General features: G+C 41.1%; 9 protein-coding genes, 9 long non-coding RNA genes and 1 other non-coding gene across 27 annotated transcripts; 13 read left to right on the forward strand and 6 right to left on the reverse strand.

The window, feature by feature from the left end:
• Positions 1-1,603: 1,603 nt before the first annotated feature.
• Positions 1,604-6,293, forward strand: LOC4328700 (probable LRR receptor-like serine/threonine-protein kinase At3g47570). The gene is made up of 2 exons (XM_015771956.3): positions 1,604-5,513; positions 5,651-6,293. Exons 1-2 carry the CDS (start codon positions 2,438-2,440, stop codon positions 6,007-6,009), a joined length of 3,435 nt encoding a protein of 1,144 aa, XP_015627442.1. The 5' UTR covers positions 1,604-2,437; the 3' UTR covers positions 6,010-6,293.
• LOC112937944 (uncharacterized) lies at positions 4,462-7,068 on the reverse strand. Its single transcript, XR_003240816.2, has 3 exons — positions 6,945-7,068; positions 5,894-5,962; positions 4,462-4,754 (listed from the first exon to the last, which is right to left on the reverse strand). It is a non-coding gene; the product is annotated as an uncharacterized lncRNA (long non-coding RNA).
• A 121-nt stretch (positions 7,069-7,189) lies between these two features.
• Positions 7,190-12,116, forward strand: LOC9272150 (sterol 3-beta-glucosyltransferase UGT80B1). 6 transcript variants are annotated; one of them, XR_010739557.1, is made up of 15 exons: positions 7,190-7,326; positions 7,522-7,593; positions 7,688-7,781; positions 7,866-8,026; positions 8,439-8,509; positions 8,617-8,698; positions 9,134-9,235; positions 9,358-9,413; positions 9,664-9,698; positions 10,147-10,357; positions 10,744-10,965; positions 11,044-11,103; positions 11,174-11,244; positions 11,484-11,705; positions 11,801-12,116. XR_010739557.1 is itself a non-coding variant. In XM_015771957.3 (15 exons), exons 1-15 carry the CDS (start codon positions 7,246-7,248, stop codon positions 11,852-11,854), a joined length of 1,563 nt encoding a protein of 520 aa, XP_015627443.1. In that variant the 5' UTR covers positions 7,190-7,245; the 3' UTR covers positions 11,855-12,116. The 6 variants fall into 6 exon arrangements, 4 of the variants coding, with proteins under 4 accessions (XP_015627443.1, XP_015627444.1, XP_015627445.1 ...); XR_010739558.1 differs by having other exon boundaries at positions 11,484-11,672; XM_015771957.3 differs by having other exon boundaries at positions 11,205-11,244.
• Positions 12,117-13,400: 1,284 nt separating this feature from the next.
• Positions 13,401-14,081, forward strand: LOC112937981 (uncharacterized). The gene has a single exon (XM_026023492.2). The coding sequence runs from the start codon at positions 13,496-13,498 to the stop codon at positions 13,925-13,927; it is 432 nt and encodes a 143-aa protein (XP_025879277.1). The 5' UTR covers positions 13,401-13,495; the 3' UTR covers positions 13,928-14,081.
• A 1,665-nt stretch (positions 14,082-15,746) lies between these two features.
• On the forward strand, positions 15,747-23,170 carry LOC4328702 (ABC transporter A family member 8). Its single transcript, XM_015767944.3, has 18 exons — positions 15,747-15,898; positions 16,322-16,706; positions 17,229-17,311; positions 17,446-17,569; positions 17,790-17,909; positions 17,981-18,141; positions 18,385-18,543; positions 18,658-18,820; positions 18,990-19,115; positions 19,203-19,286; positions 19,786-20,150; positions 20,590-20,790; positions 21,071-21,180; positions 21,305-21,389; positions 21,939-22,067; positions 22,149-22,254; positions 22,370-22,458; positions 22,558-23,170. The coding sequence occupies exons 1-18, from the start codon at positions 15,839-15,841 to the stop codon at positions 22,858-22,860; spliced, it is 2,853 nt and encodes a 950-aa protein (XP_015623430.1). The 5' UTR covers positions 15,747-15,838; the 3' UTR covers positions 22,861-23,170.
• Positions 23,171-23,858: 688 nt separating this feature from the next.
• LOC136355161 (uncharacterized) lies at positions 23,859-25,846 on the forward strand. The gene is made up of 2 exons (XR_010739322.1): positions 23,859-24,120; positions 25,356-25,846. It is a non-coding gene; the product is annotated as an uncharacterized lncRNA (long non-coding RNA).
• A 353-nt stretch (positions 25,847-26,199) lies between these two features.
• Positions 26,200-32,170, forward strand: LOC4328703 (uncharacterized). Of its 2 annotated transcripts, XR_010739321.1 has the most exons (4): positions 26,200-26,344; positions 31,578-31,646; positions 31,778-31,928; positions 31,997-32,170. It is a non-coding gene; the product is annotated as an uncharacterized lncRNA (long non-coding RNA). The 2 variants fall into 2 exon arrangements; XR_001543909.3 differs by lacking the exon at positions 31,997-32,170 and having other exon boundaries at positions 31,778-31,967.
• On the reverse strand, positions 26,832-31,370 carry LOC4328704 (probable LRR receptor-like serine/threonine-protein kinase At3g47570). The gene is made up of 2 exons (XM_066307424.1): positions 27,672-31,370; positions 26,832-27,540 (listed from the first exon to the last, which is right to left on the reverse strand). Exons 1-2 carry the CDS (start codon positions 30,694-30,696, stop codon positions 27,170-27,172), a joined length of 3,396 nt encoding a protein of 1,131 aa, XP_066163521.1. The 5' UTR covers positions 30,697-31,370; the 3' UTR covers positions 26,832-27,169.
• Positions 32,171-38,026: 5,856 nt separating the features above from the next.
• LOC107280050 (uncharacterized) lies at positions 38,027-38,879 on the reverse strand. The gene is made up of 2 exons (XR_001543087.3): positions 38,615-38,879; positions 38,027-38,307 (listed from the first exon to the last, which is right to left on the reverse strand). It is a non-coding gene; the product is annotated as an uncharacterized lncRNA (long non-coding RNA).
• Positions 38,880-41,161: 2,282 nt separating this feature from the next.
• Positions 41,162-42,855, forward strand: LOC9267742 (uncharacterized). 2 transcript variants are annotated; one of them, XR_010739324.1, is made up of 4 exons: positions 41,162-41,669; positions 41,757-42,130; positions 42,240-42,311; positions 42,633-42,855. It is a non-coding gene; the product is annotated as an uncharacterized lncRNA (long non-coding RNA). The 2 variants fall into 2 exon arrangements; XR_010739323.1 differs by lacking the exon at positions 42,633-42,855 and having other exon boundaries at positions 42,240-42,485.
• Positions 42,856-46,273: 3,418 nt separating this feature from the next.
• LOC136355162 (uncharacterized) lies at positions 46,274-50,838 on the forward strand. Its single transcript, XR_010739325.1, has 4 exons — positions 46,274-46,439; positions 48,743-48,856; positions 48,942-49,194; positions 49,287-50,838. It is a non-coding gene; the product is annotated as an uncharacterized lncRNA (long non-coding RNA).
• Positions 46,757-50,477, reverse strand: LOC107276008 (probable LRR receptor-like serine/threonine-protein kinase At3g47570). The gene is made up of 2 exons (XM_015770772.2): positions 47,450-50,477; positions 46,757-47,318 (listed from the first exon to the last, which is right to left on the reverse strand). Exons 1-2 carry the CDS (start codon positions 50,475-50,477, stop codon positions 46,948-46,950), a joined length of 3,399 nt encoding a protein of 1,132 aa, XP_015626258.1. The 3' UTR covers positions 46,757-46,947.
• A 3,955-nt stretch (positions 50,839-54,793) lies between the features above and the next one.
• Positions 54,794-55,749, reverse strand: LOC107280077 (uncharacterized). The gene is made up of 2 exons (XR_001543129.3): positions 55,451-55,749; positions 54,794-55,075 (listed from the first exon to the last, which is right to left on the reverse strand). It is a non-coding gene; the product is annotated as an uncharacterized lncRNA (long non-coding RNA).
• A 9,659-nt stretch (positions 55,750-65,408) lies between these two features.
• On the reverse strand, positions 65,409-74,865 carry LOC107275524 (probable LRR receptor-like serine/threonine-protein kinase At3g47570). Its single transcript, XM_015768868.3, has 3 exons — positions 74,448-74,865; positions 66,064-68,457; positions 65,409-65,945 (listed from the first exon to the last, which is right to left on the reverse strand). Exons 1-3 carry the CDS (start codon positions 74,863-74,865, stop codon positions 65,575-65,577), a joined length of 3,183 nt encoding a protein of 1,060 aa, XP_015624354.2. The 3' UTR covers positions 65,409-65,574.
• A 2,554-nt stretch (positions 74,866-77,419) lies between these two features.
• LOC107276843 (uncharacterized) lies at positions 77,420-78,984 on the forward strand. Its single transcript, XR_001543136.3, has 3 exons — positions 77,420-77,606; positions 78,391-78,510; positions 78,770-78,984. It is a non-coding gene; the product is annotated as an uncharacterized lncRNA (long non-coding RNA).
• A 5,468-nt stretch (positions 78,985-84,452) lies between these two features.
• Positions 84,453-85,645, forward strand: LOC4328706 (uncharacterized). Its single transcript, XR_001542971.3, has 2 exons — positions 84,453-84,764; positions 85,244-85,645. It is a non-coding gene; the product is annotated as an uncharacterized protein (transcript).
• Positions 85,646-86,737: 1,092 nt separating this feature from the next.
• Positions 86,738-87,436, forward strand: LOC136355051 (uncharacterized). Its single transcript, XR_010739099.1, has 2 exons — positions 86,738-87,116; positions 87,258-87,436. It is a non-coding gene; the product is annotated as an uncharacterized lncRNA (long non-coding RNA).
• Positions 87,437-94,640: 7,204 nt separating this feature from the next.
• On the forward strand, positions 94,641-99,842 carry LOC4328709 (uncharacterized). Of its 2 annotated transcripts, XM_026023306.2 has the most exons (10): positions 94,709-94,856; positions 95,708-95,795; positions 96,079-96,221; positions 96,319-96,428; positions 96,505-96,604; positions 96,690-96,776; positions 97,163-97,452; positions 98,802-98,963; positions 99,481-99,561; positions 99,686-99,842. In XM_026023306.2, the coding sequence occupies exons 5-8, from the start codon at positions 96,508-96,510 to the stop codon at positions 98,889-98,891; spliced, it is 564 nt and encodes a 187-aa protein (XP_025879091.2). In that variant the 5' UTR covers positions 94,709-94,856; positions 95,708-95,795; positions 96,079-96,221; positions 96,319-96,428; positions 96,505-96,507; the 3' UTR covers positions 98,892-98,963; positions 99,481-99,561; positions 99,686-99,842. The 2 variants fall into 2 exon arrangements, with proteins under 2 accessions (XP_025879090.2, XP_025879091.2); XM_026023305.2 differs by lacking the exon at positions 95,708-95,795 and having other exon boundaries at positions 94,641-94,856.
• Positions 99,843-121,880: 22,038 nt separating this feature from the next.
• LOC136355081 (uncharacterized) lies at positions 121,881-122,303 on the forward strand. Its single transcript, XM_066307218.1, has one exon. It carries the CDS (start codon positions 121,881-121,883, stop codon positions 122,301-122,303), a length of 423 nt encoding a protein of 140 aa, XP_066163315.1.
• Positions 122,304-141,320: the final 19,017 nt, after the last annotated feature.

Genomic DNA, 141,320 nt, shown 5'->3' on the forward strand with positions numbered 1-141,320 from the left:
AGAGCGCGCCGCCATGCCATGTCGGAGCCGGAGAAGAGCACGCCGCCGCTGTGCCGTTCCGCTCGGGAGACGCGGCCGGGAGCCGCCGGTGGCGAGGGTGGAGACAGAGGAGTTGAGCAAGTCCGCCTCCACCTGGGTGAGGATCCTCTAATATAATGTCACTACCATTACAATCACTATAATGTGGTCCCACCCTCCTATTACCCCACACGTCAATGCCTGTAATGATAGTGCCATTAAGGTAGAGGATGTGAACCCCCTCCACCTCCACGGCACTATCTTCCTCCTCCCTGTGCACTAGTCTCCCTCAATACCTCCTCTTCCCTGAACTGAGTTCACTAGGCTCAAGCCTGGCACAAAGTATTAAAACCCGGTCCAAACTGTAAAACAAGGTAATCGTTCTTGGTGTTAAGTGAAAAGGTAGAGTTAGACCTCGTTCATTGAGAAACTTTGGCCAATAAATTAGGCCCTAGGTGAAATTTACTCTTTGTTTTATTTAAATATTTTGTATAAACATAAAATAAATTTAAGTCATGCTTAATGAACATTCGATGATAAATTAAATCACGATAAAATATAATAATTACGTAATCGTTTTAATAAGACAAATGATCAAACATATATTAAAAAGTTAACAGCGTCGTACCGCATAGATCGATGTGGGCGTACGGCTAAAGTAGTACAATTAATTGAAACCTGTGGACTCGGACGGGAGATGTTCAGCTCCGTCCGGTGAGTTCCAGCCGTCGGTATACACATCGTCGGCCGGCGGGCGCCACGAATAATCCCAAACAAGTCACGTGCATGGTTCTTTAATGATCTGCGGATCATCCTAAATCCTATACTACCACTTATATATCGTCGATGCGACCTATCGCATTGGAAATTGAGGCAGTATAGAAACGGAAGTTTTATTAATAGCCAAATAGCCAATACATTTTCATAACATGCCAATTTTTATGAATTTTATTTTGAAAATGAAAACATGACATCAAGTTTGAAGATAAATAGTTATGAACTTAATAAGTCATGTTTGGATTGTTACCCTATCAAATATTGATGAAAATAGCTATACATACGACACAACTCACGTACTACTGAATTTGATCAACGGTTGTAAACGACTATAGTGCATAAGAACATGTTCTCTTTTGATTGATATATGGTTACATATCTCTAGTTGTACATGAGTTGTACAACTGAATCGTACGTATAGCAGTACTCAATATGAGTTATACAACTGCATCGTACGTATAGCAGTACTAAATACTGATAGTGTCAAAGCTTGGGTAAGTTTTGGCTCTATCAAAATTACGGTAGGACAAGGGTTCCTAGCTTATATTGGTTTAATTAGCACATATTGGCTTCAACCAAAACACACAAAAGATACTACTGAAGTTGCCCGTGTTTTGCTAGGGCAAGTTTTGGAACCAAACCAAACAAGCTCTTAATTATTTGAAGACAAAGAAGGTGTCAAACATGAATTGCGCGGTATGTTCGACGGCCTGAAGATAGGAGTGGTAATGGTCCAACCTAACTCAGCGCACATATATATATTTTTTACTCTCTTTAGTCACAAATATTTAACACGGTTGACTTTGGAAACATTTGACCATTCATCTATTCAAAATTTATTATGAATATGTAAAAATATAAGCCATGTTCAAAGTAACTATAGGTATCACACGGATATGTGGATCCCCAATACCCTCACAACCAGATTGGGAGGCAGAGCATCGGTCCATTTCTATGAAGTTATAGAATTTACAAATTATAATATGCACCAGCTTCTCATAATCTCTAGCTCTCCTAGCGGGCCTTAATTTCGACTGTAACTGCTCTAAATTTTCATACATACAGTTACCTTCAGTAAACATAGCGTGTTAACTTAACTTTGTTCTTTTTTCTCTACCGGGAAGGTAGCAGAGAAACTTCCAATCCTCTAAATTTTCTGTCTCTTTCTTCCCTAGGTTCTTATCGTCTCGATGTCAGTGGCGCTGGGACGCGGCGAATACAAACTTTCCTCTCTCCCCCATGCTCCCTGGCCTCCTTCCTACTGACACCGGTCAATACAAGCGGCTTATCAACGGCGTCGGCCGCTCGATCGGAAGCAGCGTCATTGAGCAAACAGCAGTTTCGGCCGCACAGCAAATGTACTCCCCTTGATGTCTTGATAGCCCATTGGTATCCATTCTTCTGTCGAGTAGTACTAATCTTTGAGCTGCCCAAGTGCCCAGCCTGCCATCCGAGACTGAAGAGCGTAATTTATTCGGAAAACATTTGTAGGGAAGATGGGGTACGTACCTAACTTTGATCGAAACATTCAAAACCAATCCACAATGCTGGTTTCTGAATCCCAGCAGATGATACCGTTGATCTGAACAAGTTGCCAGCCAGTCAAGTGAGCAAGGTGCTTAGCCATATAAAAGAAGCACGCATGCTTCCTGAAGCTTACATCACAAGCACAAGTAGCTGCAGCCACACCAGTAGTATGATCAGCCCAACTAGTCCTGCACTGTTTCTAGTCCTCCTTGCCTTGACATGTTCATGGCCATCGTCATCATCAGCAGGTCATGGCGACGGCAATGACATTGATCGGCAGGCTCTCCTTTCCTTCAGGTCTCTGGTCTCTGATCCAGCCAGAGCCCTAGAGTCATGGAGGATCACCTCTCTCGACTTCTGCCACTGGCATGGCGTGACCTGCAGTACGACGATGCCAGGCCGCGTGACCGTGCTAGACCTCAGCTCCTGTCAGCTCGATGGCCTTATACCTCCGTGCATAGCCAACTTGAGCTCCATTGAGAGGCTTGATCTGTCGAACAATAGCTTTCACGGGCGTATACCAGCTGAGCTTAGCCGCCTGGAACAACTACGACACCTCAACCTGAGTGTCAATTCGCTCGATGGCCGCATCCCAGCCGAGTTATCTTCCTGTAGCCGTCTCGAAGTCCTGAGCTTGTGGAACAACTCCCTCCAAGGTGAGATCCCTGCAAGCCTAGCCCAACTCGTTCATATCCAGCTCATAGACCTGTCAAACAACAAGCTGCAAGGAAGCATTCCTAGTGGGTTTGGCACACTTCGTGAGCTGAAAATTCTGAACCTTGCCACCAATACTTTGGTGGGTAACATACCGTGGTTGTTGGGCAGTGGCTCATCTCTCACGTATGTTGATCTGGGAGGAAATGGCCTCTCTGAAGGAATCCCCGAGTTCTTGGCGAATAGCTCATCTCTCCAATTTCTTAGCCTGACACAAAATAAACTTACAGGAGCGCTGCCACGAGCTCTCTTCAACACGTCCTCTCTGACAGCCATTTACCTCGACAGGAACAAATTAATTGGTTCCATACCACCTGTTACAGCAGTTGCTGCACCTATTCAATACCTCAGTCTAGCAGAGAATAACCTCACTAGTGAGATACCTGCCTCAATAGGGAACCTTTCCTCTCTTGTTGGTGTTTCCCTTGCAGCAAATAACCTTGTGGGAAGCATCCCTGAGAGCCTAAGTAGAATCCCAACTCTCGAGATGCTAATACTCTCAATCAACAACTTGTCGGGTCAGGTACCCCAGTCTATTTTCAATATATCATCTCTGAAATATCTAGAATTGGCCAACAACTCACTCATAGGACGACTGCCACCAGATATTGGCTACAAGCTTCCAAACCTTCAGAGATTGATCCTATCAAAAACACGTTTGAGTGGACCAATCCCAGCTTCTCTTGTTAATGCTTCTAAGCTAGAAATAATTCATCTTGTTGATATTGGGCTCACTGGAATACTGCCATCCTTTGGTTCCTTGTCACACTTGCAACAACTTGATCTCGCATATAACCAGCTTGAGGCGGGTGACTGGAGCTTCCTCTCATCCCTTGCAAACTGCACTCAGCTGCAAAGACTCTGCTTGGATGGGAATGGACTGCAAGGACACTTGCCAAGCTCAGTTGGTAATCTTCCCTCGGAGCTCAAGTGGCTCTGGCTCAAGCAAAACAAACTTTCTGGGACAATTCCCTTGGAGATTGGAAACCTTAGGAGCCTCGAAGTGCTGTATATGGATCAAAATTTGTTCACTGGTACAATCCCTCCTTCCGTAGGAAATCTAAGCAACTTACTGGTTCTAAGCTTTGCACAAAATAATCTCTCTGGCCATGTTCCTGATTCCATTGGCAACCTTGTAAAACTAACCGAGTTATATTTGGATGGAAACAACTTCAGTGGGACTATACCAGCAAGTTTAGGGCAATGGAGACATTTAGAGAAGTTGAATCTTTCTCACAATTCATTTGGTGGAAGCATACCAAGCGAGGTATTTAATATTTCTTCACTGTCACAAAGCTTGGACTTGTCGCATAATTCCTTTGCTGGGCCTATACCACTGGAGATTGGAGGTCTCATAAATCTTGGCAGCCTTAGCATTTCCAACAACCGCCTCACTAGCAACATTCCATCCACTCTCGGAAAGTGTGTGCTTCTAGAGTCCCTTCACATGGAAGAAAATCTCCTTGTAGGAAGCATTCCACATTTTCTCATGAATTTAAGAAGCATCAAGGAGTTGGATCTCTCTTCAAACAACTTATCAGGGAGCATTCCAGATTTTTTTGCATCCATGAATTATTTGAAGGATCTTAATCTATCTTTTAATGATTTTGATGGACCTGTTCCATCAACCGGCATTTTCAGAAATGCTAGCAGGGTGTCCCTTCAAGGAAATGACGGTTTATGTGCCAACACCCCAGAGTTAGGGCTGCCTCATTGTCCTGCATTAGACAGAAGAACAAAGCATAAGTCCATTATTTTAATGATAGTGGTTCCAATTGCTGCCATTGTTCTTGTAATTTCACTGATCTGTTTACTCACTGTCTGCTTGAAAAGAAGAGAAGAAAAGCCAATATTGACAGACATTAGCATGGATACGAAGATAATTTCATATAAAGACATTGTCCAAGCAACGAAAGGGTTCTCTACTGAAAACTTGGTTGGTTCAGGATCCTTTGGAGATGTTTACAAGGGCACCTTGGAGCTTGAGGTTGATCTAGTAGCTATTAAAGTTTTCAATCTCAATAGGCATGGAGGACCTTCAAGCTTTATTGCAGAGTGTGAAGCCTTGAAAAACATCCGACATCGCAATCTTGTCAAAGTCATCACCTTATGTTCAACCTTGGATCCCAAAGGAGAAGAATTCAAAGCAATCATCTTTCAATATATGCCTAATGGAAGCCTAGAAACATGGCTGCATCAGAAAGTCTATGATCATAATCAGAAACAAGTCTTAACTTTGGGTGATCGGATTAGCATAGCTCTGGATATAGCATATGCTTTAGATTATCTTCACAACCAGTCTGCATCTCCACTAATACATTGTGACCTTAAGCCAAGCAATGTGCTGTTAGATCTACAGATGACGGCATATGTCAGTGATTTTGGATTGGCAAGATTCATGTGCACTACAACTGCAGCATGCGCCAATTCAACTAGTTTGGCTGATTTGAAAGGATCCATCGGATATATTGCACCAGGTGAGACGAACCATTCACTATCTATTTTTCTTCTAATTTATATAAGGTTTTCCCACTTGATTTACTTATCCAATACTATATTCAAGTGATTTTCCTTATTATTAAATGAATACTTCTGTTTTTAAATACATATGTAGAGTACGGAATGGGTGGACCTATCTCAACCAAGGGCGATGCCTACAGCTATGGAGTGCTCTTATTAGAGATATTAACTGGGAAGCGTCCAAGTGATGACAAATTGAAGGATGGCTTAAGCCTTCATGAACTCGTGGAGTCAGCATTTCCACACAAACTAGATGAGATTTTGGATCCCATTATGCTGCAGAGTGACCTAAATGGAGGAAAATATCATACTGAAATAATGCAGAGTTGCATCATACCAATGGTTAAGCTGGGTCTGTTGTGTTCGTCCATATCACCAAAAGACCGATTAGGAATGTCACAGGTTTCTGCCGAAATGGGCACAATAAGACAGTCATTTCTTGAGTTACAATGAGAACAAGGAGCTAGCTGCGATGGTAAATAGTACTGACAATTGCAGAAATCTTTTTGTTGAAATGATCATAATGGGACGTGCAATCTTGTTCTTTATGAGGAAGAAATAAAAACAAAAACAGATAGAGGTGAATGCATGAAAAATTCTAGCTCCAACTTTTGTTCCCCACCTAATAGTACCAATAGTTTCAGCTGTAATTTGGATGTTTGTACAACTACTTTTAATACACTTTGAGAGTTGTAACGAATTCCATTTGGTATTAAAAAAATAATATTGGTCCACCAAGCCAATTATTCTGTTTTTTTCCATAACCTGCAATTAAGATTCCTATCTGAGCTTGTATGCTGCTGTTTTTAACTATCGTTCTTAATTAGATTGAGATTCCATAAAATGGTATGGTGTAATGGCATTCTTGTTCCTGGGATAAACTTTATTAGTCTGTACGATATTATTCATATTGTATAGCCTATGTTGTTTAACCAGATCCTGAAAACATGACAAAAAGAGAAGATATAAGAACCTGTTGAGTTGTTGAGCCTATGGTTTTCCAAAATTGCCAACTAATCCAACCCCCTGTGCAATTGACCATACAGATGCAATGCGAAACAGCAATATAATCCCCAGTTCCCCACCCCTGTTTGCCCCCAAAGTTCAGGTCCCCCGTAATCCACAAAGGTACGGCAATCCAGCGACGCGTTTCTGCAGTTCTGCTAATTGCATCATTATCGTTTTCCTAGTTAAATCCTAGAAACTAACATGGTGATTTGCCGCTGGAATGTCCAAGTGCAGCCGTGCAGGCGCGTGACACCCTCATGGGCATTTCCACGAACACACCACGCGCACGCGTGGCGAACACCAACCTCCACCGCCACACCCCCGCCGCCGCCGCCGCCATTGCAAACATGCGTACAGAGAAACAGCGCCACGGAACAAACCTGGTAGGAGGCCATCGGACGTAGATGCGGCGCGGGGCCTTCTCCGGCGCGCGGGGCACCGTCGCCGTCGCCGTCGCCGCCGCACCAGCGGAGAAGTGGAGCCGCCTGTGACGAGCACTCGAACGAGAGTCGAGGAGACGACGCGAAAGCTTATTAGGACGCGCACGTACTGGGCCGAAAGTATCTGGGCCCAAACGGAAAGTGGTTAGAGCCCATATTTTCACCTGGAAAGGCCCACAGGCCACAGCCGCCGCCGCCGCCGCAGAGACCCCGACCTTCGGTGCGGCGGCTCAACGAGGCGATGGACGGCGGCGGCGGAGGCCGGCGGCCTCGTGCCGTGTTCATGGCCTTCGGCACCCGCGGCGACGTCTTCCCCATAGCTGTACGCGCTCTTCCCTCTCTTCGTATTTTTTTTCGTCTCTTTGTCCGTGGGGATTCGAGCGCAAGATGCAATCCCACTTGATTTTCTTGCGGATGGGGATGTCACCGAACAGACAGCGAACAGTTTACAGCTCGGGATGAACCCATTTAGAGTCTATACGCCTAATTTTGGATATATTTTTTCCCTTTTTCTTAGGCACTTGCTGCAGCTTTTGCGCAGGACCAACGACAGTATGGTGTAGTGTTCATCACACATTCAGCACATCAGGTTTGATTCTTGTAGAAACTAAAACTCAATATAAACTTGCCTAGCTGGCTTAGCTTTACTGGGATCACAGTTTCACATAGTGAATTTGATGCAGAGCTTGTCGACACATCTAGCAGACTGTAATGTTAGATATATGCCTGTGTCAAGCCCACCTGTCCTTGCTGCCGAACAGCTCGAGAGCATCTCATGTAAGTGCCGTGAAGTCTGTCCAATTTCATGTTCGTGATTTCTCTTTTTGCAAATATGGTTTATCATGTAAGCATTTTTGATAGGTGATTCTGTTCAATCAAATGTTGAGCATGACTCCTTTTCGCAGAGGAAAAAGACCATTCAAGTGGAGCACAGGAGAGAGTGCTTGTCTGCCGTCGAAAATGTTTTTGGAAATGACATGAGCACTCATGGTGATTTCATTGTGATCAACTTCTTTGCGTTGGTGAGGATCCCATTAACAAAGCTTGCTATAAGTTGAGTTGTGGAGCTCCTGGTTCAACTTTCAGTTAGTCCTTATGTAGCTTAATTCATTCTTCAAAATATTGGAGGTAATAATACAGTCCTGCCACACCAATTCATGTTGAAAATATGGAATTTCATTGTTTGAGGATGCACCCGAACATTTCCAGTACAATCTCAGTCAGTCAGTCAGTCTTATCTAGGAATAATCTATGGTGTATCTATTAAATGCCTTCTATGGTCATAATACTCCATTAAGTTGCAAGAATCGGAGATAATTCTAGAACCTTGCTCTGCACTATCCATATTTGGCACTAGAACAGCTCCAGGACTATACCTGTTAGTCTGTCCTATATGTGGTTATATACGTAATTTGGATCTTTCTCACAATTCAGGAAGGTTGGCATCTTGCAGAATTGTTCCAAGTTAAGTGCATCATTGCTGCTCCCTATTTTGTTCCATACAGGTAACTTGGGGCTTTACTGATTTCAACTCCAGTTTTTATTTATTTTATGAGGATTTTCCCCATATTTTCAATTGTCTTCGTTATGACTTTAATTCATTTACTTGTAGTGCACCTGCATCATTTGAACGCCAATTTAAACAAAGTCTTCCTCTTCTATACAAGTACTTTCAAGAAGCTCCCCTGAACATGGTACAAAATTTGCTCTTCTAGTAGCAATGTAATGCTAGTGTATTTTACCTCCTTGAATTCTTTTTTTTTTCACTTTTGGTTGGTTCGTTTTCCTATGTTCTAGCATTACACCTTCAACTTGCTGCTAAGGCTTATATAATGATAATATTTTACAATTCTAGCATTTACCAAAAGTTCACATTGTGTGTGTGATATCTAGTAACCGTTGTTATGGAATACTAAACAATAGAGCAGTATCCTGCCTATTGCAATTCCTAAAGTTTAATCAGGATCTTCATTTGATCCTTTGAAGCCGCAATCATCAGGTTTCCTGTCCTTAGCATCACATTATCAAATGTATTGCTTTGATATATGTGGACAATATGCCGCCTTATGTTGCCTTCTAATGCATCTTCTGCATTGCACCGGGAAAACTGATGCTGGGAAACATGTCAGGTTTGCTGGACAGACATTACCCACTGGATGTGGGCATTGTTCATGGAAAGTTGGGGATCATGGAGAAATGATAGTCTAAATCTTAGCCCAATTCCTTTTACAGTGAGTGAAAGCATTTACAGTATATAATTTTTGTTTTTATCTATGCAATCCATTCTCCATTCTATTTATGTGCAATTCCCATAGGGTCTGTACTGAGGTCAGATTTTTTTTAATAACTGCAGGATCCAGTAACAAATCTTCCTCTGTGGTATATGCGAGAAGAATCCCCATTGTTGCTGTAAGACTCATTTACTCTATCGATATTAAGCCTGTATCTTGATATTAACATATATGAAATTGTCACCCTCATATGTCATAGTTTTGAAGAATTTAAATTGCTAAATTAAGCCAACTAGGACTTGTGATAGTAGTTATGAGTTGGGCATGGATAAAGCAGTTGTCTGAAAATGAAATGTTATAGCTGCTTTTGAATTTTTGATTACTTGATTATACTGAATAAATGAGCTCCTTGTTCATCATTTGAGCAGGTATGGTTTCAGCAAGGAAATTGTTGAGTGCCCAGGTAAGCAATGCTGAGGTCTTTGTATCTACCTTAAATCCTTACAGATGTTTATACTTAACTAGATGAATACCCCGCCGTATTTGCTGCAGGAAAATATATACAAATAAGCTGTAATATATTTTCTAAGCCAAAACAAAATGACTTCCTATGTTCTATATAATTTACACATGGTTGCAAATATAATGCAAGGTGAACATATTTTATGTAATTGATACTTATGAATTTTGAGCCTAAAAATAATTGAGATTGTATGGTTTTATGAGAGAAGAAAGAAGTGTTTGTACCATAGATCTATCATCCAAAGAGTAGAAATAATTGGGATGATGTAGCTTCATGAGATAAGAGAGAAATAGCATTAACTATACTTAGTGGGAATGAACTATATAATAATATAGGATTCATTCACATGAAACCAAAGTTTGATATTTATTGTGTAACATCATGACAGGATATTGGCCATTCAGCGCTCATGTTTGTGGTTTTTGGTTTCTTCCTATGGCTTGGCAATTTTCTTGTAATAAATGCAAGGAGTTACTGTGTGGAAATGCCAGTAATTCTGGTGGTGCTCTCTGTGTAAATCATGCTGGCCTAGAACACTTTACCATGGGAAATTCTTATTCGTCCTTACCTATATTTATAGGATTAAGTTCCATTGGTAGGTGAGTTTCTTATTCTAACGAATTTATGTCTGTTTTTCTATTTCACAACGACATTTCTCTTAGCCAGTGCAGTGTCCTTGATATGTTTATATATTTTACATTTTGTTTGTTAGACTTTAGAGCTGTATGATTTCTCCATAAGTGTTATCTGATTTGTAACTTACTAAGATACGAGAATCAACCTTGATGAAGTTGACATCTCGCTCATGCCCTTAGAAGTATCGACCGCTCACAAATGCGCATTTTGAATCTGCTGTTGACAAGCTCACTGTTCTTATTTTGTGCTTATTTTCATAACTTTAGGAGTCAAATTTCTTCTATTTCATTAGCAAAAATTTGAATTAGGCCTTTCTTGGTATACTTATCATGACATCAACCTCCTGCAGCATGGGTTTTCTTAGAAATCCAAAAGCATTTCTGATGGTGCTTAAAGCTGTCATAGAGAAAACAGATTACAGATTTATCCTTTTCTCATCTGGATACCAGCCATTAGATTCTGCAATACAATATTTTGCTCCTTCAGTAGCAGAATCAAGTGAGTATCAGGCATCTGCTCTTCATTGTGACAGCAATCTCCTTTTTAATGGTCGACTCTTTTGCTTTTCTGGGTGAGTAATATCACAAATCTCTTTATTCTTGCTGGAAACCTGTACATGCACTGGCCAATGACATGACTACCTTTTCAGATCAATACCATACAGTTGGCTGTTTCCTAAATGTGCAGTTGCTATTCACCATGCTGGCAGGTAAAATAAATTTACATTTTCTCACTGTGGCCCAGCATATGATTGAAAATTTTTTCCCATTACTCTACAGAATTTCTAATTATCCAATACTTCCATAACAGTGGATCTACAGCTGCAGCACTTTTTGCCGGCATCCCTCAGGTGATAAATACAGCAGCTTTGCACCGATATATTTTGTATTGTTTGATCACTCGGGTGGTTCAATGTTGTTCTTTCTACTCTTGTTTTTGACATCACTTAGAAACAACCTATGGAGTGGTCCAGGGTGACAGGCAAATATTCAAATAATGTTCTATATTCTATACTCAACATATTACATGGCTGTTATAAAATTATGTTATTAGATGGTTTCAGATTGCTCACACAATCCTGTCATGCAGATTTCATGTCCTTTCCTGCTGGATCAGTTTTACTGGGCAGAAAGGCTACACTGGCTAGGAGTGGCACCTGAGCCCCTAGGAAGACAACATCTAATTCCGGATACTGACAATGCCTCAAGCATCAACAGTGCTGCAGATATGCTGATTGGAGCTATCAAATCGGCATTATCACCTGAAATTAAAGCTCAGGCAACCAGAATCGCTAACAAACTTTCTTCTGAGGCGTGTTCTTCACTAACAGATTACGAATGCTAACCATGCTTATTTTTCTTTGAAGGAACTCTGTAGCTAACTTTTTTTCATGTTGCTTTTCGCAGGACGGGATTGGAGAAGCCCTCAGGATCTTGAAAGAGAGTTTTGCCCCAAATTGAAAGTTAAGTGATAAGAAGCAGGGGATACGACGAACCAATTGCACGTAAAATAGTTATGTGCTTTGAAGTTTGAATTAGCATTTGTCACTCCAATTGATTTATTATGCGCCGTATGAACTGGAAAACAGCCTTGGTCACTAGTATTTTTCTTGTTTGGAATGGAATGGAATGGCAAAACGGCAATATGATGAACTTATGCAGAGACTTGTGTTGTAGATAGAGTAATCATGAATAAAGAAAACCAAAACCATGATATATGATATATCTAGATCCTCACACTCATGGAAATGAAAAATGCATGTCAAACATCACAATTCTTCTTGTCGAACAAGAACTAGGATTGGATTGCTTGAGAGATAACAGCAAAAATGGCAACACCTTGAGGTATTTTCTATTTGTTCACTATTGGGCAATAATCACGAAGCAGTCCGAGTGTTGCTTCGGTGTGGTATGAGGATGAAAATCGCTTGTGGTTGTAGGCTTGTAGCTCGATATTCGTTATCATGTCGTTCTTTTTTCATTCTTAATTTTTCAATAAATATAGGTTAAGTGCATCCTAGGTAGAGAGGCTAGAGGTAGTCTTGGAGTATTTATATCATCTTCTTTAAGATCAATAAGGTTTCCTTTTATCTCATCACAAGCAGTGCTGTATTTACCAAGCAGTGAGCTCTTGTTATTTCAACTTTTATGATGTGTAAACTTTAATATGGGACCCACCAGCATATGATGGGAACTTAGAAGAGAATATTATTACTTTTTTATTCTTATGGTCTGCTCATATACATATGAACTGCTATATGTGGCTCACTTCCACAGTACTTGAGCAAGACCATATAGAGATATGGATCACTTTTTCCTCCTATATGGAGTATTGATGATGTGAAAACAACAAAACAGTTAACGCTCACTCCCAGTGAAGCAAAACAATAGCCATCCTGCACCCTTAACTTACATCTGCCACAAAAAAGCTACAGTACTAAGGGTGTGTTTAAAGTTTTTGAAGGATCCGGACACACATTAAAAATATTAATCGTAGACTAATAACAAAATAAATTACAAATTTCGTCTGTAAACTACGAGACAAATTTATTAAGTCTAATTAATCCGTCATTAACAAATGTTTAATGTAGCATCATATTTTTAAATCATGGCGTAATTAGGCTCAAAAGATTCGTCTCGCAATTTACATGCAAACTGTGCAATTAGTTTTTTTCCCCATATTTAATGCCCTATACATGTGTCCAAACATTTGATGTTATATTTTTTTGCCAAAAATTTTTGAATCTAAACAAGACCTACATCAATTTCTAGTAGGAGCAGGCTTGCAGCTTACAGATATGTACAGTGTCACCTCACCTTGGCAATCCACAAGACTTGAAAAGTGAAATGGTTCAGGTTGAGTTAGGCAAGTTTGAGCTAGCAAACTACCCTTACCAACTCCATGCACTGCTGCTCCTTGCAAGCAAGTAAAACAACTCCACAAAAAGCGCGGGAACATTTTTTTTTAAAAAAAAAAACTCTAGCTAGTCCTCACCTAGTATAAAAATCTAGCGAGCTCCAAATCACAGGAAGACACACCACCAACGACGCGAGCCTGAACGATCTCTCGCACACGAGAAAATTGCAATTAGCTAGCTAGCAATGGCGCGCCACCACCTCGTCCTGCACGCTGCGACGCCGGCGGTGGCCGCGGCGGCGGCGTGCGGGAAGCTCGGCGCGGCGGCGGCGGCGTTCCTGGCCGTGTGCGCGCTGGCGCTGGCGCTGTGCGCGTCGCACGCGGCGCCGGAGCGGCTGCGGCGCGCGCTGGCGAGCGTGAGCCGGCGGAGGACGGAGCCGGTGATCGTCAGCATCCACCAGGTGCAGCCCGGCGTCGTCGGCGTCGGCGCCGGCGGCGAGCTGGCGGACGACGGGCTGGGCGGGCCGCCGTCGTGCGTCTGGCAGAAGAACATCCTCATGGGCGGCAAGTGCCAGCTCCCCGAGTTCTCCGGCGTCATCAACTACGACGCCGCCGGCAACATCGTCGCGCCGTCCGGCCGCCCCCGCGCCGCCGTGCCGGCGGCGCTAGGCTGGTGAAGAGATGGATACAGGCAGTACGACATGCCCGTGGCGACATGAAGATAATTTGCAGAGAGTGACACGCGTGCGTCGTGTAGATTTTTATTTCTTCCATCCTATTTTGTGAAGATATTTTGATGAATGAAATGAAATAAGCAATTCGGATGCTAAATTTGCAACCTGGAATTTATGCTCTTGATTCATATGGGATCAACGTGCCAATGTGAAAAGTACGCCTGGAAGACAAATGAGGTTGTGTTTGTTTGTTTCCTTTTCCAACTCATGCATGCTTTTCAAACGGCTAAATAAATTTTTTTATTAAAGTTGTTTTAAAAAATTATATTAATCTATTTTTCGAAAAAAGCTAATTCTTAATCACTACTACGAGACCGGCTTTCCCGTGTGGGTGGGCGGCCCGCACGAATCCAACGGTCTGCGAAAATCGCGATTTTTGCGTGCAGGTGCTTATGTTGCCCGCACGGAAAAACAAAAATCCGGAAATTTTTTTTTCAAAAAAACGAATCCGGTGGCGGCGCCATCGCCTCTTCCTCCTCCTCGTCATCGTCGTCCTCCTCATTGTCTTCCTCATTGTCAGCGGCGGCTGAGGACGCCGCTCCCGCTCTCATCATCGGCGGCGGCGGCCTCTGCGCCGCCGGCCGACGGATTCGCCCTCCCGCCGACCTCCGCGCTCCCTTCCTGCCGCACCGCCGCCAACGCCCTCCCCTCTGCTGGATCTGGGGAGGGAAGGAAGGGGAGGGGAGGGGAGCGGGATCCCGCGGGGGAGGGCAGCTGGCCGCTGGATCCTTGTGGGGCTTGGCCACCACCCGCCAGATCCCGCGTGCCGTCGCCACGCCGCCGCCACTACCGTCGTCGGGGAGGGAAGGAAGGGGAGGGGAGGAGAGCAGAGGGCAGGAGCGAAAGTGGAGACAGTAATAGAGGAGATGAGAAAAAGAGGAGAGGAGAGAAAGTGGGTAGGAGGGAAAGAGAGGGTGGGTATTTTTCCGAGTAGTTCTCTTAATAGGTCGGTACGTGAAAATATGCTGTCCAAAGACCACACGGAAAAATCGATTTTTCCATGTGGTCCTCTTAAATGGACCGCACGTAAAAATAGGTCATATTTTCCTAAACGCGACCAGTTCTGCAATGAAAAATCTTTTGTATAGTAGTGAATTAATCATGTGCTAATGAGTTTCTCCGTTTTGTGTACACGGGAGATTAGTTCCCAACTGCAGCAAACGAACTCAGCCACAAATTATTTGATCGAACATTGAAAAAAATAATTTTGGCAAAACTTTTATACCAGTATTCTTCATTGTTTAAATGTGTGAGGTTAAAAACATAAAATTAAAAACAATAAATTAATTTTGAAATTTAAAATCAATAATGGTTTACAAATCACATCTCACACAGGCCTAGCCAATAATGTCTTTCAAATCACATTCTCAAGTCCTCACACATTCAATGCTGTAGATAGATAGCTATGCCAAAACCATCTTTATTCCCCCAAATAAAAAAAGCAAATACCCACCCAACAATGAGACCGCGTATTAATTCAGGTCACCCAAATTTGCAACACATTTCCTCTTTCTTTTCATACCAAGAAAAAAAAAACTCGTGATCGTCATTTCCCCTTTGACTCGCGACGACTGATGACGAGTTGACGACGACCCACTTGCGGCCACTTTCCTTCACTCCCAAGGGCAAAACCGTCATTACGGTGAGGCAAAGCTTGCCCCCGTATTAACGTTGCCGCCTCTCTCCGAGGGCAAAACCGTCATTTCGCTGAGGCAAAGCTTTTCCCCCGTATTAACGTTGCCGCCTCGCTCCACTCACACTCAGGCCGGTTTGAGAGTGTAGCGTCTGCGTCTCTTCTCTTGTTGCTTCGGCTTCTCCGAGGTTGGAGGAGGCGAGCTGCGAGCTGCGAGCGCCATGGCAGCCAGCTGCCTCGCGCAGACCAATGCCCTCTTCAGGAAAAGCCTCGTCATCCAGGTGATGGCCTGATGGCCTCTCGATCGATCTTGCTCTTCGTTTTTCGGGCTCGATTTCGTCGAGCCGTAGAGTTTTTATCAGCAGAATTATGCCTTTCTTTGAAAGAACATTTTTGTGGCTTCTTCGTTATCTTGCTTGGATGATTCAGTAGTCAGAAACTTAGAATCAGTGAAGAAATGCTTCTTGTTTAGTGGTGGTTTTTTTTCTGCTCGCGGATTTGGGTGAAAAGAAGTCGCATGTTCAGGGGATTAGTTCTCGTTATGTTCAATGCGGTGATTCCGATGCTGCACGATTTTTTGTTTTTTTTTCTGATTCCAAGATTCGATTTCCCACCCATTTTGCTATGTTTGTTCATACCAAGATTGTTTTTCTTCGTCAAGATTAGTCACCCATGGAGCTCGATTTTGCTGTTCTTGTGTGCAGAGGCGGGCGGGGAAGACGAACTGCTGCATCGTCCTCTTCCCGCTGCTCCTCTTCTCGGCCATCGGGGGCCTCCAGATCGCCATCAACGTCGAGATGCTGCGGGAGTTCGCCGCCGCCGCCTCCATCGACTGCGGCGGGTGCGGCGGCGGCGTTGCCGTGGCGGCGAACGCCACGGGGGGGTTGGACTGCCCGACGCGGTGCGCGCTGCCGCGTGCCCCCAAGTGGCCGCCCCTTCTGCAGATCCCGCCGCCGGAGCGCCGCGCCGTCGGGGACGGGGACCTCCTCTCGTCCGCCGGCGATCTCCCCGACGCCGCCTCGTGCAGAGCCGCCGGGTCCTGCGCCGCCGCCTTCCTTGTCACCGGCGGCAACCGATCGTTTGTAGCAAGTATGCTCCTTTTTCTTTTCTTTTGGTGCAGTTACAAGGTTGTGCTCTTGTCCCGTTGTTTTATTTTTTTTAAAAAAAAATTTACCATCCTTAAAAATGTATCGGGAAGTACTATCTTCGTCCTAAAATATTGCTACCTAGTATAAAATTACCGGGTCGGCCGAAGGATTGGCCGACCAAATTTTATTAAGAAGAAAATGAGGGTTACAAGTGTTTACAAGATCGTCCTAAAGGAGTGTTTACCTAGTATAAAATAGGATACTAACGAGTAGCATTATGAGTCTGGATATAAACATATTTTCAAATGTAAAACTTGATATCTCTAAGTAGTAGGTATCTCGAGGTACTAAAATGTAAAATCTAGGTACATCCGGATACTTTTTAAGGACTATAAAATTTCTCCTTTTTTAAGACTGAAAATGGTTTACATCTCCGATCTCTATTGACATGCATATGTTGACTTGTAGTTTTACTCTGACGGTGAACAGTCTTTCAGTCTTTGATAGCTTGATCTGCATGCAGGGGTGATGGACAATATGTTCCCTGCTCATAATTCTTCGGCGAAACTACCGTCTGACATTTCCGCTTTGTCTGATTATGTTCTGGTTAGTGTCCTTGATTTCAGTGTGACCTTTGTTCTGGTTGATCTTTTTTTTTAAAGAATAGTATGTATTAGTGCTGCGTATGTTTAGAAGATGGAAAAGTGTTGAGGCATTTTGTGATGTATCTATAATTGCAGGCAGAGGCAGATGATGAGTTGGATTTCAATTCCTTTGAAGTCAGCTCCTTTCTTCAGAAGACATGCACCCCAAACCAGACACTTTCTTTTACATATCAAAGTGGCAATACAACCGAGACTAAACGTAAGTTTTTCTACATGTAAGATACAAAAGTTGGGTTGCACATTGTTTAGTAGAAAAATGTGCCGTACCAATGGTGTCAACTATTCTCAATACTGGTCTATTAAGGTTCTAATGAACATGGAAAAGTGAATAAATTCATTTACAGACATTTTCTCTGTTTTCAAAACTAGCAATGTTATTACAACTTAGTTATTCTAATGTTTACTTGGACATGGAATAGATGTGCAATGTACCCAAGGATTAATGCTCTGGCGTGACAGTTTGTGGCTCATCAACGATGAACTCTATAGAGGTTACTACCAAGGAAATAATAAGAAGAAGACCAATGAAATCGCTGCAGGTAATCTCCAATGTGCCCTCAATCAGTTCTTCAAATCTGCCACTCATTAACATTGAATTCATTGTTTGCAGCTTATGACTTCTTAAGTTCTGATCAAGGCAACTTTAACGTGTTCATCTCGTATAACTCAACAAAAAAGTTTGATGCTTATGAACAAGACATCTCACTCACTTTTAATCAAGGAGCATGGCAAGCACCTAGATTGGTTCAAGTTTCACGACTAATCAATATGGTATCCTTTTTTCCAAGTTGAAAAGTTGGACATGTCGATAATTTACATTCATTATATCCTCCCTAATTGTTCATGAATATTTGTCCATATATCATCGCATATATAACCTTATCAGTGTTGCACGCATACCATTCTCAAATCTGTATTTTACCACTCATTTGTGTACTATTCTGTTTACTAGCTATTTGATGATTTCTTATGCTTCATCACTGCTCTGCATTTCATATAGTTTAAACATTGCAGGCTTCAAATGCATACCTTCACCTAAGGGCCAGTGGCCTCAAGATCTCATTTGATTTTGTCAAAGACATGCCCAGAGCAGCTCGACCAATGAGGCCAATTGATATATCCTCATTAATAGGGCAACTTCCTTATGTATGGACTATGGAACTTCTTTTCCCGGTATGAATATTGCACCAGTTTATTTGAATCATGTGTGACTTTTTGTGACACTTTTACAAGCAAATAACTGAGCTGCAAGCTTAATTTGTAATGTTTAATGAATTAATACTCTAGGTAATTTTGACCAACATTGTATACGAGAAGCAAAAGAAGCTAAGGATTATGATGAAGATGCATGGTCTTGGTGATTTTTCATATTGGACTATCTCGTACTGCTATTTTTTTCTTCTTTCGCTGCTCTATGTGATGTCCTTCACATTATTTGGTTCTGTTCTTGGTAAGACAATCTTTTTTATCTAGGATGTATTCAGTGATTTTGGTCTCAGAATTCTGATATTTCACCTATTTTTCTTAGTTCCTGGTTTGATACAAGAAAAAAGAAACCTCATGGAAAAATTATAAATTGGAGGCAAGTTGCTTATGCTTGTACCTTTATCTGTTTTCAGGTTTAAGATTCTTTCGACTGAACGACTACAGTGTGCAGTTTGTGTATTACTTCGCCTATATGAATTTACAAATTTCGTTCGCATTTCTTACTGCGTCATGCTTTTCTAGTGTGAGGACAGCTACTGGTATGCTTTGATATATAAGTAATCTCAGTATATCCATTTTGTCAGATTATGAAATTTACTTTGATTATTTGGCATATTGTGCCTCAGTGACAGGATACTTCTACATAATTGGTTCTGGCCTTTTAGGAGAATTCTTATTCAGGTCCTATGTTGAAGATGTTTTCCTCTCAAGTATGTACAAGTTTATCTTTTACAATGATACCGTAATTCTTTGTTCGCTGTATCCATTTTGTCCCTTCCATTATTACAATTGTGCTTATGTTTTTCTCTTGCTAGTCTTGCTATAGTGGCCATAGGATCTTTCTTTTTATTTGGCTGTGTATGAGGCTATGAGCTGTCGTCATGGTAACTTTCTTAGTTTTCCTTTAATAGAAATCATTTTTTTTCAGTTGAATCTACTTAATAATCAATAAAAACATACTGTCTTTTTGAATCAAAGCTGTATTTTGTTTCATTATCTAAAAAAAATGCATGTTTTCCTTTGCATATAACAGATGGTTCTTTATACCCGATGAATGTAGGATTAAAATGGTGGTGTCTAATTAGTAAAGATAAATATGTGGGATATTTTTATGCAGCCAATATCTATGATTTTAGTGTTTTTCTCATGTCAGTGTCTATCACTATTTTCCAATAATTTTGTGGAAATTTTGTATTTGTTCGTCTCAAGGAAGCTGGATTACACTTTTGGAGCTTTTCCCTGCATTTTCATTGTATCGCATTATCTATGAGTTTGCACAATCTGCATTGCTCGGGAATTATATGAACTCTTCCGGGATGAAGTGGGTTGACTTGAATGATCCCAAAAATGGAATGAGAAGTGTTTTGACCATAATGGTACTAGAATGGTTTCTGTTCCTTTTATTGGCATTCTATTTGGATCACTTCGGTTCCTTCCAAAAGGGAATAAGAAAAGCAGCAGTACTATTTCACTCGCACATTGATAAGAATCGTTTTCAAGCTACTCAGCAGACCATCCAGCTTCAAGAGTTCAAAGCTTCTGCTGACAATGAGAAGACAGATGTTATCAAAGAGGTATGCTCTTTTGTTCTGTATATTCCTGTAATTTCTAAAGAAAATGATGGATATGAAAGGAAGGATATTCATATTGATGGTATTAAGCAGGGGTAAGTCTCGAACCCAGACCGGCTAGCCCACCAACTTGTGGTGCTAGCTGGTAAGACTCCTGGTCTTTCTGACCATTTATGTTAAGCTTTCTAATCATAGGCTAGAAGCAGCTTATATGTCAGTTTATCCTTTATAGTATGGCACGTCAAAAGTTAGCTTGGATACTTGGAGTCTCACTTTATCTTATTTTTACCTTCCTTTTTTCTTTTTACCAAACTTCAATGCTGTATGGAATACAAATACATAAGATAGTTTAAACAAGCATAATATGTTGAAATTAGTCCTGCATGTATGTATTTGCACAGAGCATCATGAGTATTAATTTTGTTCTATCATGATTTCTCAGAGAGAAACGGTTGAACAGATCTTACAAGAATCAAAGAATAGCTACTCGATCATCTGTGACAACCTTAAGAAAGTGTACCATGGAAAAGATGGGAATGCAAAAAAAATTGCTGTCAGAGGGCTATCTCTTTCTATGCCACGTGGGCAATGTTTTGGTGTTCTTGGACCAAATGGCGCTGGAAAAACCACTCTTATTAACATGGTAAGTATGATTTAATTTTAGATCTTAATAATAAAAGAAATAAATAATATATTTAGATAGCCATAAATCTCTAGTATGTAAAGTACAGGCCACTTTCAAGGCCAGGAACAGGCATATACATTTCTAAAAATCTGAAAACATGTCTAGGTAGTAAGAAATGATCCAGATTTTCTGTTTGTCACAAATGATCCCTATATAGATTACTTACAAATATAACTGATGTTTCATTTGGTCACATGACATTATTGGTTAAGGGGGTTAATTCTTATCCTGACAACAGTTGACTGGATTTACTAAACCTACGTCTGGCACGGCGTACATTGAAGGAATGGACATACAATTCGAGATGAACAAGATTTATGCAGGAATCGGTGTTTGTCCACAGCATGAGTAATCTAATCTCACTCTGATGTTTCTGAATTACAGTTTTGTTTAGTTTAGGACAGCCTTTAAGGCAATTTAGTATTGGTGAACTTAAATTAAATTTCCCCCTTCTTTTATTTTCTTGTTGCAGCTTGCTATGGGAAACACTGACTGGTCGCGAGCATCTGTTGTTCTATGGTAGACTTAAGAATTTGCGGGGTGCACCATTATCTCAGGTAATATGTGACCATTTGGTAAATAACGTACTACCTCTGTATTTAAATATATAATTTTGTTGATTTTATCCAGTCTTAGTGCACAACTTTAGCTACTATTTTTATTTTGGAATATAGCGATAATATCTAACGAAACTATAATATTGTAAAAGCAATTATAATTTATAAGTAAAATTCTACCCATATGATTTTTATGTTTTCAAACTAAATATCTTGAGAGCTATTGATAGTCAAAGTTTTAAAAGTTTGACCCAATAAAGTCAATAATGTCGGAAGAAGTAATATATGGTGATTTTTTTCCATGGATGAACATGATGGATTCGACTTCAAACACTATTTACAAGTGAAAGATGAGCTTATCATCTGCACATAAGATCCAAGACACATTATCGTCCAAGGCGCTTTAGCACAGATTATTATAAATACTGGTTCAACAAACATTTTCCCAGTAGTTATTCTGTTCTTATGTGGTTATGATTTCACGAGAAATTATTATAAAATACAAGTTCTGAAGCAATCATCTAAGATCTCATATTTCTTATTTTATAGGCCATTGAGAAATCTTTGAAAAGTGTGCGCCTGTTTGCTGGTGGCATTGCCGATAAGCTTGTAAGCAAATACAGTGGTGGCATGAAACGTCGTCTCAGTGTTGCAATCTCTCTAATTGGTGACCCTAAGGTACAATTCATATATGTCAAATTCAGGGAAATTTTGAACATTCTTGCATGTATAAATCATGCATTTTTTAACATTCTGCAGGTAGTTTATATGGATGAACCAAGCTCAGGGTTGGACCCAGCATCAAGGAAAGACTTGTGGAATGCTGTCAAGTCTGCCAAGCAGGACAGGGCCATAATTCTCACAAGTACTGCACTTTGCTTTCAACTCTGATACAACAGTATAACCTTAGTCCAGTTAATCACCATGGAAATCTTTTGCACCACATCATATTATCACATCATACTTTCACCTATTTCCAGCGCATTCGATGGAAGAAGCTGAATTTCTATGCGATCGGATAGGAATTATCGCAAACGGCAGCTTGCAATGCATCGGGAACTCTAAAGAGGTACATCTACACATGTAAACTGATCACATATTTCATATATGGCCATTGATCCCAAATGCTAACTTAGTAACTTGAACCCCCAAAATCTCGCCTTTCCAGCTGAAAGCAAAATATGGAGGCTCATATGTCCTCACAGTAACAACCGCGACAGGCGAGGCGGAGGAGATGAGGAGACTGGTCCAGTCCATCTCCCCTACCATGAACATTGTGTACCACATCTCCGGGACGCAGAAGTTCGAGATGGCGAAGCAGGAGGTGAGGATCTCTCAAGTTTTCCGGGCCATGGAGCATGCGAAGCTCAGGATGAACGTTCTTGCCTGGGGCTTGGCTGACACAACGCTGGAGGATGTCTTCATCAGAGTTGCCAGGGAGAGTGACAGTGCATCATCCTCCGTGGCCTGATCAGTAACCATGAAGAATTGTTCATCTCATGGTTGGAGTAGCCTAAGATGTTGGGGAACTTCTTGTTTTTTTAACGAACCAGTACTAGATGTCCTAATTTCATTGAATAAAGTAGGAGTAAAAATTTTGTATAAGTAAAAAGGAGAACCGCACAAAAAGTAAAACCAAGGATGAGCTATGAGCAGGGGTGGCAAAATGCAAGGGCTGAGTTCAAAAAGAGTTGTACTAAAAATTAATACATTTTTTAGCTAAAAATATTTAAAGGCTGAAGTGGGTTGTGAAAGCGCCCACGGGCCCTAATTCACTACTACCCCTAGCTTCGAGAGACGTTTCGCTCTGGCTAAGAGCAAGTTTAGGAGTATAGCCAACTACTGGCTACAATTCATCTATAGCCAATCTAATAGCTCATTTATACAATAGTTACACACTACACTATTAATACCTGATCCCACCTATCGTACACACTGTGTCTTGGAGTTCGTGTTACAGCTGGCTACAAATATGTAGTCCGCTGCTCTTCTCTTTTCTCATTTATCTCCTTAAAATATGTTTGCAGCTGACTTATAGCCTGCTATTGTACCTGAAGCTCAGGTCTTGACTTCCTCCTTGATTTTTGTCACCGTCGTTATTGTGGAGAGCTTTTTATGTTGGAACTTGGAAGGCTCTTTGGCTCATTTTCTTTTACAAATCCCAAGCAGATTCTGTTTGGTATACCTTAGGGAAACTTCAGGCCTAATCTTTCAGTGGTCAGACGCAGAATCAATCCACTTGTTCGTCCTCTCAAAACAAGCATAATATTAGTATACATTATAATCAGAACCTGTGGCTGATTGAGCAGGATTTGACACTACAGTTCGAACTGTATACTACTCTATTGACTGATGGACTGCCCACTCCTAGCTGGCTAGCAAGTAGCAAGTAGAGAAGCTGCATTGTCATAGCAAAACCGCGTCGTTGCGTTTATCTTGTATATATATGGGGGGCAAAGCCTTGGACGTGAGAACTACAGCCGAGTGATCTACCAGCTTCAGATTTCAGAGAGCGATTGATCAAGTGTAGTAGAGCGAGCTCCATCTGCGGCCATGGGAGCAGCTCGTCGGCTTCGCTTCGGGCTACGAGCGCCAGCGGCGTCGGCCATGTCGGTCCTACTACTGCTGCTGCCGTCGTCGCTTTCGCTCGCGCTCTCGCCGCCGCCGCCGCCGCCCTTCTTCCCTCCGCAGTGGGCGCCGCCGGTGGCCGGCGGCGGTGGCCCTTTCGCTGGTGAGGACGCACGCCGGTGGAACATTTCCTCTGATTTGTACTCTGGTTTCAGATGAAGTTATTGGTTTTTAACATTACTAATAGAAGTTTAAAATGGTATATTAGATTATTTTATTGTCTTTCATTTATATTTTACTATAGAAATATGGGACATTTATTTATGAAAAGGATAAACTTGAAATAAAAGGTAAAATAGTGTATAGACGTTCTGAAACTACTTGCAATGCATTTCGGATAAGAGGAAATAGTCATATATGAACATATGCTGCCTATTGGGTAAAGGAAAAAAATAATATATTAATACTCAAAACAAAACCATGTTTAAAAATTTACTGCATAAATTTATTTAAAGATGTTGATTTTGTAAAAGGTGGAGGTGGATATGGAAGTGGAGCCGGAGGTGGTGGACCCGGCGGGGTTCACGAGCCTCCAATCTCTTACGTGTACAACAACCCGTACATACCTATAGGCAAGTGTATTTCACTTGAAAATTTAGCTACTTGTAGAAAAAATAGTTTATCAATCTAGAAAAATATGTAAGAGTTTTCTTTAAAATATGAGACAATTTTATTTTTGAAAGTAGTAGCATTTTGGAAAGGGTAATAAACATGGAATGGAAATAGAAAAGGTGTATAAAAGCTGTAAAACTACTCAACTGTACTGCATATTAGAACCAGAGGAAATATCTACATATAACATCGGTTAGCTATTAGTTAAGGAAAAATATAACATATTCTAATACACGAAATTCAACTTGGTTTAAAATTTACATAATTGCTTTGTAGAACATGGAGATGGATATGGTAGTGGTCCCAACGGGGCTCACAATCCTCCAATCTCGTCCGTGCATGGCAACCAATACATGCCGACAGGCAAGTGTATTCCACCAGAAAATGTAGTTACATGTAGAAAAAAGAAGAGCCTTTTAACCATCTTTCTTTTCAAGTACGACACTTTAACCATCTTGGGTGCACAAGATATAATCCTATATACATATAACTAATAAGATGTATCGAACTTATTTGTCTAAATATTAATCATAGAACTTTTCCTAGGTTATAAATAGTACCATGACTTGGTACTATTTTTAAAGTTGATAATTAAGAATCCTCGAAAAAACATGGTAGGAAAATCGTCCGTTTGTACCCATAAAAGTATATGTAAATATTCCTTCACTTTTCCCCTCTAAATTTATAGCAGCATTATTATAAACTGAATTGCTTTTGCTTCCGTAGGTCGACGTGGAATGTATCGTTGGCCAGGCCCCAGGACATAGCAAGCCAATCTAAGGGTTTATTTGGGGGAGCTTTAAATTTTGAGAAGCAGCTGTTTGGTAGCCAGCTTCTGAGAATCTGGAAAAGCTCTGAAACCTAGCTTTTATATCTTCTGGCTTTTTAGTTCATTTTTCAGAATCTTAGACTGTTTGGGGCAGCTTCTAGCAGAAGCAGCTTTTAGGAAAAGCTGCAGCTGGGACAAACTCTCCCAAACAGGGCCTAAGTAGCACATAGATCACATCTATTTTAAATTCTTCTGAAACTTGTTGATGTGTGTCCATTGCCAAAGACTGGAGATATAATCTATTTTCATTATTAAAAAAATAGCACATAGCTAGAAATTCATGCCCAAAAGTTTGTATTCGAGTCTATGTAAATTTGCTCCAAACGTATCTGAAACTGTTGAATAAAGATGAACTATCTGCTCATACGAATAAAATTATTTGAAACTAGGAAAGACCGATATGTGGTGGTTCATCTGGTTCAAATCATGCTGCTCATAAATATCACACCACGAAAATGCTTTCAATAAAATTGTAACTATATTAAGAGTGTTTCTTATAGGATGTGTTAAAGCGCACATTCATGCGTATATGCGCATGTGTATGTCTTCCCTTAAATGAAAAAAATATGTAATTTTTAAAAAATAAAATGAAAAAAAAGTTTGGAATTTACATGAGATTTTTTTGAGAGGAAAAAAAACTTGCTACTAGAAAGTTAATTAAGAGAGAGAATGGAATACATCTATGAGGACGGCCTGCCCACAGCCCAACATCAACAAGGCCCGACCCAACCTTGTTTTGTCACCCTCCCTTTCTCTCTTTCTCCAACTCTTCGACGGCGTCGACCCTGTCGCGCCGCCGCGGAGCGGCGGAGGAAGACGAGACGATGGGCGGCGCAGGCGCGGCGGAAGGCGGCAGGTTTGCCAGGCCGGCGCCGTCTTCTCCAAGGTCAGCGTGCTACTGCTTTTCTGAATTTTTTGCGTATGCCTGTGTGTGCTGGATTTCGTGTATGGACTTCGAACGCGCGTGGCGTGTTTGTGGAAATGCCTCTGAAAGTAGTAGCGCGCAGCACGCACTAACGCACTTGGGCGGGCGCAGCTGTGTGCCCGTTTTGCTCTATGCGCGTTATTATGCCTGTTGTGTGGTGTGAGTTGTGCCGCTGACTAACTACCGTGGAATTGTAACCATATCTTGGGTGTGTCGACAGCCTGCTAACATTGCATTTGGTGCTGTCCTAATTCCTAAACACATAATAGATTCATGAGGTTATTTATATACAGTGGAGAACGCAGAACAAAATTTTAGGAGGTGCTAGTTTAAAAGACCAATATAAGATTATCATTAAAATACGTAGTACCACTAAGTCATGAACATTATCAAAGCTTTTGTTGTTGATTTATACTGTCATGGGCTGAGCTAAGAAAAGTTAGCAAAAATGGTTTAATTGGGTTAGATCTGTTGATGACCAATACTAGCATCAATGGCTGCTAAATCTGTGTTGACATGTGTCTGCTTGCCTCCCTTGAACGAGTGGCTGCAGCCTATACGCAATACTGTACCGTGAAGCCATGAGATTGGCTTGTATTAGTGTGGACTTGGTTCCTGAATAAGGTATGGTTTCCAGGGGGCCTGGCGGCAGTAGGTGTGCCTGAGCCCTATTTGACCCCCTGCTGTGTCTGCCCCTGTTTATATATAGGCTTAGTTATGGTAATAGAAGTAGCCTTACACAGTAGTTGCAAAGCAACATAGCTTTGCACACCACCGGGGAGTTATTCACACTACTTTTCCTCCACTGGAAAGCTCAAGGAATGCTTGCTTGATGGACTGTAGTTCAGTAGAAACTTGTGCCATCCCTAACCGGTCTTTTGGTGATGCCATGGAGCACATGAGGGCCACCTTAACCAATGGGAGGACACAACTTTGCATCAGTTCGGAGTTTCCACCATCCAAATCATTGTGTAGCATGTTGGGGTCTAAAATCTCAGTTACTCTGTGGGGAAATGCAGCATCCACACGATCGTGGAGGCTCAAACCATCATTGAATTTTTCATCAGTTGGACGCTTTCCAGTTAATATCTCTAACAACAACACTCCATAGCTGTAGACATCACCCTTCGTTGATATTTGCCCACCCATTCCGTACTCTGCATTTTCATTTGAAAACATAAGAATGGCGAATGGAGGAAAACTACAATCCATGTAACATTGGATAAGTTAATAAGATGGCTGAAGCATACAGGTCAATAAATCAGTATAAGTTTCCAATTTCTCTCACCTGGTGCAATATATCCAATGGATCCTTTTAAGTCAGCCAAACTTGTAGAGTTACCAGGCGCTGCTGTTGAATTAGCACCCATAAATCTTGCCAACCCAAAGTCACTGACATATGCAGTCATTTCAAGATCCAAAAGAACATTGCTTGGTTTGATGTCACAATGTATTAGTGGGGATACACACTGGTTGTGAAGATAATCTAAAGCGTATGCAATGTCCAAGGCTAAGCTAATCCTTTCACCCAAAGTTAGGAATCTCTTTTTACCATGTCCATGGTCCTCTGGATGTAGCCACATTTCCAGACTTCCATTTGGCATATACTGAAAGACAAGTGCTTTAAAATCATAGCCATTTGGATCAATCGTAGAGCATAAAGTAATGATTTTGACAAGATTTCGATGGCGAATATATCTTAATGCCTCGCACTCCGCATTGAAGCTTGTGGGTGCTCCGTACTTGTTAAGATCGAAAACCTTAATAGCAACTGGATTGGTCTCAAACGGCAACATGCCCTTGTAAACAGCCCCAAAGGATCCCAAACCAACCAAATTTGTGGGAGAGAACCCATCTGTTGCATTGGCAATATCTTCATATGATATCTTTCTCATGTTCACACTGGATTGCTGCAAAGATGGTTTTTGTTTTCTTCTCTTGATGAGAACAGCCATTAAACATAACAATAAAATTACAACAGACACTGCGATTGGAATTACTATTTTCAAAATAGTAGACTTGTGTTTACTTTGTGATCCTGATTCACGGCAAAGGGGCAGGCTATACCCTGGATCATTCACACACAATCTGTAGTTTCCGTCCAAGATAGCCCTGCTAGCATTACCAAAGACACCATTTGATGGTATTGGCCCTTCAAAGTCATTGAATGAAAGGTTGAGTTTCTGCAAAGAACTTAAGAGAGTGAGGAACTCTGGAACTTTTCCTGACAAGCTGTTACGAGAGAGATCCAGCTCCTTGATGCTTTTTAAGTTCATGAAAGATTGTGGAATGCTTCCAGTAAGAAGGTTCCCTTCCATGTGAAGGTATTCCAAAAGCACGCAATTCCCTAGAGTGGACGGTATTTCCCCGGTCAAGCGATTGTTTGAAATACTGATGCTTCCAAGATTTATGAGGTTGCCAATTTCTAGTGGTATGGGCCCAGTAAACAAATTGTGGGACAAGTCCAAACTTTGTGACAGGGAAGAAATGTTGAAGACCTCACTTGGCAGGCTTTCACCGAATGAATTGTGGGACAAATCAAGCTTCTCTAATTGTCTCCACTGCCCTAAGTTTGAAGGTATGCTCCCATTGAAGTTGTTCCCATCTAGATGAAACTCGGTTAGTTGGGCAAGGTTGCCAATAGAATCAGGAATAAGGCCTGAGAGGTTATTTTGTGCCAAGCTTAGAACCAGTAAGTTGCTAAGATTTCCAATGGTAGGTGGGATGCTCCCACTAAACATATTCTCATCCAAATACAGAACACTGAGACTCTTAAGATTACCAATCTCTGATGGAATTGCCCCAGAAAGTCTGTTTTGCCTGAGCCACAACCAGTTGAGCTGTGAGGGAAGATTACCGACTGAGCTAGGCAAGGTTCCTTGGAGAAAATTTGCATCCAAGGCCAACTTTTTCAGTTGAGTGCAGTTTGCAAGGGATGAGAGGAAGCTCCAGTCCCCTGCTTCAAGCTGGTTGTATCCAAGATCAAGGTCCTGCAAGTTTGGCAAGGATCCAAAAGATGGCACTATACCAGTGAGACCAGCAGCAGCAAGATAAACCATTTCTAGCTTGGACATATTGCGAAGAGAAGCTGGGATCGGCCCATTTAACTGTGTTGTTGATAGGATTAATGCTTCAAGGTTTGGAAGTCTGTTGCCTATATCTGGTGGTAGTTGGCCGATGAGTGAGTTATTGGCCATGCTAAGATATTTCAAAGATGATATGTTGAAAATAGCCTGTGGCACATGACCAGACAAATTGTTGTATGTGAGAACTAGCCTCTCTAGGGTTGGGATCTTACTTAGGCTCTCAGGGATGCTCCCCACCAAGTTATTTGCTTTTAAAGAAACATGAACCAAGGAAGAAAGGTTGCCCAGTGAGGCTGGTATCCCTCCTGTGAGTTTATTCTGCTCTAAAGTAAGGTATTGAATAGGTGCAGCAATTGCTGTAACAGGTGGTATGGAACCAACTAAGTTGTTACGGTCCAGGTAAATGGTTCTCAATGTGGAGCTGTTGAAGAGGGCTGGAGGGATCTCCCCTGTAAGACTATTTTGTGTGAGCCTAAGCACTTGAAGGGATGAGCTATTTGCCAAGAACTCTGGGATTCCTCCTGTGAGCTGATTGCCCCCAAGATTAACATATACAAAAGATGGGCTACTGCCCAACAATGGTGGTATGTCACCTCTGAGGGCGTTGCTAGAGAGATCCAAAGTTTTCAGCTCAGGAAGCGTCCCAAATCCAGTGGGTATACTGCCTTCAAGCTTGTTGTTGTATAGTATAACTTGCTGGAGGTGAGTGCATTGGGTTAAGCTTTGTGGTATCTCACCTTGGAGGGAGTTGTTCGATAAGCCGAGTACCTTGAGATTGCTGCATGAGGACAGCTCATCTGGAATACGGCCTTCAAGAGAGTTGATGCTCAAGTTCAGGTAGCTGATTTGTCTCAAGCGTCCGAGCTCACTTGGAATTTTTCCAAGGAACGCGTTTCTTGATAAGTCAAGGCTTGTGATGGAGCTCAGATTGGCAATGCAAGGTGGTATTGAACCACTGAGGCCTTTGGAGCTGACGTTGAGCGCCATGACTCGGAGTTGGGTCTGGGTGTTGTTGCATGAAACACCCTGCCAGTTGCAGAAGTTCTGGGAAGTGTTGCTCCATGAGCTTAAGGATCCGTTTGGATCAGAGATTTGAGACTTGAAGCAGAGCAGGGCTTCTCTATCAGTATCAGTGTCATCGCTGATTGCTAATGGCAGAGAGCATGAGATGATGAAAACAGCCAAGAGTGGAATGAATTTTGGGCATGGAGCAAACAAGCGGATCATCTTGCTGTTCGTGCTGTGGCTTTCTCTTGCTTATGGCATTTTAAGTGCAGGCAGGCACACACTTGTCTTATATTCGTATATTCCAATGATTGTGCCTACTTCTTTTTGCCCAAATGAAAACTGTTTTCTAACTCTGGGAAGGAAGGTATGAATCAGCTGCTGCATTGTTTCTTAGTCAGAACTTTGAGTTGACTTCATTTTCTCAGGTCAATCACATATTATGTGCTTGGTTACTTTATACTGTCGAATATTGGTGGAGATGCCTAATGTGATGTCCTCCATCCATTATTGACTGAAGGATTACATTATATATAATTATATATGATTTTAGATGGGATAGTGGTGCCTAACTTCTATTTCAAAGATATCCAACTGTGAATATCTGATGTGTGTGATCATTTAGCATTGTGTTCACATATGATGGTGCCAGTTGAGTTTGGTGGTGAAAATTGACTGCAAAATTTGCATGCTGATAAATGAGTTGGACGGGTAGATGCACAACACTAAAATAATATCTACCATTGTTGACTAGAATCCTCTTCTACATGCTTCTTTCTCACGTAACTGACTTTTCGCATGCTATCCAATATCCAGTCCACAAGGCGTATTGGTTCCATGTAATTTCTGAATATGCCCATGTAGTGATCGACCTATGTGCTATTTGGCTTTATTTTGTTTACTGAATAGCAAGCTAGGGGAAGCTAGAACCATCAGCTAAAGATATGCTAATTATCAAAAATCTATTGATTTCCGGTGCCCTATGTGGTAAGTAGTACAAGGCATGACTTAACGACTTATAATTCACTCAAACTAAATTATTGCCAGGCAGCTATATGATTTCTAGTTTTAAATGCTACAATTTGATGTGTTGTAAACAGCAGATGTGCAAGCCAGACTTCTTAATTCATTTGAACATGCCTCATTATCCCAACCAGGAGATGGAATCGTAGGTAGTCTTCTTGACTGGTCAAATAAAGGCATCACTATGGTTTGCATTTGCATATGGTCCTAACCATACATACAATAAATATTACTGATATACTTGTACATTTAATTATTAGCTTGTTATGTTTCTTTTCAGGATCTTGGTGCCTGTGGTAGCAAGAGAGGAAGTCCATCCATTGGATGAGATTTTTGAGACATCGCCTGTACATCAACCAAGGATGGAACTGATCAACTGTAGATCCAGCTAAAAATTGCATTTTTTTTAACGCAAAGAAAAGATTGACAAGGTAATATTACGTCAATAATCACATTATCTGTTTTACCCAGATGGACAGTTGTTGATGAATTTATATAGGTAGGAAGATGACAACGTACTTGACTTGCGTGAATTTTGCATGGTCACCACCATGTATTTTTTTGCTGACAATGATGTTCCACTTGCTAGTTACCTTGTGTAATTATTGCTGACGTTACTTTTGCATGGTCACCACCATGTATTTTTTAGCTGACAATGATGTTCCACTTGTTAGTTAACTTGTGTAAATTCAAAACTAATTACGTCAGGTTGGAATATTACACAGTATACTAACGGTTTCAGCCAAAAGAATGAGACAGAAACAGAGGGTGCCGACTTGACACGGTCTTGTAACTCTTGTTGAACTTTGATATATAGAACATAGCAGCTGTTTCAAACAATGTTTTCAAGGGTTTCAGACCATGATGTGTGCTTTGAAGAGTGGAGTACTGACAACAAGTGATCATAGCATATATTTTTCTTATGCGAGTGTGACCACAAACTGGTTAGTACGGGTATTAGTTACTTCTGTTGAGTTGGTCATCAGGCTAATCAGAAATATCAGATGGGACCTGATGACTTTTGAGGTATGTGAGTTCAGAGTCAAAGATAGCACACAAAATCTTCAACCTGGAGAGCTCTGTTGGTGCTGTGGCTTGCTTTCGCTCATGACATTTTAAGTGCAGACAGGAACACACTTGTCTTATACTGCTTCTTGCCCCAATACGAAAGCTGTGTTCTAGCTCTGGGAAGGAAGGAAAGTATGAATTATTGCTTCACTATTTCTTAGTCAGAATTTTTGAGTTGACTTCATTTTCTCAGGTCGATCACATATTATATGCTTGACTACTTTTATACCGTCTAATATTTGAGGAGTGAATTATATGTTGTGCATCTCGCATGTCATGTGTGCAGATGGTAGACGTGTGAACAATTAAACAATGTGCTAACTTGATGTTATAAGTAAAACTAACCAAAATTAAATATTCATATACTTACTGTAATAAAATGTGTGAAAACAATAAATAAGATATCTTGTTTCTTGAGAATTAAGGTTTCTAATAAATTAGAGAAAATTCCAAGCATCATGTTGGGTCTTAGCGAGCACAGCTGGGCTTGAGTTCCGTGGGTCATGCGTGTACTAGGCTCAGTACACCTTGCCTCCAACATCTGCATTAGGCTCAGTTTTTTTCTTCGCTTCCAAACTTTAACTTCCTCTTAACAAGCTTTTTAAATGGTTAAATGATGTGTTTCTTTTTTAAAAAAAATATATATATATAGAAGTTATTAAAAAATTGAAATAAACCCATTTTTTAAGTTTATAATTATTAATACTTAATTAATCATGTGGTGACTTTTTTCCTAAAGATGAAAGATGAAGTGTATTACGCAAAACGAGACGGTATTAATGTATAATTAATTGAGTTTTAATTATTACAAACTTGAAAAATAGATTAATATGATATTTTAGAGCAACTTAATTTCATATAAGTTTTCGCGCAAAACGCACCGTTTAGCATATTCGAACGGGACCTTAGTCTCTTTTTAGACAATAAAACAACAACAACAAAAAAAAAAGGGAGATAACGTGTATTGAGCATTTCATTATGTACAAAACGGTTAGCATACATAATGCATCGATGGCCATGATTACGCATGTGCGAGAAGTCCAACGGCTCTTTTTTTTAATGCGGCAGTTCCAATTATATAGATAACTTTGCGTGCTGAAAACGGATTAGGTGGATACATGCAGATCATTAAAACAATATGTATAGCTTCCAATGTTGACTAGAAAAGTATGATTTCCACATTGCTTCTTTTTTAACTCCCCCACTAGCTTGGCACTTAACTTACTTTTGGCATGCGGTCCATAAGTTAAAGAGTCCTTGTAAACTAGGTTGCTGACTAGCCAATAGAGATTAGAAAGACCGACTTGAAGACCTTGCTCGCGGTGACAAACGGGCAGAATTTGAAGTAGATATATACTAGTATATATTGGCTACAGGGCATCGATCGACCGGACCAGTTCAAATTTATGCATTGAGACCCATCAGACCTGTTGAGATGGGTGACTTGTTGCTGATCAAAGACTGATTACTCAGTGCAGCCCTGTAGAGTCATGGGTTGGATTGATATTATTTGATGCTGTTATATATGATCCTAATCTTGTCCTTAGGTACTTTTAGTTTTTGTTCTTCATATAGTGCTATATATATACTAAGAATTTATAATGAGTAATGCAACTTTTTTATATGCAAATGCCGCTTGTTTAGATGCAAATTGAGAAACACCTAGGGGTCTTCCGGCTAGCTCCACAAGGTGGTGGGCTAGACGACCTAGGTTCTAAGCCTCACCCCTTCTAATTATTTGATATTAGGTCATTCCTTAATATTTGCGTTTTTTTAGATGCGAATTGTTTGGATACATTTTATATGCAAATGATGATTCTACCATGAATGGTGCATCGTCTCTCTTTCATCTTCTTCCACAGAACCCACGAGCCCTGGTCGGAGTGTGGGTATCCGACAGGTGTGGAGATTGGGGACGTTATTCACCTGGTCGTTGGTTTGGGGCTAGGGGCGGGGACGTTCCAATCCACCTCTGCCCTACCCCGTTGTCACCCCTACTCCTATGTAGGTTGGTGGACAACCATCCGAGCTCTGTATCTACATCTGTAATTCCTATGTTCCATAAAAAATTAATTTATAGTTATGAATCTAGATATATATAGCTTACATCTAGATTTATAGTCCGAAGTTGATTTTCTATAGGACAGAGAGAGTAATGTTAATTGCTCTATTGGTTGTTGTTGATGTATGAAAAAAAAGTTGTCAGCAAGCCAAAAAAATGTATGGAGGATAAACATTGGTAGCACCTTTTATTCACCTAAAACAACTTGCTTGTAATCTTTATCAAGATAAGGTACGTAAAATAAAACTTGGAGGAACCAAGTAGTGTCAATTGCTCTGCGGACTATTGTTGATGTATGAAAAAAAAGTTGTCTGCAAGCCAAAAAATTGAGGATGAACATTAATACCACTTTATTCACCTAAAACAACTTGCTTACAATGTTTATCAAGAGAAGGTAAAATAAAACCCTTATCTTTAAACCCAAAGAAACCAAAACCCAGGTTGTGAAACAACCAGTAGAAAGACCTTCCTTCCCTAGCTCGCAGCTTATGTGCAACCATGTTCGCCGAACGACGAACCCAACAACGGTATTAGTTGCCTAGTGGATGTGGATTAGGAGGGTTAATTATGTTCTGAAACGAAACTCCAAGTCAGATTAAATCATGTATGTGAAATAAAATGATAGGAGTATATACACATAAATGCATGTAAAAACACATTAACAGTTTAACACCACTTTTTCTACGCAAAACAGTCAGTTCTGGATCCAGATACAACTTACCCGGCCCGTCCCAGTTCTCATGGAGTAGGATTCGAGGAGACCGTGTTGATTTGCTTAGAGCTAAGAGACGATGATGGCCTCCATGATGCGTCTCCCTGCCCATCAGTAGCTCGACAGACTTGCTTCCGGTGGCGAGCGTACATGGCAGAAATGGCATAATCTGCAGTAGTAAGAGGGACATCACTAGGATTGCCTGCAACCCAACACTAAGGCGAGCAGCTGCCATTGAATTTGCGGACCCAATTCACCGGCCTCTCTTCGCTGCTGCAGCATGAAGCGGCGTCCAATTTATTGCGTGCAACAAATTGTCTTATGTGTTGACCTCCACCTAATAAGAGTTTCATCGGGGTTTCAGCCGATGAGGTATCTAGACGTTGCATCGGCCTACAAGGATTGGATATAAGTTGGATTTAGCCGATGACAACAAAGATTTTCATTGTTTATCTAATCTTGTGGATTTTATGACATCGGACTTCCAGCTGATGTATGCTTTAATCTTCGGATCAGTGCTTATTCTATCATATCATTGTTAGCCGATTGGTTTCTACTGGAAATTATTATTGTTATATTGTATTATCATCAGCCGATCGTCTTTATTTATATCAAGTGTCAGATTCTACATCAAACATATAGCCAATAGCTCAAAACCCTATCGCTATCGGCTGGTATCGGCATCGGCTAGAATCACTCCATCGGCTTGTCAGCCGATCGGTAGTTTTATCTGCTGTTTACATATCTTGTCAGTTGCAGGATCAAACTGACTGGCACGCTCGCATCTCATCAACAACTTGGATCTGTACTAGAGCTAAGCAGATCTCACAGGCCAGTGTGTGTTTTTCGCATCAACAACGTGACAATCCAGACATCAATTCTTTTTTTAAAAAATGATGGGGCCCACTGTCATATCTCTCCCCTCCCACCTCTCTCCACCACCATGTGTCGTGGCCGCCATCGACACCGCCCCGTCTCCCACCATCCCCCTCCTCCTCCTCCTCCTCCTCCTCACCCACCACCTCGCCGCCGCCGTGCTCCTCCTCCTTGTCAACTCTCCCCTTCCGCCCGCAAGCACAGGCGCCTCGATGTCGAGGAATGGGAGTCCGTTCCGCCTACCTCGTCTGAGGCCGAGTAGGTTTTGTGGATGGTGTTGGAGTGGCACGATGCCCCTGCGCTGTCCGTGGCGGCGTCCTCCCCCACCAGAAGTTGCCGCGGGGAGTGCCTTAGCACCAACGCCTCTAGCGCCATGCTTGTCCGTAACCGCTTACCGTCATTGCCCATAGCCATGGCATCTTCGCCGTCACTGCTAGTGCCACGCTCCTCAGCTTGCCATCAGCAATGCGATCCCGCATATTCATAGCTGTCGGCGATGGTAGCGCTGCGGCGTTTGCATCACGGGCAGCGCCAACGGCAATACTCCCCGTATCCACCACCAGCTCCTTATTAGGTGATGACCCCACTAGAGAAGCCACCACCGCAAACGATGATAACGACGAGGGTCGTCCCTGCATATCCTCACGAGATAGCCTTCCCTGCCGAGTGGAGCAACGCATCTACATCCTCCCCTGTCCCCTCCTGTTGCAGCGCGCTCGTCATCACCATCCCCAACTCCAGATACACCTCCATCACGCACCGGCAGATGCGGCGGCAAAGAGCTCCTCCTCGGCCACCTCTAGGGTGTGCCTCCTCCTTGGCCTCCGTCGGCGCATGCGCGAGGAGAGTCATAGTTGCCATAGCTCCTCCTCGGCCTCCGCCGGCACGTGCACGAGGAGACTCGCAGCAAACAAGGACTGAAGAGAGGTAGAGGAAGGTTAGAGGGGGAAGAGAGGGAGAGTAGAGATAATATGACAGACAAGTCCCACCAATTGTTTTTTTAAAATATGCTGATAGGACTGCCACATAGGACGAAAACAACTCCGATACCCCACCAGCCCACCCCCTCTGTTCCAGTCGATGGCTAATGGGGCGTTCCCCAGATCGATGAACAATTCTCTCCCTGCATCAGCTTGACGAGGTGCAGACGACACTCCTCCTCTACAGCTCAAAACTTCCCGCCTCCATCTCCATTTTCCGAGGTGCCAGCGGCTCACCGTCGATGAGCCCCAGCCCATTTTCCTTTCCCACCATGCCTGGTGCGTCGTCTCTCTTCCATCTTCTTCCACAAACCCACGAGCACCGTTCGGAGTGTGGGGACCTGATGGGTGTGGGGACGGGGGACATTATTCTCCTGGTCGTTGGTTCAGGGCCAGGGATGGGGATGTTCCAACCCAATCCGCCCTTGCCCTGCCCCATTTCACCCCTACTCTTGGGAAGGTTTGCATGGGCAGCCATCGGAGCTCCGTAGCTACATCTCTACTTTCTCTGTTTCACTAAAAAAATAATTAATGATTTGAATCTAGATATAGCCTATATGTAGATTCGTTGTTAGAAGTTGATTTTCTATTGGACGGAGGGAGTAATGTCAAGTGCTCTTTCAGTTGTTGTTGATGTATGAAAAAAGGTTGTTGGCAAGGTAAAAAATGGTATCAAGGATAAACATTGGTAGCACTTTACTCACCTAAAACAACCTGTTTATAATCTTTATCAAGATAAGGTAAAATAAAACCTGGAGGAACTGAGTAGTGTCAATTGCTCTGCCGATTGTTGTTGATGTACGAAAAAAAAGTAGTCGGCAAGCCAAGAAATTGAGGATGAACACTAGTACCACTTTATTCACCTAAAACGACTTGCTTACAATCTTTATCAAGAGAAGGTAAATTACAATCTTTATCAAGAGAAAAATTAGAATGAAAAATAAAACCCTTATCTTTATCAAGATAAGGTAAAATAAAATCCGGAGAAACCAAAAGTTGTCCTTCCTTCACCAGCCTGCAGACTGCAGCCTATGTGCTACCATGTTCGTGGAACGACGAACCCAACAGACGGAATTAGTTACCTTGTTGCCGATGATTAGGAGGGTCATGTTCTGAAACGTAACTACAAGTCAGATTAAATTTTTTTTTACCGGGCCGGCCAAGAAAGGCCAACCAAATTTACTTCAGATTGAAGAATATATACAAATATACAAAGTCAGATTAAATCATGCATGTGAAAGAAAATGATATGAGTATATATATATATATATATATATATATATATATATATATATATATATATATATATATGTGCTCATCAGTTTGATTAGAGTTGCTTCTCTAGTTCCTGGTAAAAACACATTAACACCACTTTCTACGCAAAATTAACAATCAGTTCTGGATTCAGATACAACTTACGCGGCCCGGAAAAGTTCTCATGGAGTAGGATTCGACGAGACCATATTGATTTGGTTGGAGCTAAGAGACGATGATGGCCTTGATGCGTCTCCTTGCCCATGATCAGTAGCTCGGCAGAGTTACCTCCGGTGGCGAGCGTACATGGCAGAAATGGCATAATCTGCAGTAGTAAGAGGGACATCACTAGAACTGCCTGCAACCCAACACTAAGGCGAGCAGCTGCCATATTGAATTTGCCGACCCGATTCACCGGCTTATCTTCGCTGCTGCAGCATGAAGAGGCGTCCAATTTATTGCGCGCAACAAATTGTCTTATGTGTTGACTTAGTTTTCTCGGGTTAGCAATATATTTCGCACACTTTATATTTAAAAAAGGCTTGCTACCTCCGTTTCATACGATTCGCTTTGACTATTTTCTAGTATTTTTTAGATTTAACCAAATTTATAATAAAAAATTAACAGCAAAACGTACATATTGTCAAAAAAAAGACACGGATATTAAGGAAAGATATAACATCAAATAATTAGAAGGGATGAAAGCTTCGAACTTAGGTCGTTTAACCCACCACCTTGTAAAGCTAGCCGGAAGACCTTTGGGTGTTTCTCAACATATTATCAAAATATACTAAATTTTAGTTTATTAAAACTAATTTGGTGTTGTAAATGTCTAAAATACAAAGATATACTTGACAAAGAGAATATTACAAGTATGTTTTTAGAAAGCAAATATCACATTTTCTTTGGGAGGTTTCTAAATGTATTCTAACACAAAGTTTTTAAAAGTTCCTCCTCGTGTTGGGTCTTAGCGAGCACAGCTAGAGTCCAATGGGTCATGGGTGATGGGAGTAACACCCGACCTCCAACATCTGTATTGGTCATTTTTTACACATTTAGAAACAACATTGAATTTATTGTGAGATAATAATAAAATGCTCAATTAATGCACATTAAGTTAGTAAATAGTACAAAATGGTTAGCGTACAGAATACATCGATGGCCATGATTAAGCATGCGAGCAATCAAATGGTTCCTTTTTGTTTGGCTCAATTCATGTTGAGTTATTGGTTTCAATTATATAGAAATAGTAGAACTTGCGTGTTGAAAAGGGATAAGTAGACAAGGCTGATAAACAGAGAGATTACATGCAGGTAACTAAAATAATACTAGCTTCCAATGTTGACTAGAATAGTTTGATTTCCACATGGCTGCTTTTTGACTCCCTCGCTATCTTGGCACACTTTTGGCATGCGCTCTATTCAATGAAACAACGTACGCTGTCTGATGCTGTTCGTTGAAAAAAAAATACCCGTAAAGTAAAGAGTATCCTTCTAAACTAGGTTGCTGACTGACCAATAGAGCTTAGAAGACTGACTTCTTCATGTCATGTACTCATGTCATGTATATTGACTACATGGCATTGATCGACCAGAACAGTTCAAATTATACATGGAGACCCATATCAGACCTGTTGAGATGGGTGACTTTTGCTGATCAACGACTGGTTATTACTCTGTTTAGCCCTATAAGGGCATGGTTTGGATATTTCATGTTGTTATCCAAATCTTGTTCTTAGGCACTTGTAGTTTTTGTTCATGTAGTTGCTAGTAATTGTTACTATATCCATCTCAAAATATAAGAACATAAAATTAGATAGGATATTTTCTAGTACTACAAATATGGACAAACTGCTTGTAGATTCGTAGTACTAATAAATGTTTCATTCAATTTTAAGTTCTCATATTTTGGGACGGAGGAAGTAACATTTACACTGCTATGTACTAGGACATTATGATATGTAGATGCAATTTTTTATATGCAAATGACGGTTTTTAGATGCAAATTATTTTAGGAATATTATTTATTTGATCATGTTTGGAAGACTAACTATCAATCTGACCCTGCATTTTCTAATTTGTTTATTTGACTCTGCTTTTAAAAAATGAACATACTAGGTGAGTTAATAGTGTTAAGTAAGGGGCAAATAGTCCTTTTGCCCTTGCTTATTTGACCTTGTTATGCCTTACTTGTTTGATTTGACCCTATTATGTCATATAGTGTATATATTCGGATCTGTTGAAATATTTGTAATAAATTTGACATATGTTTCATATTCAAGACAATTTAGACAGATTTGGCTTCAATTTTGACTTCAATTTGATAAATTTAACTACAATTTGACAGAATTTTAATAAATTGAAGTGAACAAGTCAATTTCACAAATTTGACTTCAATTTTAACATATTCTTGACAAAATAAACTGAACAAAATTTGACACAATTATGGCAGTTTTTTTACAAAATTTTGACAATATATTATCCTATTTTGTGGATTCCAAATTGCATTCAATGAAGCATAAACACATATATGGCCAAATCCAAAAGCAAATTCATGTATACTAATATAAAAAGGAGGAGTTGCCCCCCTCTAATCCTACCGGTGAAATCACCTGGTTCAGTCTCTACCGTCCATCTGCGTCTCTCCTAATCTCATCCGTCCGCTGTACACCGTAGCTCTATCTCTTCCAGCGATTTCGCCCGATCTCATCCCACCAGCGATGTCGCCCCCCACGCGGTGACTGCGCCGCGCAAATCCCCGGCGCGATGACTCCGCCTACTCGCTCCGCGCCTCGCTCCCCGTCGCCTCCTCGCTCCGCACATCGCTCCCCGCGCGCATCCTCGCTCTGCACCTCCTCTCCTCGCGACGATCCACCGCCGGACCAGCGACCTCGCCTCCTCGCTCCGCCGCAACGTCGGACCTCCCTCTTCCTCGCAACGGTTCAGCGACGGCGCACCACCGCACCGCCATACCAGCGCCGAGGCTGCCGCCGCCCACGCCTATCCGCCGGCGCCGGCGCCGAGGAAGGCCCCTTCCGCCGCCGCCGCCACCACCATCGCCACCGTGCACTCGAGGTCGTCCCTCTTCCCCATCGGCTGCAGCCTGAGCCGACGTCCTCCCCATCCGCCACCGCCGCTGCCGCCGACGGAGCCGAGGTCGTCCCCAGCCACCGACGCCAACGGAGCCGAGGTCGTCTCCAGCCGATGCCGCCGTTTTCCTGGTATCCCATTCCTAGCATCAACTTGATAATGCAGCGGATGCCCTCACTTTCTCATCTCAAATAATTAACAAAGTGCGCCATTTTCAGCTCTGCTACTGGTTGAAGAAATCATTCCTGGCAAGCAGTTGTGGATCCCTAATTCTGGAGTTCTTTCTCCTTCACCCATGCTTACATGCTGCCATCCTCGATTACTACCACCATGGCTGCGTTGCAAGGTTGCAACACGGTGGTGGATGTGGACTTGACAGAGCAGTAGCTTCACATAAGTGCTTTGTTATGTTATCCTCATGAGGAAGAGATTGAATGGATTGAGGGGGATTAATTTCAGGCTCAATAGATTTGGAATAAGTACCTTCCAAATTCCCCTCAATCCACATGGGGATGGATGAACTCAACAAGGCCGAATGCATCTCAAATACAAGTTGTGATGTGAAGGTGATAATCAAGATTGGAAAACCCAGGTAAGATATGACTTTAAGTGGTGCAAGTTAATCGTGATAGCAAATCCGTTTAGTCTTATTAGGAAATGTCATACATGAAAGAATGTGATTGACAAAAATATTTTTTTAGCCTTCTGATTTGCAGATGCTTTATTGGAGTTGTGCTGCTCCTCGCGACAAACATGAAATGGAGAAGAGAAGGGTATACTCACATGCATATATTATATATTGATATTTGGCCTATTGTAGAAACTATTGGTTTTAAGCATACATGCCCTAAAAAGCATATGGTTTCTATAGTAAGGGTTGATAACTCCATATTGATATGTTCTCTTAGAAATACATGAAATAGAAATTTGTGTGACATCTAGAAAAACACCTTGATTCACCTTTCTAAAATGCTTCCAGTTATGTTTAACTAATGAACTCTGGATAAATTAAACTTGCTGATGCAAAACCATAATGGATTTGTAAGAGGTAATGGCTTTGGATCTTCAGTGAAGAGTAATCTCTATTTTCTCAGGTTCATTAAAGGTCAACAGGGCACGACCAGCAAATTGATTTTATGGATGTTCTTTCAAGAACTCACACCCTTTTATTTAATCTTGTAAATTTGATGTGTGATTGAGTTTCTAGGGTCAGAGCTTCAAGTGTGATTGAAGCAGATCTACATTTTGTGAGAGATTATGCAGAGTAAAAACGACGTAGTATTTTCTTTCATAATACAATTTGTCATGCTTCATTTATTTTTCTTATGGAGCACACACACGTTGATTTTACTGCTTAAATGATATTTGGAATACCTGATGGGAAATCCACTGATGAGTCCTATTTAACAGAAATTAGTGAGATACTTTTTGCAAAATGGAACATGATACTTTCTGCCAAATGAAACATCTTTTAGCCGCCCTACTTGTTTCTTCACAGTTACCGGTAAAATACTCTCACAGTGACATGTACAACAAGCTAGGAACATAAACTTAATATGTACTAGAATGTTTAGGACTATCCTTATGATAATTCATGTGCTCGATTTAGCATTTCAGAATGTACCTCATACTCTCAATGGTATAGATGCAAGATAAGCTGGCAGCTTTGGTTGCGTCAATAGGTTTTGTTATTTTCTTTTTTAGATTCTCTATCATGAGAAAAAGCTCAGCCTCTTGGTATTAATGTGAAATTGGGATATGGCTCTTCTGTTACCATGGAAAATTAATTTGTTGTACGAGCAATTATATTTACATCTGTACATTAGCATACAAGCAAACCTTCGTTTGTACAGCCTGCACTGGCATAATTGGGAAATTAAGCTTATCCCTGTCCAGAAGCATATATCTATTAAATGATTTTTTAGCACGTTGTTGGCAAGAGAGGAACTAAAGTATGCTACTGCATTGTGTATTTTTGCTTGACACATGGAATTTGATTTGTGGAACCCAAATTACCAAACAATTTAAGTAGATCCCTCCATTACCCCTTTTGTTAGTTGCATTATATAGGCACAGTTTAGATGGAACTCTATTGAAAATCTTACGTAATATCATTATAGAAGAGGGCTGTTTGAAAGGCTGGCAGCGACAGGAGGCTTACTAATTGTAGTATCGAGTATGGCTACTCCTCTTTCTTATGTTCTATTTCCTGTTTACCTATTCTTCTTTCAGTTTACTGACCATTATAGCATTTTGGTCAAGCTCATGTAGATATCTGTGGAAGTTGTTTCCTTCATATGAGTGGGGCACTCTAGATTCTATGGATGATCTTATGTTGTTTTATCTTTCTGTCAAATTATAATGGAAGTTGTTTGAGGTACTGGATTGAACTAATAAGGAAAAATCATTGTATGTCTGGTTAAATTTAAAGTTGTTTCATGTTCTAAAGAGTTAGATCTGTACTGTTGATACTTGATAGAAGTGAGATGAGAGTGTCACTCCAATTGATAACCCCCCTCCCCCCCCTCCCCCGAACTATGGTGGTGTATCAAATCTGTTCAGGGGCAAGGTATGCCAACATGGCAGGAAGCCACTCCAAAGGATTGCTTGTGAGATGTAAATAATACAACCACTTTCTGGTATTGAATCTGGGTTGCCCATGTAGTATTTTTCTTGGTTTTTTTTTCATGTTCAAGAAAATGCTTCAATAGAAGGATCATTTGAGATTAAGAAATGATCCTTTGAAGTTTTTGGTTTTTTTTTGTCGCTCTTAAAGCCTCATATATCTTGCTTATTTATGCTATAGGGGCCTAAAATAAATTATTTTTACAAACATGATGAAGTGGAACATTTAAGATTCAAAGTGGTACATAAGTATTTGCTGCAATTTCAAGTATATTAAGTTATTAACTGGTTCACGGCTGGCAACAAAAATTTTGAGACATGAAGATTTGTGGTATTTGACATTCCTGCCCCTTTATTCTATTGGTCAATGACATGTATCTTGTCGTTCTGCTCTGTTAATTTGTTGGGATATTTTATTAGTTACTGCAGTGTAGAAAAGGAGCTACAAATCACATATATTTTCTTGTCAGGAGAGTTGCACATCATTTTATTAAAACTTGTGTAACCCCACAAAATGAAAACTTTTATGTGAAATTATTTTGGTTACAATATATTGGGTTTAATTTATATTTTGAACATAACGTGCATTGCACGTGCACGATTACTAGTGTCCAACAACATGCAACAATAAAACAGTCCAACATAAACACATCAATAGGCCCAACAAAACCACACCACCAAATCCAACGGAAGCATACCATCAGGTCCAACATCACACATACAGGCACACCATCAGGTCCAACATCACACAAACATGCACTAAATAGTAGGAACATATTACATGATCAACCAAAGAACACACGATCAGCTAGCCTCCCTCTAGCTCTTCCCCTACCCCTGCCACCTCCACCACTTGCACTTGAGCCAAACCACGAACCTTCCCTCCCTCCAGCTCTTCCTCTTCCCCTTCCCCTACCCCTACCACCTCCACCTCCACCCCCACCTCAAAATTCCTCATGGGCTATCGGGAATATGCAAAATAAACCATGTACCTCATCTAGTCCGAGTCTGATTTGGCTTTGACCCTTGTAATTGTGTCGTTGGCTAAACCCAAGGGGTTGTGTACCCTAGGACAACCCAAGGATGACCCTATAAGCTATTTATTCAGTAGCGTCATCGAATTAGGGTTAGGTTTTGCTTAGACTATTTTTGCCATTACAGTTTCGCCGCTAGTTCGGTTTGTGGAACCCCAACCTTGAGATCTTAATCATTTATCTACAAATTGAGTTGCAATCTACCTTGTTTTTGCTTGTGTTTTATGATTCATATGAAGGGATTAGCCTTCTCAGCGAGGTCAACCGAGCAGCGCACGGTTGATTACCAAAGGAGACATGGTAATGCAATTGCAGGGTTCAGATTGTGTTGATTGGAAGCCGGATCGTGTGTCTAGTTTCCACCAAATCGAGAGTTATCAGCACCTATCGAAAGATCGAGACCTAGGTCCTTAGTTAGTATCAGAGCACAAATTGCTTGTTAGGTATACCTTCTTTAAGATTATTAGTTTCTTTTATATATACCTATAACTATAAAACTTTCACACAAAATTATTGCATCCATTACCTAGAAATTTTGAGCCATTGAATTGTTCTATTAGATTTTGCTTTATTGAATTTTATGTTGCATGTCGTGTCGAGTACTAGTTTAGTTTTAGATTTATTTTTTTTAGTTTTGAGTATTTCATCTCTTCGTCAATTCGGGTTTAGGGTTCATTAGTTAAGTCGTGTGAGTTGTATGTCAGTTTTGGATGTAGTTTTGCATCATGTCGATTGTTGTTGGGACTTAAAAAATCGAACTAACCATCGCCGGGTTTCCGTTTTTATGGTTTGGAGAAGTTTTCATCGAGCGGTTTTGGAGTTGCTCGGTTGGTAGGATTTCCTATTGACTTTTGTATTTCAGTCCCTATAATATTTATATTTACATTTAAGTCTCTATTTGAGATCATTGGCCTGTTTCTGTTGAAAAATAATATAAAAAAGAAAAAAACGCAGAAAGGTGATATCAGAAAACAGAAAAAATATCGCAAAAAAAGAGAAAAGAGCAAAAAAAAAGTAATGGTATTATTCTAATTCAATATATTTATAATGGCATGAATCAAATTAATCCGATCTCTATCCCAGTCTCCAAATCCTCCGAGGGCGTCGACTCTAATGGCTGCGCCGAGTCTGTCACGCTGCCGCCGCTGAAGACGCGATGGGCGACGGCGACGGCGACGGCGAGCAAGCCAGTACTGCAGGCGCCGCGATGGCGGTTTCCCAGGTCCGGCGCCGTCCTCTGAGGTCAGGATGGTACTGCTTTTCTGACCTTGCGTGTGCCTGTAACTGTAATCTCAATTTCCTGTGTTTCCTTTGAATGCGCGTGGCATGTTTGTGGAAATGCCTCTGTGGGAGTAGCACGCAGTACTTACGCACGCACGCACATGTGTGCCCATTTTGCTCTATGCATATCCTTATGCCTGCATGTTGTGAGTTGTGCTGCTGATTAACCACTGCAGAATTATTGGTTTTTTAAGTTAGAACAATATTTTGGTGTGTTCCAGCCTGCTGTCTGTTGTTTGCTGACCATTGCATTTGCTGCTGACCCAAACAAGTTTTAGGACCAAGAGGTTGATTCTGTGTGGACTTAATTATGGTAATGAAAGTAGCTGTACATAATAGTTGCAATGCAGAACAGCTTTGCAGTCTTTGCACTAATTTCAGGAAGGAAAAATAAGAAAAAAAAGGCAAACTTAGCTAGAAATGCTTGCTTGATGGAGTGTCAAATGTACTGCCTAGGTCTAATTATTACTCAAACCATTTTTCCTCCACTGGAAAGATCAACAAATGCTTGCTTGATGGAGTTTATTTCAGTGGAAACCTGTGCCATCCCTAACCTGTCCTTCGGTGATGCTATGGAGCACATGAGCGCCACCTTAACCAGTGGGAGGACACAACTTTGCATCAGTTCGGAGTTTCCACCATCCAAATCATTGTGTAGCATATTGGGGTCTAAAACCTCGGTTACCCTGTGGGGTAATGCAGCATCCACGCGATCGTGGAGGCTCAAACCATCATTGAATTTTTCATCGGTTGGACGCTTTCCAGTTAATATCTCTAACAACAGTACTCCATAGCTGTAGACATCACCCTTCGTTGATATTTGCCCACCCATTCCGTACTCTGCATTTTCATTTGAAAACATAAGAAAGGTGAATTGTGGAAAACTACAATCCATGTAACATTGGATAAGTTAATAGGATGGCTGAAGCATACAAGTCAATAAATCAGTATAAGTTTCCAATTTCTCTCACCTGGTGCAATATATCCTATGGATCCTTTTAAGTCAGCCAAACTTGTAGAGTTACTAGGCTCTGCTGTTGAATTAGCACACATAAATCTTGCCAACCCAAAGTCACTGACATATGCAGTCATTTCAAGATCCAAAAGAACATTGCTTGGTTTGATGTCACAATGTATTAGTGGGGATACACACTGGTTGTGAAGATAATCTATAGCGTATGCAATGTCCAAGGCTAAGCTAATCCTTTCACCCAAAGTTAGGAATCTCTGCTTACCAAGGCCATGGTCCTCTGGATGTAGCCACATTTCTAGACTTCCATTTGGCATATACTGAAAGACAAGTGCTTTAAAATCATAGCCATTTGGATCAACCGTAGAGCATAAAGTAATGATTTTGACAAGATTTCGATGGCGAATATATCTTAATGCCTCGCACTCCGCATTGAAGCTTGTGGGTGCTCCGTACTTGTTGAGATTGAAAATCTTAATAGCAACTGGGTTGTCCTCAAATGCCAGAAGGCCCTTGTAAACAGCCCCAAAGGATCCCAAACCAACCAAATTTGTGGCAGAGAACCCATCTGTCGCTTTGGCAATATCTTCATATGATATTTTCCTCAAGTTCACACTGGAGTGCTGCAAATTTGGTTCTTCTTTTCTTCTCTTCATGAGAACAACCGTTAAACATAACAATGAAATTACAACAGCAGACACTACGATTGGAATTACTATTTTCAAAACAGTAGACTTGCTTTTACTTTGTGATCCTGATTCAGGGCAAAAGGGCAGGCCATACCCTGGAGCATTCGCACACAACCTGTAGTTCCCACCCAAGATAACCCTGCTAGCATTACCAAAGACACCATTTGATGGTATTGCCCCTTCAAAATCATTGAATGAAAGGTTGAGTTTCTGCAAAGAACTTAAGAGAGTGAGGAACTCTGGAACTTTTCCTGACAAGCTGTTACGAGAGAGATCCAGCTCCTTGATGCTTTTTAAGTTCATGAAAGATTGTGGAATGCTTCCAGTAAGAAGGTTCCCTTCCATGTGAAGGTATTCCAAAAGCACGCATTTCCCTAGAGTGGACGGTATTTCGCCGTTCAAGCGATTGTTTGAAATACTGATACTTCCAAGATTTATGAGGTTGCCAATTTCTAGTGGTATGGGCCCAGTAAACAAATTATGTGACAAATCTAAACTTTTTGATAGGGAAGAAATGTTGAAGACCTCACTTGGAAGGCTTCCACCGAAGAAATTGTGAGAGAGATCAAGCTTTTCTAATTGTCTCCACTGCCCTATGTTTGCAGGTATACTCCCATTCAAGTTGTTCCCATCTATATAAAACTCGGTTAGTTGGGAAAGGCTGCCAATAGAATCTGGAATATGGCCAGAGAGGTTATTTTGTGCAAAGCTTAGAACCAGTAAGTTGCTAAGATTTCCAATGGTAGGTGGGATGCTCCCACTAAACATATTGTTATCCATATACATAACAGTGAGACTCTTTAGGTTACCAATCTCTGATGGAATTGTCCCAGAAAGTTTGTTTTGCTTGAGAAACAACCAGTTGAGCTGTGAGGGAAGATTACCGACTGAGCTAGGCAAGCTTCCTCGGAGAATATTGCCATCCAAGGCCAACTTTTTCAGTTGAGTGCAGTTTGCAAGGGATGAGAGGAAGCTCCAGTCCCCTGCTTCAAGCTGGTTGTATGCAAGATCAAGGTCCTGCAAGTTTGGCAAGGACCCAAAAGACGGCACTACACCGGTGAGCCCAGTAGCAGTAAGATAAATCATTTCTAGTTTGGACATATTGGCAAGAGAAGCTGGGATCGGCCCATTTAACTGTGTTGTTGATAGGATCAAGGTTTCAAGGTTTGGAAGCCTGTTGCCTATATCTGGTGGTAGTCGGCCGATGAGTGAGTTATTGGCCATTCCAAGATATTTCAAAGATGTCATGTTGAAAATGTTCTGTGGCACATTACCAGACAACTTGTTATATGTAAGAACTAGCCTCTCTAGGGTTTGGATTTTACTTAGGCTCTCAGGAATGCTCCCCACCAAGCTATTTGCTCCTAGAGATAAAAGAACCATGGAAGAAAGGTTTCCCAGTGAAGCTGGTATCCCTCCTGTTAGTTTATTCTGTGCTAGACTAAGGTATTGAATAGGTGCAGCAACTGCTGTAATAGGTGGTATGGAACCAACTAAGTTGTTACGGTTGAGGTAAATGGTTGTCAATTTGGAGCTGTTGAAGAGGGATGGTGGGATCTCCCCTGTAAGACCATTTTGCATGAGCCTAATGACTTGCAGGGATGAGCTATTTGCCAAGAACTCTGGGATTCCTCCTGTGAGCTGATTGACCCCGAGATCGACATATATAAAAGACGGGCTACTGCCCAACAATGGTGGTATGTCACCTGTGAGGGCGTTGTTGGAGAGATCCAATGTTTTCAGCTCACGAAGCGTCCCAAATCCGGTAGGAATTTCGCCTTCAAGCTTGTTGTTGGAAAGCATAACTTGCTGGAGGTGAGTGCATTGGGTTAAGCTTGGTGGTATCTCACCTTGGAGGGAGTTGTTCCATAAGCCGAGTACCTGGAGATTTCTGCATGAGGTCAGCTCATCTGGAATACGGCCTTCAAGAGAATTGATGCTCAGGTTCAGGTAGCTGATTTGTCCCAAACGGCCGAGCTCACTTGGAATTTTTCCAAGGAATGCGTTGTTTGATAAGTCGAGGCTTGCGATGGAGCTCAGATTGCCTATGCAAGGTGGTATTAAGCCGCCAAGGCCTTTGGAGCTGACATTGAGAGCCATGACTCGGAGTTGGGGCTGTGTGCTGTTGCATGAAACACCCTGCCAGCTGCAGAAGTTCAGGGATGTATTGGTCCAAGAGCTTAAAGCTCCATTAGGATCAGAGATTTGGGACTTGAAGCAGAGCAGGGCTTCTCTATCAGTGTCTGTGTCATCACTGATTGCTAATGGCAGGGAACTTGAGAAGATGAAGACAGCCAAGAGAGGAATGAGTTTTGGGCAGGAAGCAAACAAGCGGATCATTTTGCTGTTGGTGCTGAGGGCAGTGAGGCTTGCTATTTTGCTTATGGCTAATATGTAGGAGGAGGCACGCACTTGCCTTATATTTCTGTACTCCAAGGAAATCGGGCTACTGCTTCTAGCCTAAAAACAAAATCGTAGTCCAACACAAAATAGTCTTATGTGAATGTGATGCATTATCTCAGTCTGGAATTTGGTGTTCTCTTCATTTTCTAAGGTCCGTCATTTATTTGGTAAGTCAGAAGTTTTGAGTTGATTTGGCATGCTGGATTGCTTAATGTGATCTTCTTGATGCAATGCAATTGACTGAGGGATACCCGACAATTAACGGTTTTAAACTGGAGAGTGGTGCTACTTTGTAGTATTTCATAGATAACAAACTCTGCAATTTGCCTGATGCGCGTGGTCATTTGACGGGTTGAAAAAATGTCTGTACCAGCTCAGTTTGGTTGATGACTTTTTAACTGAATAACTTGCATGCTGAAAAGGACTGAGTTGGACCATAGGTCGATACATGCACCCCACTAAAATAATAGCCTCCGTTGTTGACTAGAATACTCTTCTGTCCACATTGCTTCTTTCTGATTTTGGGTCTCCCTAGAAATATAGGCGCGCTAAGCCGCTCTGACCATTATAAGCAATGTAGGTTTGATGACCTGATGGATTATATGTACTCCCTCCGTGACGTATGATTGGATGAGACATTTTCTGTCTGTTTATATTCGTAGTAATAGAAAATGTCTCATCCGATCATATGTTCTTATATTTTAGAATGAATGGAGTACCAAAACTACACCACAAATAAAGATTATACTTATGTCTGCTTCGGCATGCAATAGTGCTCTGCTTAAAGTAGAATTAGAAAAGAGTATATAGTACTAGCATATTGCCCATGCGTTACAACGGGATTTTAATTAAAGAAAATTATAATTAACTTGTTATAATTACCATTTGTATATATTTAATCTCTTAATTCTTGCATATATTTTTTACTGACATGTGGTCTATGATCCTTCTGGCTCCATAATATCATTTTTTTTTCAAAACAAAATTAGGGATTTAGTAGCGAGGGTGGTTGACATATGGATATGGCCCCTCTAGCTCCATAATGTTTTTTTCCCTTTCCAAAAAAAGTAGGGAGTATGTCTGAGAGGATTATTGTTGGCTCAATCCGTAATAGTGACATCCTAGAGGCCTCCCGAGCTCTCCCCTACCCCTCTTTATGAGGTTTTTGTGATTATTGAGAAATGTTAAGAGTTGGGTTGAGAGATTTGAAGTTTGAGAGCACAAGACAACAAATCCCATCACTCAAGGGCTCCACCTAACATTTGTGAAGCATTTGTTTCTCCAAGAGGTGAAGGTAGCAGCTTCACCTCCACAGGGGAAGAAACAAGACAGTGAAAAGAGGAAAGCCTCTTTTAAAATGGTGTCACCAGTCTGTCAAGCGGTGTGCTCATCTTCAGTAGAGGCTCATGGACGTGGTCGTCGTGGCAATGCCGCAGTCCCCTGTCAATCACGTTCATTACTGCTCTTTGGATTATCTTGGAAGATGTTTTTCTTAGTTTAGCTAACTTTACCTTTGGAATGGATGGTGTTGTTCTTTATGTCTTATCTTTTATAGCGATGTTCTGGGAATATCATTTCCTTTGTGCTCCATCTGTAATCCTCACTATATAAATAAATTTATGAGTTTAATTTTCAAAAAAAGAGGAAAGCAATTGAAAAATACCTAATTTATTTGGGAGCTTCCTCAACGGGGACGTGGGATTCTCGGTGGAGAATCCGAACTTTGGAAAACATCTTTGCGTCTCTACTTTGGTTTGCTTGTATTTTGAATTCTTGTCTTGATTTGTGCTTTTCTTTAATCTACTCGGTTGTGCATGTATTTGGGTGCAGGTGCTTCGTGGCTTTACGAAAGAACAACATATGACACACTGCACATTAGTTGCTTTGATCTAGAACTCAATTTGGGGTTGAGATCTTTTCATTTTTGTGCTTGCTGGCAAAACTGGGGTATCCGGTGTTGACATACTAGTTCCACCATGTATGTAGTTTCGTTAATTCGCAGGAACGCTTATTCAACCCTCCCTTTAGGTGATATCTTGATCCTTCCATTCACTTGTCGGAGTTAAGCCTTCCTCGTCACGGATCAATCAAAGGAAAAAATACAATCACTATATCAAATAATTAAAACCACAGTGGGATTTGGTTGAAGGTGTTATTAATTAAGGGCTCATTCAATTCGTATTACATGCTTTCGATAGGTTTTTCATAGGAAACCAGTTCCTAAGGGTTTGCTAGTGTATATGCATTCGGAGCATAGGATTCACTCCATTCTGTTCCCAAGCATTTCTGTAGGTCCCCAGTACCTTCAAAGGAATTTCATAGGAAAAAACAGTCCACTATTCCTGGCCCACACATCAGTTGCTGCCTTGTACCATCTAAGTACAGTAAATTAGATATAGGCCTTGTTTAGATTAAAAAATTTTAGCCAAAAACATCACATCAAATGTTTGGACACATGCATGAGACATTAAATGTGGGGAAAAAAACCAATTGCACAGTTTGCATGTAAATTACGAGACGAATCTTTTGAGCCTAATTATGCCATGATTTGACAATGTAATGCGACAGTAAGGCCATCCCGAACCCAGAAACTATCAAGTAGTTTTCATACTTGCCATGTCATATAGACACTATGTGTAGAAACTATGTATATAATGGATGGTGTCTTTAAATTAAATTCTCATCCAATCACCTCTCTTCTCTCTCCTTTTATCCACTTATCCTCTTGTTTTTATTCTTGGTACTTGTGTAGAGATGTTTTTTGCATGAGAAATGGTTTTAGAATTTTTGCTTATATGGCAATGTATTTAATGCTATGAAAACTAGATGACATGGAGGGTTGGGGATGGCCTAAACATTTCCTAATGACGGATTAATTAGGCCTAATAAATTCGTCTCGCCGTTTTCAGGCGGAATATGTAATTTGTTTTGTTATTAGTCTACGTTTAATATTTCAAATGTGTGTCCGTATACTTTAAAACTTTACACCCAAAGAACTAAACACGCCCATAATATGTTATCACATTACTGCTTGTAGTAATGAATGAATCAAGATTCCTGAGTTTTCCTTTGCACTATCCGAATGATAGTTTTTCCAGTTTTTGTATATTTTCTAATCCTCTGTTTCACACCTACAATTCTATCATATTTCTGTGTTTTTCCTATTCTTAAATTTTTATCATGTATTCCGAATAAGCCCTAAATGTTGACGGTAGAACTATCCATTTTTTTTTTCTTTTGAGGCTAAAATTATACTCTAAGAAGATTTGGTGGACCAAAATGTACTCCATTTTTTTTCTGCAGCTTGTATTTGTTAGTTCTGTCTGAGAAGCTCCCTAGTTTCTCACTGTCAATTCGATGAACGTGGCACGGGCTCACTCTGCTCTCTCAATATACTTGGCATAATATTTTGCATATCATTCCGTTCAAGGTTTTTCACATGTGAGAACTCCCTTCCCCTCAAGATCTATGTGGTGATCGAACAATTCGAATATGTATTTATATGGCATCTGCCTATGTAATATATGTCGCTTTCAAAAATGTCACTCTACAGCTGTAGAGAGAGGATCAAGCGCGATCAGTAGATCGACAACCTGTTTGGCACCATTCAGGAGATCACAATCTGGATAGAAGCAGGAGTCTTCAATTGTTCAGGAGAGTAGCATCCTAGTTGTAAGCTGATTTTTGCCCCTTTCTTTTGGGAGGATGTTTTTTAAGCATTCTCCTAGTAGCTCCGACAGCCTCTCGTCGAAGTCTAAAACCTGTTTATTTGTATATACTACTAATCTTAATGAAATTTGGCCGGCCTGATCTTTGGCCAGCCCCCCAAAAAAAAACAACTTTAGAGAGAGGGGAGAGAAAGCTTAGCTTTGTTTAAGATATAGATTATAACTACAAGTTCAACAAATATTTTATTATATTATATTTTTGTTATGTAATTATATATTCTACAAAAAGAAGAGTAAAGTGCACGAACGGTTCCTAAATTTAAATTTGTGCAGGTGTATCATTTAGGTACATGAACTCTCAAAATGCATTTTTCGGTCTTCAAACTTGTCTTCGATGTTATATAGGTCTAAATAGGTTTCAACCCACTCCATGCGTTGATGTGGCATTCTAGGGTGGCGCCTACGTGTCCGCAGGATCCACATGTCATTCACATAGAAAAAACTAAAATTCAAAAAATATTTTTTCTATCACTTCTGCAATATATATAACAATAGCATTCAATCTGATCAAGAACACAACTCCACTATACAAAATTAAATACTGCGGTTATTAGCAATATAAGATCTGTACAAAATATATTAAAAAATAAGAGAAAAAAAATAAAATAACATTTTTGAGCGTGTAAGTCTTTCATATAATCGAAAAAAGTAATTACAGTGCCCGTGCAATATACGGGTCCACAGCTAGGAACCATGATTTAAACCCGGATAAATGGAGTTATATATCTCCATGGCTCCATTACCATACCTACAGTACTTCTCTGTAAAGGGCCGGCTCAAATTCCTAGCAACAAGGAGGGTTATGTCCTGAAACATAACTCAAAGTCAGATTAAATCATGCACAACGCCAAAGAAAATGATAGGAGTACATACTATATGCTTGTTAGTTTGATAAGACCCTGATAATAAGTAATGACACACATTAACACTTATCTCGATGAATTAAATGCACGAATCATGAAAGGGTATGTAGCATAATGTTTGCAATGACCTGAGTAGCATATCAAGGTTCTAAGTTTAAATTTTGATAGGAATGAATTTCAGATTGGGTTGTTTGACGTGGGGCTAAGTTTCCAATTTAAAAAAACTGTGTATATCCGGTTGGATGTAGAGACCGGGTAAAAAATATCCTTCTTAAAAAGAAAAAAAAAAGATCGATCCAACTACACCTACGCAGCTTACCCGGATCCCAGTTGTGCTTCACTAGCCGCGGCACTAGGATTCGACGACATCGTGTGGATTTGGTTGGATCCAAGCCTTGATGCATCTCTCTGCCCATGATCAGTAGCTGGGAAGGCTTTCTGCCATCGGTGGCGAGCGCACACGGCAGAAATAATGTCATCTGCAGCAAGAGGGACGTCACTAGGATTGCCTGCAACCCAACGCCAACGCTAAGGCGAGCAGCCATCGAAGTTCACTGGCCTCTCTGTAATTAATTTGCTGCTAGCTGCACAAAGCACGATCAGGCTAACTGTGTAGTACAAATTACAAATGCAGAGTTAAGAAATACACCGGCCAGCTTGCATAAATAGGAGGTCTATACTCGATCGTCTGAATTTTCAGCAATGTTACTTTCGTTGATTTCTATTTGAGTCTTAAGCAGGCAATTGAAATTGGAGATCGATTATACGATGACCACACATGGACTAGAATGCAAGAGAAAAGAACAGTGACAGGTGAAGTCGGAATACATATAGGGTGTAGGAGACATTTCCGAGTCCTTTAAATGGTACATGTACACCGGCCGGGGTAAATATACCAACTATCGGATGATGAAATCTAGCAAAAACTGTGGAAAGTAAAGTGCAAAGTTTGGTGGCAGGTATTGGAACTGTGAGATTGTTTATAGTTAGGCCAAAAGGAAACAAAGAGGAAGATGGTTCAGAATCCACCAGGAAAAAATAAGCAAAACAGCCATGTGAGTGCGGCGCTCGTTTAGGTTTGTTTTTCGCGGTTTCGGTGTTTGCTTCTTTGTTGGTTTAGCGACAGTTGGTCACACTTAGCGGCGGTCGGTCCGGCGCTAGCCTTCTCCTGGGTTATGTATATGCGCTGTTGGTGCGTGGTGGTGTGTTTTTTTCCTTTTCTTGCCTACTGCCTCTCACTATGGTAGTCTTGTAATTTTCTCATGCTCTATTTAATGAATCATTGCACCGTCTGGTGTTGGTCGAAAAAAAAAACAGTCGTGTGAGGGATACCGGCCAACAGTAACAAGAAAGTGTACAGAAATTCTACGGCATGATCTAGCTAGCTTCATGGATTTCTTTTCTCTGAATTTCTCAAAGGGACTAGTCCTCTGTCAGGATCTTCTTCAAATATATCAGGTTGAATATTCAGTTTTTTGGACAATGGAAGAAATCGCGACCTTTGCTTAAAAGAAGCTACAACCACAACAGAATATTTAGTTGGATCACGATTGGTGGAATTCTTCTTGGTTGCCTCTTTAATTTGGTCGATCACATTTTTGTGTCAATGAAGATTATGTTGGTAAAATGCTCCAAGCTTGAGTGGGGACACCAAGTTCAGCACTGAAAGTGGTCTGTTAGCGCCTCTCTCTCTCTCTCTCTGGACACACGGCTTTGGTAAGAGATGGGAAGGGGATTGGAAATTCATGGGAGTCTTATTTTTACTTCTAGTTTCTTATTTGGTACTAGTAGAGATAAGAATCATGGGGAGTATGGATGTGAATTAAATTCTAAGTGATGATATATGGCTCTGGTATATCTCGTCGTACTTAGATGGGAATTTCCTTCCAATTACCTGTCTCTATCCACGTATTGAAAAGATGAGGGTTCGCTCTTATACTCCCCTTCCAAATTCCTCCTAAAACCCCCCATGTCGATTCAACCAAACAATAGATTTAAAAGTTGCCACCCTTCAAACTCACATTTTCCCCTTAACAATTCCACCCAACCAAACACACCAATAGAGTAATTCAGCAACTCGATCCAACTAGGTCCAGTGCCGCAGCCACCAAGACGCCTCCAATTTATCAAGCGAGTATTTAACCCCTTTTTTTCTCTCTCTCCCCCTCACCTACTACAGCCACTCAGCCATTTTTTCCACTATCCCATCTTACTATAAAGTTATAACCCACTAAATTATAAAGCTTAACATGCAAAAATGCACATCATCATCCACTAACAATTATTACATCTTAAACATCATGTAAGTATACTATATTATCTATAATTCTATAATTTGTTAAATTTTAGTGCTTTGAAATGCAAGCATGTTAAATCATCATCCCACATAATTCACATAATATTTTAATATATCTCTCCATCATTTTTTTAATATCTTATATATGCTTATATAGTTCGCCATCACTTAGTTAATATTATTTCTCTCTTCTCTCATTAAGCCATACCACTTCAATTGTTTATTGCCCTTGGATGATTAATCTATAGTTTAAATTATCTTCCTCTTTTTTTCTCTCATAAAGCCACATCACATTATACTTTCACATTTAAATAATCATTATATATACTATTTAAATTATTGTAAACCACGTCAACATATGTAAGCTTATATCATCCAGCTATCTTACACATTATTTCTATTTATTGTTACCATACTAAATTTCCATAATAACGCGCGGGGTTTCGCCTAGTTAGAAGAAAGAATGAGTTACAACCCATTACATGGCCCAATGTGGCTAAACAGCACAAGAATTGGGCACTCTTGTTCTTGGAGGCATTTTCTCCTCCGAAATAAATCCACTTTGACTCCCTCAAATATATCTCCAATCTAATTTGTATCTCTCAACCCTGTCTTGACCCTCCAACTATTGAAACAGTGTAATTTAACCTCCTCAACGGTTTTGAAAGCAATTTTCGCTGACGTGGCACGTTGACCAAGTCTAACCAGCTAAGTCAGTATGCGGTCTGATATGTTAGTCACTTTTTCTTCTGCTTGTTTTCTTTTCTCTTTTCCTTCTCTCTCTAGCCCAACACTGCAAGGTGGTTGGCGAGTTCCCTCCATTCCACAGCTAGTGAAGAGAGGGAGCCCGACACTAGGAGCGGTGGCTCGGCCTTGAGACGGAGTGGCGGCGGAGCGAAGCTAGGACGAGGAGCGGTCTCCGCCAATGCCTTCTACTCACAATACAGAGCAGGGACGAGGAACATAGGTGATGAGGAGCGGCGGCATGGAGCGCACTCCCCATCTCACCTGGTGGCCGACGCTTTCCACCGCGCCATCGCCATCTCCGTCGTCGGAATCATGTTGCGAACGAGGAGGTGCTCAGGGTGGCTGTTCTACACTACGACCACATCCGGCTGCTGCCGCTGCCCATACCGCTCCTCGTCGGTGCTCAGGGTGACCATGGGTGCCGAGTATAGGTACTGATTTTAAAATAACCGGTACCTATACTATATTATAACTGCCGGTTTTAATTAAATCAACACCTATGAGCCAGTCCCTATTAAGGGTTTTCTAGTACGTCTTGTTGTCTTTTGTCGCCAACCCTAAAAGAATAATTATCTGCATATGTGAACACTCATGCGAAGTTTAGAACTTAAACTCACATGGGTTTGTTCCACCATACAAGATCTAATCAGTTTAGCTATGCTCACTTTATGAGTTTAGTGGTATTTTGAAACATGTTTAATAATTGTTCATCATGTCAAATGTGAGCCAACTTTTTCTTCACAGCATATGTGAGTAAAGCTGGAATAACATGTCCTAAAAATGATTTCTTCGGTTGTTTATTGTGCACGCTTGTTTCAAAGGACGAGCATGCATGATTGATGGAAAATATCAAAACTAGTTTACTGGGGGCAGATATGCAAAATGTTCATGGTACAAAATGACGCATGTGAAGGAAATGTTTCCATGATGAGTGTAGGGAAGATGCCCTCCATTGTAAAATATAATAATTTAAAATCGAATTAGATATCACCTAATACTATGAATTTGGACAGTCCTATTTAGGGCCTTCTGGGGACCTTCTAGCAGCTGCAGCTTCTCCCAGAATCAGAAGCTCCCCAAACAGTCTAGCTTTTGGTCCAGATTCTGAGAAGCTGTAGTTGTAGAATCCAAAAAATGAACTAGAAGCCAGAAGTTAGGAAATCTAGCTTCTCCAGATTCTCAGAAGCTGGCTACCAATCAGTTGCTTCTCAGAATCTTAAGCTCCCCCAAGCAGGCTCTTAGATTCATAGCACTAGGACCACTTTAGATTCAGATTTGTAGTACTAGATTGTGTATAATCTAATTCTAGGTTATAGTATTTTGAAACAGATAAAATATCTATTATAAAAATATGTGAATTAGACTTCCCCCTATGTCGGAGCAGGGCGAAACAGGAGCTAGCATCAGAGCAAGGCTAACAATACAGCCAGCTGTTAATTGTATAGATATTTATAGCCTATCTCTCAGCTCACTCATATAGTAATTAGCTTTTCATTATAAGTATATGGTCCATCCGTCTTTCTCACAGATTTTCTTAGTTCCTAAACTTAAGCTGGCTGTAAGTTTATATCTCGTTTCACATCTCTCTCCTCTCCTCTCTCAAGCCAAAGTGAGGTGGGCAGTATCAGCGCATCGTTTCTCATTCATTTCCCTTGTGCGTCATTAATAGCACAAGATCCGGTATCCCCGAGCCCCGTCAGCACCACTCTATCCTCTTTCTCCGTGTGACCGTGCCCACCTAGTTTTTCTATTATATAGAACTAATACGGAGTACATAACACGCTATTTGTTTTAGAAACACAGTACACATAACACGCTATTTTTCCCCGCAATGAATCATTCTATGCCCTTCCCGCATTTGCTTTTCATCTAATTTAGCGAGGATGATTCCTCATGAAGGTCAGGTACTCAGGTTGGTTAAACAAAGTGAATTATCGGTGACAAGGACGAGAGCAAAGCGATCGAAAAAGAGCACTATATATAGAATTTTTCACGAAGAAATAGAAATAGTTTCACTTAATTGAAATGAGAGGAATTTTTCATTAGCAGACCTCGACACTGATAGATGTGCTTGATTAGCATTACAATAGTATTACAATCTCGACGAAATAAAAAAAATAAACATTCTATAAAGTTACATTAGAATAAGGATAACATTGTACAATTAAACGATGAAGAAAGTGAGTGTAATATATATATGAATTGAAGCTATAAACTTTAGTAGATCTTATCGCGCAAATGCCGATCATCCTGCTAGTTTGTTTGCAAGACAGTAAGGAAATACCTATGTCAAATTATGCCTACACAAGGATTAAAACCTTGGTCAATGGAGTTGTTTGCCCCCATAACTCCATCACCACACCTACAATACTTCTCCGTAAAATTAAGGTGCAAACTTTGTACTTGGCTCTGCTCAAATCCTAGCAACAAGGAGGGTCGTGTCTCGGGTCTGAAACATATATATAACTCCAAGTCAGATTAAATCGTGGACGTGAGAGAAAATGATAGGAGAGTATATATGCTCATCAGTTTAATTAATTAGCGTAGCTTCTCTAGTAGTCTAGTTCCTGGTGATAACACATTAACACTTGAATAAACTGCACATATCAGAATATATATAGATCCATTTACTACACAAACAATAAGTTCTGGATCATATTATAACTGGGGTATTTTTATTATTCTTGAAAATTAAAGGTACCGAGACCTAGAGATACCATTTTTTTAATGTAAAGCTTAGTACATCCATGAACTAGCTAGATATCTCAAGTTAAAACTTTTAGTATAAAAATTTGATACCTTCATGTATTTTTTTTAATAAAAGGACTATAAAATTAATCTCTCTTAGCTTACGACTTACCCCACAAAGGATTACCGCCACCCGAGCTGATACGATTTTGTAGGATTCGACGAGACCGTGTCGATTTGCTTGGAGCTAAGAGGAGATGGCCTTCATGCTTCTCCCTGCCCATGATCAGTAGCTCGGCAGAATTGCCTCCGGTGGCGAGCGTACATGGCAGAAATGGCATAATCTGCAGTAGTAAAAGGGACATCACTAGAGCTGCCTGCAACCTGATGCGAAGCCTAGCAGCTCCCATCGAATGCATCACAAAGGATTCTCTTTTGCTCCTGCAGAAACTAGGCTCAAATATATACTTATCTCATCTCAAATAATGTCAATGCTGTTGATTTTCAAATCTAGTCTAAATGGGAGAATTGACTGGGCTGTTGAAATTGGTGATCGATTGAACGATGACCACACATGGACTAGAAATGCAAAGTATGGAGCTAGCGCGGCAGGTGGTCGAGATGGAATGCATGGTTGGTAGGAGACTTTTCCTAGTCTATGAAATGCAAAGTTAAGTACTCCCTCTGTCCTAATATATAAGAACATAGAATCGGATGGGATATTTCCTAATACTACGAATGGTCCTAGTTTCTTATATATTGGAACGGAGGGAGTAGTGTCAAAGTTTGGTGGCGAGTGCTGGAATTGTTAGATTATGGAGATCTGCTTGTGGCATTGTTAAGATGTAGGTACAAGAACTCAAAAGGACACAAATATGCACTGTACACTAATTAGTTATAACCAGCTATCATTTCAATATGTATGATTTCTCCACGTGGGAGTATGAAAGCATGTAAAAAAGAAAATATTCATAAAATTCAAATAAAATTTTCTCTTAAATTACTTATCCAATCTATAATCCGATTATACTATTGTGTTCACTGCATTTAAATCTTTCTAACAAAATCTTATATAATTACGTTATGATAAAAGAAATACATGTGTTATAAATTGCTTTATTATATGTGAAAATTACTTTTTAACATATATATAAATCACCTTTTGATTTGATTAAATTACTTCTTAGGCATTCATAATGTTATGAATATGTTATTTTATTGTTGTTTTTAGTTAGTTCGGTAGTTTGCGCCAATTCAATTTAATTTTTAGATAGACTCATGTTCTTACCTCCACAACTGGTTTACTTTTAGTTCTGTGCTAAATTACTTTTTTTTGTGTTAATTATTTTTTATAATTTGTGTAAAATACTTTTTGTCTTTATTAAATTTACTTTCATAAATATCTAAGAAGTGATTTAATCAAATCCAAAAGTAATTTATATATATGATAAAATTAATTTACAATATATATTTCTTTTATCTTTTTTAGATAATGGAATAGTCATCCCGGCCTTTGCTCAAAGAGAGCTACAGCTCATTATTACAATCTAGCACTCTAAAACAAGTGTAGTTCAGAAATGACATAAGAAATGACCACACAAAGGTAAATTTAACCAAAACAAGATCAGGAGAACACATTATTGAAGTCTATTTGTGAATCTCCATCCATAATTGACAAAAAGCTGCATAACCGTTATCTCAAGCTTACGACATGCAACTTTTAAAAGCTCACCATCTTCATTACACCTTTGTAGTTGTGTCCAAAACCGGAGCCAATAGGTTGCCCTGAAAATTGCTTGCATATATGTAATAGATGATGATTTGTCAAAAACCATATCATTCCTACACAACCATATCATTCCTACACAACCATAGAGCCAAACATATTGCAGAAGCTCCCATCAATATTTCTTTTATCTGGATATAACCATGCAAGATCTTGTTAATAAAGATTTAGTTGTAACGAATGCTACGGTATAATGATATGATAATAATAATACTCAGCTTAAAATATATATAAGGTTATTAACGGAGAAAAATAGACCGTGCACCAGTCAAGTCCAAACGGTGCCTATCACTGCACCATGTCCATACATTCCCATCGACTTCCGACGGGGAATATCCATCTATACCAATAGGCAGTTGGTCGGTATAACTTTTTAACCAACCCCAACGGATGATTGGCAACCCAAATTTTATGGACCGATTGTTGGTCGGTAATTATGTAAATTTTTACTGACGGTCAATCTGTCGGTAATAATAAACTTTGGTGGCTTATGGTCGGTCGGCAAAAAGTTTCCGATACCAGCTCGGTAATTGTGGTGGGTCGGGAAAAACATGTCGGTCGGAAAAAATGATATCGGTCGGCAAATATATGCTATTGGGGTCAGATGGTCGACCAGCAAAAATATGTTGGTTGGGAAATTTCTTTGCCGACTAGACTTGTTCCAACCATTGAAGTTGGTCAGCAAAAATTTTGCCAACCGATAGTTTGTCTTTGAATGTGGTCTTTGCTGACTGATTGTTTGTTGGGGATCTTGTTTCATCCCCTTCTCTCTCGTGTTCATCCTCTCTCCTTCATCCCCTCCTCCCTTGAAGCTATCAAAGAAATATGTACTATCTGCTTATACAAATAAAATTAACTCGAATTTGCAAGGGATTGAGGTATTTTTCTTTGACAGGAACATTGGATTTTATTTTAGAGAGAATTACAGTGTAGGCCATCTTTTATTGGCAAAATTTTACTTTGGACCTTTCTTAAACTAATCTTTCCATTTTGAATCGGGTAATTTTAACATTTTTTCGGTTTGGACTACCCTCAACGACTTCTTCATCACCCAACAACAACCTCACTCAAATTAGTTTGGGTACACCGATGAACTTCCTTGTCTATATGCAAGTCATATCTTCACTAGAATGAAGGGTACATATGAATAGTAAATAGAGCTGGATGATCTAAATCGAAAAAATGACATAGTTAGTTAGTTATCTGGTACGAAGTGAAAAGATTAGTTTAAATATGATGTAAATTAAAACTTTAACAATAAAAGGGAAATCGTAAAAGGTGACCTAAACTGCAATTTACTAAAGGGGCAATTTCGTTTTTGCCCCCACTTTAATCTCTAATATTGATTTTGCCCCTACTTTTTAGAGTTTTCGTTTTTGCCCCCACTTTTTTGAATCGAAAAATATTTTTGCCCCTGTTTTAGATGGAGGAGTTAACGGTGTTAAATATGACATTTATACCCTCTCCACATCTATCATAACCAACGTAGTAAAAGTCGCAGATCACACGTCATCGCAGATCAGACAGCTAATTAAGCTATCTTAATTAGAACCATGTGACCAACACAGAGCTAAGCAATGGCTGCCTCCTCCTCCTTCGTGTTTGCGGCGGCGCTCCCAACTCCACGGTGGCGCAGGTGGCGGAGGCATCGACGACAAACGCCTCGGTCCCAACATGACCTCCTCGAGGCTGGTCGGACGCGCGCAGGGGATGTACGTCGCCGCCGGCAAGGACGCGTTGTCGCTGATGATGTCGATGAACTTCGTGTTCGCCGACGACGGCCCGTACAACGGCAGCAGCCTCGTCGTGTTTGGCGCCGTGTTCAGCAGCTTGGCCGCTTGGCTGCCGACCGCTCGACGCCGCCGGCCGGTCGCCGCCGCGCTGCCCTCTCCCCGCCGCCTGGCGTGCTCGCCTCCTGCTCGCGCCGGGAGGAGCTGCGCCTGGCCGCCGCCCGCTCTCCGCTGCCGCCAGCGCCGCCAGGTAGGTCTCGGGTTTGACCGTGTGCAGCGAGGGTAAAAAGGTAAATCACTAACTAAAAAAATCTTTATTTCCTTTATTTCTCTTTATTTTACTGTCACAAACTCGGTCCCACTGACTTCCATCCAAACCAGGGGTAAACGTCTCTTTCGATTAAAAAAGTGGGGGCAAAAACGAAAACCCTACAAAATCAATATTAGAGCTCAAAGTGGGGGAAAAACGAAATTGTCCCTTTACTAAAAGAAACTCAATTCGGGCCCATGAGCCCAACATCAGCCAGGCCCAGCCAATCTTGTTGTCCCACCGTCTCTTTTTCTCTCTCCGACGGCGTCGAGACCATGGCCGCGCCGAGCCTGTCGCGCCGCCGCCGCCGCCGAAGACGCGATGGGCGATGGCGACGCCGAGTCGGCCGGCGCAGGACGATGGAGGTTTCCCCGGCCCGCCGTCGTATTCCGAGGTCAGCACGCTACTGTTCTATATGCCTTTGCCTATGCTTGTGAGTTCGGTTTCGTGTACGGCCTCCGAACGCGCGTGGCGTGTTTGTGGAAATGCCTCTGAAAGTAGCACGCAGTACACGCGCGCGAAGGCACGCCACAGGTGTGGCCGTTTTGCTCTATGCGTATCCTTACGCCTGAATGTTGTGAGTTGTGCTGCTGACTAACCACCGTGGAATTGTTAGTTTGTAAGTTATTAGCCATATTTGGTCGTGCTGCCAGCCTGCTCTCTGCTGTTTGCTGACCATTGCATTTGCTGCTGCCCCAAACAAATTTTAGGACCAAGAGGTTAATTTTGTGTGGACTTCATTATGGTAATAGAAGTAGCTGTACATAGTAGTTGCAATGCAGAACAGCTTTGCACTAATCTCAGGAAGCAAAAATAAGAAGGAAGACAACCTTAGCTAGGTTTATTTTGTGGAGTGCCAAATGTACTGCCTAGGTCTAATTATTACTCACACTATTTTTCCTCCACTGGAAAGATCAAGAAATTCTTGCTTGATGGAGTGTATTTCAGTGGAAACCTGCGCCATACCTAACCGGTCTTTCGGTGATGCCATCGAGCACATGAGGGCCAACTTAACCAGTGGGAGGACACAACTTTGCATCATTTCGAAGTTTCCACCATCCAAATCATTGTGTAGCATATTGGGGTCTAAAATCTCGGTTACTCTGTGGGGAAATGCGGTATCAACAAGTTCATGGAGGCTCCTACCATCTTTGAATTTTTCATCAGTTGGACGCTTTCCAGTTAATATCTCTAACAACAGCACTCCATAGCTATAGACATCACCCTTCGTGGATATTTGCGCACCCATTCCATACTCTGCATTTTCATTTGAAAACATAACAAAGGTGAATGGAGAAAAATATGATTCACAAAGTTAATAAAATGATTGAAGCATACAAGTAAAGAATAAGTATAGGTTTCCAATTTCTCTCACCCGGTGCAATATATCCAATGGATCCTTTTAGGTCAGCCAAACTTGTAGAGTTACCAGGTGCTTCTGTTGAATTAGCACACATAAATCTTGCCAACCCAAAGTCACTGACATATGCAGTCATTTCAAGATCCAAAAGAACATTGCTTGGCTTCATGTCACAATGTATTAGTGGGGATACACACTGGTTGTGAAGATAATCTAAAGCGTATGCGATGTCCAGGGCTACGTTAATCCTTTCACCCAAAGTTAGGAATCTCTGCTTACCATGCCCATGGTCCTCTGGATGTAGCCACATTTCTAGACTCCCATTAGGCATATACTGAAAGACAAGTGCTTTAAAATCATAGCCATTTGGATCAACTGTAGAGCATAATGTAATGATTTTGACAAGATTTCGATGGCGAATATATCTTAATGCCTCACACTCCGCATTGAAGCTTGTGGGTGCTCCGTACTTGTTGAGATTGAAAACCTTAATAGCAACTGGATTGTCCTCAAATGCCAGAAGGCCCTTGTAAACAGCCCCAAAGGATCCCAAACCAACCAAATTTGTGGCAGAGAACCCATCTGTTGCTTTGGCAATATCTTCATATGATATTTTCCTTAAGTTCACACTGGAGTGCTGCTGGTTTGGTTCTTCTTTTCTTCTCTTCATGAGAACAATAGTTAAACATAACAATGAAATTACAACAGCAGACACTACGATTGGAATTACTATTTTCAAAACAGTAGACTTGCTTTTAATTTGTAATCCTGATTCAGGGCAAAGGGGCAGGCTGTACCCTGGAGCATTCGCACACAACCTGTAGTTTCCGTCCAAGATAACCCTGCTAGCATTACCAAAGACACCATTTGATGGTATTGTCCCTTCAAAGTCATTGAATGAAAGGTTGAGTTTCTGCAAAGAACTAAAAAGTGTGAGGAACTCTGGAACTTTTCCTGACAATCTGTTACGAGAGAGATCCAACTCCTTGATGCTTTTTAAGTTCATGAAAGATTGTGGAATGCTTCCAGTAAGAAGGTTCCCTTCCATGTGAAGGTATTCCAAAAGCACACATTTCCCTAGAGTAGACGGTATATCGCCGGTCAAGCGATTGTTTGCAATACTGATGCTTCCAAGGTTTATGAGGTTGCCAATTTCTGGCAGTATGGGCCCAGTAAACAGATTATGTGACAAATCCAAATTTTGTGACAGTGAAGAAATTTTAAAGACCTCACTTGGCATGCTTCCACTGAATGAATTGTGAGAGAGGTTAAGCTTCTCTAATTGTCTCCACTGCCCTATATTTGCAGGTATACTCCCGTTGAGGTTGTTTCTATCTAGATAAAACTCGTTTAGTTGGGAAAGGTTACCAATGGAATCTGGAATACGGCCAGAGAGGTTGTTTTTTGCAAAGCTTAGAACCAGTAAATTTGTAAGATTTCCAATGGTTTGTGGGATGCTCCCACTAAACATATTGTCATCCATATACAGAATAGTGAGACTCTTAAGGTTACCAATCTCTGCGGGAATTGTCCCAGAAAGTTTGTTTTGCTTGAGCCACAACCAGTCGAGCTGTGGGGCAAGATTACCAACCGAGCTAGGCAAACTTCCTTTGAGACCGTTCCCATCCAAGAGTAATTTTTTCAGTTGGGTGCAGTTTGCAAGGGATGAGAGGAAGCTCCAGTCACCTGCTTCGAGATGGTTGTACGCCAGATCAAGATATCTCAAGTTTGGCAATAACCCAAAGGATGGCACTACCCCGGTGAGCCCAGTAGCAACAAGATAAATCATTTCTAGTTTGGTCATATTGGCAAGAGAAGCTGGGATCGGCCCGTTTAACTGTATTGTTGATAGAATCAAGCTTTGAAGGTTAGGAAGCCTGTTGCCTATATCTTGTGGTAGTCGGCCGATGAGTGAGTTATTGGCCATTTCAAGATATCTCAAAGATGACATGTTGAAAATAGACTCTGGCACAGGACCAGACAAGTTGTTGTATGTGAGAATTAGCCTCTCTAAGGCTGGGATTTTACTTAGGCTCTCAGGGATGCTACCCACCAAGTTATTAGCTGCTAGAGAAAGACGAACAAGGGAAGAAAGGTTGCCCAGTGTTGGCGGTATCCCTCCTGTGAGTTTATTCTGTGTTAGACTAAGGAATTGAATAGGTGCAGCAATTGCTGTAACAGGTGGTATAGAACCAGCTAAATTGTTACGGTTGAGGTAAATGGTTGTCAATGTGGAGCTGTTGAAGAGGGCTGCTGGGATCTCCCCTGTAAGACTATTTTGCATGAGCCTAAGCACTTGAAGGGATGAGCTATTTGCCAAGAACTCCGGGATTCTTCCTGTGAGCTGATTGCCTCCAAGATCAACATATACAAAAGACGGGCTACTGCCCAACAATGGTGGTATGTCACCTGTGAGGGCGTTGTTGGAGAGATCCAAAGTTTTCAGCTCACGAAGCGTCCCAAATCCAGTGGGTATACGGCCTTCAAGCTTGTTGTTGTATAGTATAACTTGCTGGAGGTGAGTGCATTGAGTTAAGCTTGGTGGTATCTCACCTTGGAGGGAGTTGTTCCATAAGCCGAGTACCTGGAGATTGCTGCATGAGGAAAGCTCATCTGGAATACGGCCTTCAAGAGAGTTGATGCTCAAGTTCAGGTAGCTGATTTGTCCCAAGCGCCCGAGCTCACTTGGAATTTTTCCAAGGAACGCGTTGCTTGATAAGTCGAGGCTTGCGATGGAGCTCAGATTGCCGATGCAAGGTGGTATTGAACCACCAAGGCCTTTGGAGCTGACGTTGAGTGCCATGACTCGGAGTTGGGTCTGTGTGTTGTTGCATGAAACACCCTGCCAATTGCAGAAGTTCTGGGAAGTATTGGTCCATGAGCTTAAGGCTCCGTTAGGATCAGAGATTTGAGACTTGAAGCAGAGCAGGGCTTCTCTATCAGTATCAGTATCATCACTGATTGCTAATGGCAGGGAGCATGAGATGATGAAGATAGCCAAGAGTGGAATGAGTTTTGGGCAGGGAGCAAACAAGCGGATCATCTTGCTGTTGGTGCTGTGGCTTGCTTTTGCTTATGGCATTTTTATTGCAGGTAGGCACACACTTGTCTTATACTTGTAAATTCCAATGAGGTAGGCCTACTGCTTCTAGCTCCACAACGAAAACTGTGTTCTGAAATGTTTAAATTAGCTGCTGCATTGTTTCTTATGTCATAACTTTGAGTTGACTTCATTTCTCAGGTCGATCACATATTATGTGCTTGGTTACTTTATACTGTCGAATATTGGTGGAGATGCCTAATGTGATGTCCTCCATCCGTTGTTGACTGAAGGATTACATTATATATAGTTATATATGATTTTAGATGGGAGAGTGGTGCCTAAGTTGGATTTCAAAGATGGCCAACAGTGAATATCTGATGCGTGTGATCATTTGGCACTGTGTTGACTGTTGATATATGATAGTGCCAGCTGAGTTTTGTGGTGAAATTTGACTTAAAAATTTGCATGCTGAAAAGTACTAAGACAATAAGCTGATAAATGAGTTGGACGGGTAGATACACAACACTAAAATAATATCTACCATTGTTGACTAGAATCCTCTTCTTTTGATATGCTTCTTTCTGACCTTTCTTACAGTTACAAGCTTGCACACCTAACTGACTTTCGGTATGCTATCTAATATCCAGTCCACAAGGTGCATTGAGTTCATGTAGTGACCTGCATCTTCAAATTGCTATTGGCAGTTCCTTTTTTACTGAATAGCAAGCTAGGGGAAGCTTGAACCATCAGTTCAATGCATGTTAATTATCAAGATCTATTGATTTCCGGCGCCCTACGTGCTAATTAGCGACATATAATTTACTCAAACTAAATTATTGACAGACAGCTATATGATATCTAGTTTTAAATGCTACAGTTTTATTTGTTGTAAACAGCATATGTGCAAGCCAGACTTCTTAATTCATTTGAACATGCCTCCTTATCCCAACCAGGAGCTGGAATTATAGGTACTCTTGACTGGTCATCACTATTGTTTTCATTTGCGTACGGTCCTAACCATTCATACAATAAATATTACAGATATACTTCTATATTTAATTTGCTTGTTATGTTTCTTTTCAGGATGTGGTTCAGATTAGCCTGTGGTAGCAAGAGAGGAAGTCCATCCATTGGATGAGACTTTTGAGACATTGCCTGTACATCAACCAAGGATGGAACTGATCAACTGTAGATCCAGGTAAACAAAATTGTATTTTTTTTAACACAAAGAACAGATTGACAAGGTAATATTACGTCAATAATCACATCCTCTGTTTTACCTAGATAGACAGTTGTTAATGAATTTACATAAGTAGGACTAGATGACAACGTACTTGACGTACGTGAATTTTGCATGGTCACCACCATGTATTTTTTTGCTGACAATGATGTTCCACTTGCTAGTTACCTTGTGTAATTATTGATGACGTTACTTTTGCATGGTCGCCATCATGTAAGTTTTGCTGACAAATGATGTTCCAACTTGTTAGTTAACTTACGTAAATTCAAAACTAATTACGTCAGATTGGAATATTACTCAGTGCTAACGGGTTCAGCCAAAAGAATGGGGCAAAGAAACAGAGGGTGCCGACTTGACACGGTCTTGTAACTCTTGTTGAACTTTGATATATAGCCATACTAAATATAGAGTAGAACATAGCAGCTGTTTTCAAACAATTTTGTTCAGAGTTCAGACCATGATGTGCTTCGAGGAGTAGAGTACTGACACTGAAAAGTGATGTCTCCTATGATGATTATACTACTATATCATAATAGCATGTATTCTCTGATGTTAGTATATATATATTGACCACATACTGGTTAGTATGGGTATTACTTGTGTTGAGTTGGTCATCAGCTAATCAAAAATATCAGATAGGACCTGATGACTTTTGAGGCTGTGAGCTCAGCGTCAAAGATAGCACATAAAATCAACTTATCATTAATGTCATCTTAACGAACGCGCGGTTGCATTCATCTTTAGCTGCATTATAGTATCAATGTATGATAATAAAATATTGACAAACCTTGCAAACCTTGACCTGGCTTTGCGATATTTGAAAGACAAGTGAAACATATTCAAACTACCAGAAAATCAGTTCGCCTTGGACTATTCGTTAGAGCTGTCCGTAATCCTTCGAATTCGTGTCACAAAAGAACGTTGCTTTGGACTTGTCATAGTTGATGGGCATAGCTTTGACTACATAATTTCCTTACATTAATAAAAAAATAACATACTTATGTTAGAAGAAACCTACCTTCAATCTTATTTATACATGTATTAGGATATACTCATGTAGGATATATATATATATATAGGTAAATTAACTGGTGCTACCCCTCCCCTAGAATAACTATTTTACACCCCCCTCCCATGGGTCAAACCCACCTCCCCCCACCCTCCCTAGGGCCCAAAACCCCCCTCCCACCTCGGTCAAAGCGTCCTCCCGCTTTAGCGAACTGATATACGAGTGTGGAGTGTACGCTGTGTACGTTCAACTTGTACTCGAAACAAACAATTATGCCACGTGGATGGATCATGATTTAGGCCCACTAAACGAGGCCTTAACGGAACCAGCCCAATATAATTAGCCCATTAGCCCAGTATCCCACAGGTAAATCGACGGGCACATCTGCGGGAGCGGCGGCGGCGGCGCATCTCGCACATAGCCACGCCCTGCCGCCGGCGCTCACCTCCTCGGAGGGATGCCCGACCGTCGTTGTGGAGACGCTGTGTCACACCTCCGAGAGTCCATCTTCGAGCACTCCAGTCTCCAGGTTAGTATTATTCATTATTTACATGTTTATTTGTCCACTACTACATTGTTCGATTACGATTTATAACCATTTAGTTGTATTTTATTAAATTTATTTTGACTCATTTCGGTGTAATAGTACATTTCAAGATGAAGAGGTGTGGATAATTGACCTCTTTTTACTGATGCAATCAGTTCATTCTAGGGACAATAGGGGCCAGAGAGCTAGCGACACCGACCAAAATTATCCTTGTGTTAGTTCTAGTTCCTGGTCAGTGGCGGCCCGATTTGTGGCATGATTAGAAAATAGTGACATTTATCAACGAATTATCAAACTAGTTCATATGATATAGATTAATACAAATGAATTTTTTACTCCCTTGGACAGCTAGATTTTTATTTGAGTATATAATTGTGTACATGTGTACAGTATTGAAGTTACATGTACCCAGCTCCCTCCGCCACTGTTCCTGATTTGCTATATGATCCTTGGCTCAGTGGAAGCATACAGTTGAAGGATTGATCCATTTGAGGATTTGCTGCTCATATGATCATATCACAAATTCACAATACATGCTTGTCATGGTCCCACATGTCATGGATCACCAAAGTTCACAAGACCAAGTAGACTTTCTTCTATATTCTATATGCAATACATCACAACTTATGACACCATTGGTACAACTCCCATATTGACAGATGGACCAAATGTATGACCTTAAAACTATCAGCCACGCGACTTGCAAACTCTTAAAGCATCTTTGTTGCTACAACAGATTGTCTCCAGTATTTCTTGAATCAGTAGTGCACCTTGTCTCAATAGTAGGCCTGCCTTTGTCTCTATGTTGGGAATGTGAATTGGAGAGAGCATTGGAGTTGAGTGTCTTCTACCAGAATAGCATGGTAGCAAAGCTATTAAAGAAAGATATTGTTTTTGCGGTATTTTTTAAATTATAAAAGAGTGTATGCTATTAGAGAATAGACTCAAACTTAAGGTATGCTTCCACTGAAGCTGTTGCCATGTAGAAAAAGATTGGTTAGTTTGACAAGATTGCCAACGAACTCTGGAATATGTCCAAAGAGATTATTCTGTGCAAAGCTTAGAATAGAGAGGTTGCTCAAATTTCCTACGGTAGATGGAATATGTCCAAAGAAATTATTTCTTGCAAATATTAGATCGCGTATGCTGCTCAGATTTCCTACTGCAGGTGGAATATATCCGAAAAATGAATTGTCAGAGATATCAAGCTTCTCTAAATGCTTCCAGTGCCATAAACTTGATGGTATACTCCCACTAAAGTTGTTCCCATCTATATGAAACTCGATTAGTTGGGCAAGGTTGCCAATGGAATCTGGAATTTGTCCAAAGAGATCATTTAGTGCAAAGCTTAGAGCTTGTAAATTACTAAGATTTCCTATGGAAGGTGGGATGTGACCACTGAACAGATTGTTATCCATATACAGAATAGTGAGACTCCTAAGGTTACCAATCTCCGAGGGAATTGTCCCATAAATTTTGTTTTGCTTGAGCCACAACCACTCAAGCTGTGGGGCAAGATTACCAACCGAGCTAGGCAAACTTCCTTCGAGACTGTTACCATCCAAGCATAATTTTTTCAGTTGGGTGCAGTTTGCAAGGGATGAGAGGAAGCTCCAGTCACCTGCTTCAAGATGGTTGTATGCCAGATCAAGATCTCTCAAGTTTGGCAATAACCCAAAGGACGGCACTACCCCGGTGAGCCCAGTAGCAACAAGATAAATCATTTCTAGCTTAGACATATTAGCAAGAGAAGCTGGGATTGGCCCACTTAGATGTGTCATTGATAGGATCAAGCTTTGTAGGTTTGGAAGCCTGTTACCAATATCTGGTGGTAGTTGGCTGATGAGAGAGTTATTGGCCATTTCAAGATATTGCAAAGATGACATGTTGAAAATTGACTGGGGCACAGGACCAGACAAGTTGTTATATGTAAGAATTAACCTCTCTAGTTTTCGGAGTTCACTTAGGCTCCCAGGGATGCTCCCCACCAGGTTATTTACTGCTAGAGAAAGACGAACCAGGGAAGAAAGGTTGCCCAGTGAGGCTGGTATCCCTCCTCTGAGTTTATTCAGGGCTAGACTAAGGAATTGAAGAGGTGCAGCAATTGCTGTAACTGGTGGTATGGAACCCACTAAGTTGTTACGGTTAAGGTAAATGGTTGTCAACGTGGAGCTGTTGAAGAGGGCTAGTGGGATCCCCCCTGTAAGATTATTTTGCTTGAGACTAAGCACTTGAAGGGATGAGCTATTTGCCAAGAACTCCGGGATTCCTCCTGTGAGCTGATTGCCCCCAAGATCAACATATACAAAAGATGGGCTACTGCCCAACAATGGTGGTATGTCACCTGTGAGGGCGTTGTTGGAGAGATCCAAAGTTTTCAATTCATGCAGCATCCCAAATTTGGTGGGAATTCTGCCTTGGAGCTTATTATTGCAAAGCACAACTTGCTGGAGGTGAGTGCATTGTGTTAAGCTTGGTGGTATCTCACCTTGGAGGGAGTTGTTGCATAAGCTGAGTACCTTGAGTTTGCTGCACAAAGACAGTTCATCTGGAATGTGGCCTTCAAGAGAGTTGATGCTCAGGTTGAGGTAGCTGATTTGTCCCAAGTGCCCGAGCTCAGCTGGTATTTTCCCAAGAAAGGCGTTGTTTGATAAGTCGAGGCTTGCAATGGAGCTCAGATTGCCGATGCAAGGTGGTATTGAGCCACTGAGTCCTTTGGAGCTGATGTTTAGTCCCATGACTCGGATTTGGGTCTGTGTATTGTTGCATGAAACACCCTGCCAGTTGCAGAAGTCCAGGGATGTATTGCTCCAAGACCTTAAGGCTCCATTAGGATCAGAGATTTGAGACTTGAAGCAGAGCAGGGCTCCTCTATCAGTATCAGTGTCATCACTGATCGCTATTGGCAGGGAACACGAGAAGATGAAGACAGCCAAGAGTGGAATGAGTTTTGGGAAGGAAGCAAACAAGCGGATCATCTTCGCTTGCTTTTGCTTGTGGCAACTTAAGTACAGACATGCCCGCACTTGTCTTATACTTGTAAGTTCCAATGAGTTGGGCATACTGCTTCTTTCCCCAATGCAAAATTGAGTTCAAACTATAGGAAAAAAGGTATGATTCTGTTGCAGCATTGTTTCTTATGTCACACATTTGAGTTGACTTCATTTTCTCACATTGATCACAAATTATGTGTTTGACTGCTTCTTGCCATCCAATGTTCTATTATTTGTGGAAACATCTGATGTAATGCCATCCATGCAACATGGACTGAAGGATTACATTATACATAACTATATTTGATTTTATATTGGAGTGTGCCTAAGTTGTGTTCCAACACTGTAATATAACTGATGTCATTTGGCACTGTGTCAACAAATGTATGCGCTGAATTTTGGTGATGACTTTTAACGGAAAAACTTGCGTGCTGAAGAAGACAATTAAGCTGATAAACAGTTGGATGGATAGATGCACAACACTAAATAATAGTAGCTTCCTGTGTTGACAAGAATCCTCTCCATTCCATATTGGTTCTTTCTGACCTGTCTTACTATCTTGCAAACGAAACTGACTTTTGGCATGCAATGTATTATGCACAAAGTGTATTTCATGTTGAGTCCATGTAATTTGTGAATTTATCCATGTGACCTGTAATTTCAAATTGCTATACCTGCAGTTTCTTTTATGAATCATTTTTCTGAACACCTGTACTAATAAGACATTTTAGTCACATGCTACTCAAGTGATTTTAGATGGAACACTTCTATGCACATAGAAAACTATCCTTCTAATCAGTCTTCCATATCCTTCCTCATTGGATGGAACACATCAATTTCCAGTGACCTATGTGGTAAATAGTACAAGGCACCGCTTAACAACTTATCATTTACTACCTCCATGCTAAAATATAACAATTTCTAGTTATGTATCTAGGAATACCCTTGTCTAGATACATAATGGATATACCCTTATCCAGATACATAACCAGAAAGAGTTATATTTCAGAACGGAGAGAGTAGTTTACAAACAGCTTACTGATCTAGTTTTATATGCCACAGTTTGGTTTGTTGCTATCACTTTAACAGTATACATATCTGCAAGGCACGCTTTTGCAACGAGCCTTGCTTATCCAACCAGTAGGTAAAATTATAGGCAATGGTCGAATAAAACATCAGTACGGTTCGCATATGAACCTATCCATACAACACGTACTTCTATATGTAATCTGCCTGTCGCTTTTCTTTTCAGGACCTGGTTCATATTGGCCTCGGGTGGCAAGCGAGGGAATCTGTGCATTCGACGATACTTCAGACATTGCCTGTTCATGAGCGTTGATGAAGATGAGATGAACAGTAGACCCACACAAAAAAAAAAACATGATTCTTGTAAGGCAAAGAACGGATTGACAAGGTAATAGTATTCGAGCAATCTCATGCATCTTCTGTTTTACCCAGACAGACAACCGTTGTTGAATTTTCCCAGGTAGCACTTGATGTGGGTGACTTTTCATTTGCATGGTCACCATATAATTTTTACTGACAGTGTTGTTCCACTTGCTAGTTACCTTGTGTATGTAATTCAGAACTATTACGTCAGATTAGAATATTACAAAGCAGAGGAGCGTACTCGACATGGTCTTGTAACTCCTGTTGGACTTTGATACACATAATATACATCAGTCGTATTGTTCAAACAAATGTGTTCAATTATTCAAACCATGATTAGAAGAATGTCAATGACACTTTTAAGGCTACAGGACGAGTAGATGAAGTGATGATGTTCATGACTCCTTGGATGATTACCTTACCATAATTTATTTTCGTATACTAAACTAGTTTGACCACAAACTGGTCGCTCTATGGGCTGACGAAACCATCAACTGACAATAATGCTCATATTTACCGGACGATTCACGATTCCAGTCAATTTCAGCTACTGACGTGAACAATGTATAGTAAGTTAATAATATTACCTTGACCTGACTTCACTAGTTTTCTCTACCTTTGAAGTACAACTGAAGCATTCAGATGCCAAATATTCAAGCCAATACATGCCGAGACCAAGTAGGTATAATAATTGTCTGTAATTAACGTAGGAATCATGCAGGAATTCCACCCAAAACAGATCAGTTTCATACTGAACGAGTCCACACGAATCAGCCTAAGCAGATATCCTCTCTCCGTTTCTAAATATTTAACACAGTTGACTCTTTTAAAATATATTTGACCGTTCGTCTTATTAAAAAAATTAAGTAATTATTAATTATTTTCCTATCATTTGATTCATGGTTAAATATATTTATATGTATACATATAGTTTTACATATTTCATAAATTTTTTTTAGTAAGACAAACAGTCAAACATGTGCTAAAAAGTCAACGGTGTCAAATATTTGGAAACGGAGGGAGTAGCAAGTAGCAAAGCTCCACGTCGCCGTCGTTCCATCGACGTCGCCGCTGCTGGTCGTCGTCTCCTTCTCGGCCGGCCGGCCATTGAAATAGCTCCCTGCATGCGTTGCGGGAACACACATCTCTTAGCTCTGAAATCTGAATTGCGAGAACACACATCTCTTAATTAGCTCTGAAATCTGAATTGAGAGGCCGAGCGATCGCAATGGCGGCTGCTCGCCGGAGGCTCCGTGTCTCGTTGCAGGTGGCAGTACTACTGGTGTCCCTCTTGCTGCTGCCCGGATGTCTCGCCGGCCGTCGTGAGCACGCCGGAGGTGAGCTCTCTTGCAAATTTGTTTCTTTAATTAATTGCCATGTCCTTTTGTTTTGTCTTTTTTTACATTTTATTAATCAGGTGTAATTTGGTTGTCTTGATTTTGAATGGATTAATGGGACTTGGAGATGAACAAAGTTACACTTCGAAGGGGCCGGAAATTATATATAGTGTTATCGCTTTTGATGGCTAAAAATTGATGGAAAATCTTCCAGTAGCTATTTTCCCATTTACTACTGTAATGAAATAAATGCATGCATGATCAGTTGTTAAATAGTATGAAACAGACATTACGTTTTGAAAAATTCTACAATTTTCATTATATTGTCAAGTTCTACAATATACCCTCTGTTTTTCCCCCTTTTTTTTTCCATCACCGCCAGTCAACCTCCATTATCTCTTTGTATTTTTCATAATACCTAAAATACCCTTGCAATATCTAATGCCATTTTGCTGCCAGTTGCAAATAATACAATAAAATCTACTATTATTTCAATATCAGTGAAGAAAATATGTGCTTGCTTAGTGTATGTTACATTTTTTTAAAGGCAGAATGGACTTTTCGTTGGGGCTAATAGAGGTCAACAAATGGTCAACTCATGACAATGACAAAACGGTAAAAAAAAATGGCTTATGTGATGGTATATTATAAAACTCGTACTCGTCAATGATAAATCATATAATCGACTGTTTGTTAAGGCAAATCATACAATTTCACTTTTATTCTTTTTTTGGAAAACACGAATGGCTTATTGTGCTCATCTTTATTTTGTTTTTGGTTGCAGTGAATGTAGACAAATCTCACGGGATAGTAATCAACTGGGAGAAGAAGCATCCAGTACGTCGGTTATTTCTAGGCTTGGCAACTAATAGGCATCGTCGAATTCTGTTCTACCGAAATCCAGGTTACTTCTCCGCCAGTTATAAATTATATGTGCCTACTTAATGAAATATATCGTAGTCGTGGTAAATTTTATTAGTTTTATTAACTTGAAATACATTTTAGAACATGAGTAACAACATGTCAAAATTTATTTTCTAGCGGTAGTACTGAAAGTCTGTGTTTGTAGTTATATAATGGAGAAGTACATAATTTTTTTCCATGCATGCGTGTTTAACAATTAAAATATAGAAAATGCCTTGTAATATTCTTATGATTAGCAGGCTTTGATCCTAATGGGGAACACTACAGTCCTGTCTCTCCTGCCACCCCATAGACCGGAAATTGATGAGAGATTGAAAGGGGGATGTTGCAGCTACAAGATCCATATACCATTATATTATCTACAATATAGGTGTTTTTAAGTTTTTCCAATGAGATGTGTAAAGATGTACTTGATCATAAAAATATATAATTCCACTGGATTTGTCTCCCAAAATATGCTATTTATTCGTTGAACGACTTAGTACAGACTAGGGCATATAAAGTGTGAAATGTACACTATTTTTGTCTCTCCCACCAATTTTTTCTTCTCTTATCTTCTCTATGTCATCACACTCATTACAACCACTCTCTTGTTCCAACCGAAATGCAGGCCTGTTCTCCACCAAATTAACTTGCAACTGTCATCTGAAAAAAAACCAACGCAACAATTGTATTACTCAGATCACAAGAGCTAGCATATGCATCCAACACAACAATGAACAATCCTACTTCCTCCGTTTTATATTATAAGACTTTCTAGTATTGTCCACATTCATATATATGCTAATAATTTAGACATATATGTGTGTCTAGATTCATTAACATCTATATGAATATGGACAATGCTAGAAAGTCTTATAACCTGAAACGGTCCGTAGGTAGTATTAGTGTATTACCACAGCTAATGACCAGCTTCTAGTATAAAGTTTATTACTGCAAGCGGTGAATTAATATAACCGCGTCAGCTATAGTTTCATCGATCATTCACTCACTCACTCACTCACTCACTCATTCATTCCAAGTACGTCTCCATCACTTCGTCGGCGTCAGGCCAACGTTGCTCATGGTGGCGCACTCCATGGAGCAGATGCAGCGTCGAGTCAAGTACTTGCACTTGCCGTCCATGTAGCCCTCCAGCATGCACTCGTTGTCGCAGTTCTGCGACCGCAAGCACAACCCCTTGAAATGGCTGCTCGGCTTCTCGCACAACCTCGCCTGCACCACCACCACCATCCCCGTCATCTCTGCACAAAATTACAGAAGAGATTTTTTTTACTATTATTTTCTTTAGAGAAGAGTATTTTTTACCCGGCCTATACATCCAACCCGATGTATGCAACCTTTTTAAATTAGGAACTTAGCTCATCAAACAACCCAATCCGAAATTCGCTCCTATGGAGATTTGAACTCAAGACTTTAGGGTGCTACTCAGGTCAATATAACCAGTAGGCTACATGCCCAACTAAAAAATACTTAAAAAAAGACCGGATTTGTTTATCTTTCTGATCGTAAATATACCGGTGGCGACGACGAGGAGGAGGACGAGGACGACGGCGGAAGAGGAGAGCTTGCCTGAAGGCTCCATTGATGATGGAGATTTGTTATTGTGTGTTCAGTTTGGAGGGGAATTTTTGGACGGTCAGATAAAGGGAAATTGGAGGGTGTGGCCTTCTTGTTTATGTAGGCGTTCTGATGCTGTGAATAACTGCATATCTAAATCAGAGGGAGGGCAATATTAATTGAAGTTCCCATGCAGGGAGTAATAATATATGCATATAGCCAGTAATGCATTTGTTAGGGGAAAGGATTAATTGAAACATATCCGTCCTTAAACATTATCACAATCTATTGTAATGCATTTATTGTTTGGGGATTAATGGAAAAAAATCCATTTTACTCCTTTGAAATATTTCCTCGGAGCACTTATCCCCTAAGTGATTTCTCGGCTCATTTTACTCTCTTAACTATTGAAAACGACTCACCTTACTCCATAACTGTATTTCTCTTTTAGTTTCTATTTTACACTAAAATTTGATAAGATCATAGATGCATTATAAATTACCTCTTCATAATTTTTAGATTTTTTTATCACTGTTTACATGGGTTGAAAGCACTATGACTGATTTAAACATCGAGATTTTAAACTTTAAGCAAATAGTCATGAAAAAATTCAAAAATATTTTGTAACTTTGATGATGCTGTCAACTATGTCTTAATAAAACTTTAAGCTTAAAATACAACTTGTATGAGGGGAAACAAAGAATGGAAATGTTCACAATGTTTCTGTGCAGCTGGTCTCTGGCTCTCTCCGCTGACTTGCACTTCTCTATTGCTTTTCTGGTTATGACTGAATAATATGACTCGTTCCATTCCTTTCAATTGCTGAATAATCTCATGTAGAACATCATCTCCCAAAGTCAAAATCGTATCAAGATTGGCGCACAAACATGTGTGTGTGTGTGTGTATCTCTATATATATAGGAGATGCTAAATCAACATCGCGATTGAGCCGCACTCTCTGTGCAGTCTTCTCCATGATTGCAAATTGCAGCAGAAAACCAGCTTACTTACAGCAATGAGAGGTGCTCATCATCTTCAGGCAATTCTGATCCTCTCCATCTTGTTGCTGCCAATGTTTCTCTTCGGATCTGTCTCAGCTAATTCAGGTATTTAATTAGCGTCGACCCTGAACTGAATCTATGTAATCTACACAACTTATAATTAAATAAGCTCTGTTTAGCTTGATGGTAATGTTGCCGGTATATGTAATAATTGGCTATAGCTTCTTTTGAGTAAAGACCAGATTGAATATATTTTTCGTTATCTTAAATAAAATGTTGCCGTTATATATGTGTGTCAGTGATTGATAGCAAGCCGGATGGGGCAGTGATCATTAGCTTGGAGAAGCGAGGAGGCCGTCGGTTAGTTCTTGGAAGATCAGCATCAAGATCTCTTTCGGCAAACTACGGTTAGTTGTTGCAACGAGGAATTAATTAATTTCATTAAATCTGTTTTTTGGCTGATCAATTCATCATTTAATTTCAGTAATTTGATGAATTACGACTTGCACACAGGGCTCATCTTTGAATGTGATTGATATTTTCAGATCCTAGGCACGATCCTCCCGTCACTCCCTGACTCTGCAAGAAGATTTGGCGCCAAAACATGAAATGGATGAAGGATTAATCTTAGATAGGGACTCGTTTTTGTTTTGTTCTATTGAAGATGTGAGGATTCTTTTCTCTTTTTTTTCCTTTGCAAAATTTTAACTGATCTGATGTGCTTCGGCTATATTTGTACTCTCGCTGGCTGGAAATAGACAACCAATACGATTAATCACGTTAATTGTAACGCTGAACAAACTGCTTAAGGATCCGAATCACATTTTTACTCTACTTGACTGTTTTTGGTAACAATACCGATACTATGAATCACATTTTTATTCTAGCTACTTAATTAGGATCCCATTGAAATGGAGAATTGACAGAGGAATTTTGGAGGATTCATTTTTCTTTGAATTTTTTATATAGAGCCCTTTGATTCATGGAAGAGTATAGGAAAATTGCCATAGGCATTCCTATGATCAATTCCATAGGAAATAAGTAAGATGTAGACTTTTTGTGAAACTTTCGTTTGGTTAAATTTTTCATGTGGTGCAATCAAAACGACCTCTTCCTATTTTCTATGTTCTCATTTCTTATAAGATTGAAAAAACATACAATTTTAATTCCTATATTTTTCCTATTCTATATTTCAAAGAGGGCTTTACTATTTTCAACGCTATACCTATGTATAGCATGCACTCATAACTACTACAATTTGTTAGTTAGTTTCATTGCCAGTATTATCATTAGTAGAAAGTGATATAAGTCAGTGAGTAAATTTCTAGTATTGCTGAAAATCTGTCGACATATTTTCTCATGATTTTCTCGTGAGTGATAGGCATGCAATTGTTTGCTCATTCGCAATTTTGTCATTTGTTCAATAGGCTATTCCTGCTCTTTGGGTGGGTGTGATATAAAAACTGCCCTATGGAGGGCAGGAATGGCCCACATACAAAATTCTACCATCACAATTTCCCATGCCATACGCCACGTCATTTGAACTACACTCCAGGAGTACAGTTTATAAAAAAAAAAAACTCTCCCAAAAGGCTTGAGAAGCATATTTTTGTAAATTTTGTATAAGGAAAATATATTTATGTAAATTTTAAAATAATAAAAATAAAAAATTGAGATACAAGCATGCATGATTTTTTTATAGTGTAACTACATAGTATAATTATTAAGCTGGAGTTTTCAGATGACCTGACTTATTCGTTTGAAGTCATTATTGTGTCTTCCATTTTTTCAATCAAAATATATTAATTCATATATAGTCCCAGGCTCCAGCTTTCATATACACATAACGATTTGAAGTTCGTGTTACAGCTGACTACAAATCAATTTTCTTCTCTTTTGTTCTCTTATCATCTCCACGTATGTTTATGTTCATAGCTAACTTGTAGTCTGCTATTGTACTTTTACTCTAACGGGATCCAATAGATATGAGTATATTAGATCTGAAGTCTTTGTAATGTTAACCACATGATAGAAAGATTAGAGTGACTTTATAAAATCTGGCGCATATCTTATATATATACTCTCCCATTTTTCTTACGAGATGCACATAATTTGATTTCCCTTTCTGTTGTGCGAGAGGAAACACCTTATTGTTCGAAAAAAAAATGCTAAGATTATAGTCACATTTTTTTTTCTTTTGCTGGCTGATCAATTTAAAGCAACTGGAATGATAACAAACACATTCAATCCATGAATTGTAATAGCTAAAAAAACTCGATTCGCTGCTTGTCCTCCAAGGGTTGTTTATTATATATACATGGCCGGGCAATGAGCACGAAACGGCATTGGAAACAGAAGATCGAAATGGTCTTGCTGTGACTTTGACCTCTGACTTGGACGTACTGCAAAGGATTGCAACAAAAATTTTTTATGACGTGCACATGAGTATATACATGACCGATGACTGAGTAGAATCTGGATTACATAGATAATTACCCTCCATACAAAGCCTTCACCTAGTAAGATCCTGCCCCAGTATAGAAATAAGATAGATGTTTAACTATATAAGACACTAATCGATTGATGTCATGCATGATCTCTCCAAATAAACATTTGACTTAGGCTGTGTTTGAGGGAGAGGGGATTGGGAAGATACGCAAAACGAGGTGAGCTATTAGCGTATAATTAATTGAGTATTAACTATTTTAAACTTTAAAAATGGATTAATATGATTTTTTAAAGCAACTTTCATATATAATTTTTTTTGCAAAATACGCACCGTTTAGTAGTTTGGAAAGCGTGCGCGCGAAAAACGAAACAAACAATCTCCCATTGTTCTCCAAACGAACGCAGCCTTACTCTTCCATCTGTCGATAAAAACGAATGATTACATTAGTTATGTCAGAAGTTTTAACGGAACCTGAAGAAATTAGACCAAGAATATCCCAAGTTCATATACTTATGTATGTATTTTATTTCTTGAACGCATAGGAGAAATGCACATCATTAAAAAAGAGTCCAAAACGGCTTGCTGAAGTAAATACAAAGGGTTTACGACCATCTACGGTCAAATGCTACTAAGATCTTTGGCTCCCGTCATACACTATAACTTGGTCTCATCCCTAATATTTTTCATGATGATATTGTAATTAGGTAAATTCCCTTCACAGACAACTTGTATTTTAGAAAAGAGGGAGTACATGTTTCTTTCTAGTCCTTGAATGGTCATTATCGAATCAATCACCAATTTCAACAACCAAATTTATTCACCCTTGACTTAGACTCAAAACTCAAAATCAAAAGCGTTGAAATTTCAGTCCAGCACATATATGACTCTTCCCAGTTCTTGCTACTTGCCTTCTATTTATAAACTTGACATGCCCGTGAATGATGTTACTACAATTATTATAGGCACATATGTTTGAGCTTCCTGCACCAATAACCAACAAGTGAGGCTAGATGGGAGCTGCTTGGCTTGGCGTCGGGTTGCAGGCAATCCTAGTGATGTTTCTGTTAATGTCGCCACCATTTCTGCCCTGTGCGCTCGCCGCTGGCTGCAGTAGCGAAGGCAAGTCCGGCGACCAAGTGGTCGGCATAGTCAGGGAGATGCAAGAAGGCCATGATTTTTTTGCTTCAAGCAAATCAACATGGTCTCGTCGAATTCTTAATGCGGGTAAGTTGTAATACTCCCTTCAGTTTTTAAGTTATGATGTCATTATATTTTTATACGTTTGAGCTTTCGTCTTATTTAAAAGTTTTATGTGGTTATTATTTATTTTGTTATGACTTGATTTATTTTATTAAATGGGCTTTCAAAACATGATTTATTTATTATTTTTTTAAAAAAATAAATAAGATAAATCGTCAAAATGTATGGACAAAAGTTAACGGCGTCATATATTAAAATCGGATGAAGTATTAATTATCAGGATTGACAATCTCAATCCAGCTGATTATTTGCGTACAAAGTTAGATTTGTCATGAAACGGTGAGTTTGTTGAGTTTATTATTGTGATGAACTAGACAACACAATAGATTAGGCTGAAACAATTTTCTTCCGTTATAATAAAAAACAATGAACTATAGAAGCAATTTTTATTTTCTTTTGTGTGCAAGGTTTTATTTGACTTGGAGTTCGTTGCTTAATTTCAGGTGAAGATGGGAGACACAATCCTCCCTTCTCCCCGGGACACAAGTAGCACAAATGGAGATAAATGCCGGGGCTCAATTGAGAACCCCACCATATTTGTAGAATTTCATGCGTGGTGGTGATGGAGTCGTGGATAACTATTATCAGGATTAAAAATCTTGATATCCATAAATATAATGGTTCACAATATTAATACAACAAATATAAAATTAACTAATCCAAAATAAAAATATTAGGTGAACGGTAGTTCAAAATGAGATTTTAGTAATAAAATCCAATCCAAAATGCAATTTGCTCATAACAGAGTGATGTGTATTGGTCAGTTCATGTATTTGTTCTGTTGTTATGTGTACTTCCCTCAGAATTTCAAATGTCAATAATGAAACCAGCTGCTTTGCCTAGTAGTATTGGTTCCATCCTTTGCACCACCTATAAGTCCTGCCAAATTTTCTTCCTAATTTTTCTCGCTGAAGGTTAATTTTTTGTGCTAAAGTTTTCAAGGTTTGTCAATCTTCATTCTGATGTTATGTTGACTAAATTTATTAATGAGAATCCTAGATATCTATGCAAGAATTAATCATGTGCATTGGTCACTTCTCTTGAAATTCAAATGAAGAAACGGTCTTGCTGTGACGCTGACTATAAGAAGGCATATGAAAGTGAAACGAAACTTGTAAATTTCTCAGTCTGAAAGCTGAGTATATCTGTGCAATCCATGAGAAAGATGAATTTGCTGAACATGTGTCCTTTTCTCTTTTTGTAAAGGGCAGATACCTCCTCCTATTATAAAGAAAGCAAACGCAAGATTTCGTAAAATTTCAAGATTAATGTCAATTTTTCAGCTGAAACTGTCTTTTGCTGTTGATCATTTCAAAGACACTGACTAGCAGCCATGATTGACGTAGGTGATGATTAGGAAACAATATTCTGCTATTTGTGCCGCAAGGTTGTTATTGACTTACAGTCGAGCAATGGTCAGTGGAGTCTTGTTGCGACTTTGAAGGCATGATTGTAACTTTTTGAAATGACATATAGTATGCCAGTTTAACATAAACCGGTAACTGGCTGTGTTTAGTTCACATCAAAATTGAAAGTTTGGTTGAAATTAGAACAATGTGATGGAAAAGTTGAAAGTTTATGTGTGTAGGAAAGTTTTGATGTGATGGAAAAGTTGAAAGTTTGAAGAATTTATTTTGGAACTAAACCTGAGTGTACATCCGTAGCTTGATTACACGGACAGGCAGTTGTGTGTACATCCTGACTTGTTCTCAGAAAAAAAAAATGGAGAGAGGCCAGTAGGCCCTGCCTCAGTTGGAAACTTATAATCTACGTGTGATTTTACTGTACTTAAAAATATCGGGATATCATATTTTATTAATGTAAAATTTAGTACATCTAACACGAGTACTAGAAAATACTAAAATTTTCACTGAAAAAATTGATACCTCTCGATGTCTTGTCTGTGAAGGTCAATGAAAAGATCGATAGGCTCTGCATAATATTTTTCTTCTTGTTCTATTCTGTTTGGCACGTACGTACACATCCCAATTCCACCAAACTCTCTGTGGATTTATAAATACCCTGCAAATTAAGAGCAAGTAATTTGGACATCCGAGACACACAGATTGGGAGCCAAAACATCTCAAAGAATATTTCCAAAGCGATCGACCATGGGAGGAGCTTCTCGGATTCGCGTCGAGTTGCAAGCAATCCTAGTGATGTTCCTCTTGCTTCCGTTGCCGTTTCTGCCCAGGGTGTTCGCCGCCGGCAGCTCAGGCGGCAACTCCGGCGAGCTAGTGGCCGGCGGCCGGGAGACTCGTAGGAAGCCACCGGCAATAAGGTCTCCTCGGTTTCTGTCTGGTGGAGTTCCTGCGAGTAAGTTCAGTCCTGATATATTGAGAGGATCCAGATTGTTTGTCAGCAAAAAAATATATGGTTTAATTTCGAGTATTTCATGTATGATTTTTTTTAAAGCGAAATACATGGTTTTATTTGACTCGGGATTTATTTTTTCAGACCCTGGAGGTGGGCACGATCCTCCTGTTAGCAATGGAAGGAGAGGCCGTTGATGAGAGAATCAGATCCAAAGTTCCAAACCCCATATTGTCGAAAACCAGAATACTTTTATCTTTTGACACAACTGTAATAATACTTGAATATAGTGAAACTCTTCACTGAGGAGCATACTCCTATCATTTTCTTTCGCATGCACGACTTAATCTGATTTGGAATTACGTTTTAGGAGGACCAGATGGGGGACACTACCCTCCTTGTTGCTAGGAATTTGAGCAGAGCTAGGAACAAAGTCTCTCTATCGGCCAAGGAAGTAGGTGTGGGTTGGTAGAGTCTTAGGACATAAACTCTATCCATTAAGGTTTATTTTTAAAAAAGAATAATGGGATATAAATCCCAGCCTTTGCATCAGATTTAAATCTCAGGAACCACAATTGTGTGCATATGGATACTTAAATGACTTTATTGGGGTTTATAAATTTATGGTTATATAAGGTTTATAGATTTATAGTAGGACGTCTACTTCAAAAGTATGTGTCAAATATCATGTACTCTCACATGTGTATAAGCGTGATGTGCATGCGCATATATTTTTCACTCGATGAAAATAAAGGAGACCAACCCCCACTCCCCAAGAAAAAAAAAGTTCACTTCTGTATAAAGAACATTGTATTGTGTATATCATGATATGTTTAGTTGCCATACTTAAGTTTTCTTCGTATTTATTCTGCGAAACATGCTGGTTGTCAGTCAACCACTAGATAAAAAGCGAAAATCCTTTGACTCGGGCGCCCGATGAGAGGGGAAAATATCGGGTGCCCTTCCGCTTCCGCATCGCCTCGCCTCCCCTCCCCTACCTCTCTCGCCCGTGCCGCCTCCTCTTCCACGTGCTCCCTCGCCTGCGCCACCTCCTCTGCCGGATTCGTGCGTGCCTTAAAATATCATAAAACCTCCATTGAAAAAAATCAATTCTAAAACTTTTAGTTGTTTGTTCCTAGCGACTTAAAATCCAATTCTAAAAATATATAAACCTACATTGAAAATATCATAAAACCAACTCAAAAATTCAATTTTACAATCTAAATTTTGGCAATAGCTGATTCTATATTAGTGCAAACGATCGATGAGGCTGATAGCAGTCGTAGTAGTAAATGCTTGACTTGGTTTTCTGTTTTCCTTCATTTTGCACCTTACTTCGATATGGCGTCTTCCTGCGTTATGGAGAACAATAGTACTACCCCTAATCCCAAAATAAATGTAATTCTATGAGTCCACGGCGTGAAATTAATATGATATCGACGCTTGTTGAAAGTTGAAACCTTCCAAATTAAGCAATTAGTACGTAGTGTCCACCTTCTTTGTCGCGTTAAATTTCTACTCCGAATGGATCTTATGTTCTCTGGTTCTTGCGTACATACACACCAGGTATCCGTAGTCAAATGCCTGAATTTCCAATCAACCAACTAATTTCAACAGCTCTATTAATTTATCATATTGACTCAACAACTTTTCTTTGGTAATTTAAATAGTCTGAAAGGAGCAATGCTATTTGGACAAGCGGTAGCCAAACACCTGTAAACTTGTTTTTGTACAAATCACCCCCAGTTTGTCTTTCTGAAGAAGCGTTAATTTTGAGGCCATCGAGTTAATTATTGTGAGCCACCATGGGAGCTGCTCGGCTTTGCGTTGGGTTGCAGGCAATCCTAGTGATGTCCCTCTTGCTGCCGCCGCCGTTTCTGCCATGCGTGCTCGCCGGCGCTGGCCCTGGAGGCGAGCTCGTCGCCGGCGAGGAGAAGCATCAAGGCCGTGTATTTGCTTCAGGCATATCAACACGGTCTCTTCGAATTCTATCTCAAAATCCAGGTAAGTTGTACTCCATCTGTCCCAGATTACAGCAATCTAAGACCCGGTATTAGTCGCTATATTCTAGAACAAAGGTAGTAGTATTTCTTTTCATATTATAAATCATTTCAAAATTTTTATAAGTTAAACTTTTTATGCTTTGATCAAATTTATAGAAAATTATAGTAATATTTTCAGCACAAAATAAAGAAACTCTTAAAATATGTTCCATGTTAGATATAATGAAACTAATTTAGAGCTATAAATGTTGCTATATTGAGTAAGAGACTATACATATGAAGGGTATGTTTGCACCCAAATCGATCTATTGCGATAAATGATACTCCCATCGGTCATGATTATTCAACGTTGTGAACTTTATGCTCACAACGTCGAATAATCATGATCGGAGAAAGTAGCAATTTAATTGGTAAAAGAATTTTAGCAATAGTTAGAATAGATGATAGCCCGGTCTCTGTGTTTTTTTTCCTCAAAATAATGGGCATATCTTGTAGCACCATATGTTGAGTTCCATTTGGTTTGATGCCTAGAATCTAATTTCATTTCAGGTCCCGGCGGTGAACACCATCCTCCTATCTCTTCCGGACGCGGCAACAATGGATAAAGGCTAGACAATGGATCTATGAGAGTACCCAAGAACCGATTAGAACTAAGCAGGCCGATCCAGGTGTTAGAACTACGTTTAGGAATAAGAGTAAAAATACGAATTATCAAGATAAAATAAAGCTCTCCAGATATAATTCTGGAGGTTAGGTTTACTAACTTGTAATACAAGTTTCCATACTCTATTGGCGTGTTCGGCTGTCTTTATTTGCACCGTGCCACCGTGTTGCAGTACAGTACTTTTATGTGTGCAAAGCACAACCGAACATGTCCTATATATATATTTAGAAATGGATGGGGTATATCCTATGAGATAGTTATTATACTTTTTTTAGATAATGGAATAGAATATCCCAGCCTTTGCTCAACGAGCTACAGCCAATTATTACAGAGTAACACACAAAATAAAAAGTTTCTCACATAAAAAAAGAAGACACCTACCAACCCAAGATAAGGAGTACACAATTATTGAATTCTGTTTGTGAATCTCCATCCAAAATTGGTAAACATTTGCATAACCGTTGTCTCAAAATTACGACATACAACTTTTAAACGCTCGCCCTCTTCATCACACTTTTGTAGCAGTGCCCAAGACCTGAGCCAGTGCGTTGTCCTGAAAATTACCTGCATATATAAACAGATGGTGATTTGTCAAAAATCATATCATTTCTACTCAACCATAGAGTCCAACATATAGCAGAAGCTCCTATGAGAATAAGTTTCCTATTTTTCTTGTCCACCCCCAGAAGACAATCATAAAAAATATGAGATATGCTATTAGGAGGGTAAAGACCAAAAGAGAACTGTACAGCTCTCCAAATAAACTTTGCAAAATGGCATTCCATAAAAAGATGCTGAATAGTTTCATTCTTCATACAGAAACAACATTTCAAACTCCCATTCCAGTTTCTCCTTGCCAAATTATCTTTAGTTAACACTACCCCTTTAAGTAAGTACCACATAAAGATCTTAATCTTCAGAGGCAAATTAAGCTTCTAAAGAATCTTATTTCTCTCAATATAACCATTGTTATACAATACTAAATAAAATTCAACAGATTATTTGTGTTTCTCATATATCCCCACATTGATGCTGCAGAGTATATTGCGTACCTAGCTAGTCCCTTCAATTGGGGGGGGGGGGGGGGGGTAGCGCCCTTTTGTTTTGTCTAAATGAAATAATAGCGCCGACTTTACGCTCCATTTATTTCAAGAGAAATTTTAGGGTCAACGGTCGTTGAGAGATACGATTCAAATTGGGCCTATATTTAAAGGATCTGAAGTGAACATTTTCTATGGATTGAAGTGAACATTTTCCATGGATTAAATAAGACAGGGCCCAAATCGGCCCTAAAAGCCGAAAACCCTCAACGGTCATATTACGACGGACACGAATCCTTTCCTTTACAAGCATTCTCTCAACCTTTATCTATTATAAAAGGCAAATTTTGCTACATGACATCGTGACTTCGCGATTTTAGCTATAAGACACCGCATAAAGTGACTTTGGGGGAAAACACTCTATAAACGTGATAATTTGTCAGCGGACACCGCACTCATTAAAATAATAATTTTTGGTTGAGGAGAAGAGAAAAATCGTATGAAATGTCACAAATACCCCTGGACCCACATGTCAGCTCTCACATCTCTCTTCTCTCTCTATCCCTTCTGTGGAGAGGAGAATGAAAGTTACTTCGTGTGTTGTCTTACAGCTAATACCACGAAGTCACGATGTTCTGTAGCAAAATTTGCCATTATAAAAATATTTCGTGGAGGTCGCAGCCGCTGAAGGGAAGCAATGCGGGTGGGCGGGAGAGGGAGTTGTTCCGCCACTTCTTCTAGTGGCCAAGGACAGAGAAGGAGCGCGATACCAGGGAGCTCGCCGTGAGGGTGAGGGCCGCGACCGTCTGCGTCATATGCTGTAACAAAGAGGACGAAGGCGAGCGGGAGCACGGAGGCGCTGCGGCCGAAGACGGCGACTTGAGGGGGTTGGTTGAGCACGAAACTCCTCCTCGTGCCCCTCCTCCACCTCCCGCTGCGACGTGGCCGACGGGTCAAGCTCGACAGAAGGGGTCAGGCACCTCGAGGAAGAATGCGAGGTGGTCATATATAGAGAAGGGTTGACATATGGGTCCAGGGGTATTTCTGATATTTCACGTGATTTTTCTCTTCTCTTCAATCAGAAATTATTATTTTAATGAGTGCGATGTCCGCTGATAAATTACCACGTTTATAGAGTGTCTTCCCCCAAAAGTTACTTCGTGTGTTATCTTACAGCTAATACCACGAAGTCACGATGTTCTGTAGCAAAATTTGCCATTATAAAAATATAAGTTGTTTTTGCCAAAGCTCGGTATGTTGTCGAATTACCACATGGATACCGAATCCCACATGCCCGCATCTATCTCAATTCTCGCGTAAAGCAACATGTCATCCGCGTCCACACATGGGTGTTCCTGCTTAATACGTTAAAGATGCTCGTGGCACAAGCGGTACGTATGTGCACGTCGCGTTTCCTGTACTTAATTTTTTCAGTTTTCTTAGTTTCTTTGTCCCATCTGGTGATCTGGTCCCTTCTTGTCTCAACCAAATACGTGCGTACATCTTTCAATCTATATCGTGGAAAATCATTTTTGCTAGTGACTAAAATAGTTTTTTGCTGGCGGCCGACGGTGCCGCGAGCGAACTAAAGCCAGTGAAAATAATGCATTTTCACTGGCGATTAGCCGACCGCCATGGAAAATTGAGTTTAACAGGCGAGATGTTAAGACAACCGCTAGCAAAAATACCATCTTCGTTTGCGGCAAGTTAAGAGGACCGCCAGTGAAAACATTTTTTGGGGTAAAGAAAAATTGAAAATTGGTGCCGCTGGTCGCCACGGCCGCATGCCCCATCCATCGACGAACCCCGCCACGATGGCTCTCTTGCCACCGCCGAGCCCTAGCCACTGCTGGTCACCGCCATGACCGGTCGCCGCCGCCGACCCCGGAGAGGGGAGGTTCCCCTGTGCCACCCACTATGGATCTGGAGAGAAGAGGAGCTAGGCTCCCCTGCGGCACCTCACTCTGCCGAGCCTGGCTGCTGCCACCAGATCATCAATCGCCCGCAGCCTCTTGCACGAGTCGCCACTGCCACCCCATCCCCTTTGCCGCCACCAATCGTCACCGCCGAGTCCGGAGAGACAAGACTCCCCTGCGTCACCCTACTCTGGATATGGAGATGGGAGGAGCTAGGCTCCCCTACGCCACCCCACTCTGTCGAGCCCGCACACCACCACCAGATTTGTCGCCCGTGCGCAGGAGTTGCCGCCACCGGTCACCGCCACCACCCCTCCCCTTTGTCGTCGCCGGAGCCGCCGCCATTGGACCCGCCGCCGGTGGGAAGGGAGGAGAGGAGTGAGGCGGTGGTGCGTTAGTGAGGGAGGAGAAGAGGAGAGGTGTCGATCTGAGGAGAGGAGAATGAGGAGTGGATCTGAGGATATTTGCTATGCGTGGTTTTTTAATGCACCACGGCCGATTTTAAAGGCGGTGCTCTTTAGTGACCGCCAGCGCTGGCAGTCGCTTAAGAGATCCGCTTGTAAAAATATCTTAAGTGGCCGCCAGCGAAAGTTGGTGACCGCAATCCGTCTTAAGTATATTTACAAGCGCGCATTTATTAAATCCGCCAGTACGAATAAAAGGGTGTTGCTACGAAAGATGGTTTCTATTGTAGCGACGGTAACAAAATACGTATGAAACTTGATTGAATACTCGATCAATCCACGACAAAATATATCAGGATAACACACTGACACAGCAATAGCCGGTTCTTTTTTCATTTAGATGCAAATTTCACCTTGGTTTCTATTAGCACACTTTTCAAACTACTAAATGGGCAATGGCATGTTTCGTGTGAAAACTTTCTATATAGAAGTTGGTATAAAATATCAAATAAATTCATTTTTCAAATTTGCAATAATTAAAACTTAATTAATCATATGCTAATAGCTTCTTGTTTTTCATGCCCTTACTTAATATTCATTTTCATTAGTATCAAACACCAGTCGAGTCCCTCGCAAACCGCAGCCCTGCTCAATCAGTTCCCCGCATATCCGCTTACATCACCCACGTCGAGTGGCCTAGGAGATCCGTGCGGTGCACCTCGCTGATGATGGCGCTACTAGCACGACTGCCATGGGCCTGCGATAGCGGTGGTGTGTGAGACAGATAACCAAGTGAAAGACTGCAATATGCAGTTGCGGTGGCGGACAAGTTCTACTTGGCCGAAGCTGTCTCGACATAAGTTGTCGTACACTCTTGTCACTCGCACTCATGCACAATTTTAGCTTCAATTTATCTATTTCTTTATGGTGAAATCCCGTGGATCTATCTAATGATTTTATTTGAATGGATTTAGGGTCCAATTTGCTGACAAATTAAAGTTCTTTCACCTTCGTGCTCAAGTTGAGAATTTCGGAATGGTCCGGTTGCAGACTCTGTCGGACTGTACTACCCGGTCCCTCTACACACATCGCACATATATGACCGACAAAGGACCTTCAGAGGAACAACTGAGAAAAACATCCTAGATTTCTTAAGTAGCTAAATATTTAGTTTCTAATGAATCCGTTGCAACGGGCATATTTTCTAGTCCTATTAAAAAAAACCTTTTCCTCTCTCTCACTCTCCTCTTAAAGCAACGGTCATATTTTCTTTCTAGTCCTCATAAAAAAAAGAAAGAAAAAACCTTTTTCATCTCTCTCACTCTCCTCTTAAAGCAACGGTCATATTTTCTCCCGTAAAAAAAAACGGTCATATTTTCTCCCGTCAAAAAAAAGAAAGAAAAAACCTTTTCCTCTCTATCACTATCCTCTCAAAGCAACGGTAATATTTTCTCCCGTCAAAAAAAAAACGGTCATATTTTCTCCCGTCAAAAAAAAAAAGAAAGAAAAAACCTTTTCCTCTCTCTCACTCTCCTCTCCTCCTCACGCCGCGAATCCTAGCGAGGCGGAGGCGGCCACCACCTGGCCCTGCGCCGGCGCCGCGGCGGCGGCGGCGGTGGCGGCGGCGGAGTCGTCCCCTCCTCTCTCCCTCTTCCCGCGGTGGGATTCCTGCAAATCTATGTGCATTTGATCAGCAATGGTGGTTCTAGCAGCTAGGTGAGGATCTATTCCTAAATCCTAACCCTCCCACCATGTTCGTGAAAGGGTTTTTGGGAAATGAGCGTTTAGGATGGTCGAATTGGAGTACTCGATTTGGCTCTGGTAGAAAACCCTAGAAAGTTTGCTTCCAAATTTGCTCTTATTTTTCTTGTGTGTGTGCGTGTGCGCATGTGGCAGAGGAAATTTAGGAGGTTGGATGTACCCAGATTTGGTATTTTCTGGTGCTTTACCTACATCGGTTCCAAAGTTGTAATCCCAATTTTGAGGCCTTCAGGTGTTGTGGTATGCTAGGAGCTTAATAAGGTATCTCCATGTAACAGGAATCATCTATATGTGGAATCATTTGCATACTGCTCTAACTTTTATGCGTCGATTTAGGTTCTTTGGAGTAGATTTGAATATTTGATAGAGTAATGTTTCTCTTCTTAAAATTGTGGGTTCTTCATTGACTTGATTCTCTGCCATGTTAGCTACTATTTTTAAGTGGATCAGTGTGCTGGCCTCATTTGATGCTCTCAAAGTGAATGAATAATACACCATATAGTACTAAAGTCATGGGCATTGGATTGGTTGAAGAAAATAGGATTGTTTCTATGTCAGAGTACAAGGTTTCATCAATTGTGGTGCTGTAGTAATATCGAGTAGAAGGGGCTTCGATAGCCATCATCAGTCATGTGCTTCCAAAATGGATATTTCATAATCTTGAATTCTAAATTGAAAATTGGAAGTACCTTATCGAAATGTTAATTGGTCATGCCATCATAGTTCCACAATGTTTCTTATTATCCTTCTTGTGCCTGTGATGAGACTTTGTTCTGTTCATTAATGCCGGTGGCTGTGCAATTGAGGGTTGTGAACCCTCTTCAAAGCTTTCTGACGAATCTTTCTTCGAAGGAGGGGATGCAATATTGACATCTGAGGATATAATTTGAAGTGGTGACTATCCCTTGCTTTACCACTCAGTTCGATATGGAAATTCCAGCTAGAAAATCGATGGTCTTGCTCCTGGAGACTATTTCTATCATCTGCATTTGCTGAGATAGTGAACACTTACGGGCCAAAAGGAATTAGGGCATTTGATGTCCTTGTGCAAGAAGAAAATGCAAACACAGTATTCATGAGACTCTTAATTTTGTATCACAATTTACTTTCAGGTTTAGCTAAACAATTTGACTTTTGATTGATGCACAGATTTTGTCTGAATTTGATGTGTATGCAGTGGTGGGAGGTAACAGACCCCTTCATATGCATGATATTAGGGTGACAGTTGAGAGTAATGGCACCTTTGTCATAAACTTCAAAGGAGTAAGGGAAAGTCCCATGGTTTGTGCCATTTGTATTCGAAAACGGTAGCAATAGCAGGTAAGACACAATATATTAGATTCAACTTACTCCTTCAAGGTCTAATTTTCAGATAAGATGTTTCTGTATGCTCACCACTGTTTTACGTTCCTGACAGAACAAGTCCTTGATAGACAAGCTGATCAACTGAGAAGTGTTTCCCAAAAGTATGAAAATGCCAATAAATTATGGGCAGCTGCCATATCTAACTTGGAAAATAAAATCAAGGTAAAAGCAGATTTACTGAATTGATAAATACATTAGGTGCTATGTTTTACTGATTATATCACTTTTTAATTTTCAGGTCATGAAACAAGAGCAAACATTGCTATCTCTTGAAGCACATGGCCATGCAAACGCTGTTCCTGAACTGAGTAAGATGGTAGGGGCTGTTCAAGCATTAGGTAATATCCATCAGTTGCATTATTGTAAAGGTTTTAGAGTATTTGATGAAAAAGTTTGTAAACATTTTGTTTTTTTTTGCTGCAGTTGTGCAGTGTGAAGATCTTAAACTGAAGTACTATGAAGAGATGCCCAAGAGAAAGAAACTTCATAATATTGTCGAGGAGACCAAAGGTGCCTCTTCTGATATTCTCTGTATTATGATGCTTTCACTTAGTACCATGAATGTTGGTCGTCGTGTACTGCCGACAGTTTCCACGTGCTTGCATTGTGCTAATAGATATTTTCAGTGATGAACTCAAAAAATACCAAGAGTCCAATACATATGAATTATGTAACTATTTACCGGTATAGTAGTTAACATGGCGTACTTTAGCTAGAATTTACTAATTTACCCAGGGTCCCAAAGGATCCCTGGAAACATAACATAGGCACGCCGCTTGATACTTCTACGCTTAACTCCGTAGTTTTTTTCATATTGCAGTGTGGTTTTGTTTTATAGTTTTGCTCGGGCTTAATTGAAACATAATTAGTCAGCTTGCTCAACTCCATGTCCCTAGGTGCAGGACTGCAGGGAGCTGTTGTACTGTCCAACTCCATGAATATGGGCTGCTCGCATGGTCTTCCTGTGCTGGCGAGGGCATCGGCTGGTACTGCAGGCTTGGCCGCTGCAAGGGGTGCCGGCGCCGTTGGCAGGGCCCAGCTGTCCCTGCTCCCAAGGGACGACCATGACTGTTGCAGCCATAGTGGTGCCCACGATTTGCAAGGCAGTGAATGTGAATTAACGACATGGTCAGCCACAAAGCAGGTCTGCTTGGGGATTGCCAGATTAGCAAGATCAGTTTCATTGGTAACTTCTTGCAGCCCCTCCTCTACATCGTCTTGTTTTCCAATCCATTCAAGTGTCTTGGCATATTGTTTTACTGTGTTGTTTTTTATGAGCTCTGCTACTGTTGTATGAAACTAGACTACTAGAGTCACTGAGTCAGCAACCAAGCAGCACATCATCTTAGCTTTTTGAGGAACTCGAGTCTGTCTAGATTGTAAAAATCAAATATTTTGGTAATTGATCTGTACTAGGTTAAAGGTTAACTATTTTTTCATGTCGAAGGTTTTTCATTTCAAGCGCACATATAGTTCTTAATGTCCTGCAATAATTCTGACCATTATCCATATACCAGTGCTGGCTATTATTTTGATGATGTCGTATATGTGCTCTGCTATTCATAATTTGAAATACAAATTAAGTTATTGCAGGGTTTGCACTTTTTATCTTGGTGCGAATTTTGGTAGGACCAAAATTTATGAAATTTTTTGATTTTCAGAACTTTTTGGATTGATTTTTTTTAGAATTTGAATAAACTTTGAGAAATTTCAACAAAGAATTGAGAAAATCTGCCGAAAATTTCGAACCGAGCATTCAGAAATTTCTGAAATTTTGAACCGAAATTGCAATCACTGGGTTATTGTCATAATGTGATACCACATTCTTAATTGCACATGGTACGAAGGAAAGGGAGCGGACTTTATATCACTGTTGATTCATAATATTTCTATCCATGTATATATTATTGCCAAGTTTACTGTGAAATAGAATCCATATTCTACTTCAGAGTAAAGAGGGGTATTTCCTGTTCAAATTAGTCATTCCAAAATTGTTGGTGTTCTATTTTATGCTAACTTGTTTTTTATGTTCATAATTAATTAATTCCATAAATAAATCTTTGATAAATAATTTTTTATGTTCTATTTGATGCTAGCCAAATTAATTTACACAGTTAAATTTTGGCTGCATTAATAAATCTTTTACTTGTCACCGGCATCATTGGCAAATTGATGGATGATTACATTATAATATAGATTATTTACAGTAGTGGATAGTTGATCTCGTTATCGCACCTAGAGAATTTGTTTGATATAATGAATTGAACAAGGATGTGAACTACAGTTGGTATACCTGACCACATGCTTGTAACAACATGTATAATATTTAGGATTCTCAGTAAATACCTGACCACAACCTGTACAGACTATATTTTTCAACTTGTGGCTGCCTCGCTGATCTGTTCCACCTGGAGAAATGCTTGTAACAACATGTTTAATATTTAGGATTCTCAGTAAATACATGACCACAACCTGTACTGACTATAATTTTCAACTTGTGGCCGCCTCGCCGATCTGTTCCACCCGGCCCCAAAGGTGGAGGTCTGTCACCTGGTGCACTTCGTCATCGGATCTTCCTCAACTCCGTCATGTGCAGATCCAGCGCACGGTGCGCCACCATTGTGAATGTCAAACCGGTTCACCTTGCGATCGTCCACCGGCTTCCTCGACGTCGTCCTTGAAAGCGACCCTGTGCAGGTTTGCTGAACGCACTCCCGGCGTCCTCTCCCTCTTGTGCCATTATGTGCAATTTTTGTGCTGCATTTCGTGCTGAATCCGTGCAAAGAAAAAGGCTTAATAGTTATCATTCTGTTCCCTTTTTTGAATGGTTTTCAGTTTTTCACATGGATTATGCTCTGCTCTGTTTCGTTTATGAAAGATGCTTATCTCAATTTACACTAATCTCTTTTACTTGGTGTATGCATATATTTATTCTAGCCTGCTAGATGTATATTGCTAGCGTTCAGAAAGTATCCACGAATGCTATTATTCATCTAAATATAATTGTTCATATATTTTTAGGAGCTACTGGTTTATCTCATGAAAATGGTCCGAATAACACTTGACGTGTAAAAAGATCAGAATGTGTTATATATTATCCTTTTTTCATTTCACCAAAGTGTTTTATTTGGACTACCCACAAAGAGTTATTTTTTATTTCACATTTCTACTATATATATCATAAAGTTTCTCTTTTCTTTTCTGTGCCTTCTAGGCAAACATCGATTCGCTGAAAACTTCAGCAAAGGAGCACTTGAAGAATAAGTGATCGCCGTCTTCGTCTTGATGCAAGCAGGTTCCGTATGCACAATGTTCTTCATGAGCAAATTTGTCATTGTTGGTAGTCAATTTTTTAAGATAAGCCAGGCAAAAGTTGTTGCACTCAGAGGGGGGCTGAATTCTTCTACACAAATTCCCAGATTGGACAAGGGGCAGAAGCAGAGGTATTGATCTGATCATATATAGAGGCAGAGCCTTCCATGTGAGAGCTTGAGTGCAACCAGCAGGCGGACTGTACTGTCGTCTATCTTCTTCGTCATCGAGGTGCACTGCATTGGTGACATCAGGTCATGGGAGGTGAGAAACAAGTTTTGGCGTGCGACATTACGTTGGTCATAGGAAATAAAACACAATATGAGAAGATCATACAACGGCCTGCTTTTCCAGTTTGCAGAAACTGTGATGGTTTTAGGATTTCTTGTTCTTTTGTGAAGTTTAGGGGTTGAGGAGAGTATTTTGAGATTGGACTTCGTTTAATGATTTTTTTCCTTTCACCTTTGTCTGTTCCTTTATTTAACTTTATTTCTTTGCAGTGGCGAGATGAGACTGTGTACTAGAGATGCCTACTTTGTAGATATCTTGAGACAGTGCAGGTACATCCAAATGCTCACTTCACTAATTCAATATATGTAAATTATGTAAATTACTGGCTTATTTATTTTCAGTTTGATTGCTGTGCATGTATATCCTATAGAAATCCATTTCTTTATATTCTATTTTAAGGAACAGTACACTTTTTATAGATACTCTCTCCATCCCAAAATATTAACAATTTTTAGCACTTAACATTTGTCCCAAAATATAACAACTTCTCCATCAACATTCTCTTTCTAACCAATAACAACCCCTTCCTATTTAATTCTACCTACTTTCACTTTTCCCACCTACCTTCACTTCTCAAGCAATCACAACCCCTTCCTATTTATTGGTTTCTTCGGTGGTGTTTCATTTCTCATCCATGCATTTTGTTGCACATCTAAGCCTTTATGACAATCACGGTTTCCTTGTATCAAACATTTCTAGTTTTCTCCCTTGAAATGTGTTGTGTTGAGTGTGCGTGCGCGTGTGATGATGATATTCTGCCTTGTTGCCAAGGAAGGCAGCAAGGGTATGCTTATGATGGTACTATGATGCTCTTTATTATGATATAATTACAAAACTTGTTTTGTTAATTGAATCATCAACTCCTTTACGCTAAAATTTCACTACATACCTTGCATATAGTATATTAGAATTGCTTTTGGTTTGGCAGTACATTATTTCTAATGATGTACTGACTCTTGTTATACTAGAATATCGATTTTTGCTGGTTGTATGCTTAGTATTTCTTGAGTGATGCATGGTTTGGGTAGCCTAGTATTTCTTGTATAGTTGGGTCTGACTGTTTATTGAAACCAAATAACTTTACTATGAGCTGGACCCATGCATTTTGTTGCACCTTGAAGTTTTTATGAAAATCGCGGTTTCCTTGTATCAAACTTTATTCTCCCTTGACGCTTCATTTTCCATCCTTTCGTTTAAACTTGATGCTTTCAGTTGGATTTCTTTGTTTGCGAATGTTCTCGTGTATTCATGCTTCTGACATGCTATTTGGACTTTAAAATTTTACTTTGGATTCTCGCGCAACGGTTCCTTTTTCATTCGTGAGATTCAACTTGGTATTTTCAGTTTGATTTCTTCGGTTACAAAGTCTCTTTTTCGATCTTCTCTTTGGCTCTAAAGCTTTAATTTAGTACCGAGACGTCAATTTCCTAAATTTTGTGTGAACTTATGCTTTCTTGTTTGTGAAAGAAAATATTTGCTTGCATTTAAACCTTGTGTCTTTATTGTGCTATGATGTTTTATTTTTGGATTTATAACTGAAAAGATATCTTGGTTGCGGCCTAGACGTTACATTTGGTTGCATCTTATTGATTTTATTAAAATCGTTGTTTGGTTGTACCAAACGATTTTGTGGTTTCTCTACTGAGGCTTCATTTTTAATCCAAAACTTTTTTTGAGCTGGACCCTTGCATTTTGTTGCACATCTATGTCTTAATGAAAATCACAGTTTCCTTGTATCAAACATTTCTTGTTTTCTCTCGATGCTTCATTTTCCATCATTTCGTTTAAACCATATGCTTTTCGTAGGATTTCTTTATTTCGAAAGTTCTATTATATTAATGCTTTTGACATGCTATTTGGACTTTCAAACTTTAATTTTGAATTTATAATTGAGTTGTAGAGTTGGGTCACCCTCTTTATTGAAAACAAATAACTTTGTTGTGAGCTGGACTGATGCATTCTTTTTGCACCTTGAAGCTTTTATGAAAATACTTCCTCCGTTTCACAATGTAAGTCATTCTAGCATTTTCCACATTCATGTTGATGTTAATGAATTTAGACATATATACATCAATATGAATGTGGAAAATGCTAGAATGACTTACATTGTGAAACGGAGGAAGTAGCAGTTTCCATGTGACAAACGTTTCTAGGTTTTTCCCTTGATGCTTCTCTTTCCGTCCTTTTGTTTAAACTATATGGTTTCAACTGGATTTCTTTATTTTCGAATGTTCTCTTGTATTCATGCTTTTCACATGCTATTTGGACCTTAAAACTTTTATTTGGTTTCTCGCATGACGGTTTTTTTTTTCCTGAGATTCAATTTGTTACTTTCAATTTTATTTTTTCGGTTACAAAGTATATCTTTTTCGATCTTCTCTTTGGAATCTAAATCTTTAATTAAGTTACGAAATGACAATTTCCTTAATTTTGTTTGAATGTATGCTAACTAGTTTGTGAAAAGGAAATATTTGCTTGTTTTTAATCCTTGTGCCTTTTTGTGCTTTTGACGTTTTTATCGTAGACTTATATCTAGTTTCTAGAGTTGCGTTTCCCTGTTTATCGAAAAAAATATATTTGTTGCAGGCTAGACGTCTAGATTTGGTTGAATCTTATTTATTTCTTGAAAATCGTAGTTTGCTTGTCCCGAACGATTTATTGGTTTCTCTGTTGGCGCTTCATTTTTCATCCATAAGTTTATGTTTTGTACTTTTAGTTGGATTCCTTTATTTTCAAACGTTCTTCTTGCATCGATTCTTGAAATATCCTTTTTGGAGTTTCCAAATTTTTCAGTTATCACCGTTCGTCTTCCTTAAGTTGGTTTGAACTTTAATATCTGGTTTATAAAAACTTTACTTTGGTTTCTCGCGTGACGGTTGTCTTTTTATCATTGAGTTTCAACTTGGTACTTTTAGTTGGATTTCTTCAATTATAAAGTTTATCTTTTTCGAACTTCTCTTTGGACTTCAAAACTTTATTTTAGTTCTGAAATCTCCATTACCAAAATTTTGTATAAACTTTTGCTTACTAGTCTGTGGAAAGAAAATAGTTGTTTGCATTTAAACCTTACGGCTTTTTTGTGCTTTGACATTTAGACTTATAACAAAGTTGTAGAGTTACGTCTCCCTATTTATCCAAAAAATACGTTACGTCTCCCTATTTATGAAAATTGCCGTTTACATTTGGTTGCATCTTATAGTCTTTTGCTTCAGTTTGCGCCTTGGGATTGGATAGGACAGCATCTGGCAGACTAGCACATAGACCTATTTAGCTCTTCCATTAAAATTTCTTGATAAACACCATTGCTAAATTTTATTTTATTTTAAGGGGGATAGAATACCATGACCTTAGAAACCCACAAGCCTAAATGGAAATATCATACTAGGAACAAGTCATAAGCAAACTATGTAAGTTAAGTTGAGACGGCTCAGTGTGCAAATTTTGTGCCCCTTTACGGTCGGATGCAAGATTTGTACATTGCAGCAACTCACAAACATGGTTTGGGAACTTGACTTGTAGGTTTTGAAAACATCTCGAAGATGATCCATTTGTTTTAAAATTATCATCTTTTTCCACGATAAGGAGAAGTTTGTTACGAGTCTGAGTTAAAAAAATATTTAATTGTGTCACCTTATCCTAGCCTATAGCCTATAAAGAGTTGCAACCCTTCCCATGCCCATGAAAAACCTTGAGTAGGATGAATAGTCTCGAGAACAATTTTCCTAAAAGGATTGTTCTATGGCATGTATGCAATACAAGATATCTTCATAAGCACTGTATCATTTCATACATGCATCGCATCATTTCGTTCATCGTGATACCATAGCATACATCCTTGCCTTTTTGAGAAAAAGAAAATTCCTATCTTGCTCCATATGACCGAGAACTTTTGAAAGCATGTACTTCTGTGAATATGAGTTTGAAAACACTTATTAATCATTACATATCAATACCAAAGTGTTTTGATACATTTTGAAATCCATTTGCATACTACACGTATATATTGGTTTGGATTTTCATTTTGAAATCCATTATAATTGAGTTGTACAGTTGGGTCTCCCTCTTTATTGAAAATAGATAACTTTGTTGTGTGCTGATTTGATGCATTAGCTTGAAGCTTTTATGAAAATTGCCGTTTACATTTGGTTGCATCTTAGTGATTTCTTGAAAATCGTAGTTTGTTTGTCCCGAACGATTTATTGGTTTCTCTGTGGACGCTTCATTTTTCATCCATAGGTTTATGTTTTGTACTTTTAGTTGGATTCCTTTATTTTCGAACATTCTTCTTGCATCGATTCTTCAAATATCCTTTTTGGAGTTTCCAAATTTTTCGGTTATCACCGTTCGTCTTCCTTAAGTTGGTTTGAACTTTGATATCTGGTTTATAAAAACTTTACTTTGGTTTCTCGCGTGACGGTTGTCTTTTTATCATTGAGTTTCAACTTGGTACTTTTAGTTGGATTTCTTCAATTATAAAGTTTATCTTTTTCGAACTTCTCTTTGGACTTCAAAACTTTATTTTAGTTCTGAAATCTCCATTACCAAAATTTTGTATAAACTTTTGCTTACTAGTTTGTGAAAAGAAAATAGTTGCTTGCTTTTAAACCTTGCGCCTTTTTTTGTGCTCTGACATTTAGACTTATAATAAACTTCTAGAGTTACGTTTCCCTGTTTATCGAAAAAATATCTTGGTTACGGGCGAGTTGTCTACATTTGGTTGCATCCTTTTGATTTTATTTAAATCGTAGTTTGCTTGTACCGAACGATTTATTGGAATCTCCGCTGACGCTTTACTTTTCATCCATAAGTTTAAATTTTGTACTTTTAGTTGAATTTCTTGATTTTGTAATGTTCTTCTTGCATCGGTTCTTCAAATATCCTTTTTGGAGTTTCCAATTTTTTTGGTTGCCGTGGTTCGTCTTCCTAAAGTTTGTTTGAACTTTTCTTTTCCTGTTTAATAAAACAAAATATTTATTTTGCCTTGAGGCCTAACCGTTTTATTTTGCTCTGACGTTAATTTTGAAGTTATAATTGAGTTGTATAGTTGGGTTTCCCTCTCTATTGAAAACAGATAACTTTGTTGTGTGCTGGGTAGATGCATTTTTTTTCAGCTTGAAGCTTTTATGAAAATCGCCGTTCAGATTTGGTTGCATTTTATTGATTTGTTGAAAATCATAGTTCCCTTGTACCGAACGATTTTTTGGTTTCTCCATTGACGTTTCATTTTTCATCCATAGGTTTATGTTTTGTACGTTTAGTTGGATTCTTTTATTTTCAAACGTTCTTCTTGCATCGATTCTTCTAATATCCTTTTTGGAGTTTCCAAAATTTTCGGTTATCACCATTCATCTTCCTTAAGTTGGTTTGAACTTTGATATCTAGTTTATAAAAACTTTACTTTGGTTTCTCGCGTGACGTTGTTTTTTCATCATTGAGTTTCAACTTGGTACTTTTAGTTGGATTTCTTCAATTATAAAGTTTATCTTTTTCGAACTTCTCTTTGGACTTGAAATCTTTATTTTAGTTCTGAAATCTCCATTTCCTAAATTTTGTATAAACTTTTGCTTACTAGTTTATGAAAAGAAAATAGTTGCTTGCATTTAAACCTTGCGGCTTTTCTGTGCTCTGACATTTAGACTTATAACAAAGTTCTAGAGTTACATTTCTCTTTTTATCGAAAAAATATCTTGGTTGCGGGCAAGTTGTGTACAACATTTGGTTGCATCCTTTTGATTTTATGAAAACCGTAGTTTGCTTGTACCGAACGATTTATTGGATTATCCGTTGACGGTTAATTTTTCATCCATAAGTTTAAATTTTGTATTTTTGGTTGGATTTATTGATTTTGTAACGTTCTTATTACATCGGTTCTTCAAATATCCTTTTTTGGAGTTTCCAATTTTTTTTTGGTTGTCACGGTTTGTCTTCCTAAAGTTTGTTTGAACTTTGTTTTTTGGTTTAATAAAACAAAATATTCATTTTGCATTGTGGCCTAACCGTTTAATTTTGCTCTGACGTTAATTTTGAAGTTATAATTGAGTTGTATTGTTGGGTTTCCCTCTTTATTGAAACCAGATAACTTTGTTGTCAGCTGGATTGATGCATTTTTTTTGCACCTTGAAGCTTTTATGAAAATCGCAGTTTCCATGTGACAAACGTTTCTAGGTATTTCCCTTGACGCTTCTCTTTCCGTCCTTTTGTTTAAACTTTATGGTTTCAGCTGGATTTCTTTATTTTGGAATGTTACTATTTATTCATGCTTTTGACATGCTATTTGGACTTAATTTATTTTGGTTTCTCGAGTGGCGGTTGTTTTTTCACCCTTGAATTTCAACTTGGTACCATCTTTTTGGAACTTCTCTTTCGAGTTTAAAACTTTATTTTAGTTCTGAAATCTCAATTTCCTAAATTTTATATGTACTTATGCTTTCTAGTTCGGGAAAAGATTGCTTGCATTTAAACCTTGCGGCTTTTTTGTGCTCTGGTGTTTTATCGTAGACTTGTAACTAAGTTCTAGAGTTACGTTTCCCTGTTTATCGAAAAAATATCTTGGTTGCGGGCTAAACGATTACATTTGGTTGCATACTTTTGGTTTTATGAAAACCGTAGTTTGCTTGTACCGAACGATTTATTGGATTCTCCGTTGACGCTCTATTTTTCATCCATAAATTTAAATTTTGTACTTTTAGTTGGAATCCTTGATTTTGTAACGTTTTTCTTGCATCGATTCTTCAAATATCCTTTTTAGGGTTACCAATTCTTTTTGTTGTCACGGTTCAGCTTCCTTATGTTTGTTTGAACTTTGTTTTTTGGTTTATAAAAACAAAATATTCTTTTGCATTGAAGCCTGACCGTTTTATTTTGCTCTAACGCTGATTTTGAACTTATTAATTGAGTTGTTGATGTTCGTCTTCCGGTTTATTGAAAAAAAATAACTTTGTTGTAAAGTGGACCCATGCATTTTGTTGCTCCTTGAAGCTTTTTCGAAAATTGCGATTTCCTTGTATTGATCGTTTTCACGTTTCAATGTTCCGTCTTTTCATTCGAACTGAACGCTTTTAGTTGGATTTCTTTATTTTCGAACTTTCTCTTGTATTAATGCTTTTGATGTTCTCTTAGGACATTAAATCTTTAATTTAGTTTTGAAATATCAGATTTCCTAAGTTTTGTTTGAACTTACAAGTTTGTGAAAAGAAAATATTTGCTTGTATTTAAATCTTGGGCTTTTTTGTGCTCTACCAGTTTCATTTTTGACTTATAACAAAGTTGTAGAGTTACGTCTCCCTGTTTATCCAAAAAATATGTTGGTTGCGGGCTAGAGGTCTACATTTGGTTGCATCCTTTTGATTTTAAGAAAACCGTAGTTTGCTTGTTCCGAAAGATTTATTGGCTTCTTCCATAAGTTTAATTTTGTACTTTTAGTTGGATTCCTTGATTTTGTAGCGTTCTTCTTGCATAGATTCTACACATCCTTTTTGGAGTTTCCAATTTTTTTCGGTTGTCACGCTTCGTCTTCCTTAGGTTTTTTTGAACTTTGTTTTCTGGTTTATAAAAGCAAAATGTTCTTTTGCATTAAGGCCTAACTGATTTATTTTGCTCTTATAATTGAGTTGTAGAGTTCGGTCTCAATTAGTGTGCATAACCGTGTTCTGAAATCTATAGACAGCGGCGTTCATCTTCTTATGTAGTCCAAACTGTAAAAGACATACCCAGTAGACTCCATGAATTTAGGCTAAATTTTTTAACAGTAGCTTGCAGACATACCCAGTAGATCCCATGAATTTAGGCTAAATTTTTTGACTTCGCATCATGGTCTAAAAATTCATAAAACACTGCATAGTCCCAACCTGAAAACAATAGGTAACCTCGTTGTCGAATTTGTGTAGCCCAATCTAGAAGGGATAGAATCTTGGTTCCTTTAGGGTAGCTCAAAACCGTACCGATCAATCTCTCTGATTTTATTATCTAATTTTTTTTGAACCTTTAGAACTTGACCTAAAAATTCGGTAAACATAGTAGACCTGTAAATTCCAGAATTGCATCACTTATCTTGACCACTTTCTTTAAAATAATCTAATTATCCAAAAAATCACCATTCCTTCCCAGATTGGAAAAAATCTTTGTTAGGATCATGAATATAATTTTTTTCTAATTTATCACCCATCTAACATAGTCTTTTCGTGCCTCAGGACTGGATAGGACAGGATCTGGCACATAGACCTATTTAGCTCTTCCATTAAAATTTCTAGATAAACTCCCATTTAAAAATTTTATTGTTTTTAAACCCAGAGACAAAACATGTAACCTTTGCAAGCCCCACAAGCCTAAATGGAAATATCATACTAGGAGTAAGTCATAAGCAAACTATGTAATTTAAGTTGAGATGGCTCAGTGTGCAAATTTTGTGCCCCTTTACGGTCGGATGCAAGATTTGTACATTGCAGCAACTCACAAACATGGTTTGGGAACTTGACTTGTAGGTTTTGAAAACTTCTCGAAGATGATCCATTTGTTTTAAAATTACCATCTTTTTCCAAGATAAGGAGAAGTTTGTTACGAGTCTGAGTTAAATTTTTTTTTTAATTGTGTCACCTTATCCTAGCCTATAGCCTATAAAGAGTTGCAACCCTTCCCATGCCCATGAAGAATCTTAAGTAGGATCAATAGTCTCAAGAATAATTTTCCCGAAAGGATTGTTCTATGGCGCATGTATGTAATACAAAATATCTTCATAAGCATTGTATCATTTCATGCATGCATCACATCATTTCGTTCATCATGATATCATGGCATACATCCTTGCCTTTTCAAGAACGATTTTTTGGTTTCTCCATTGACGCTTCATTTTTCATCCATAAGTTTATGTTTTGTACTTTTAGTTGGATTCCTTTATTTTCAAACGTTATTGTTGCATCGGTTCTTCAAATATCCTTTTCGGAGTTTCCAAAATTTTCGGTTATCACCATTCGTCTTCCTTAAGTTGGTTTGAACTTTGATATCTGGTTTATAAAAACTTTACTTTGGTTTCTCGCGTGACGGTTGTTTTTTCATCATTGAGTGTCAACTTGGTATTTTCAGTTGGATTTCTTCAATTATAAAGTTTCTCTTTTTGAAACCTCTCTTTGGACTTCAAAGCTTTATTTTATTTCTGAAATCTCCATTTCCTAAATTTTTGTATAAACCTTTGCTTACTAGTTTGTGAAAAGAAAATAGTTACATGCATTTAAACCTTGCGGCTTTTTTGTGCTCTGGCATTTAGACTTGTAACAATGTTCTAGAGTTACGTTTCCCTGTTTATCGAAAAATGTCTTGGTTGTTGGCTAGTTGTCTACATTTGGTTGCATTCTATTGATTTTATGTTGATTGTTGTTTGGTTATTCCAAACGATTTATTGGTTTCTTCGTCGACGCTTCATTTTTCATCCATAAGTTTAAATTTTGTACTTTTAGTTGGATTTCTTTATTTTGTAACATTCTTCTTGCATCGATTTTTCAAAAATTCTTTTTGGAGTTTCCTTTTTTTTTTTGGTTGTAGCGGTTCGTCTTCCTAAAGTTTGTTGGAACCTTTTTTTCAATTTGCATTGAGGCGTAACAGTTTTATTTTGCTCCGATGATAATTTCTTGAAAATCGTAGTTGTTTTGTCCCGAACGATTTATTGGTTTCTCCGTTGACACGTCATTTTTCATCTAGAAGCTTATATTTTGTACTTTTAGTTGGTTTCCTTGATTCTCAAACGTTCTTTTTGCATTGATTCTTCAAATATCATTTTTCGAGTTTCCAATTTTTTCATCGTCTTCCTTAATTTTGTTTGAACTTTTGATTCCTGGTTTATGAAAACAAAATATTCTTTTGCATTAAAGCCGACCATTTCATTTTGTTCTGACATTAATTTTGAGCTTATAATTGAGTTGTATAGTTGGGTCTCCCTGTTTATTGAAACCAAATGACTTTATTGTGAGTTGGACCCATCCATTTTGTTGCACCTTGAAGTTTTTATGAAAATCGCGGTTTCCTTGTATCAAACTTTATTCTCCCTTGACGCTTCATTTTCAATCCTTTCGTTTGAACTTGATGCTTTCAGTTGGATTTCTTTGTTGGCGAATGTTCTCGTGTATTCATGCTTTTGACATTCTATTTGGACTTTAAAACTTTACTTTGGATTCTCAAGCGACGGTTCCTTTTTCATTCTTGAGATTCAACTTGGTACTTTCAGTCTGATTTCTTCGGTTACAAACTTTCTCTTTTTCGATCTTCTCTTTTGCTTTAAATCTTTAATTTAGTACTGAGATGTCAATTTCCTAAATTTTGTGTGAACTTATACTTTCTTGTTTGTGAAAGAAAATATTTGCTTGCATTTAAACCTTGTGTCTTTATTGTGCTCTGACGCTTTAATTTTGGATTTATAACTGAAAAAATATCTTGGTTGCGGGCTAGACGTTACATTTGGTTGCATCTTATTGGTTGTGGGCTAGATCGGTAAATTCCAGCACTGCATCACTTATCTTGACCAATTCTTTAAAATAATCTATTTGTCCAAAAAATCACCATTCCTTTCCAGATTGGAAAAAAAAAACTTTGTTAGGATGATGAATATATTTTTTTTCTAATTTATAACCCATCTAACATAGTCTTTTGCTTTAGTTTGCGCCTTGGGACTGGATAGGACAGCATCTGGCAGACTAGCACATAGACCTATTTAGCTCTTCCATTAAAATTTCTTGATAAACACCTTTGCTAAATTTTATTTTATTTTAAGGGGGATAGAATACCATGACCTTAGAAACCTAGAGACAACATGTAACCTTTGCAAGCCCCACAAGCCTAAATGGAAATATCATACTAGGAACAAGTCATAAGCAAACTATGTAAGTTAAGTTGAGACGGCTCAGTGTGCAAATTTTGTGCCCCTTTACGGTCGGATGCAAGATTTGTACATCGCAGCAACTCACAAACATGGTTTGGGAACTTGACTTGTAGGTTTTGGAAACTTCTCGAAGATGATCCATTTGTTTTAAAATTACCATTTTTTTCCAAGATAAGGAGAAGTTTGTTACGAGTCTGAGTTAAAAAAAATGTTTAATTGTGTCTAGCACATAGACCTATTTAGCTCTTCCATTAAAATTTCTTGATAAACACCTTTGCTAAGTTTTATTTTATTTTAAGGGTGATAGAATACCATGACCTTAGAAACCCAGAGACAACATGTAACCTTTGCAAGCCCTACAAGCCTAAATGGAAATATCATACTAGGAACAAGTCATAAGCAAACTATGTAAGTTAAGTTGAGATGGCTCAGTGTGCAAATTTTGTGCCCCTTTACGGTCGGATGCAAGATTTGTACATCGCAGCAACTCACAAACATGGTTTGGGAACTTGACTTGTAGGTTTTGAAAACTTCTCTAAGATGATCCATTTGTTTTAAAATTACCATCTTTTTCCAGGATAAGGAGAGCCTTGTTATGAGTCTGAGTTAAGAAAATGTTTAATTTTGTCAGCTTGTCCTAGCCTGTAAAGAGTTGCAACCCTTCCCATGCCCATGAAAAACCTTGAGTAGGATCAATAGTCTCAAGAACAATTTTGCCCAAAGGATTGTTCTATGGCATGTATGCAATACAAAATATCTTCATAATCATTGTATCATTTCATACATGCATCGCATCATTTCGTTCATCTTGATATCATAGCATACATCCTTGCCTTTTTGAGCAAAAGAAAAGTCATCGCTATACATGCCATCCAGCATCCCATTTTCTACCACGACCCAAGTATATGGATGCAAATAATGAGACCGTCCTGATGCATCCAAGTATGATTCGACAAATATTCCTAGAACACCTTGTATTAGATTGCATATGACTAATTATCACTTGGAGAACAAATATTTCCAACCCCTAAGATGTAACCCAAAGTTTTGTTCAATTTATCTATATTTTCCCAACCGCCTTACTTGCTGTCTTAAAACATAAATTTGTCGAATGTGAGATCAACAAGGTTAGATCATGACCGTAGACCATGAAGACTTGAACCTTGTTACATCCTAATGGTTAGAGATACTTAATCTGGTATTCTTGAAAAGTTTTATAAACATTTAAAATCAATAATGTTGTATTGTTATTAGAAAACAACATAGCCATGACACCTTAGATCATATTCCACCAATCAAACAAGGATAGGTTTTCATACCACCCTCACCAAAGACAAAATCATTGTAAGAACCACATAAATAATATGAATTCCTAAGTAGGCTGACCCTTATTCGACAACACTTCTATCCACGACCCGACACAAATCTCGGGGACGTGATTTATTTTAAGGGGGATAGACTGTTACATACCCGAACTTTAGGATTTAAAATTTCATGTCAAAATAGTTGGAAGAAAACTAATCCATTTATGTGAACCTCAAATATTCATTTTGAAGCAAGGTGAAGACAATCCAACCTTTGCATATAGAGAATTTAAGGGCGAATTAAACTTTTTCCTTTCCAACCCAAAATGAAAAATTTTGAGTAACTTAGTGTGGCCATGCATACACGTATAGGGCATGGTTACGTTTGAGTTCTTCTGTGCATGTTGGGTATAAAACTAAGTTTAAGGATATCACCTCACGTCAAGAAGTGCTCAAATATAAATTTTATAAATACTCAAATGCATTTCTATAAATAAAAACACATTGATTTTATTAAAAATATTTTGGTTGCAGGCTAGAGTTACATTTGTTTACATCTTATTGATTTTATTAAAATCGTTGTTTGGTTGTAACAAACGATTTCTTGGTTTCTTTGTAGAGGCTATTGTGTACTTTTAGTTGGATTCCTTGACTTTGAAATGTTTGTCTTGCATCGATTCTTCAAATATCCATTTTGGAGTTTCCAATTATTTTGGCTGTCACAGTTTGTCTTCCTTAAGTTTGTTTGAACTTTGATTTCTAGTTTATGAAAACGAAATATTCTTTAGCATTCAAGACCAACCATTTTATTTTATTCTGACATTAATTTTGAGCTTATATTTGAGTTGTAGAGTTGGGTCTCTCTATGTATTGAAAACAAACAACTTTGTTGTGAGCTGGACCCATGTATTTTGTTGCATCTTGAAGCTTTTATGAAAATCGCGGTTTCTTTGTTTCAAACGTTTCTAGGTTTCTCCCTTGACGCTACAATTCTGTCTACTCACTTAAACTTTATGCTTTCCGTTAGATTACTTTATTTTCAAATGTTCTCCTAGTTGGAATTTAAATCTTAACTTTTGTTTTTCGCGTAACGGGTTTTGTAATCAATAAGTTTCAACTAGGTACATTAAGTTTGATTTCTACAATTACTAACTTTCTCTTTTTTCATTTATTTTGGACTTTAAAGATTTACTTTAGTTCTGAAATCTCAATTTCCTAAATTTTGTATGAACTTTTGTTTACTAGTTTGTGAAAAGAAAATAGTTGCTTGCATTTAAACCTTGAGGTTGTTTTGTGCTCTGGCGTTTTAATAGTAGACTTATAACTAATTTAATTTCAGAGTTATGTTTCCCTGTTTATCGAAAAAATATTATGGTTGCGGGCTAGACGTCTACTTTTAGTTGCATCCTATTGATTTTATGATGACTGTAGTTTGCTTGTTCCAAAAGATTTATTGGTTTCTGCGTTGACGCTTCATTTTTCATTCATAAGTTTAAGTTTTGTACTTTTAGTTCGATTTCTTGATTTTGTAACGTTCTTCTTGCATCGATTGTTCAAATATCCTTTTTGGGGTTTCCATTTTTTTTGGTGTCACGGTTCGTCTTCCTAAAGTTTGTTTGAAGTTTGTTTTCTGGTTTAATAAAACAAACTATTCATTTTGCATTGATGCCTAAGCATTTTATTTTGCTCTGACGTTAATTTTGATCATATAATTGAGTTGTAGAGTTGGGTCTCCCTGTTTGTTGACAACAAATAACGTTTTGTGAGATGGACCCATGCATTTTGCTGCACATCTAAGCCTTTATAAAATCATGGTTTCCTTGTATCAAACATTTCTAGTTTTCCCCCTTGACACTTCATTTTCCATCCTTTCGTTTAAACCTTCTGCTTTCGTTTAACTTTATGTTTTTAGGTGGATTTCTTTACCTTCGAACGTTCTCCTCTATTAATGCTTTTGACATGCTATTTGGACTTCAAAACATTATTTTTGTTTCTCGAGTGACGGTTGTTTTTTCATCCTTGAATTTCAACTTGGTACTTTTAGTTCGATTTCTTTTGTTACAAAGTTTTTCTTTTTCGATTTTCTATTTGGACTTTAAAGCTTTACTTTAGTTCTGAAATGTTAATTTCCTAAATTTTGTTCGAACCTATGCTTAGTTATTTGTTAAAATAAATATTTGCTTGCATTTAAACCTTGCGTCTTTATTGTGCTCTGACGTTTTAATTTTGCTCTTATAATTGAGTTGTAGAGTTTTGCCTCCCTGTTTATCGGAAACAAATAACTTTGTTGTGAGCCGGGCCCATGCATTTTGTTACACGTTGAAGCTTTTATGAAAATCACGGTTTCCTTGTATCAAACATTTCTAGGTTTCTCCCTTGAGGATTCATTTTCAATCCTTTCGTTTAAACCTTATGCATTTAGTTGGATTTATTTATTTTCGAACGTTCTCTTGTATCAATGCTTTTGACATGCTATTTGGTCTTTAAAAGTTTGGTTTATCGAGTGACGGTTGTTTTTTCAGCCTTGTGTTTCAATTTAGTACTTTTAGTATGATTTCTTCAATTACAAAGTTTTTCTTTTTTGATCTTCTCTTTGGACTTTAAATATTTATTTTAGTTCTGAAATCTCAATTTCCTAAATTTTGTTTGAACTGATGCTTAATATTTTTTGACAAGAACATATTTGTGTGCATTTGAACTTTCTCTTGTATCAATTCTTTTGATGTTCTCTTTGGACTTTAAAGCTTAAGTTTAGTTTGAAATATCAATTTCCTAAATTTTGTTTGTACATATGCTTACTAGTATGTGAAAAGAAAATATTTGCTTGAATTTAAACCTTGGGCTTTTTTGTGCTCTAACATTTTTATTTTTGACTTATAACTAAGCTCTAGAGTTACGTCTCCGTCTTTATCCAAAAAAAATATGTTGGTTGCGGGCTAGATGTCTCCATTTGATTGCATCTTATTGATTTTGTGGAAATCAAAGTTTACTTGTCTCGAACGATTTATTGGTTTCTCTGTTGACGCTTCATTTTTAATCCATAAATTTTCTAGCTCCATTTGATTGCATCTTATTGATTTTGTGGAAATCAAAGTTTACTTGTCTCGAACGATTTATTGGTTTCTCTGTTGACGCTTCATTTTTAATCCATAAATTTAAAATTTGTACTGTAAGTTGGATTCCTTGATTTTGAAATGTTCGTGCATCAATTCTTCAAATATCATTTTTGGAGTTTCCAATTTTTTTTGGTTGACATGGTTCGTCTTTGTTAAGTTTGTAAATTTGAACTTTGTTTTCTCGTTTATAAAAACAAAATATTCTTTAGCATTAGGGCCTTATCGATTTATTTTGCTCTGACGTTAATTTTTGAACTTATAATTGAGTTGTAGAGTTGGGTCTCCCTGTTTATCAAAAACAAATCGGAAAACTTTAAGCTGCGCAGCTGGGGCAGCCGCTCACGCGTGCCATGTCGGATTGCTACAGTGCGCACAGTGGAATTTAGATATAAAGTCCTCCGGTTTCTGCGTAATTCGATCTAGCTCCCTCCTAAACAGTACCTCTGAGGTATTATTTGACATAGACGCCCTTAGAAAATATGGATATTTCATGCGAAGAAGAGAAAAATCACGGATTAGGGCTGCGCTCTAAAATGTGGAAGCCGAGTGGCTTTTTGGCAAAAGGACACTCACTAACCTGAACCATGCCCCAACCCCTAGCCTCTGAAAGCGCATAGAAGTCAACGCGATAATAGATTGAACACGGACAAGATGTCACGGGCGAGGAGATTGGAAGGGGGATTGCGGCGAAGAGAGTATTTGAACGCAGTTGCTGGGCATGGCCCTGGACCTTGTCAGCGCGGCGAAGCCATGTTTGGCACCACACCAGCGAGGCAGGAAATACAGGAGATGTGATCTGATCTCAATTGAATTGACCTACAAATTTAAAGCAAATCTAAGGAATAAAATCCTAGCAACTTAAGAGATATAGAACTAACAAACTCCCTAACAAACTCTAAACCGGACCACACACTATTCCTCGTAACGCATTGCCGTCGCTGCTCCTGTTGCGGTGTCGTTTATACTATAATCCCCACATGACATCTCTCCCTCCCTGGAGAAGCAGCTCATCCGTGAGTTGAAAATCTGGATACCAAGACCGAAATCCATCCAGCGACATCCACGAAGCTTTAGCTGCCGGTTTATCCTTCCAATGAATGGGAACTTCGCGAACACCACGCGCCAAACGGCTCTAGGAAGCATTGGCCGGCTGTAAACAAACTTGACCATGACGAGTGGGTGGCAACAGTGGTACTAGCTCCGGCGGAACTCCGTGAAATGGCTTCAACAACCCCACATGAAACACGTCAAGTAATCGAGTGCCCGGGGGAAGATGAAGGCGATACGCCACAGCGCCAATGCCAATGCATCCCAGCTTGTCGCGTCCCTTGACAGCGATTGACGCAATCGGACGGTGAAGCAAACGAAGCCAAACCCAGTCGCCCACACTGAACTCCAATGCACGATGCTTGCCGTCATACGCAGCCTTGTAAGTCTGTTGAGCTTGTTCTAAACGATCGCGAAACTGTAAGTCTGTTGAGCTTGTTCTAAACGATCGCGAAACGCCCTTAGGAAGTCATCCCGCTCCTGTAACGTCTGTTGAACTGCGGGCAGACGAGATGAACTCGGATCGTAGGCACGCAGCGTCGGCAGCTCGTGACAATATACGACGCGGAACGGCGATGTCCGAAGTGATGACTGATACGACATGTTGTAGCAATACACCGCGCACGGTTGCCATCGAAGCCATTGACACGGACGATTCCTAGTGAAACATCGAAGATACATCACGATGATCTTGTTAGTCACCTCGGACTGGCCATCGGATTGAGGGTGAAGGGCTGATGAAAGATTCGGCTGCACACCCGCCAACCGGAAAATTTCACGCCAAAAAGGGCTGCTGAAGACTGGATCTTGGTCGATGACAATGGAGACCGGAACACCGTGCAAGCAGACGATCTCCGCGAAGAAGGCAGCTGCTACCGATGTCGCCGTGTACGGATGAGAACGGGATGAAGTGGGCAACGTTACGATGACCGTCTTGCCATGTTCTCGCGGGAGCCCCTCGACGAAGTCCATAGCGATGTCAGCCCACTCCGCCGAAGGCACCGGCAAGGATTGCAGCAGGTCGGCTGGATGGAGGTGCTCCGTCTTGTTCTGTTGGCACGTGCGGCACGCGCGCACGAAATCTTGCACCGTCACTTTGTCCCGCGCGATATGGAAATACGCACAAAGGCGAGATAGGGTCTTTTGTGTTAGTATTTCAATGGTTACTCTCATTGATAAGAGGATGGCACCCAAGATGGGGCAATTTTCTGGTTTTCTTCCGTTCACAAACTCAAAGCCATGCCGTCCCGGGGGAGGTTAGATACATATATATATATAGCCATAGCTGGCTGGATGGCTGGAAGCTAGTCTAAAATTCGAAATTTGGAAGCATAAAGCATAAAGTAGATGCTAGCAGAGATGTTGTACTAAGATGCTAAAAGTAAAACTGAAAGATGCTAAAAGCAAAACTGAAAGGATGTTGTCCTAAAAAGGAGAAAAACAACCTAAAAGTAAGGGAAGGACCACAAAGACCAAAGACCTAGCTTATTCCATCATTCTCCCCCTAAGTCTTGTGCGTCGTCTCGTGGGAAAGTTGGGTCATCCCAATCCTGGAGCAAAGCTTAAAGAACTTGATCCTCCCATGGGGCTTGGTGAGCAAATCCGCAAGGTGGTCTTTGGTGTTGATGTAGCTCGCCCTGATGCTCCCTTCCTCTAAGTAGCCTCGGATGAAGTGGTACCTCACCCGGATGTGCTTGCTCCGTTCGTGAAAAACGGGGTTCTTTGCCAGGGCCAGAGCGACTTGTTGTCCACCCTGAGCTCCACCGCTCCAGTGTCTCTGCCGAGGAGATCACCAAGCAGTTGAGCAAGCCAGAGCGCCTAGGTCGAAGCGGTGAAGGCCGCTATGTACTCGGCCTCGCAGCTGGACAGGGCCACCACCTGTTGCTTGACCGACTGCCAGCTAACGAGGCACTCGCCGAGGAAGAAGAGAATCCTACTCGTGCTCCTGCTGGTGTCGATGTTGCCGGCGTGGTCGCTGTCGCTGTACCCGACGAAGTGTGCCTTGCCAGGACACCTCGGGTAGTAGAGACCGTGGTCGAGAGTCCCCGCAACGTAGCGGATGATCCTCTTCACAGCCTGCTGATGCTCCGTCATCGGTCGCTGCATGAACCGACTAACGTAGCCGACGGAGAATGCCAAGTCCGGTCGTGTGTGGGTGAGGTAGCGACAGCTCCCCACAAGACGCCGGTACAGCGTAGCATGTACCTCCTCCGTCGTGCTATCGCGGCATAGCTTCAGTCTCCATCGGAGTGAGAGCTGGGTTGCAGTCGGTGAGCCCAGCCAACTCAACAACCCGCTTGGCGTAGGCGGTCTGTCGAAGTGTGATCCCGGAGTCGTCCTGGTGCACCTCGATCCCAAGGTAGAAGGAGAGAGGCCCCAGATCACTCATCTGGAAGGTGGCCTTCATCTCTTCCTTGAACGTCGCCACCTCCGCATCCTTGGTGCTGGTGATCACCAAGTCGTCGACGTAGACACCCACCAGCAAGGCATTTCCTCTATTGCCCTGCCGGTAGATGGTCGCCTCGTGCGGGCTTTGCTCGAAGCCCATCCCCTTGAGCGTGCCCTCGGTGCCTGCCGCAAGCCGTAGAGGGCCTTGTGCAGGCGTAGCACCTTGCCCTCCTTGCCGGGGATCGCGAAACCCCGCTGCTGGTGCACATAGACCTCCTCCTTCAACTCACCGTTCAGAAGCGCCGACTTGACGTCCATGTGATGGATGCACCAGCCTTCCTGAGCAGCCAGCGCAAGGAGGAGTCGCACGGATTCCATCCGTGCCACGGGGGCGAAGGCATCGTCGATGTCGATCCCCTCCTGCTGCACGAAACCACATGCCACCAAGCGAACCTTGTGCTTGACGATGGCTCCGGCTTCATCCCTCTTTAGCTTGAACACCTACTTAAGGGTGATCGCGCGGTGACCACGAGGGAGGTCAGCAAGCTCCCAGGTGCGGTTCTCCTGAACCGCGTCCATCTCCGACTGCATCGCGGCACGCCATGCCGCGTGTCCCTCGGCCTCTACGAAAGACCGAGGCTCACTGTCGTCGCACGCAAGGTGCAACTGCGCCTCCAGGTCGCGAGGCACCAGTCCCGGCACTAGCTGGTCGCCGAGGAGGTCCTTCATCGTACGGTACCGCAGCAGCTCGCCGTCGTGGTACGCGTCGATGCGCTCCTCGTTGTGGGAGAGAGGAGTAGCAAACTCCACTGGGCTGTGCTCAACGCGAGCTGGCGTCGGAGTGGACGTGCCCGGAAGAGTGGCTGTTGGTGCTGGAGTGCATGGGGTCGCCGGCTGTGGTGGTGTCAGCGAAGAGCTCGTTGTAGTCGAAGTCGTGGCTCGAGGGTGTGTCGGTGTAGGAGTCGGTGGTGGCTCGGGGACTGGGGTAGACACGCTCGGTGAAGAAGAGCTGCCTACTCTCCCAGCTCCCTCAAAGTGGACGTACTCGACAGTGAAGTCCTCGTATGTTGGAGTCGAACCATCGTCCACCGCCTTGTCCCATGCCCACCCTCGCCCTTCGTCGAACACTACGTCGCACGCCGTGCGCACACGCTGTGTCTCCGGGTCGAGAATGCGGTAGGCCTTCGAGCCCTCCGTGTAGCTGATGAACACCCCTGAGGTGCTCCTATCGTCGAGCTTGCCGATGTGGCCAAGCTCCTTGGCGAACGCGAGGCAGCCGAAGACCCACAGGTGGGAGACCGCCGACTTGCGCCCATGCCAAGCCTCGTACGGTGTCCTGCCGTCGAGGGCCTTGGTAGGCGAGCGGTTGAGGATGTAGACGGCCGTCACCACCGCCTCTCCCCAGAAGATGGCCGGCATCCCCCTCTGCTTGACGAGAGCCCAAGCCATCCCCACAACCGTCTGGTTGCGCCGCTCGACGACACCGTTCTGCTGCGGGCTGTACGGCGCGGTGTAGTGGCGCTGAATGCCCTCATCAGCGTAGTACGACGCGAATTCAGTCGCCGTGAATTCACCGCCGTTGTCGGTGCGCAGCACGCGCAACTTGCGGCCGCACTCCGCCTCCGCAGCAGCCTGCGCACGCCTGATGGCGTCCGCAGCCTCTCCCTTGCTGCCGAGGACCATCACCCACATGTAGCGGGAGAGGTCGTCGACGAGCAGTAGGAAGTAACGTCGTCCTCCTGGTGTGGCCGGTGTCACTGGGCCACACAAGTCCTCGTGCACGAGCTCGAGCCGCTCCTTAGCTCGGAAGCTCGTCTGCTGGGGAAAGGGGAGCCGCCTCTGCTTCGTTACCACACAGACGTCGCAGAGCTGCTCCACATGGTCAAGGCACAGCAGGCCTCGCACCATCTCCTTGGCACTGAGCCACCTCAGGGCCTCGAAGTGGAGGTGCCCGTAGCGCTCGTGCCACTGCCACGCCTCGTCGTCCCGACGAGCGGCGAGGCACACCGGTTGTGCCACCTGCACACTGAGGATGTAGAGTCGATTGGTGCCTCTGGTTACCTTGGCAAGAAGGTGACGACGGCGATCCCAAATCCTCATGACTCCGTGCTCGACCAACACGCGTGAGCCGTTCTCATCCAGCTGCCCCACGCTGATGACAGAGTTCCTCAACGCAGGGATGTAGTAGATTCTGGTGAGCAGCCTGTGCTCACCGGACTTGGCAGTGAAGGTGACGGAGCCAACGCCCTTGATCTCCACGTCGGAGGCGTCCCCAAACTTGACAGAGCCTTGGACGCTGGAGTCAAGTTCGGTGAAGAACTCCTGTCGGCCGGTCATGTGATGGGTTGCGCCGGTGTCGAGGTACCACCCATCAGCCTTGTCGTCGCTAGAGCCGTTGCAGAGGGAGAGGAGTACCTTTGGCTCATCAAGGTGGAGGAAAGCTATTGCGGCCGGTGCCGCTGGAGGTAGCTCGATGCTTGCGTGTGCTAGGAGCAGAACCGGCTCTTCCTCCTCCGCCTGTGCGACGTGGGCCTGGCCGCGTCGTGGCTGTCGACAGTCTTTGGCCCAATGGCCAAGCTTGCCACAGTTGCGGCAGGCGTCGTCTCGTGCCGGCTTGTGGTTGCCGGCGGCGCCGCCTTGGGTGCCTCTGCAAGCGCCACCCTCGGCGCGTTTCCGCGCCCACCGTAGCTGGACACCTCCCCGCGCCTTGCGCGGCTTGCGGCCGCCTGTCAGGGGAGATGACTCCCCCTTCCTCCCGTCTCCCTGGCTGGCCTCCCACTGCTCTTGAGTGAGATGGAGCTCCCCCCAGTGGTGATAGGCCTTGAGAGAGGCTGTGGCTCATCTCGACGGCTCTCTCCTCGTCGTAGGTGTCGTCGCCATACTGCACCATCTTCTGCAAAAGAGTGTTGAGACGGAGGGCAAAGTCATCAACATCCTCACCTGGCTTGAAGGCCAGGTTCTCCCACTCCTTGCGGAGTGCCTGCAGTGTGGACTTGCGGGCGCGATCGCTGCCGATGCGTGCCGCAGCGATAGCGTCCCAGGCCTCCTTGGTAGTCCGCTTCTGAGAAAGCGAGAACTGCAACTCGGGTAGGACTGCGGCGATGAGGGCATCCAGCGGTCGTTGATCCTCGTCGTAGTCGCTGTTGCCGTACTGAACTGCCTCCCACATGTACCGCACCTGGAGCCTCACCCTCATGACCGCCGCCCACTCGATGTAGTTGGTTTTGTAGAGGGTAGGCCACCCACCACCGGGACCAAGGTCCCTGACCACCGTCTGGACACCGTGGTGGTCATGTCGCCGGTTAGGGGAGGGAGAGCCGCGTTGCCTGCGAGGGCCGCGCTCTCCGTCGAACCAGCCACCTCCACTGGGAGCACCGTCGCCGCGCGCGTGCTCCGGGCTGCCGCCGGCACGCCCGCGCCCGCTCGGGTTCCCGTCGGCGGGCGCGCGGTCTCTTGGGCCGCCGCCGCCGTGGGGTGGGCTGCTGCCCACCGCTCTGCCCGCTCCCGCGCCCTTCCTCTTGCCAGCTCTTCAAGCTCCCTGTCGGCGGTGATGTCACCGGCGATGGAGCCATTGATGCTGCTGCGCAACGTGTCAACCTCTACCTCCGCCGCACGTGCCGCATCTTCTGCCTCCTCTGCTTCCGCCTCTGCCCTGGCCGCTGCCAACTCCGCTGCCGCCAATATGGCCGCCCTCGCTGCTGCTGCAGCGGTCTGAGCCGTTGCTCGCCTGCGCTCTTCTGCTGCGGCGAGCTCGACGTCCTGTTGACGCCGAGGGCTCGAGGCGACCGAACGCCGAGACCGTACGTCGGACATGGCACGCCTCCGGGGGCTGCTTCTTGGAGAAGTGGAAGGGAAAGGGGAAGGAGCAGCCGGTGCTGCTGCAGCAGCTGGCTGAATGCTCCCTCGAACTTGGGAAGGGGAGGAACACGAGATATTTAGTCTACAGGAAAGTGTAGCTCTGATACCAGATGTTATTATTTCAATGGTTACTCTCATTGATAAGAGGATGGCACTCTAGATGGGCAATTTTCTGGTTTTCTTCCATTCACAAACTCAAAGCCATGCCGTCCCGGGGGAGGTTGGATACATATATGATATATATATAGCCATAGCTGGCTGGATGGCTGCAAGCTAGTCTAAAATTCAAAATTTGAAAGCATAAAGCATAAAGGAGATGCTAGCAGAGATGCTGTACTAAAATGCTAAAAGTAAAACTGAAAGATACTAAAAGCAAAACTGAAAGGATGCTATCCTAAAAGGAGAAAAACAACCTAAAAGCAAGGGAAGGACCACAAAGACCAAAGACCACAAGGCTTATTCCATCATTTTGTGTTCCTTCAGGTCCCAAGCCATGCGCCGGCTCGAGGATGGTCGGCAATGATGCGGACGACAGCGGCACGAGGACGCAGCCCTTGAATGTGATGAGGCCGTCTGTGAACGCCCAGGCTGGCGGTTTGGCACCCTTGGCGATGTCTTCGTGAATGGGGAACTGGGTGGGTGTGGAGGCTACCTCGCGGGACAGCTCATCGAACAGGGAGAATTGGGGCGCCGATAAGGCGAACACCTCCGCTAGGTGTTCGTCCCGTCTGGAGAGCGTGTCCGCCACAAAGTTCGCCATTCCCGACTTGTACTGCACGCCAAAGTCAAACCCGAGGAGCTTGCATGCCCACTGATGCTGTGGAACAGTGGAGAGACGCTGATCCAAGAGGAAGCGCAAGCTGTAGTGGTCCGTGCGGATGAGGAAGCGGCGCCCCCATAAGTATGGCCGCCAATGGCGGACCGCCTGGACGAGGCCAATCAACTCGCATTTGTAGGCAGCGAGCTTGGCGTGGCGCGACGCAGTCAGCTTGCTGAAGAATGCCACCAGGCCGGTGCCTTGATGAAGAACAGCGCCTAGGCCGGAGCCCGACGCGTTGCACTCCACGATGAACTCCTTGTCGAAGTCCGGGAGCTGGAGGACTGGGGCTGCCGTGAGTGCGTGTTGTAGCTGCCGGAACGCCGATGTCGCGGCGTTAGTCCAGTGAAAGTCCTACTTCCGCAGCAGCGCTGTGAGGAGCGCGGCAATGGTGTCGAAGTTGCGGATGAAACAACGGTAGTAGCCCGCCAAGCCGAGGAAGCCCCTGACAATGCGCGTGTTCTTGGGCAGCGGTGGACGGAGGAGGCTAGGGTAGTTGACGCGGGAAGGAGCAAAATCGACCAATGCCGGCCACATCTGGAGCGTACCGTTCCACGGGTTGAGTGCCGAGGGCCAATTGGCTGACTGGCCACTGCTACTGGGTGGTTGGTACTGCTGGGGCGGTTGCTGCTGTTGTCCTCTGTTGTTGTTGTTGCAGCGACGGTTGCGGGTTACCTCCATGTCGACTGGTGTTGTTGCCACGATTTCCAGCGTTGCCATAGCCAGTGGAGTGTGCGGGCTTGCTTCCTAACGGCACCCCCCCCCCCCGGAAGTGGAAGGTCGGTCTCCAGTGCCGGCGAGGAGAGCAGTAGAAGCTTAGCGAGGACGACCCTTCGTCAGATCTTCGAGCAGAAGTTGAGCATGTACTTCGGAAGTTGAGCAGAAGGTGACCGAATTTTTCATTCAAATCTTGTATTGCAGTTAGGGAAAGAGTGCGGTCGCCCACATCACCCAAGTCATCTGCCATGGTCTTCAAGAGGCAGCAGTAGTCGTTGATGCTCAAATCATCTTGGTAGAAGATGTAAAACTCGGTGGAGTGGATGAGAGCGCTGGACTCGCGGTTGCCCAAGAACTGATATTTGAGGCCACGCCACACGATGCGAGCCGTGGTGTTGTGCGTCATCACGGACTCCAGTAAGTCGATGGAGATGGTGCCGTAGAGCCACAGAACTACAACGCAGTCAGGGCCGGTCCTATAATTTCGAGGGCCCTAGGCAAACTCGACGCTATAGGCCCTAATTTTTTTTATTTGTAATATATACTCTATAAATCATTTTTTTTTATAAAGTGACATTAATAAACACTACTGAACAGTAAATTACACAATGCAAATTGCGATATGGTATTTTATTCTTAATAAATATTGCTGATAGTATAATAAACAACTAAAAGAATTGTAGAAACAAAATAGTATGATTATTAATACCTTAAATATGAAACTGCAAATATACAATACCTCTCATAAAAATCTCTGCTTCAAGCATTTCTGACGCAACATTCTGACGCCTGAAATTTCCAACTAAAGTAAACAACAAGAACATCATTAGAAGTTTATTGCACTATATCAACAGGAACAAAACAAGACCCTAACCTAATTTTTGCACAAAACAAAACCCTAACCTAGTTAGAAGTCCTCACCAGTCACAGTCTAAATAGATGGTTAGAGGCAAATGAGATTAAGAGAAAATCAAATCATTAGAAGTCCTCACCAGTCACGATTAGGTTTCTGGCTGCCTGCCTGGATGGAGGCTAGGGCGTTGGGAGCGCTAGCGCCTGCTGCTGCCGTCTCTGCCGGAGTAGAGATTCCGGACTCCGGAGTTGTGACTGATCACACTTGCGGTCACGCCGTCGTCAGTTGCCCTCGCTCGTCGGCGTCGCGTCGCGGACTCACTGTGTGGGGGCATCATTTGGCGTTGACGTCGTCGCGTCGGCTATCGTCAGGAGGAACAACAAGCACAGAGAACGAACCGGCGCGATGATGCGTCGCTTCGATTACGTCGCACTCTCGCATCTCCTACTCTCCTTCCCTACTAATTGCATCGCACACGCTACGCCAACTGGGCTGCGGGGTGGCCTGCAAGGCCTGTGCAGCAGGAGGGGGAATGGGGTGGGGGTGGGGGTTGATGGGCCCCTGCTGGCCTGGGCCCTGGGCGGTCGCACAACCCGCCTAGGCCTAGGGCCGGCCCTGAACGCAGTCCATGCGCATCCAATCTTGATGATCCGGCCTGTAGAGGTTGGTGAGGACATGATCGGCGAGCACGTACTTCTCGAGGGTGACGAGGATGAGACCACACCATTGCCGAAGTTGAGATCGAGGGTGACGGGCACGAGAGACTTGATGTTCAGCACCAAGACTGCCTGAGCGTGGAGATTGGCGGTGGCGTCGTCGTCGAGGTCGACGTTGTAGAAGTTCTAGGCGGTAGGGGCAGAAGGAGCAGCACCGGTCATCAGAGGGATGAAACCACCGTAGCCGGGAGGAGGTGGTGGTGGTGCACCGGCTGCCGGAGGAGGAAGACCCAGTAGAGGGAGTGTTGCCGATGTAGCGCTGGGCGTGATGAAGAAGGCAGAGACGTCCTGAGCAGGCAGAGCGGATGCAAAGGCGTCGGAGGTGCCGTAGAGGCCATCGGTGGCAAGGATGGCCGTGAGCTCCGGCGGTAGTGGGAGAGAGGTCGGCGGCAGTGTCGTGCCTGCGGGGGCAGTGGTGAAGAGCCTGGCAGACATCGTCGCAGCCGTCATGGTGGCAGTCGCGGCCGAGGAAGAAGAGTTGCCGCCGTGGTGGGTGTTGCCGGCGATGGAGGTGTCAGTACCAGCTTCTCGATGAAAGAGGCAAGGGCTTTCCTAGTGGCGCAGGCAACAGTGGTGGACGCCGTGTCGACGACGGAGGCGGCTATGGCTAGGTCGACATTAACCCTAGATGAGGGTTGGAAGGCATCCCGAACTGCCTTGGTGATGACAGATGTGGTGGCCTCAATTGCGGGAGAGGGGGTATGGGGAGCGTTGTTGGCCATGGCAAAGGAGCCATGCGGCGGCGGCGGCGGCGGCGGCTGCGGCAGCGGCGACAGAAGCGTGCACAGCAGAGGAGCGCATGGCGCGGTGCGAGATTTAGAGTTGGAGGCCGAAGCTAAAAGCATCTGATACCATGAAAGCGTATAAGTCAACACGATAATAGATTGATCATGGATAGAGAACATATATAGGGACGGTGGACCCGTATCTCTACCCGACTTATAGGAACAGAATCAGGAGATAATTAGGAAACCGAACCCAATACAAATATGACTCTAACAGCCTCTGCCGCCCACTCCCACTCCCTCTACTTCTCCCGCGCCGCCACCTCCACCTCCCCTCACACCGTCCCTGTCGCTAGTTTTGCCGCCTCCCCGTCGCGCCGCCGCCTCCACACACCCCCCCCCCTGCCGCCAAGCGCCGCCTACGCCTCCTCATCGCACTGCCACCTCTGCCTCCAACTCCTCCGCCACCGCCATCGCCGAGCACTGCCCCAGCAACGTCCTACACTGCCGCCGCCATTGCTGAGCGCCGCCATTGCATTCTTCGTCGCCATTGTCAACAGCTGCTGCTGCGCGCTCTATTGCCGCCGCCATCGAAGAAACGCCGGTGGTGACAGAACAGACGTCAAGGAAGGCGGTGGCTGCAGCGACAAGAGGAGAGCCGTACGTTGCCAGGCCGTTCTTCGCTCAACCTCGCTGTTGTCGCGGGCTCCAAACCTAGATGACGGTACAAATCCAATGGAGCTTTTGGCCGCTTGCTGCTCATCACCTCTCAGGTCGGTCCCCTCTCTCCCTCAGGTCATCGTCTTCGTTTATCCCCATCTAATATCTCTAGGTAACTGATGTACTTAAGGATACTAAATTTTACATTAGAAAATACATTACCTTTCTTGAAAACCAAAAGGACGCGTATTTTTAACCAGAGTGAATATTATTTTCTTTTGTACATACGATTAATTGGAATTGATGTCACTCCAACTCTTCAAGTCCATACTTAATATGAGTACATTTCAGGCGGCCCAAACGGGGGACACAATCCTCCTATGTCGCCGGGACATGCATAACTCAAATGGAGAAAGGACATGGAAGGATTTAAGCAGAGGCATGAACAACTAGAATGTGCACTGCTTATTCATGTTCTTCCTTCTGTTTCATATTGCTCATCACCGTCGTTCTAGGATTTAATTTTGTATTAAATTATTTGTCGTTTTCACGATCCAAAGAACTTTTAAAGGTGATTGATATTATTCCCTCCCTACCTATAGTAATGTAGCAATACATATTGATGCGGTCATAATTGGCTCATCTGCTTTGAAAAGATAATTAATTAAGATGTACTCCCTCCATACTCATAAAGGAAGTCGTTTAGGACAATGTTCAAGTCAAACTTTGGGAATATAAATCATGAATAACTCTAAAGTTGTTGAGTTTGAAAATGTAAAGATTATATAAATATATTTGTCTTGAAAAATACTTTCATAAAAATATACGTATATCATTTTTCAATAAACATTTTTATAGAAACAAGAAGTCAAAGTTGTGTTTTGGAGACCGTGTCGCTATCTTAAACGACTTCCTTTATGAGTATGGAGGGAGTACTATTTGACAAGGGTAACCATGTAATCTTTCACATCTTCATGGTTTGCACGGTATTTGCCTGGATGACAAGTAAATTGTAACAGAGAGAGTATATAGTTTTAGACTTTTAGTGTGTTCCTTCCAATATAAGAAGGGGCAATTGCTCATTTCACCTTGTAGTCTAACCACTAATTTTTTTTGAACGACTCGCACGAGACGGTGCGAAGTTCTATGGATAGAGCCGGAAAAAATTACAAGATTACAACCATGGAGGGTCGTAACCAGGAAAAAGAAAAAAATATACCACCACCCACACACCGACATCGCCAACACACAAGCCCAGGAAAAGACTAGCACCGGACCGGCCGCCGCTAAGCGTGACCGACCGCCACTAGACCAACAAAGAGACACAGACGAGATCGCGCCATACGGAAGAACCGCCGCCGCCATCCGTCGGGACTCAAAAGAGCCAAGACTGGGCTTTCGACCAGCAATCACCCTTGAGGAGAGAGACAGCACAACAACGCCTCAGGAGGGGGAATAACCATCGTTGTCGGTCTGGCCAAGGCTAGACTGGGTTTTCACCCGCCTCTCACCACCTGCGAAACCACGGCTGACGCATCGATGCTCCACCACCACACAAGCTTTGCCGACATGTGGGACCCCTGCACCGGCGTCCCCCGCCAGCTAGCCTTCGCGCACCGAAGGCCGCGTCACACCCACCGGCAGCTCCTCACACCTAGGTCTCCTCCTCCACCGCTGGCCGCGCCTCTCTGCGCCAAGCCGGCCTCCTCCACTGGACGCGCCTCTCACGCCAATCCGGCCTCTCTCCATCGGCCGCGCCTCTCGCGCCAAGCCGACCTCCATCTCCGCCGCCCGCGCCTCTCGCGCCGAGCCGGCCTCCGGTGCCATCGGCTGCACTTCTTTGCACCAAGCCAGTCTCCGACCCCTCCACCGAACGATGCCGTGCCGGCCAGATGCAGCCGTCTCCCATGCCCTCGGCTAGTCAACCGAGGCCGCCATGCCTCCGGTGACCGCAGACACGCTCACCACCACCACAGCCGCTGCTGCCGAATACCCAGCCACCTCACCGTCGCCATCCTCACCTCGCACCCGACTCCTTCCCCGACGCCGACATCACCACCGCTTCCACAGTCATGGCCGCCGTCGCCACTGCCACCGACACCAGCCACTGCCTCCACAAACCGCCACTGCGTCGTCACCCTCCACCACCGAGCAGCTAGCAGCCGCCTCGACGCCATGTCTTCCACCGCCGTCGCCAGTCGACACCGCAGCCACCTGCCGCGACTGCCGCTAGCCACCCTCTAGATCCGGCCGAGAGGCGTGGATTTGGGGGACACCGCCGCCGTCGCCGCTGGGCACCGCGCCGTTGCCGCCACGGGACCGCCGCCGCCGCCTCCACGCCCTCGGCCGACTTCGTCCCCGCCGCCATCGCCATCCCCTCCACCTTCAGCCACCGCCGCCCAGCGCGGCGTGCCCCTGCCATCGCCGTCGCCCTCCCCGCCGCCAGTCGCTCCTGTAGGGTGTTCTTTCCTAACATATGCTTTAAACATGGTTAAAACTTGAAAACAACAAAATTACCCCATCATTCCTCTTTGTTCCTAACAGGAAAAAAAACTGATAATTTTCATCATTACTTTCATGCCTACACATTAGTAATCTAGTACTACTTCACTTATCCATGGATCCAGAAGTATCGGCACACTGATATGATAAAGGTTATTAATGCACCTTTTCTGCTATTAAGAAACTTCAGGCTGTAAAAGGGGGGCCAAGGCTGTTTAATGTTTATGCAACATCTAGTTCTACTGGTTGCTTGAGCTTCCCTCCTGATGCCAGGTGAGATTTGTGAACACATTTCTTGTTGCCATTTTTTCTCAGTGGGATGTGGCATTCCTTGAATTTAAAGCTCCAATGGTAGTTTACATCCATGGTGAGACTTCAGATTCTCTGGTCCACAATAGATACATAATAATTATAGTCTGTCACATAATTCAGAATTTTGTTAAATGGTTTCCAGTGTCCTACTTAAGTGAAATTGTTCAGTGAAAGATCCATGTAAAAATTTTATGGCATCTATAACCCTTTCGACATGGATCTTTAATATCCAAAGGCTACATTTTCTTCCGTAAATAGTCACAATAATGTTGCCACCGCAGGATTGAAGCACATTGTGAAGTTGAAAGGTGCTCACTGCAATCATGTTGTACAGGTATGTCCCGTTAAACAGTAGAATGAAGGGAGACAATAGAGTTCGATGGGTGCCAAATAGAATGATGTTGTGTGTCCCAAAACTCTTTATTTCATAACAGGGTCTGTCAAGTTCTATTTGTCCCAGTTAGTTGATGCTACAGAAAACTTCTCCGACGGAAATAAAATTGGACAAGGTAGCTTTGGCTGTGTTTACAAGGTACTCTCTTCAATAGAAAAAAAAAATGTCATCCTAGATTTGCGTTCAATCATCTTCTATTCATTTTAGTGAGACATATATCTAGAATATGTAATTTGGATTTACCAAAATAACATGATTATTTTTTTTCATATACATCTTCAATGAAGACAAGCCAAGAAAAATTAATTGGTTGAAGTGACTTCTTATTGACTTTGCAAAGTAAAAAAGGAACCACCTTATCTTGTCCGGAGGAGTAATGAATATGCTTGCTTCACAAAATTCAGTTTCCATACTTTGATATCATAAGAAACAGATCATTTGCTTTTCCTACTGTTATTCATGTGTTTACTGTGATTCCAATTCATCCTAATTAATCTTTGAGGATATTGCAAAAATCATAGCTATCAAACGACAATGGAATGTGTTGTAACTTTAGAAACTTCATTATTATATAATTGGTTTCTTCTTTAGGTCAACTGCACTTTTTGTTTGCAGTCAGGGTCAACTGCACGATGGGCTTGAGGTAGCTGTTAAAAGATGTTTTGAGTTACCTTGTTCACGTAATCAAATGGATTTCCAAGATTTGGAGTTCCAAAATGAGATTTGCTTCCTTGGGAAGCTTCAGCACACCAATGTAGTTAAGCTTCTGGGATACTGTATTCAGGGAACAGAGAGGATTTTGGTCTATGAGTATATGCTGATTGGAAGCGTTGATACCTTCATCTTTGGCATGTGTTCAGTATTACTTCACCTCAATTTTGGATCAAAAGTTCTGTGCAGACTATGCTTAGTTAATGATCTCATTTGTGTTTCCATTTTATAGGTGCAAGAACAAGAAGGTTGCATCTGGACTGGTCTACACGCTCTCGGATAATTGATGGGATAGCTGAGGGACTGCTTTATCTCCATAAGCACTGCGGACTACATATTGTACATGGAGATCTGAAGCCAAGCAACATTCTTCTGGACTCCAACATGAATCCCAAGATCTCCGATTTTAGCCTGGCTAGAAGGTATAGTCCAGGTGTAGATGAAGAGTACGCCGATCGCATACTGGGGTCAATGTAAGAACTTATCAGATCAATATCACAATTTTTGATATCCCAGCGGGCTCTTTTATCCTTCTTATTGTTTAAGCTCTTAATTTTTGTTTCCACATTTTAGTGGTTTTATTGCTCCCGAATGTCGGGAAAGACGACTTTTCTCAACGAAGTCTGATGTGTATGGCTTTGGAGCATTGGTTCTCGAGATCATTAGTGGAAAGCGATGCTTTTCACTTGTGAGTGGAGATTCTGGAGACGACTATCGATTTCTGAACAAGAGGGTGTGTAGAATTTTTGAAATTTGTCTCGAATTTTGAATATTAATGGTGCCCCTGTCATCATTTATTAACTTGCACAACCAAGTGCTAATTTAATGGCCAATCTATATGAGAATTTTTGTTTTTCTTACCCACTTCCTCAGTCATGGCACTTATGGAGAACAGGAAGATTGATCAAGCTTGTCGATTCGCCCTCAGGTGATGAATTGGAGACGAGAGAGATACTAAGATGCATTCACATAGCACTGCTGTGTGTGGAGGAGAACCCTGCCAACCGGCCCACCATGCAGGAGGTTGTTCTGATGTTAAGCTGCCAGACTGCTCTGCTGCCTAAACCTCGTTGTCCAGCTTACCTAAGGGCGGAAATTGTGTCGACACATCCATAGCAGTATAGCACAGCTTTTACCACAATGACAACTTATGGAGCTTAGGATTCATGTGCATGTAGTATTGTTTTTCCAGCAGTAACCTTTTTGATGAGGATGTCAAATTCTTGAGCTTTTGCCTACAAACACAAATGGATAAAACATGGAAGGAGTCCATATTTTTGGAAGCTTCTTCAAGATCGTGTTTGCTTTCCCTATGGGGATTGAGGCCCCTGTTCTATCACTCTGAATTTGATGAACAGATCTGCATTCCATCTTTACCACCTTTGTATTATGTAGGAGTATATGCCAATAGGTGAACAGTGTACCATAATGTTTTACCAGCATGGTAGAAGCATAAGCATGCATGGATGTTCACACTTTTCGTATGGAACAAAATTCAGCTGACTGCTTTGTTATTTTCAATCATACCACGAGTCTCTTACTGCCAGCCTTAACTGGGCTCTGTAATAATCTTTGCTCAGTGGTGTGTCGGTGCCTGTTTGGATATATGTTGATTAAATGCAAATCTTTTTGGATATATTCAAGTACAACCTTTTCGCCGTCAACCTTGTCATCCATGCTGCTTGGAACTACAATGGCAGCGTGCGTGTTTGATTTGGTTTTCTTGGTGGGAATGCAATTTGTACTTCAGGAATTTGATTGCAGTTTAGCTGCTGACAAGATGAGCCGGAGGTGTTTGTCGAAATGCCACAAGGAGGAGATAGGCCTCGTCTTTGGATCTTTAGAGCCGAGGGGGATGACACGCCCAATACAGTTAGGCGCACTGTCGTCCTGCATTTCCAGTATTTGTTTAGATTCCAAGAAAAAACAGGATACGGTGGTTTCACATCCTCTGACCGCTGCAAAACGAATAAATACTCACATCACGAGAAACAGAGATATTGGGCAACATGCTCTCTTCAAATTATCGCAAATCAGGGATTTTTTATTACTCTATATCATCTTTATGTTCTTCCTTTTGTAGAACTTTGCCCTAGTAAGTCTACTGAAGTTGCTCCAAACTTACTTTGTGTATCGTGATATAGTAATTAGGTGTTGTTGCTATTGTTTACGAGGAACTATGTACAGGACTATTCACAGAAATACATTTTGCCGAAGGAGGCCAACCGAGTATATCTATCTATTATTATCTGCTAAAAATTCATTAAACTTGCTACAAATGCTCTAAGGCTGCCATGTGGCATCCTATAAGATGACTTTTATGGTACATTCTACTGCTAGTATACACTAGCAGTATATACAAGGGTAGTTTTAGTATTAGGTAAGAGTCTGAAAAGGTCTTTTTGGTCATTTAAATTAGAGAATTAATTTCACCCGGATTAATTTTCCTTCGTTAGTTTTTCCTGTGGATGTCGTCATCCGTTTCTTCTCGTCACATCTCGCGTCTCCGGCGTCACTGCCCCTGGCGCACATCGCTCCCGCGCCGACGCTTCCGTACCGATTCCTCCGGCGCCGAGAGAAGCCCAACCTCCACGCGCCCGGCGTCTCCCTCGTCCCCGGCGCCTTGCCTCCAGCCCTAGCCTATTCTCTCCCGCATCCGACCTCCCACAGCTTGTGCCTTGCCCAAACCACGGCGGTGAGAGTGCACTCGTCGAGCCGGCAGCCTCCCCACGCCTCCCATCTCCGTCCTGGTTGCCCTGTCTGCCCTGCAGCCACTGGAGTGCTCCTGGTAAGACGCTGACCTAAATTTGGTACTATTGTTTTGATTAATTTATGCAATGGTTGTTTTGTTCTGCAATTTTTGTTGTGCTTAACCTTAATGTCGACATGAAAATTTACTATCTTATTATGAAAAAGAGGTGAGATTTTATCTTGTTGATTGACTTTGTTTTGGACGATCTGCCTCAGAACACTAGGTTGTATTTGATGAGACAAGTAGGATGAAAATCTGCATTCTGCAACTAGAATCGCATTAATCCTAGGTATATAGCTATATGAGTGTGCTATGTAAAATTAATGTAGCAGAGGTGCAAATTGTGCAACTTAAATTTGGTTTAAATTAAGGTATTATCCATATATGTAATAAAGCTGGTTCCATCGAACGTTTATATCACAGGTTATCATAAATCATTTGTTTTAATATTTGCTAACAGTCTATCAAGCCTTTATTACTTTGTAATTTGCATGATGTTTTTCGCAAAGTTATATCACTTTTATCATTATTCTTACATGCAATTTTCGAATTGTGTTGTGATCTGTGTGTGAAAAATCTCGTCTTTGTAGACACTTGATTTATGTGAAGACTTGCAAATTTGTAAAGATTTTTGTTAGTGATGTTAACCTATATTTTAATTATGCTGATATGGTTCTTCTCTTTGTGTATTTTTACTGTGTATTAACAGTTTTAACCTTAATCTTTTCCTTAACAGAGCCTGGACTAGATGGTGGTGGTGGTTGTTTTTCGGCCATGAGGAGGAACTGTCGGCTGACTTCTTACAAGTTCCACTGGGCGTGCCAAAAGCGTGTTGACAGAAAACACGAGGCCTGGGAGATCTGCTTAACTCCAGTGCAGGTCCAAAGCTCGCCTTCAGGTGTATTAGCGTGCCAGTTGATTTGATCCTGTAATCAACAAGAAACAGAAGCAAAGAAACCGCGGTTAAATCTATAAATGATAGCACATATCATTTATCCTTGAGCCGATGTCATATATGAATCGATCGGCAGTTGTAAGTAGGCAATAAAGAACTAAATCTGTTCGATCAGCTGTAGATATTTCTAATATATAGTTCTTATATCGATATATACTTAAATCAAGTGATTGGGGTAGATCGGTCACCATGCCGAGACAGTATAAATCACTTAGATCGAAGTATATATTAACAACAGGACTATATATGTTTATAGCATAGCCGATCAAATAGACCTAGCATGTATCGGCTAATACTCCGATACTACTCTATATCAGGATATTAAAATAGGTATAATATATCAAACAAAGGCCTAATATATTTAAATATAGCAATATCTTGATTAAAGGGCAAATTTAACGTATCAATGAAGCATATAAAGCAAATATAGTTAAATCAGATAAGATCGGCTGAAACTCTGATGCTACCCTAATCGGCAACCAGAAGATAGGCTAGAGATTGATCTTCTAAGCACGACTTAATAGATCAAACTCAATTAATGCAGCATTAAGTATGAAAAGAAGAACAATATCTAGACAATCAAGTCGCTGGAAGTTTCATAGAGTGGTAAATATCTTATATAATCTGAGTCAACGTCAGAATTTAACCTAATCGGCTACCTTCCTCGATAGATGTTAGCCGATCGTAGGTTAAACCGCGATATTGCCGGAGATTATGTAAGATATATGATAACTCGACGAATCACATAAACAAGATTAGAGTATCATGAGGATGGAAGCACTAATCTTATGAACGCAAGCCATCATAACAAGTTTTACCTCTTGTTGAAGATCGAAACCGATGCAGCTCAACCTGAAAGCAAGAACTCGTTGAAACAAAACTAAATCAAAAGGGTGGCGATGCGCCGAAATTGTATTGAACGTGTGTGTTAAAAGTTACATAGGGCTCGGGTCTATTTATACCCAAGAATTACAAGATATGTCCATAACGGACACGACTGCTATCTCTAACAAACTCTAAAATACCATAAGTCTTTGCGGCAGACTTTTGCCTTAAGCATATCTCTAAGGAAATTACATAAAACATCCTAATTAATAGATACAATTGCCTTCTCAGGACTCTATCCATGTGCGGCAATCATCTTGAATTATATCGTCTCAATCCGATGTTGTACACCAAGTCGTATTGTCGGAATCGGCTGTATCGGCTTACCTAGTCCGACTCAGACCCAGCCGATCCTAATCGTAGCCGATCTGGACTCCAGTCGAGTCCTGTTCTGTTTCCGAACTCGATCTCCACCTTCGACTTCGCTTTGATCTAATCTTCTTTCCTGACACCGATGTTACTAAATTTGGTTGTTAACAGTCGCGTGGTCACCACTCCCATCTTCCATTGCCTGGATTTGAGGAGACAGGAAGAGGAGAGGACATGGGGAAGGAGTAGAGGATGATGGAGGAGAGTATGAGGAGAGTGTGTGAGAGAGAGGATACACTTTTTTTTAGTGGAAAAGGGAGTGGGAAGCTAGCCTGGTAGGCTGGTGGCAAGCGGGCCACTTAACAGCCCTGCCAGCGAAAATATGCTTATTTTCACATACGGGCCTGTTAAGGCCTGCTTGTGACCCTTGAGCTGTTTATGGGAAGCGACATTTGCAGATGCGAGCAGTTATGATCCACTACAAATTAAAGAGGATCTTTTCCACTAAAATTAATTATGTAGTAGTGTAATAAGTAATAACAATCTTTCAATCGATGCAAATTGGTGATGTATAACGTGCACCAAATTTATTCAGATCAGATAATTACATACTTATACGAAACTACTGTGTGCACGTACGTATCATAGCCACACAGTAGTCCATTGGGACTTCCCAAGTGACACTTTGGTTGCTCCAAATCTCTGATAACTAAGGCTGTCGGCCAGACGGGTGGCCGCCGCCGATGCAACCCTCCGGCGGGCAGACCGGCGTCGGCGCCGGCTCTGGCTGCGTGCGCCATGGCCAGTGCACCTGTGGAGCTGCAAAACGAGATAAAACAAATTAATTCTATTCGTCACATTCATGAGTGAAACTGTGAAAGGCCTGAGGAAGAAGAAACGGAGTGCTCAGCTCGATGATCGGTGCTCACAGGGAGGGCTCGTCGGAATACGGCTGCCGTCCACCACCAGCTGGCCCACCGCCGGCGGCGGGGCGACTCCCATCTTACACCGGTAGCCGCTCGTCGCCGCCAGCCACAGTCAGGGTTTCACTATATCGGTTTAGGGCTTTTTGATCGGGGGTCACCGAAATCCCGAAATTTCGATCCGAAATTTCCAAAATTTAAACAATATTTAGTTGAATTTAAACAAATATTACCCAAATTCTTGAAAAAATTAAAAATTTTAAAAATTTCGGCCAAACTAATATCGTATCGGAGGGGACCAAAATGACCGAAATTTCGGTCCGAAATTTCCAACCCTGGCCACAGCGCCAGGGGGAGCTGAACGACGGCGAACACACGGTGTCGCCTACGTCGCTGCAGAAGCGCCATCTCGCCGACGCGCGCTAAACGCTATGGCCTTCTTTTTTGCTAATAAACGCTGAACACCACCTACCTAGCTAGCTAGTTCTGGCTGCCTGCTCATCTGCTCGATCGGTGGCAGTGGATCATCGGCCGGCTCGTCTGCACGTACACACTTGCAAAGATTTGTAGATAGAGGCGATCGATCGAGTGCATGCACCGATCCATTGATGATTGATGTCGTCGTCGTCGTTGACAGTGATATATACGACAAATGGACAGCTTTTGGTGTGCTTGATTTTCTATGTTCGTCCAACACAACTCCGTGGTTTGGCCAGAAACCAGAAAGCTCTCAATGAAGAAAAAACAGAACACTAGTGTACTCAGGATTTGACAGCAGCAGGTGGTTCACACAAGTGTACATGTATGGTTGACTAAAGTTTGTTCTCTCTCACACTATTGTGATACAAGTTGATTCATAATGCATACCCCCCGTAGCACTATCAACATCATAGATAATCTATTATATCATTAGTGTTATGTTATATTGATAATTCAAAAAGAAGTCACTACGTTCGTCTCATTTAGAAGGTTAAAAATTTCCACATTACTCAGATAAAAAGAAAAGGGTTCGAACCATAAGACTTTGGTGGGCCATATTATACCGTTGCAAATTGATCGATCATAATTGCATGCGTACAAAATACCATTATATCTAAGAGATAGAAGCTACATATTGTATTCGGAATCCAATTATATGTTTAAGTTCTATTTTGTAGAAATAATGTTGTATGATTATAAATAAAATATAAGAATTGTCTAATTGTATCTCAAAATCTAGCACCATATAAAATTGTGCTGGATAATCCCTAGTTAATTTGATCATACCTGTATATCCTTTGCTAGCATATATAACCTAAGAGGAGAAAAGATGTTTTTCAATTTTATTTTTTCTATGTGACTAAAATGTGGATCCTACTAACATTCCATTGCGGCATGCCACGTCGGCGCACGGAGGAGGTTGGAGCCCGTTTAGACCTATATGACATCAAAGATAAATTCGACGACTCAAAAATATATTTGTTGAGAGTTCAGGGATCTAGATGATACATCTATGCAAGTTTAGGGATGGCCTGTGTGCACTTCAATCTTCTATCAAATTGTAATTGGGGGAAAATCCAAATACCCCTACAAGTCACTAGTATTTTCAGTCTCTTCTTATAATTTAATTTCGTGCACTCCTATTTTTTTCAACTTTCCACCTCTATCTATTTTTCTCATGATCCATGGACCTCCATCACGGTGTGCAAACTGCAAAGTTGTCCCTTTAAACCAAAGTTGTACACCTCATCCTCCTTGCATGTTTCGCTGTTGCACGCGCTTTAATAATTCCACAAAAGGTGTACACCTAATCCTCCTTGCACCTTTCGCTGTTGCACGCTTTAATAATTCCACAAACGGTAAGGTAACGAAACATGATAATTATCACATGCTACAAGAAAATGGTGTATTAAATCTCATTCCAAAGGAGAGAAGATATAAGGAGCAACTTTACCGACACCATCATGAGATCCATGGGATGCGAGAAATCTCTATGTGTGACGAGGAATCAATGAAAACTAGAGATAGAGAGGTGGGAAGTTGGAATAGTAAGTGGATTTATAGGGAGTACGTTTTGAACAAATTAAGTTGAGGGGGGTGGGATTGGAAAGCCCAGCGACTTATAGGAGTTAATTACTTGGATTTCGCACATTGTAATTTTGATTCATGCATGAAAATATGTACTAATTGTAGGCTTTAATTTTTCGCATAAACTTAAATTGAAAAATAAGCATATAATAACTAACACAATACACCAACGGCAAACCAAATATGGCCGTGTTTAGTTGCTTTGGCAAAAACATTTTGATGTATACGGACACACATTTAAAGTATTAAACGTAGACTAATAACAAAACAAACTGCAAAACGAATCAATTAAGCATAATTAATCCGTAATTAGCAAATGTTTATTGTAGCACCACATTATCAAATCATGGCGTAATTAGGATCAAAAGATTCGTCTCGCAATTTACATACAAACTGTGCAATTGTTTTTTTTCATCCATACTTAATGCCTCCATACATATATCCAAACATTTGATATGATAGAAAAGTTGGAAGTTTGAAGGAAACTAATGGATATGTATATGGGTGCTGAATTTCCCACTGTTCCACCAGGTACAGTTTTGGAGTCATTGAGATAGTCATAGCCTGCATATGCACGATGCATGGAAGGGAGATGACATAGAGTCCAATTTCTTATAAGTTTTGGTGATAAAAGCAGGGGCGGATCTACAGTATAATCATCGGTGTCAGGCGACACCGACGACTTTCGGCAAAACCAATAACAAAACTGCTTATCCATATACTATAACATCATGTTCTAAGCATAATTAGTATACTATGACACCGATAGACACGCTATGACACCAACGAACCAATTTTCGGGATCCGCCACTGGATAAAAGTAATAGGTGTAACTTTTATGAAAGGAGAGGCAGTAATTAATTTGAGCGTTTTTACATATAATTAATCAAGTCTAGGATATTGTTTTTGAAGATGTACCAATCTGATCGCTCGGCCCTACATTTATACTAGTAAAATAGAAATTATACTTACAAGTAGTTGAGAATACAATGCGCTAAATTTGCATTATTACATTTGAAATCGGAACGAACTTACAGAGTGGAGTACATACTAACACGTTTGCAACCAGAGTATATATGCTGAACGTACGTCGTTGATAGTCCATAACTAATTAAGGCTGACGTTGCTGGTCGGTGCAATCCGGCGGGCAGCCCGGCTGAAAGGAGCGGTTCATGTGTTGTGCGGATGCGGGAGCTGCAAAACAAGGGAAAAGCAAAACTGCGTCAGTATATTGTCACATTTATTTATTATTATGTCGCGCATAAAATAAGATTAACGAATACTCTCTTTGCTTTTGAATTTATATTTATGATGGCGTGTGGATATTCATATTATCACAAATTAAATACAGATTAAAAGAATACAAGTTATTTATATTTCTTATAATAAAACAAGCCACGAGGAAATAGACGTCATTTACATATAGTTCTTGTAAATAAGACGAATAATTAAACGACATGTTATTCAGATATATTTGAAAAGGAAGATAATATATATATATATATATATATATATATATATATATATATAAAAGTTGATATGCTTAGTTATATATGCGCGCAATTAATGGCCTTTGAAATTTAGCTTGAGCTTCGTATAGGTGCATGCATGTATGTATGTATGTATGTATGTATGTATGTATGTAGTGGTAAAATGAATCTCTGATCACCTGGAGGCGACTTCGGTGGCCGGTTGCCGTCCGGCAGAATCGGCGGCGACGAGACGCCGGCTATCGGACTCGGCGGCTGGCGGCAGAAGCAGCCGCTGGTAGCCGCCAACCAGAGCGCCACGGCGAGCTGCAGGAGCGCCAGCACCAGACGTCGTCGCTGCAGCCGCGCCATCCGGCCTAACTAGCTAGCTGCCACCCTCTTGTAATTTGTTGCTAGCTGCTCAAACGATCTGCACACTGCTCATATCTTATACCCGCGTTTCGTGCTGGGTCGTTATTATTTATAGAGGCGATATGCATAAGAGCAAGTTCAATAGTCAATATATTTACATATAGTCAATTGGGTACAGCTCAACTATTAGCTACTCCAATTTACATATAGTCAATATATTTAATAGTCAATTTATATAATAGTTACCTACAAAATATACTACAGCATTAATATATGGTCATACCTATCATACACACATTGCATTTTGGAGTCCATGTTGCAGCTGGCTACTTATCTGTATCCTGTTACTCTTTTTCTTATCTTTTATCTTCTCGATATGTGTTTATAGTTGGATTATAGTTTGCTATTGTACCAACTCTAATAGATATATGCAGAGTGAGGCGTATAGTAAGTATATCGGTCGTTGTCGTGCACGGACGCATATGGTTGGCTGGTCGCCGTTGCTATGGCTAACTAGTACTCCCTCCACCCTAAAATATAAGAGATTTTGGATGAATGTGATAGATTCTAGTATTATAAACCTGGCTTTCTATTCAAATTCACAGTACTAGGATATGTCTTATTCATAGAAATTCTCTTATATTTTAGAACACAAGGAGTAGATACTTCTCCGGTTTAACACTATAAGCCATTTTAGATATTGAACGGATATATATATATATATATATATATATA

This window comes from Oryza sativa, chromosome 2 (genome assembly GCF_034140825.1).
Source record: "Oryza sativa Japonica Group chromosome 2, ASM3414082v1".
NCBI classification, from domain to species: Eukaryota; Viridiplantae; Streptophyta; class Magnoliopsida; order Poales; family Poaceae; genus Oryza; species Oryza sativa.

What these genes read in the sequence shown, in the direction of transcription:
- LOC4328700 (XM_015771956.3), top strand. Translation starts at nt 2,438, where the DNA reads ATGCTTCCTGAAGCTTACATCACAAGCACAAGTAGCTGCAGCCACACC. An exon ending in CATCGGATATATTGCACCAG is followed by an intron (nt 5,514 to 5,650) that starts GTGAGACGAACC and finishes ATACATATGTAG; the next exon opens with AGTACGGAATGGGTGGACCT.
- LOC9272150 (XM_015771957.3), top strand. Translation starts at nt 7,246, where the DNA reads ATGGACGGCGGCGGCGGAGGCCGGCGGCCTCGTGCCGTGTTCATGGCC. An exon ending in GGAAATTGTTGAGTGCCCAG is followed by an intron (nt 9,699 to 10,146) that starts GTAAGCAATGCT and finishes ACATCATGACAG; the next exon opens with GATATTGGCCATTCAGCGCT. An exon ending in TTTTTGCCGGCATCCCTCAG is followed by an intron (nt 11,245 to 11,483) that starts GTGATAAATACA and finishes CCTGTCATGCAG; the next exon opens with ATTTCATGTCCTTTCCTGCT.
- LOC112937981 (XM_026023492.2), top strand. Translation starts at nt 13,496, where the DNA reads ATGGCGCGCCACCACCTCGTCCTGCACGCTGCGACGCCGGCGGTGGCC.
- LOC4328702 (XM_015767944.3), top strand. Translation starts at nt 15,839, where the DNA reads ATGGCAGCCAGCTGCCTCGCGCAGACCAATGCCCTCTTCAGGAAAAGC. An exon ending in GGAAAAGCCTCGTCATCCAG is followed by an intron (nt 15,899 to 16,321) that starts GTGATGGCCTGA and finishes TCTTGTGTGCAG; the next exon opens with AGGCGGGCGGGGAAGACGAA. An exon ending in TGAAGATGTTTTCCTCTCAA is followed by an intron (nt 19,287 to 19,785) that starts GTATGTACAAGT and finishes GTTCGTCTCAAG; the next exon opens with GAAGCTGGATTACACTTTTG.
- LOC4328704 (XM_066307424.1), bottom strand. Translation starts at nt 30,696, where the DNA reads ATGATCCGCTTGTTTGCTCCATGCCCAAAATTCATTCCACTCTTGGCT. An exon ending in CATTGGATATATTGCACCAG is followed by an intron (nt 27,541 to 27,671) that starts GTGAGAGAAATT and finishes ATGAAAATGCAG; the next exon opens with AGTACGGAATGGGTGGGCAA.
- LOC107276008 (XM_015770772.2), bottom strand. Translation starts at nt 50,477, where the DNA reads ATGATCCGCTTGTTTGCTTCCTGCCCAAAACTCATTCCTCTCTTGGCT. An exon ending in CATAGGATATATTGCACCAG is followed by an intron (nt 47,319 to 47,449) that starts GTGAGAGAAATT and finishes ATGAAAATGCAG; the next exon opens with AGTACGGAATGGGTGGGCAA.
- LOC107275524 (XM_015768868.3), bottom strand. Translation starts at nt 74,865, where the DNA reads ATGATCCGCTTGTTTGCTTCCTTCCCAAAACTCATTCCACTCTTGGCT. An exon ending in GAGCATCAACTCTCTTGAAG is followed by an intron (nt 68,458 to 74,447) that starts GCCACATTCCAG and finishes ACGCCCTCACAG; the next exon opens with GTGACATACCACCATTGTTG. An exon ending in CATTGGATATATTGCACCGG is followed by an intron (nt 65,946 to 66,063) that starts GTGAGAGAAATT and finishes ATGAAAATGCAG; the next exon opens with AGTATGGAATGGGTGCGCAA.
- LOC4328709 (XM_026023305.2), top strand. Translation starts at nt 96,508, where the DNA reads ATGAAACAAGAGCAAACATTGCTATCTCTTGAAGCACATGGCCATGCA. An exon ending in TATTGTCGAGGAGACCAAAG is followed by an intron (nt 96,777 to 97,162) that starts GTGCCTCTTCTG and finishes CCATGTCCCTAG; the next exon opens with GTGCAGGACTGCAGGGAGCT. An exon ending in TAGCAAGATCAGTTTCATTG is followed by an intron (nt 97,453 to 98,801) that starts GTAACTTCTTGC and finishes CCGGCCCCAAAG; the next exon opens with GTGGAGGTCTGTCACCTGGT.
- LOC136355081 (XM_066307218.1), top strand. Translation starts at nt 121,881, where the DNA reads ATGTCGCCGGTTAGGGGAGGGAGAGCCGCGTTGCCTGCGAGGGCCGCG.